This window comes from Armigeres subalbatus, chromosome 1, assembly GCF_024139115.2.
Source record: "Armigeres subalbatus isolate Guangzhou_Male chromosome 1, GZ_Asu_2, whole genome shotgun sequence".
Taxonomy (NCBI): Eukaryota; Metazoa; Arthropoda; class Insecta; order Diptera; family Culicidae; genus Armigeres; species Armigeres subalbatus.
Genome location: NC_085139.1, coordinates 16,540,112 through 16,662,007, shown reverse-complemented (window position 1 = coordinate 16,662,007; position 121,896 = coordinate 16,540,112). Strand labels below are relative to the sequence as shown.

The 121,896-nt window shown below is 41.4% G+C and overlaps 3 protein-coding genes and 2 long non-coding RNA genes across 9 annotated transcripts; 3 read left to right on the top strand and 2 right to left on the bottom strand.

Moving 5' to 3' along the window:
- Positions 1 to 368: 368 nt before the first annotated feature.
- On the top strand, positions 369 to 5,190 carry LOC134205981 (growth/differentiation factor 8-like). Its single transcript, XM_062681676.1, has 2 exons — positions 369 to 689; positions 4,816 to 5,190. Exons 1-2 carry the CDS (start codon positions 369 to 371, stop codon positions 5,188 to 5,190), a joined length of 696 nt encoding a protein of 231 aa, XP_062537660.1.
- Positions 5,191 to 6,147: 957 nt separating this feature from the next.
- On the bottom strand, positions 6,148 to 22,453 carry LOC134222291 (zinc finger FYVE domain-containing protein 26 homolog). The gene is made up of 4 exons (XM_062701435.1): positions 22,103 to 22,453; positions 16,199 to 22,048; positions 6,754 to 6,875; positions 6,148 to 6,692 (listed from the first exon to the last, which is right to left on the bottom strand). Exons 1-4 carry the CDS (start codon positions 22,160 to 22,162, stop codon positions 6,254 to 6,256), a joined length of 6,471 nt encoding a protein of 2,156 aa, XP_062557419.1. The 5' UTR covers positions 22,163 to 22,453; the 3' UTR covers positions 6,148 to 6,253.
- A 17,976-nt stretch (positions 22,454 to 40,429) lies between these two features.
- On the bottom strand, positions 40,430 to 41,008 carry LOC134208132 (uncharacterized). Its single transcript, XR_009978517.1, has 3 exons — positions 40,916 to 41,008; positions 40,801 to 40,854; positions 40,430 to 40,729 (listed from the first exon to the last, which is right to left on the bottom strand). It is a non-coding gene; the product is annotated as an uncharacterized LOC134208132 (long non-coding RNA).
- Positions 41,009 to 51,149: 10,141 nt separating this feature from the next.
- Positions 51,150 to 51,496, top strand: LOC134208131 (uncharacterized). Its single transcript, XR_009978516.1, has 3 exons — positions 51,150 to 51,242; positions 51,304 to 51,357; positions 51,429 to 51,496. It is a non-coding gene; the product is annotated as an uncharacterized LOC134208131 (long non-coding RNA).
- Positions 51,497 to 52,383: 887 nt separating this feature from the next.
- Positions 52,384 to 91,634, top strand: LOC134222176 (la-related protein 1). 5 transcript variants are annotated; one of them, XM_062701323.1, is made up of 10 exons: positions 52,384 to 52,698; positions 54,140 to 54,744; positions 66,999 to 68,020; positions 86,397 to 86,619; positions 86,689 to 86,777; positions 86,836 to 87,701; positions 88,002 to 89,118; positions 89,238 to 90,108; positions 90,168 to 90,531; positions 90,664 to 91,634. In XM_062701323.1, the coding sequence occupies exons 3-10, from the start codon at positions 67,274 to 67,276 to the stop codon at positions 91,073 to 91,075; spliced, it is 4,689 nt and encodes a 1,562-aa protein (XP_062557307.1). In that variant the 5' UTR covers positions 52,384 to 52,698; positions 54,140 to 54,744; positions 66,999 to 67,273; the 3' UTR covers positions 91,076 to 91,634. The 5 variants fall into 5 exon arrangements, with proteins under 5 accessions (XP_062557307.1, XP_062557311.1, XP_062557322.1 ...); XM_062701327.1 differs by having other exon boundaries at positions 54,117 to 54,744; XM_062701338.1 differs by having other exon boundaries at positions 54,110 to 54,744.
- The last annotated feature ends 30,262 nt before the right edge of the window (positions 91,635 to 121,896 follow it).

Sequence of the window (121,896 nt, the reverse complement as noted above, 5' to 3'; positions counted from 1 at the left end):
TGAGGGAACCAGGTTCCGGACGTGTCCAATGTGTCCAATGTGTCAGACCGAAACGGGTTAACGTTGCAGGTTTCGTCCTTGTTTGGGTGGTGGTTGCTTGTGATTTGTTATCCAGTGGTGTCGGTATTTCTGAGCCGGGTCGGGTATATATTGTTGAAAAGATAACAGTCCTTAAGGAAGTTGATTGTTTGTTGCTCTCTAACTTTATCGTTATGCAAGGCTGTGAAAGATTTTTAAAAGTCGTTCGTAGTGCGGAGTTCTTGATACAGCGGGCATGTTTTGAAAATATGGTTCACTGTTAGGCGGGTATTGCAAACTTCGCAGTTTCGATGAAAATCTCCTGAGCCAAGCATGTGTGTGAGGCTGGTATGACCTGTCCGCAGGCGGGAAAGTACCACCTGCTGCCGACGGTTTGTAGGGTCCTCTCCGGGGAGAGTGAAGTTTTTCACCATGCGGAAGACGTTCCACTGCCTTTTCCAATCATTTGTCCATACTGTGTTATTTTGGTTCTTTACACACAATTTGGCGTCATCAGCTGGAATGCTGCGACAGAGGAAGGGGCTTGTTCGGCCGATGTTGGCCAGGATGCCGGTGCTTTCGTTTCCCCAGATGCCTGCATGGCCGAGGACCCATATCAGGGTGACGTCGTCATCAAGAATTTCCTGGGAAGCTTGAATGAATGGGTGGCGGTTGGATGCTGAGGCCAGGGATGCGCGCACAAAGGCAAAGACATAGCCTGGAATACTGCTGCAGCTTCCGCCGAGAAGACGGAGCCAATGTCCGGTAACCGGTAGGAGGCGGATGGGTTGGCGCTGGAGTCAATTCCTCCAATTCCTTACCCTGTCAGTGGCCTTAGAGCCGTCCGTGTATCTGTATCGTGTTCGTGTATCGACCTTGATCGGTATCAGCCCTCGATGCGCTGGTTGAAGAGGCTCTGCGCTTGCTGCTTGTTAGGTGCTTTACGTAATTGTGTCTTTAGCGACATGTCGAGTCTCTCTTTGATCGAAAATAAGACATTCTAAAATGATCTTACGAATGGGGTAAGATGGGTCAGCACACACTGAACGGCATAGTTCGTATTCAAAACATATTTTCCATTGCTAATTTATTCATTTAAATGTTACTTTTGAGCATAATGGTGTTAATTAGTTTATAAAAAAAAGTATAATTTTTGTCTTCAAGATAATGTGACCAGCGAAACGCGGGACGCCTATCTGAATTGCGTCACTGGCACTGGCTTGAAAATGGATCATCCAAAAGTGCATTTCGCATAGATTTTAGCCAAAAAAAACATTGAAAAATATTTGTAAGGCTGTATGAATTGTAATAAATTTGTAGAACGAAGTTGAAAATTGCAGCGTCCCGCGAAACGTGGGATGTCTGGTCACATTACTTTAAGAAAGCAATACACGGACGGCTTGTTTTCATAAGAAATTGCAGGCATTTTAAAATGTAGAGCCATTTCTTCATCCAAAGCTTAAACATCCTTTTTCATTCAATAAACTCATTTGGCATTAAACGTGTCTATATGTGTGTAAATTAATATTGTGAATAAAAACAATATCAACTGCAGAATTTAAAGGTGATCCATTTTGCCCTGCTGTTTGACCCATCTCGTTTGACCCATCGGGTCTCGAGTTCCAGCTCACGGTGGATATTCAACATGCAGTGATAAAATTCTCTTCAAATTCTCGTGCAAAATCGTTCCCGTCGATGTTTTTATTTAATCATGTTGTTACATAAATTCATCACTACATTGGTGTTATCGCCGTCGTTTTTTGCTGCTTCTTCCAAGTAGAGGTTCGTACAGAAATCAAACAGTTTCGCCTCGATCGCCTGAGGTTCGACGACAGTTTCATCTGTGGTCCGCAGCTGCATAATTAAAATTTGCTTCGTTGTCGTCATCCCAAGTTGGAAATTTGGGGCATTGGTACCGCTGCTGCGTGCGTCTCTTTGGTGTACATAGACATGTACGAGGAATAGCGTTGCAGGGCCTTTTGATGCTTTTTTCAGGGTTTCGGGTCTCGGGCGTACGGGGGAAGCCCATATGGCATAATGTCGTTTGGCATAAAATCGTTTGGCATAACGACTTAAATGTCTAAAGGCTATTTGGCATAAGAACCATTAGGCATAATGACCATTTGTCATAATCGTTTAAAAGATGTATCAAATATAATAGGCCGTTTGGCATAACGACCATTTGGCACAAAAAAGGTTAATTGTAAGAATATTTGATTTCCATTTTTAGAAGTATGTATTTACGTGGAATAAGGCAAAAGAGTAGATGACTCCTTCTTAAAAAGTATGCATTTCCCCGAGAAAAGGCAAAAAGAGTAGATGACTCCTTCTTTGAAAGTACATTTGCCCGGAATAGGGCAAAATAATAGATGATTCCTTCTTCAAAAGTACGCATTAGCCCAAAAAAGGTAAAAAGTAGATGACTTTTTTAAAAGTATGCATTTGCCTGGAATAAGGCAAAACAGTTGATAATCCCTTCTTTAAAAGTACGCACTTGCCCGGAAAAGGGCAAAAGAGTAAATGATCCCTTCTTCAAAAGTACGCTTTTTTTACGGAAGAAGGCAGAAGACTAGATGACCCATTTTTCGAAAGAACGCAAAAGTCGAAGCGTATATGAGCGCATACGATCGGAATAAGACAAATAAACTGATGATTCCATCTTTTAAAGCACACGATTTGGTTGGAAGAATTCTAATGAGTCATGAGTCATTCCTCCATTCGAAAAATGCATTGCAATGCAAATTTTTCAGGAGTAAGGCAAATTAGCACATTATTTCTTCATTTAAATTAAAATTTACCCGGAATTAGGTGAAAAAGTAAATCACTCCTTAAAACACGCATATGTCCAGACTAAGGCAATAATACAGATGTAAATCAAGCTTCAGCCTAGAGTTTTTATAATTCTTTTAATTTTTATGCCAAATGGCCCCTGGCTATTCAACTCGTTATGTCAAATGGGTTTATGCCAAACGGCATTATTCTAAATGGCATTATGCCATTTGGGGTAGCCCCCGGGCGTGCGGACTCATAGAAGGACCAATCTTCAAAAAGAAAGTCAAACTCCACTTTTTCGAAATGATCCAATTTGCACACCTTGGTCATGGAATGTTAGTAGAAAACTTGACGATGATGTAAACATAGATTTGAGTCATTTGAATCCATTCGATTTTACGTTTCCAGTCAATTCAAGTTGAGCATGTTGTCGATTTTCAATTCTGTTATCTTGATCAACAATTATCTTTCTGCTCCAACATGGTGGTCGCATTTGCAGGCTTTCGAAACAAGTCGACCAGTTCGACGCTGTATGGTTGTTTTTGCAGCGACGACGTCGATGAACTGCGCGAGTTGATAAATTTGTTGATCCTAATGATGCTAATGGTGAAACGACAGTACGGCCCAAGATCGTATATTTATAACAATTACATTTTGGTTGATTTTGTAAATTGTTTGTCAATCCTCCCCAAAAATTCAATACTTTCCAGCATACCACAGATAAGCAAGATAGTAGGGTACCTAAATTATGTATCTTGGACAAGCGCAGGACATTCATTGGACAATATATCGAGATTGAAGAGAATGAAACAATTGGAAACCACAAAGTTCATCCAAATACATAACCTATAATTGGTCTTGTGTCTCCATTGCTCAATTTTTGAGTAAATTACTTTTACTGTGATATACTGCGAACTGAAATATTTACTTTTTGGACATCAAATATATAATTCGGACATGGAAATTGCATATATTTTGGACAGAGTCATTTTCTCCTGATTTAAAAATGCCCACCTACATGCTAGCATGGGCTTGCTCTGTGCAGTGTTTGCATTAGGAAATCAGCCCCTATCAACGATGTACTTGGCCCGCTGGCCATTGATCGCGACCCATGTGTCGAGGTCGGAAACGTTTTAATGCAAGTCATGCACCTTGACTTCGACACTCCCATCTTCCACGATTATACGAAACTTGTATTTTTCACCGCAATATCCAATATAATTTTCTCACATTATTTTCTTCTGCCCAAGAACTGTGCGGCAAAAGCCAGGCCCCTTCCCGAAAGACGCAGAACACTACAAGCGCGTGGCGAGGTACGAATCGAACCATTGGATTTAATCGCTTGACTTTCGGGGAGTTGGGCCTTTCCTTAGTCTTGTGGATAAATACGCGGCTCAAAGCAAAAGGGGATTCGTTTGCAATTACTTCCCGTCCAACAGGCAAAGTAACCATTTTTCTTGTCCGGATTTTTATTCGTATAAATAAAGTAATGTAAGGCATAGTAAATGTTACATGTGTTTATACCACACTACTAAGAAAAATGAAAAATCATTTATATTAAGCAACACTAAAAAATAAAAATATTGATTGCACTTTAATGATCGTTTTCTCTTTTTCATATAGGACAATTATGCGATTACAGGAAGTTTAGTTATCAACTTATTTCATCCGTCTTTTAAACAATTTTCTGAAAAGTTCACGGTTTCGAATTCTATTCGATTTTGTGTAAGATCAACATAAGCCAACTCCTTGTCAAAATGTGTCTTCGAATTCCCTTGTCTTGGCAGGTCACCAATGCTCCCAAGTACATGAGCTCATCGACCAATTCGAACTCTCGCCTGATTAAAATAAATACTAATATGATACACATTCTTTTGAGTTTCATTTCAGATTCAGCTTTAGTACCCACACTACCCGAAAAGCACACAACCTCTCACCGTATATCAGCGCATCGACTCGACCTAATCTGCCTGTACGCCATGCACCTAAAAACACTAATCGATCTCAATCTCCCACACCCCGTAGACCCCGTACATCGAAATCGAATTCCGTGACGCCCCGAAAAAGCGCATCAAGCGCAACCTGTCGCTGGACTGCGACGAGAACGACAACGAAACGCGCTGCTGCCGGTACCCGCTGACGGTTGACTTCGAGAAGTTCGGCTGGGACTGGATCATCGCTCCGAAGCGCTACGAGGCGTCCTACTGTGCCGGCGAGTGCATGCTCAGCTTCCTGCCCAAGTACGAGCACACCCACGTCATGCAGCTGAGCACCTCGGCCATCCCGTGCTGCTCGCCGAAGAAGATGAGCCCCATCAAGCTGCTGTACTTCGATCTGAGCTATCGCGTCATCTACAGCACCATCCCGAACATGATCGTCGAGAAGTGCAGCTGTTCCTAGATGATGGGGTAGTATGGAGGTGGCTCCCCGCTAGGGGAAGTGAGACTTTTTCTTTGTTTATTTGTTTGAATACGTATAAGGAAGAACATTACAAATTAAGAGGAAACAATTTATGAGTCTGATTTGGGATCTTTTTATTGAAAACGAAATTTAAATTGATCGAACCTAGCTTGTAGACGTTAGATGAAATGTGTAACTTCAAATTATCCGAAAACGAAAAAAAAGAACGGGTGATACGCGAAATTTAGCTTTCAAACGGATGGGAATCATCAAGTGGCATTTAGGCTGACTCGACTTAAAAATCATATCTCGGTTGCATGCTTCTAGGCGTTTTTCATCATTTTAGTTCATTTGTAAGGTTTAAAATATGGTCCCCGTATGTAAAAGTGGCAACACTTGTGATATTCTTTCTCCTCTTCATAATCTTCATAAAAAGTTTGAATTAACCGAATCTTAAAGTTTCAAGTTATAATCTTTGGTAAAAAACAGAAAACAATAGCGAAGTTGTTACATTAGAATTAGAGATACAATCGTATTCCTATTGTAAAGAGACAAACGTAGGGAGCACAGCAAATACAAATCAATCCGTAAATCGGTGAGGATTCGCAGAAGCCCGCCAGCCAATACATGTTAGTTATTAACGCAATTATTGTTAACGCGGCGAAATGATGCAAAAATTTGGAATCTGTGTGTTCAAAATTGTACATAATGAACAGGTTTAATGAAACATCACGCTATTTTTTTTATTAATTATTATAAATTATCAGACAACAGAGCAATAGCAAGTGTAGTTACTAGAAGTAGACAATTTATAGCTAAATAAAGTCTATTCAATTCACAACCCTTAATTCTTAATTATTTTTCCGATGCTATTCATTTTAGAATGATTCAGAACGCAACTCAAAACAAAACCGTACAAAATTCAGGCATACTTGTCAAAACGAAAACACTGTTGAATCCAACTTAAAGAAACAGTAAACATTTATTTATATCAATAATATAATCTTCATAAAATATCAACACAATGAATAATAATGATATTGCTTGAATAACGTACACAATTCTACTTTCGCAGGCCGCCCTCGGTGGCCAGCTTCGATTCGCACAGCCTCTTCACATGCACTTGGTTCAGTACTTCAGCCTGTCGCAGTATCTTCCTAATATCACCGATTCGGCCATGCTTGTTAGCATACAGATACGCCGTCTTCAACTGGCCGGTCACGATGTAGCAATGAACTTTCAGTCCGACCTCGCTGATGCGCTTGATCAGTCCCTCCAGGGCGGTTTTTACGTGCGAACTGCTCCCATGGATCGAGATGGCCGTCTCTACCGCATTCTTTATCAGCTCGTCACAGAAACTGTTCGTGTCCACCGTGGCGGCACTGTTGCTGACGATCGCCTGCAGCAGCTTGTCTACCTCCTCCACCTGGGAATCCCCGATGAAGTGCTTCGCCGTCAGACTGTACACCCGGAGGCTGTTCAGGTTGAAGTCTTGAATTACCCTGCAATGGATGGAGAGATGAATTTCTTCAGATTCAGGATGAGAAGTTTTATCAGGCTTACCTGTAGGATAACCCAAAACCTTCCTCGATGTTCTTCCCGCAAACTAGGATCAAAACCGCCAGTTGAAGTTTCTCATGGACCGTTCCGAATAGGGTTGGCACTTTTTGGTATTCGATAAATAGCTGGACAAAAAGGGGTTTTTTAGTAAGCTTACAAAACTGTTTGACATCGAAAGTGGCCAAAAATGTATCATATAAAATCAGGTACTTAATTGCAGAGCATGAGCATTATGACCGTACAATTCGTAGTTGCTACTCCGTGATTGACTGGAACTTGTGAAATTGCACAGAGAACCATGTGAATGGAGCATGGGATTTGCTATCCATTCTCAATGTACATGTTTCAGAAGCTCACGTATTTTAAGTCATTAACGGCGCCGACCACGTCCTTGCAATCATATAGGAAAGGAATGATTGGTGATTCGACTCTTGCTACGACTAAAGACCGAACAGAACAGAACACCTCTGCATCTCCACGATTGCCTTGGGATGTGGTATTGTGTTAGTTGTATAAGATATTTTATCTGGATTTACTTTGGTGAGTGATGCGATGATAGGAGGGCATTATATGAAATAAATCGCGTAATCAGTACAGAACTAAATCCTCGGATGCTGCGACAGTTATGCGTCTGATTTACAACCCGACCGCACAAAATTAAACTAAACACTCGAATCCACATCCGATACGCAGCACGTTCAATTATGAATTAATTGCTTCACTTTTTGACCGTGTCCCATGCGAATCATGCATGGTATTACCTGCAGAAAGATGCATAAACTTTGCAACTTTCATCAGAATGATAGTCCGAAGTATGTACTTTCTTCCCCGCAAAAATATCCACAAGGCCCCATGGAAATCACCTAACCAAGAAACGAAAAACCTAATCGACCGTAAATACTTCTCCGACATCACGAACGATCGTGCATACCGCAGTGCGAATATTGAATCCTACAACTACCTCCTTGCAGTATGTCTGCCCTTAAAACTCTCGACGGTGTACAACACGCGTGTACACGCACGCGGACATTGAGCGCTACGACACGGTAGACTTGCCCAAGAGTATGCGCAGCAGCTACCCACAGCTCGTCATATTGATGGCCGGAGAGATGTTCAATCCACCATTGCACAGTGGTCCAGGTAGCATACAAAGCGGTAATGAGTTGTTCAAGCCGAAATAGCAGAGATAGAAAAAAACTTTGTTCTACAAAGTTGCTCCTAACGGCAAGGGGCTTATTGAGGTTTTCATAAAAATTAGGGTGGGCCACATTTGAAAAAAATGAGAAATAAAACTTTTTCATTTGCAGAAATACGAGTATACAATGTTCCGCGAAGTTGTAGTTCAGCCAGATTCCAAGAATTTTGCTCAAAAAATTATTTCTGTAGCTCTTAAATTGACTGATTTAGACCAATTTTCCCAAGTTTACTTAGGGTGACCCTTAAAAAAAACAGTTTTTTTGCTCTAACTTTTTTGTTTCAAATTTCTCAGCAATGTGATGTTCAGACCACTTTTTGTGCTTTGCAGGGCGCAGCTTTTCATGGGCTTAACGTTGCCATATCTTCTACGGATCAAAAGTATTGAGGTTTTTCTTCGAAAAAAACGTTTTCTTCTAACGGCTGTATCTATGAATGGCGCAAACATTTTTTCAATCTGTTTTCTCGACCTTATTCTACTACTTCCAGGCTTCATTTCAGGGTATTTAAATCGAGGGGGCAATTGAAAATAACCCCATATTATTGCAATGAAAAATTACCGTTTTTTCCATTTTCAAGCACTAATTTGCTATTTTTATGTGTTTTGCTTCCATGGTTTACTTCGTGATATGGCAAACGCCACACCATTTTGTTATAGAGCCTGAGCAGAAGCTAATATCTTGAAAACAGCAGTTCTTATGAACTTGATATGAATAAGAGGTAACATGACAAAAATAATAACAAAAATTAATATCCAAAATAAATACATATCAGATTCATTATCAGATATTTTAATACAAAACGAAAAATAATTATGTTTTGCCTATGATATTGTAATAACAACATATGTTATGCCTTGAATATTTTGTATATTACTTTTTGTTATTTCATATCTTATACAACGTGAGTAATTCTCGCAGAGACCGGGCCACTATTTGCACGAGGTCTTTGAAAATGCCCAAATTTATGTTAATTCGAATGCTTTCGGCGAGTTTATTAGGGATCCGAGTTAAATTTTTCAGAAAGTTATAGACGAAATCACTTTTATGGACCCCTCGATTTTTGTCAATTCTCGACTCACCAAAACTGTCATAACTCCAACATTTCTCAACCGATTTTAGAGATCAGCATATCGTTGGAAAGAGGAAGAGAGTGTCCTCAATTTGCAATAATAACAATGGAGCAGCTTTTTTAAGGGTCACTCTAAGTAAACTTGGGAAAATTGCTCTAAATCAGTCAATTTAAGAGCTACAGAAATAATTTTTTGAGCAAAATTCTTGGAATCTGGCTGAACTACAACTTCGCGGAACATTGTATACCCGTATCTCTGCAAATGAAAAAGTTTTATTTTTCATTTTTTTTCAAATGTGGCCCACCCTAATTTTTATGAAAACCTCAATAAGCCCCTTACTGTTAGGAACAACTTTGTAGAACAAAGTTTTTTCTATCTCTGCTATTTTCGGCTTGAAAAACTTATTACCACTTTGTCTCCTCCCTGGACCAATGTGCATTGTTAGCACCGCAACCGCTACACTTTGTAGGAACCTAAACGGAAACCTTCTTACGAACGAGCGTGCGATGATCCAAAGATGGGAACTTGATCCAAAGGTCTCGTCGTACCAAACTTTCTATCTACAAACCACTCATGCGACCAGTAGTCCTCAACTGACACGAGACCCAGCCGATACTCGTGGAGGACCAAGTTTTCGAAAGGAAAGTCTGTGTACTATAATTGGGTGCGGTACGGTACTTGACGGAAGCGAAAGAACCACGAGTTGCTCGGTGGAAAAGTTCTTTAAAACGAGTATTGTGGGTAACGCGAGGACGATAGTAAGGATGGATCTTAAATCATTGGTGATCGTGTTGAGGAAACACTATTTTCAGCAAATGGACATTTAGTCGAAATCATATTTTAAAATGAAAATGATTTTTGCACAGAAATAACGATGAAAGATAATTTTTAAAAGAAAATAACTTATGTCAATAACAATTCAAACATACATGATTTATTGCGGTGTTTCTAAACATCACATAGGGCAGCGGTTCTCAACCTTTTTCTTGAGAGGAACCCCTTCAAACTTATGCTTTCATTGTGGTACCTCCTATTTTATTTTCGCTGTAAATGAAAATAAGCGTATTTCATTAGATATATTAAAAACAAATTACAAAACTAACAGGATATATGGCTCTCTAATAAATTGTCTAAAGTTTTCGTTATTCCGTGAAACTTTCTGATTCAAATTAGTTTTATACGTCAAGCTTCCCTCGAGACTTTTGGAAGCTTCCGAGCCTCTTCGAAGGAAGCTTCCAAGCCTGCTGAAACTAGGATTACGACTTACGAGCCTCTTGATGGGGCGTTTCTGAGTCTCCGATGGATCATTGAGACTTCTGAGCGTCTTGAAAGGAGGCTTCCGAGGCTCTTGAAAGGAGGCTTCCGAGCCTCTTGAAAGAAGGCTTCCGAGTCGCTTGAAAGTAGGCTCCCGCGCCTCTTGAAAGGAGATCCTGCGCCTCTTGAAAGGAGGCTTCCGAGCCTCTTGAAAGGAGGCTCCCGCGCCTCTTGAAAGGAGGCTCCCGCGCCTCTTGAAAGGAGGCTCCCGCGCCTCTTGAAAGGAGGCTCCCGCGCCTCTTGAAAGGAGGCTTCCGAGCCTCTTGAAAGGAGGCTTCCGAGCCTCTTGAAAGGAGGCTTCCGAGCCTCTTGAAAGGAGGCTTCCGAGCCTCTTGAAAGGAGGCTTCCGAGCCTCTTGAAAGGAGGCTTCCGAGCCTCTTGAAAGGAGGCTCTGAGCCTCTTGAAAGGAGGCTTCCAGGCCTCTTGAAAGGAGGCCTTGAGCCTCTTGAAAGGAGGCTTCTGAGCCTCTTGAAAGGAGGCTCTGAGCCTCTTGAAAGGAGGCTTCCTGAGCTCTTGAAAGGAGGCTTCCTGAGCCTCTTGAAAGAGGCTTCCTGAGCCTCTTGAAAAGAGGCTTCTGAGCTCTTGAAAGAAGGCTTCCGAGCCTCTTGAAAGAAGGCTTCTGAGCCTCTTGAAAGGAGGCTCTGAGCCTCTTGAAAGGAGGCTTCTGAGCCTCTTGAAAGGAGGCTTCCGAGCCTCTTGAAAGGAGGCTTCCTGAGCCTCTTGAAAGGAGGCTTCCGGGCCTCTTGAAGGAGGCTTCCAGGCCTCTTGAAAGGAGGCTTCTGAGTCTCTTGAAAGGAGGCTCTGAGTCTCTTGAAAGGAGGCTTCCTGAGCCTCTTGAAAGGAGGCTTCCTGAGCCTCTTGAAAGGAGGCTTCTGAGCCTCTTGAAAGGAGGCTTCCAGGCCTCTTGAAGGGAGGCTTCCAGGCCTCTTGAAAGGAGGCTTCCGAGCCTCTTGAAAGGAGGCTCTGAGCCTCTTGAAAGGAGGCTTCCAGGCCTCTTGAAAGGAGGCCTGAGCCTCTTGAAAGGAGGCTTCCAGGCCTCTTGAAAGGAGGCTTCCGAGGCTCATGAAAGGAGGCTTCCAGGCCTCTTGAAAGGAGGCTGAGCCTCTTGAAAGGAGGCTTCCGAGCCTCTTGAAAGGAGGCTCTGAGCCTCTTGAAAGGAGGCTTCCGAGCCTCTTGAAAGGAGGCTTCTGAGCCTCTTGAAAGGAGGCTTCTGAGCCTCTTGAAAGGAGGCTTCCGAGCCTCTTGAAAGGAGGCTTCCGAGCCTCTTGAAGGAGGCTTCCGAGCCTCTTGAAAGGAGGCTTCCGAGCCTCTTGAAAGGAGGCTTCCGAGCCTCTTGAAAGGAGGCTTCCGAGCCTGTATCCGACTATTTTGAAAGGAGGCTTTCAAGCCTCTTGAAAAGAGGATTCCGAGCTTATTGGAGGGAGCCTTCCGAGCTTCTTGAAAGTAGGCTTACGAGTTGCTTCGGTAGAAGCCTTTTGAAAGGAGGCTTCCAAGCTTATTGCAACGAAGCTACTTACTTACTTGATACTTGATGGGCTACGGCTCTTCGATGAACCTACGCCGAATGGAGTATCCTTCTCCACTGGACTCGATCCTGAGCCAATCGATTCCAGTCGCCCTGAACATTGAGCGCCCTCAGGTCCTCTTCAACTGCAAAAAGCCATCGTGTACGCGGCCTTTCACGAAGCCTGCGGCCTCTTCCGGGTTCTCTACTAAATATTATCTTCGCTTGACGTTCTTCCGGCATACGAGCAACGTGACCAGTCCACCGTAGTCTGCCGTGTTAATCATATTTGGCCTTTTATACACCTGGTACAATTCGTGAGTCATGCGACGCCGCCAGATACTGTTCTCCTGTTTACCGCCGAGTATTCCCGACCAGTTAGTCATAACAAAATTTTATCACAATTATATCAATATGTGTTATAAATAACAAAACTTGCAATAATTTTGCTATAAATTCTCTGTCCAAGATGGAGGAAAAAGTGTTTCAAGATCGTCATAACATGATTATAACATATTGTGTTATGTTTATTTTGGCTGAAAAAAAAATTGCCTACATTTTTGGTAGATAGGAATTGGAAAAAAAACGAAGATACCACCATCAGTATAACTTGAACCTACATTCAAAGTTAATTGCCTACATTATGGGTAATCATAATCTTTCCAAGAACATAATTTGTTACAGTATAGGCGATTTTCACCTCTAACACAACGAGTTATATTTTTGTTCAATAAATAACACATTTAGTAATATTTTTGTTAAAACTAGAAGAGTTTTGTTACAATTTTTGTTATTTTAACTACTAATGGTACATGTTTTATAACAACCGCTGTTATTAAAAAATGCTGTAACAGAATAACAAGCTCTGATATAAATCTGTTACCATCTACTGGTCGGGTTGTCCGCAGCACCATACACTCAAACACTCCGAAAGCTCTCCGATAAGCCTCCTTTAACGTCCATGTTTCATGGCCGTATAAAGCCACCGGAAGATTCAGAGTAGTATACAGCGCGAGTTTTGTTTTCGTTTGCAGACTACGGGACTTAAGCTGGTTACGAAGTCCGTAATAAGCCCTATTTGCAGCTGCAATACGCCATTATCGCACGTAACATCATTATCGCACGTCACTAATGTTCCAAAATACACCAATTCTTCTACCACTTCAAATTTTACACCATCCAGCACCATTTCGCTACCACCACCACTAATGAACCCACGTTGATTGCCAGCGACCATGTACTTCGTTTTGCTGGTATTGATCGTGCGTCCAATCCTCGCTGTCTCCCTATTAAAAGGCAAAAAAGCCTCTTCCACGGCACGGCGATCAATTCCGATAATATCGATATCGTCCGCAAAACCCAGGAGCATATGCGATTTTGTGATAATGGTACCGCTTCTTTGCACACCAGCTCTCCTAATCGCTCCCTCGAGCGCTATATTGAACAGTAGGTTCGAGAGTGCATCACCCTGCTTTAATCCATCTAAGGTAACAAATAACGTCGATATTTCATCCGCAACCCTTACACTTGATTTCGATCCGTCCAACGTTATACGAATCAGCCGTATCAGTTTCGCCGGAAAACCATGTTCAAGCATAATTTGCCATAATTCATTTCGTTTCACTGAATCGTACGCCGCCTTGAAATCAATAAACAGATGATGTGTCTGCAAGTTGTACTCCCGGAATTTATCAAGGATTTGTCTCAGGGTAAACATTTGATCCGTTGTTGATCGGCCCTCACAAAAACCTGCTTGGTATTCGCCGACGAAGGACTCTTCAAGCGGTCTCAATCTGTTGAACAGAATACGGGACATAATTTTGTACGCCGAATTAAGAAGGATTATTCCTCGGTAATTGGCGCACTCCAGTCTGTGCCCTTTCTTAAAGAGAGGGCAAATGAGGCCGTCCAACCAGCTAGCAGGCATTTCCTCGTCTACCCATATTTTCGACATAATATGGTGCAGAACTTCATAAAGCTGCTCACTGCCATGTTTGAGAAGTTCAGCCGGGAGCTGGTCCTTTCCCGCAGCCTTATTGTTTTTCAGCTCTTTAATAGAGCTCTTTAATACTCATCCGATACTCCTTCCGCCGACAATCGCTGGATACTGTAACGCATCGTTCGCTGTGATCTTTCGTTCGATACAGTTGACAACCGTGATCAAATTTTACTGACAACGAGGTAGTGATCAGAGTCAATGTTCGGACCTCTAAATGTCCGCACATCGATAACATCCGAGAAATGGCGCCCATCCACCAGAACATGGTCTATCTGGTTGCAAGTTTCATTTGGGTGTCTCCAGGTGTGCTTTCGGATGTTCTTTCGTGCAAAGTAGGTGCTATTGATGACCATCCCTCTGGCAGCAGCAAAATTTACTAGCCGTAGGCCGTTGTCAGTAGCGTCGGTATTGGTAGCGGAGTGAAGGCTCTCCCTACCGATTATGGGACGTAAAAAGTTCTCCCTACCGACCTGAGCGTTAGCGTCTCCGATAGCAATTTTTACTTAGCTACTTAGCTTTTCGGAAAAAAGGCCTTCATGTCTCTCAATTGGAAGCTTCCAAACCTTTAGATTCTTGATTTAAGTTCGGAAGCATATTATTCAATATTTTGTCTCGATCAGGAAGACATTTGGTCATTATGATCTTTTGTTCCACAGCACTTCATACACTGCTCTGCTTGGGATAGATAGAATTCAAAAGTCTTTGATTCTTTGATCCTATTATGTACAATACAAACTTTTGGAATAGAATAAGATTTTTCAATGTTAATGGAATTGTAATACATCCGCCATTACACATTTTTATTCGAGGTACCCCCTGCGGTCAACATAGGTACCCCAGGGGTACATGCTATATAACTTTGCCATTTTCATTTATGATAATAAATATTACGATAAAGAATAACTTGATGCCAAGCCCCATGCATTCAATTTTCTTTCTCCGATTTAAGGTCACTCCTGACGGAATCCAATTTTCAAAGTACTCGCGTTTTCAAGGGCACACCATTCAATACGGAAGCAACGTACAACTGTCATTTTTATGTTTTCACGCATGCTGCGACGGAGCAGAGACAGGTCCTGAGAATCTAAAAATGATCACTCCGAAAACCGTAGTTCCTCGATCAGGATATCAGAATTCTTTAGCACGGGAACTTTAAGATTCACCGCTTCAGAAAACCGAGAATTCCTCGCTCGTAGAATTTAAGATTTTTCTATCTCGGAAAGGTGAGAAAATCCCCATTTTTACGACTAAAAATAGGAAATTCTTCGCATTCTATTGACTATTAGCTCTGAAAATATTTGGGGATATATCGTTAAGAGAATTAACAGATTGTATGCTTCCAAAGGGGTCTCCAGTAGACTTGTGAGCAAAGGCGTAGGATTCCCCATCCGGAGATGTCGAGTTCGATTCTCGGTTCGGTCTAGGATGTTTTTGTGTTAGAAACATTCTCGACTCCATATGTATCGGCAGTAAAATAAAATAATACCTGAGGAAATGCGAGAATACTATGTTGAAAAGCAGGCCATGTTCCAGTTGGAATGTAGCGTCATTGAAGAAGAAGAAGATGCTTCCAAAACAGATGGAAACATTGCTTCGAGGGTCCTTGCTCCGAGAATATAAAATGGCTCCATGAATCTGAACAATCCTTTAGTAATATGTTAATCTGGGGATCTTTTCATGAATCGAGGCGTTCTCAGACTAAGAATCGTTCGGTTCGGAAATCTGCAAGTTCTTTACTTAAGAAACATGGGAATATCTCGCCCATGGTATCTGGTATTTTTTTTACACTGGGAGCCTGAAGGTTTTCTGAGGATATCCCAAGGTTTGAAGTAATTTGCTCGTTTCGACTCGAAACTCGACTTTCGAGTCGAGATGCGTAATGCCACCCAGACTAACTTAAGGTTGGAATGAAGAGAATGAAGTATGAATTTGTGAATCCTATCAGAAACTGGAGATCCCTCCGATAATTTGAACATTATTCCGAAAACCCGAGACAATGAATCAGATGATTCTTTGTTTGCTGAATCTGAAAACAGTCTACTATGGGAATATAAGAAATTGATCTAATTAAAATGAGAATATGATCTACGAATATAAGGATTTTTACTCCGAGAATCGTGAATTCCGTGAATTTCTTAATAAAATTAAATTGAAAATTATTCGTTTTTGGCATTCGAGGATTTTCCGTTTTGCGAAATTGGTGAAAGAAGAATCAAAATTATTCTTTTGTTTCTTCGTTTGCTATTGATTAACTTTCTCATATTACAGAACTTCGTTTTTCCGATATTTCAAATATTATTGAACTATGAAAAAGAGAAATGATAATTTTTGGCCACCACAGCGAAAACAAAACAATTACACCTACCTTCGGCAGCAATCCGATCACATCCTTCCCCTTGGCTTCACAATTCGCCAGAAACTTGGTGACCTCCAGCTGGCGCAGTATCGTGTTGATGTGGTTGTTCAGCTCCTTCGGTTCCATCTTCATGAGCAGACTCTTGTGCGTCTCGTTCCGCTCGCTGATGCTCTCCACGCTGATCTCCTCCCAGTTGCACGACTCCAGCTCGGACTGCAGGTGCGCGGCACTGTTCTTCAGGTGGAACGTGTTCGCCTCCAGATCGGTGAAGTTCTTCGCGTCCATCGAGTAGAACCGCACGCAGGTCATGCTCGCTCGGATCGGATCGCCCAGCAGCAGCTGCAGGTTATACAGACAGTTCAGCATTCGATTCGTCTCCAGGTAGCGGCAGGTGTAGATGATGTAGGCTTTCCAGGCCAGCAGCGTCTCGTCCATGCTGCTCATCACTTGGATCACGTTCTCCAGTCGACCCGTTTTGAGGTACGGTAATATGACTGTTTGCAGTAGAACTTCCGGATCGACCTGCTGCATCAGGGCGTACTTCATGGCCGGGAGAATTTGGCGATGTTTGATCAAGAAGTTCGTCACGTCCTGATGGGCTCCATACGTTAACAAATAGTACATGGACTCTTCGAAAAATCTAGTGCTCATGATGCAGTCCAACGTTTGAAGGTACCCGGAGGAGTTTCCGCTGGTGGATAACGAAGTATCTTTGCTTCGCAAGGTTCGGCGCTCGGGCAGAAAGTCGGTGAAATTGCCCTTGGTGATGTGTTTGAGATTGGAAAGCGTATTTAGGACGTTCAGGGCGGGTTCGTGAAGTGGAATGTTCTCTTTGGTTTTCTTTCGGATGCTGGAAGATAGCGAGGAGTTGGAGCTCTTGATCATGCTGGCTCTAGCGACTACTTCCGGGGGTTGAGCCTGCGCTGTCGATTCCAGAATGCTGATAATTTCCAGCAAAAGCGGTGGGCTCTTAGACAAACGTTTAATAGGGATCGCTGTTTTGTAGTTGGCCAATTTGGACTCCGGAGATTCGATGCAGTTCAAAATTGTGCTATTGTCGGCATCTGTAGAGAGCTTCTGTAAGCAATAGGAGAATTTATCTCGAGCAGTCTCGAAGCAACCTGCCCGTAAGCAAGTGGTGCCCCAAGCAGCCATCACTCCACTAGTTGAGAAACCGCACTTGAGGGACAGTTCCAGAGCCAGTGTCCACTTTTCGGCATGGACAAGAGCATCCCTCAGCTTACGCAGATTAATACTGCTCATCGATTCCTGGAGCAAAAGCGACTCACAGTTGTTATTGACCATCGAAAGGATTATTTCGGCGTGTTCTTTCATTTTGTCCGCTTCGGTGAATTCCAGTCCGCGCACTTTGGCCGCCAATGTTAGGTTCAGCAGCATTCTCGATACTAAAGCGTAATCTAATTCAGGGTTTGGATAACCAGCACGAATAGGACGTAGCAAGGATTCCAGTTTGGCGCAATGGTACAACAGGAAGTTCGATAGTTCTTCGTTTTGGCTATGAAGGTTACAAATAGCAAGGCACTGACTGGTAGACGGCGCATACTCGTAGCTGTATTCATCCCGAATGATGTTATCGTTGCGCACATTACCCGTCAACTGCCACTCGTCGGAATTCTGCAGATTAACCAACACATTGGATTTAACTGCTGGAACATTTTGCTTAATCAAAGATTGCTTCACACAGTCATCGCAAGCTCGCACCGGCACATTTTCGTAGAGTTCCGGAATTTCCAATTTCTCCTTGGAACAGGAGTGGCAAACCACTCTCCCACAGCGACGACAATGATGTCGCCGATTCAGCATCGAGAATACGCTTCTTCTACAGCACATACATTGATTGGCATCTTCATCCCGTACCCAGGCATCCTTAGTTGGTGGCGTTTTCGGCATGATGAACGCTCCATACAGCGAATCCAAGCTGGACAGTTCCAAACTGTTGTTCAGCATAGATCCCTCCGATGTTCCAGACTCGCTCGATACGCGGTAGTCGAGCGCTTTTCCTGCGTAGATTCTGAGCAGACAATCGATGCATTCGTTGGTGATAAACTGATGATCGTGGCTGGAATCCAGATCAATAGAACCATTAAGGCGCCCACGAAGATCACGAATGCACTCACGTTGTTCGAAACAGGTGGCGCAAATATCATCCTTCAGCAATATTCGCACAGATTCCATTACAGTCGAAAGCAGTTCCAGTTTTGAGTTCATCAGGTACTGCTCAATAATTAACAGCGGCCTACTTATGAGATTCCAATAGAATTCTGAACCGTCCTCCGGAAGACGGTCGATGATTGCCAGCGATATTCGATACTTCTGGTACTTCTTCGTATTTTCACCGTTGTCTTCCAGATATTTCACCGCATGTTTCACGATTTCTACGTTTCTCACATGCAGCATCGTATTCTCGTAGAAATCGATGACGTGCTCGCTGGGCATTCCTTCGATAATAGCCAGCAGAGCCGAACAATCTTCCTTGAGGCGTAATGTTTTCATTACAGTAAGTTTAAAGAAGTCGAAAAAATTGGAATCATCGGAAGGATTCAAGGGGTGGATTTTGGTCCAACGAGAACACAAATCGTACATATTCCGTAATATCAAACATTCTAAAATGGTTACTTGCGTGATGCCATTTTCTGACAGGTTCCGTATTGTGTGCCAGTCATGATTCTCGAGCGTGGCGCTGAGTTCAGAGTAGATTTGCTGCTTGACTCTCCACGATTCCAACAGTTGCTTACATTCCAAGCTTAGTGAGGTAACATTTTGAGACAGAAGAATGCTATTGATCAACTCCAGAATGGTTTCACTTTTTAAAATTCGTTCCATGTACTTCAGGAGATACTCAGCTTTCTGATTGATGTCTTTGGTGTTTCTAATTATCACTTCCACGGGCAGCGCTGGATTGTATTCTACTGAATCAAGTAAGTTCGACACAACGGCATGTCTCAGCACTTGAAGTTGATCCGAGTCTTCGACTATGGAACCTCGTTGCAGGATGTAATCCAATATACGAAGACGTTGAATATCTTGGCAGTCTACATTATTCAGAAGTAACTGCACCTGAAATCGATCGATATCCAGCAAAGTTAATTTATCGCAGCACAAGGGCTCAAAGATCTCCATGCAAGAAAGTTTTTTCAAGTTTGTGACTAAGTTGATCCCCGTATCCCAGCCAGCAAGTTCCTTCAAAAGAATACCTAGCAGGTCATTCCGCAGCGAAACGTAGTTAACAACATCGTACATTTCCTCGATGTTGTTTTCTAATCCTCTTCCGACTTTTTTCGAAAAGTACTGGACGATCATATGGACCAGATTCGAATTGGTTCCGGCAACTAGTTGTTCCAACACTAATGGTGATACCTTCTTCTCAAACACCAACCTTCCGACGATATCTTGCAGATCTGTCTTCATGATATCATTTGATGTGAGCAAATCTTCGCTACTACCCAATAGTCGCATCAGCTTCTCGGCCCCATCCACAAATTTCCATATCTTTTTACACACACTCCAACGGCTGCTCCGCAAGTCTACTTTGAAATCCTCCAAGCATTTCGACGAAATCAAGTTGCGTCGCGTGTCCAACAGCTGCCCCAATTGCGCAGGATCCAAAGGACATACTTCTTGGCTTAGCAAATGACGAAAAGTTATCAGCTGCTTTTCAGCGTTCACTTCATCGACCCTAAACAGCTGTATATCGTCGAGCAGTCGTTTCAGAAAACCAACGTAGGCACAACTCTTGCCATCCAACCCCTCCACCGGTTTATCCAAACCCAATGAAACGAGATTATACAGATTGAGACTGAGATCGTAGTTCATCGGCAATCCAAGCATAAGATCCATTGGGTGAACATTGCGAAGATGGTCCCCGCAAAACAGCCTTAGGAACGGGTACTGTGCACTGTGCTTGTCGAGCAGCAGCCGATCCTGATCACTTTGCTGGATTTTCTGCTCGTTAGCAAACGTCTCCACAGTGCTAATAATCTTGGCGGCTTCGAAACCGATCGCCGTCCGGGATCGAATGTCTTCCAGCATGGAACCACTGTTTTGTTGCGATTGCATCGCATCGTAACGAGCGATCAGAGGACCCAGTTTATCTTGAATGTGGTTGAAGTTCTCCACGAAGTGCAGCTCATGGCCTACGGGGGTGGCCGACAGGTTGTTGCTTCTAATAATGGATTTGGCTTCGTCGAACTTTTTGTTGACGAGACAATAGGTTGCCAACTTCTCCGGCGAGCCGAGCATTTTCGGAATCAGACTTCGCGGTCGCGACACCATTTCGGTGATAGTCGCGTCCAAAGATGAGCTCATTGTGTTCATAGGCGGAAGGGAATGGCGCATGGTTCGCGGACCGGTTGATCCACTGGATGATATCTGAGGGGGTTTGGAACCGCGTTTGGAATGTTTGCGCTTGGGTAAGGTGGAATACTTTTTCCTTCGATCCTGGAGGGCCTCTGCACTGTGCATTATGTTGTCTTCGTCATCCTGCACCAGATCCGGCAGCTTGGCTATCACATTGCTGGAGTCGAAGTCCGCCAGCTTGATCTGCGATATTTCGTTGTTTGATGTGTTCGAAAACAACGAAATCCTCCAGAGAGCGTCGTTGATGATATCGATACAATTGGTTAGACGAGCTTTCAGCTCATCATTTGCATTGTCGTAGTTTGCTGTATGTATTTTGTGCGCGGCAACGAATTTCAAGTTGCTCAAAATCGCCTCCAACACAACGTTTGAACACATGAAGCCGACTTGGCCATGAGACCTCCGAGGTAGATGCTCATATCGAGCAAATAACAGAGTTAGTACACCTTCCAGCAGTTCGACGAAAGTTTCGTTATGTTCAATGGATTTTAAAACTGCTTTGATGCTGCTGGTTCTGCTTTCGAGAATGTCGTCAAAAGTTTGCTGATGAGGCGATAGCTTTAGGACGTCTATCACAAAAGACCAAAGCATCAGCATTTGCAGCGATCGCGCGTCTTCTGAACAATGAACATCTTTGATTCTCTCCGACATGAAATCATCGAAGATCGCTTCATTCAACCTATCGTTCTCAGAGATTGCTTCCAAAAGCTGATCATAGTGGTGGGGTAGAATTTTCAACCCCTTCTTCATGTGTAGGGCAATTACGGAGGACTCCTTTGCGAAATCATCTACCACCCATTCGACTTCACGCCCACCGAATAACGCTTGTAGAAGTTGTGTTCGCCTCATCTCCTTCAAATACATACTCAGAAAACTTCCGTCCTGGAATTTGAGCTCACGGGGGACATCAAGGATCTGCGACTTGCCCTCATTTATGTCCACGATCAATCGAAACACACGAACATAATCGCAGAGAGTCACGTCATTGAACAGAGTTTCACTACTGTTCAAGATATCTATCATGAAATGCCGCTTATATTCGACCGCGCACTGGTGATACCACTGCTCCCGAGTCATTTCGAGATTTTTGAGAAAATGCTTCAGCATCTTTTGGGATTTCCTGGACACCAAAGCCAACAACAGTAGTTCTCTGTCAATGAGTTTCTTGTCCAACATTTCCAGCACGATCGGCACAATCTGATTAATTGCCCCACTTGAAAGCAGATTATTTGCAATCAAATTGTAGAACTTTTCGACATCGTCCTGCTCGAAGCTCTCCAGGAAATCCAACATTCCTTCATCGCAAATTTCCCGAATGGTGTTATTCTTCAGGGGTATTTTGCTGGTAGCCAACAGCCGCAACAGCTGACAGGTTGGATATGGATTGACCAACAAGTTCTGCAGCAGAAAGTGGCAGCTCTGCTCCGATAGGGGCGATCCATCCTCGTTCTCGTGTAAAGTTTTGTAGTACGCAATAAGCTCCTACAAAATGAATGCTAATCAATGAGAATTGTTGATAACGAGAAACGCACTAACCTTGCCAATATAAACACTTTTGTCGGAGAGCAGCTCCCAGAATTCGTTGAATTTATCCATTATTCCAATTAATCCACTCACAGACTACAGCCACAGTTGCGGAAACATTTGGCTCGAGAAGTTTACCACACTGGAAATGATATTCGATATCCACTCCGGGTTGGGACGTACAGAAGACTGTACAATGCAAGACGAATGAAACGCACTTCAAGCACTCTACTTTCACTGTTTAGCAGAGTTGATAAGAACGATGACTGCCTACGAGGGCACTGAATCACAGAAGGAAACAGCTACCTCTGTGCAAACGCTATACGTACGACGAGGATACTTTCTTCTGTGTTCTTATTGTCTCTGGTTTGTTTATGTTTTCTCACATATGAGACAAGTCTGTTACGTATAAATGCTGGAGTGAAGGCGTAGCACACATACATTTTTATGAGGGAGGGTAGTACAAATAACATCCCCATTACTATTATACATTGGAAACTTTGCAAATAACTTCCCTATTACGCACATACTTGGGATCAACATTGATTCATTTGAATTTTATATAATTTAAAAACAAATATCCGTTATCGTTTTTTATTATTCAAAATTAGGCATTCGCAGATTTTTTCAAGTTTGGATTATTTAAAACAAAAATAGCGCTAGTGAAAGAGAAATAGTCACTACATTATTACATTTTTGTTCCTTTCCTTTAAATTGATAGTTTATGTTTAACATATAGAATGACATAAGGAATGGTATCTTGTGTGGCAAGTACTATGCATACACTATGCTCAGAGAGTCGAGAATGGTTCCTACCCGAACATACCCTAGACTGAACCGGCAATCCACGCTAACTCTCCAGCTAACTCCCATAATACAATATAATCTAAATTTTAAAAAAATCTGAAGGGTTATGTACAAGACACGACCGCCCAACGTAAACTACGTAGAACAGTTTGGTGCATTGAGGAATGTAGTCAAATTTTAAGATAATTCATTTGATTACTTATGTCACTGGTTTAGAACAAAATTACCATTACTTAAAATATAAAAAAAATGTTGGATACCGTTGTCAGGGGTGACGTCCGAGCCCTCACCGACAGTCTGGAGGTCGGATAACAAAATCATTCAAAAAGGTCACTTATAATTCAGTTTTATTGTTCTCAGATACATTAAATCTATTCTACAAGCATTATATGTAGTTGAAACAGTGACCCATTCTCACCCCCATTTGACCCGTTGTCTCCCCGACGACGGTACGATAACTTAAAATTTTAACTTTAAAACTCCAAATGGTAATAATGCTTTTCGCAATTCCAACTGTTGCATTGGACTTAGAGTAAAATTAGTAGGGATTCAGTTTCATTCCAAATTTTCGACCACTAATCTAGTTTATTTGTAGTAATATATAAGTGGAAATAGTGGAGTATGATTATTAAATAATACTATTCTGAAATAAAAATAACTCACTAGCGTTACATGCTTATGATACCCCAAGCAGCACACGTTGAGCCAATCTTGTTGCAGTAACCATATTGTGAGAGAATTCGGGCATATACCGCGCGGGACCGAAATTCGTACAGCACCGAAATCCGTCCACCTCATGAGATATCAATAAATTAAAGGAGGTTAAAGGTAATTAATGTAGGAATAATAAATCTTATCCTGTTCAGATACTTGACAGTATGCTTTTAGGGCATAGAATTGGAAAGAAGGCTTTGAAATTAAATCAACAAAAATCAAAAACAAATCTCCACCCACCAAACGCGGAGTTCGTGCCGCCATTTTGTTTTCGGGTAGAGCATAATTGCACCAAAAATAACTGTGTTTTAATTGTTAATTGCAAATCATTACATAAGATAAGCGAAATACAAATCGAAGGGATCGCTTCTCAAGGTGCGTATCGAACTATTTACAGTGGTAGTTTAGTCAATAAGACTGTTTCAATTTAAATATTTAGTTAAGAAATGGCTGTACGGATTTTGATCCTTAGAATCGAAATCCGTCCACGGTGGACGGATTTCGAGTCAGGAGTAGTTGATTTAATTCATTATTTTATCATATTTTTCGTAGTTTTTAATGAGTAAATGTGTAACACTTCAAAAGTAGAAGCCTTCATGCGCCTGTGTCAATGACAAACGTTTTATTTACATTCGATTCCTATTTTCTAATGACTTTTTCATATACTAAGGTGCTTAAGTGTACGGATTTCGATGCCCCACGGTATAAGTTACTGTGATCGATGTGCAATATGTTTGTTGCTGGGGGTGAATACTGGTGAGTGCGTGTACCACGATTTAGCGATTTTACGACAGATGCGAGACGATACGCATCGGCCCTGGACCTTGCAAAGAATCTCTGCTCTGGCTACGGACAAACAGGTGCCTCTTTCCAATGGTAGTCAGAGCATCGAGTCATCACTGGTGGAAGAATACGAGCCTTGGACCTTTGGCAGAATCTCCGCCTTCTGTTATTTGGAGTGACGAGGAATAGTTGGCAGAGAAGGGATAGTCGTATTGTTGAGTCCGACAAAGAAGCGCGAGTCTATAAAACCCGGTTGCGCCAACTAGAAATCAACAAATACTAGCCATGTACCGTTTTGACTCAAATTCCGAACATGACTCTTATTCCGAACTTTAGCTTTTAAATGCCCATTTTAACTTTATTCGTGTAATTTTCTCCACAGGAGTTTGAATTCGTTTGTTATCTTGATCCTCAGTGCGGAAAACCAATGACAGTTTTAGTTTTAGGGCGCTAAAACGCCAGTGTTCGGAATATGAGTCATATTCTGGATTGTAGTCAGAACGGTATCAAAAACCAAGCCATTCGGTTGAGATGCGCCAGAGTAGTAAACGCTGCGGACGGGAATAGGGTATTTGTGCTATTTTATTACAATCTAACTCCCACTATCTGGCAGTGGCATTATGGATAACATATTCGTGCAACCATATTATTAATATAATTGCAAGAATCTTAGATCCGGGAGCTAGAAAGTAATAGTTCTATTGTAACCTATAGCCCGTTTGCGTTCCGAAGCTATAGCCGTTTACAATAAGCCCCGCATGATTGTACCCACAGAGTATCTGAACTTCCTGAACACAGAGTAGGGTATCCAATCATGGTTTGAACTAGTGAAAAGCGTATCATGGTTTGAACCATTTTGAAATCAGTAGAAATTACCATCTCATTGGCATGAAATGAACCTAAAACAGTATGAATGGCATATTTAGGTATACAGGAAGTGATAAAGTTTATTTAAACATTCGTACATATTGTTTAAGTAATAAAATAAATTAAAAACGTCCTGAATTTGCGCTAAATTCCCCCCACCAGTGGCATAATTTCAAAAAGCTCGTAAAGGACGCATTTTATGACACAGGAGTGAGATCAATATATCAAAAGAATGCTATTTTTATCTGTAATCGATTGACATCATCATACAATTGAGAAACAGTTTTAAATAGTTGAAATAGTAACATTTATACAAGGTAAAAACTGATCATGGTTTGAACTAAATTCGTACCATGGTTTGAACTTGTAAATGCAGTCATGTTCTGCTGCTGTCCGCTAGGAGCGCTGCATGCGCCTAGCTGGAGCATTTTGTTTACATTTCCAATATGAAAAAATCGCAAATTTCATATCGATAATTTAGACGATTTTCACACGTTTCGAGTTACTAATCTAATGCGAGAAGATGAATAGTAAAACAAATTTGCTTTTCTAAAGATTTCCTCAGCGTTGCATGCATGTGATTAGTATTATATTTAGGAGCTGCTGGCTGCTGCAGTAGTTCAAACCATGGTACGATTTTAGTTCAAACCATGAACAGTGTAGTTCAAACCATGATACGAATCAAAGTTATGTAATTATTAAGTTTTTTCAATGAAACTAAACATAAATATGTGCACCCAGGATGTCCTTAGAAAGATAATGAACTAAGCTTCCATATAAACTAGAAATCGCAGTTCTAACATGTCCCTTTAATGAAATAAATCAAATTTGTTTTGACGGCTCATCTGAAACCCGCCATTTGGTTCAAACCATGATTGGATACCCTATCAAACTTCCTGAATTAAAATTGAATTCTTTTGATTTTGGCGCATATTCAATAATAAAAATATAATTAACAATTTGCAGTTTATCATAAAATGGCTTACCATTTTCCTAAGTTATCTTTCAATCGAACATGTTTGTTTATTTGCATTGCGATTAGGGACACGGCAGGTATTTCCGTCCATCGTCATAGGGGCTAAAACCAACGAAAGCAACGTACATTTGCTAGAACTCCACTATAGCAGAACGTTTCTCCTGAGCTTACGATTTGGTACGTATGAGTTTTACAAAAAAGCGACTTTTTTATTGGTTTTCGAGACTATGACGAACAGACTAAAATACCTGCCGTGTCCCTATCGCATTATGACATTGCATTGCCGTTGCTAACAATCGATCATCCTATCCTTGCACAAACATGCGCTTGTATGTATATCGCCGACTACGGTCACTGCTCTGGCCCTACTTCTTGTGGCAGACTGGTGCGAAGCACCGCACAAAAAGAAGAGCCCAAAAACCAACTACACTGAACGACGGCCGAATGAGACTCACGTTGCGAACGGGAAAAAGAGGTGCTGCCAAAATGGTCCAATACCCTACTTTAACGTTGATAATCAAATGTTTCAATATAACTGGAAAATTGGTGAAGAGTTTCCGAGTCGATTGATATATAAATCTCAAAAATCCATCGAAAGATGAATGCGCTATTAACGTTCAAAATCTTACATGATTTCGTGACGGTCTCGGATTTGGAAATTTTCATTTGTCACCCTGTATCCGAGTCTTCCCCTTAGACGTAGTTTACGTCAAAATAACGTATGGTGCATTATTCAGAACAGCGGTACTAAACCTTTTTCTTAAGAGTTAGCCCTTCGAGCATTGCCCTTCATTAAGGTACTTACCCCCAACCAGCACCAGCAAAGCTAAAATAAAAAGATGACAGTTATTCGTTACTTTTTTGTTGAGATTGGTGCCTCTGAAAATGCGAGGTGAAAATTATTTGGATTCTGCACAGTTTCACCTTAAAGGGAGGATTCCGAGCCTCTTGGAAGGAGGCTTCCGAGCCTCTTGGAAGGAGGCTTCCGAGCCTCTTGGAAGGAGGCTTCCGAGCCTCTTGGAAGGAGGCTTCCGAGCCTCTTGGAAGGAGGCTGTCGAGCCCCTTGGAAGGAGGCTTCCGAGGCGTCTTGGAAGGAGGCTTCCGAGCCTCTTGGAAGGAGGCCTCCCTCTTGGAAGGAGGCTTCCGAGCCTCTTGGAAGGAGGCTTCCGAGCCTCTTGGAAGGAGGCTTCCGAGCCTCTTGGAAGGAGGCTTCCGAGCCTCTTGGAAGGAGGCTTCCGAGCCTCTTGGAAGGAGGCTTCCGAGCCTCTTGGAAGGAGGCTTCCGGGCCTCTTGGAAGGAGGCTTCCGAGCCTCTTGGAAGGAGGCTTCCGAGGCCTCTTGGAAGGAGGCTTCCGAGGCCTCTTGGAAGGAGGCTTCCGAGGCCTCTTGGAAGGAGGCTTCCGAGGCCTCTTGGAAGGAGGCTTCCGAGCCTCTTGGAAGGAGGCTTCCGAGCCTCTTGGAAGGAGGCTTCCGAGCCTCTTGGAAGGAGGCTTCCGAGCCTCTTGGAAGGAGGCTTCCGAGCCTCTTGGAAGGAGGCTTCCGAGCCTCTTGAAAGGAGGCTTCCGAGCCTCTTGAAAGGAGGCTTCTGAGCCTCTTGAAAGGAGGCTTCCAAAGCCAAGAGGCCAAGCTGCTTGGAAGGAAGCTACCGAGCTTTTCGGAACGGCCATCATGCCTCCTAAATGGAGGTTCCGAGCATTCAGATTCTAGAATTTAGTCACTCAACGTTTTGTTCCACACTGTGCTGATTACAATGGCAGGATTTGATTTTATGATCGCCTTGGCTACACAATACAAAGTTTTGAAATAAAACATTACACAATAATTATCAAAAAGTTTTAATTGAAATTGTAATACATCTGTCATTACGTATTTTTGTTCGAGGTACCCCTTGGGGCCAGCGAAGGTACCCCCAGGGGTACATGTACCCCAAGTTGAGAACCGCTGATTTAGAAGATAGCCTGCAAGTACGAAACTTGGGTTACAGGAAACTTTTTAAAGGTATGAAAAAACAAATCTGGGATATGGTGCATTCTGGGCAATGGTTTTCGGGGGAATACAGTAGCCGTTCGATAACTGCAAAATGTTTACTTTTCAGTTAGCGAATGCCGTTCGATAACTGCAATGCATTCTAGACGTCAAACAGTTGTCAATCGACGTCAGATGCAATAAAAGTGCATCTAAATGTGCAGCGCATTGCAAATGTCATTGAGTTTGAAGTTTAGAAGTTTAGATAACTGCAAAACTGTTGCAAAGTTGCAACTATCGAATTGCAGTTTAAAAGCATTGCAGTTGAATGACTTGCAGTTATCGAACGTCTACTGTATTTCATTCTGGGAAACGGTTTTCTGGGGAATAGTGCATTCTGAGGAGTGGTTTTCTGGGAACGGTTTTCTAGGGAATGGTTTTCCGGGGTGTGTTATAGAATCGAACTATGATATCCTTTAATGGTTTCACCCTAGCCTATGAGAAAGCCTCAGAAGGCATCAAAATCGCCAATTTCAAAATACTACAATCTGTGGCAATATGGATATCAAACTTCAACATTTTGTAAGACACGAAGAATTACGACATCCGGTCTTGGTGCCTCCAGAGGTTTTCGGACTGTACTCCGGGTGGCCAATATCCCCAGAATCATATTTGGATGACACAATTTCACTTGTCTTTCAATATTCTGTAGTTTAATACTCACCATAGCTTGTGATACTTTGAAAATGACCGAGTCTGATGCCTCTGGGGGCCTCGGAAATCATCCCAGGGTGGCCGATTTCAGTAGTATCATATCCAGATGTCATAATCCAGCAGCCAGAAACAGAAAACTGACAGCATACACGGAAAAAATGTACTGTTCTGTTAAAAAAAGAAATACACGCTTACTTCAGTTCACCCAAATATGGGTGAAGAGTACCTAAAATCGTCAAAAAGTGCACATACCTAGATATGGGTGAACTGCCATTTACCCATATTTGAGTACAAGTGGTTCACGGCAGAATCGGTAATGTTTACCTATTTATGGGTATCCTATTTTAGGTGAAATTGACTCAAATATGGGTGAACCCGAGGGTGAACCAATTTGTTATGGAAATTTAAAATCGTTTTGGATAAAATAAAATAAACAAATTCTCGAGCAACATATGATTAGGCGAGGGGCGGTTCACTACTATCGAATGATGAATCAAAAATACGCGAATAAAAATAATGCATAAAAATACAAATAATGCACAAAACACAAATAATGCACGGAAATACAAATATTGCACAAAAAATACAAATAATCCACAAAAATACAAATAAATACACATCATTACACGAAAAATTCAAACATCATATTTTAATGCAAATAGTGCAAAAATGTAATCAAATGCATTTAAATACGGGTACAATCGTCATTACGCAAGAAAACGCAGGCCTGAAAAAAAAATAAAAGTTTGGTAGCGTCTGTTCATACTGTGCGAGAGAATCCTCTTCATTAATTTCAAACCAATATTTGCTACACATTTCGAGGATCTGCCAATCCTCTTGCATTTCAGACAAGAAATCATCTCAGACATTCGAAAAACCACGTTTAAGATCAGGAGCAGTGATCCTAAATTTGGTTTGTCGGATATCAACAACCGAGGTCAAAATGTCAACAACATTGCATATGCGACTGTTGAATTTTCACCGAGACGTGATTAATACAAACATCAGTGCATCGAGGGGGGTTCATATTCACCATATTGATTCGGTGAACATATTCAGGACTTGGATTGCATTATCCAATACCACATAAATATGAGAACAGAGAGATGTAAAATATAATGAACATGTTTTAACCAAATCTAAAATTATTGCGTCTATGTCTAAAATAAAAATTTACCTTTGTAGTTTCCATATAGAAGCTTAACTTCAAATAAAATATACTTCTTGAATCAAATAGTGTTATACTAGCATTTGTATCCATTTCCCGACATTTCCACAATTCATAATTGAAAGTTTTTCCATGCCTGATACATGGCATGGATATAAAATTCGATTGACAAGCACAATGGATATACATAGATGGATACACTACGCCCAAAGAGTCGACATTATTTTCCATTCAAAAAAATTCTACACCGGGGCGAGAATAGGATTCGAATCTCCAGATTGGAAGAATTGAATTCTACCCCTTTGCTCGATGAAATGACAAGCGAAATTTATAATAAAATGCTTGTAAAATGCAATGATTTTAAAAATGTTATGCTAAATGTAAAATGCAATGGTTTAAATCAAACGATGTCGAAAAAAACATCGAAGAAAATTTTTGATGCGCATAAAATAATATTTTTTTTACTTGAAATCAATCGTAAACACTGAAATGTCAAAATCCTGGTCAAAATATACGAAAATACGATTTCAATCCGTTTATGTGAAGAAAATACACAAATATTACATTAATGCACAACAATTCACTCTAATTCAGTTTAATACATTATTACAATCAATACGTGGAAATACACGAAAAATACATCGAAATATTATTCAATACGTCGGACTGAATCAAAAATACATAAGTGCATCGCCCCTCGTGATTAGGGCCGAAAAACCAACAAAGCTGAACCGAGAAAAATGAGGTTCAAATTTTCTATGACTAATTTAATTCATTTATTGAAGTAGAAACTCATTTCATTGTCAAAACCATGTCAATATTATACGTAAATGGTTATATTATAACAGCAGGTCAAGATTAAATGAAAAACCATTCGAAATCTACAAAATTTCAGCTAAAACAAAAATCGCGCCGTTTATTCGCATCATCGGCAACACGTCTGGTTTTTAAGCCGTTTGCTCAAAGCTGCTAACACTATCGGATTTGTTTAGATTTGTTAGCCAGAGCAGTTCTGCTATGCGATATATCGAAAACCTAGTAAGAATATACATTTAAAAATAACTTGAAGCTAGTTTTTCTAAATAAACAATATAAAGTGAACGGCCCAAAACCAAAGCAAACATTCCGCATGGTAGTTGAGGGCGCCAACAAAGGACTTAAAAACCACTATGGTGCAAATGGTTCATGAGACGTTCACTCAAAATAGCAATTAATGTGTTTCTAAAGAGATATCAAGTACGGAGTTTTAACTAGCATGAAGAATAATTTACAAAGCAATCGTTCATGCCAGAAAATCAAAAATCATGGTTTTGGTTTATAAGCCGTAATCATATGTTACGCGAGAATTGTTTTATTTATTTCGAGATTAATTTATAGTTCTCGCGAGAGTTCCCGTTTTTACATAAATTATCATTATTGGTTTTGGATCCCTGGCAGTACATAACTGTAAGAATGGTGGCATGTAATTTCGGAGCAGAAACCGGAACAGATGTTAGTTGGCACGAACGAACTAATATATCCATCAGTAGCAGGTTCGGTGCAGTATGGTGAAACGATCAGGATGGTGATGCATCAGGAATTGTATTACCACGTAGCGGACAATAAAGTCACATGTTTAACGACATGCTGTTCCAGATCTTGTGGCACCATGGATGATGGTATAGCAGCGGCCGCTTCAGAATAATGCGAAGCAAACTGTCATTCGCAGCATATCTAAAATCAAAATGAAATCCATAATTAGCCCATTTCAAATTGAATTTATTTGATTTAAATTATTGCTTTTTGCATTGAAACTTTTCGTTTCGTCACTGAAATCATTGACACTTGTCTTCAGCGATTGCCTCCGCGATAGAGCATTTGCACATTTTATTCACTCATACATCTATATTACTGTCAAAATTTGCATTTGACAATTAAATTTTCAGCTAAAAGCTCTATTATTTGACACCGGTGCACTCACACAACCAATCGACATCAGTTGTCAAAAAATCAGGAGTACCAACTTGACGACTATCTCCTTGTCGCCAAGTCTGGCGCTGAGTGCTCGGCGCGGAAACCCAAAGGTGGGAATAAAATTTTGGGGCTTATGCGCAATACTTACCTTTCAAATCCATATCATTGCTCCGAATTATAATTCAGTAACAAAAAAACTTCCTTCCGCGGACGCTCGCTCTTGAAGCTCTTGACCAACTCCGTCGCTTGGACTTTTCGTCCATCTTCATTGAATTGAATCTCTTTTTGTTTCCTCGGTTTATTCCTATCTCTGCTCACTATGTCCCTCTCAATATTTGTATTCCGCACATTCATTTGCTTTTCCTCCTTGGGAATGCCTTATGACCTGATGACTCAACAATTCAGATTCCTTAGAGACAACATCTCCATGCTTCTGAAAATCGTATTTAACGGCTAAGAGCAAGGATTTGGAATTGGAATCCACCCAGGAATCCACCAGTTTGGGATCAATGGCCAGTCACAGTATGCATTAAGATCTGAAAATATTTTAAATCATAATAAAATCCATAATATTCTATGTAAATGAATAACCAACCTTTTGAACCAAACTCTGCTATCCGGATGATACCGGAACTGACATCGAATCAGACGCTCGATCAGACGTGTTTGAAAATCTCTTTGCTTTTTCTAAAATCCAGATTTCTGTGACACCCCACGATTGGCACGTCAATCTTCCTGCAGCGCTCAACTGGGTGGTTCGCTGCGCCAACGAATCTCCCAGTGTGTTGACAAAATCTCATCAATAACTAGCGGCCGTAGAACAAGCGGCACCGAACACTCCACCGGTACCTTAGTGATGACTTTGCTACGGTTTCGTCGGTCATATAGATTTTTTGTTGATGCTATTGTCGAGCCATTGGTTGGAAAGGACCTGCCGTCTCGACTGATTCCGCTTGTGTTTCCGGTCCGCTGGTAGGGATCCGGCGATTACTTATGTTCCGAGAAAACTGCTACAAATGGAAAATGTTTCGTTAAAATAGAGTGCAACAATTTCCGAAGAAATGTACTCACCGAAATTAACGCTGGGATTGTTTTCCTGCACAAATCTTCTATAGGCAAATCAATTTAGGAAAGATTCATAGTTTGTGTTTATTGAAACAGTGTGGTTCGGAGGTTCGAGAAATAAATACTATTGCAAACAAAACAAGATTATTTTTTCACCCATATATGAGTAAAATTCAATTACCTATATTTAGGTAAACTCGCTTTACTGATAATATCAGTAAATTTTACCGATTTTATCCATAAAATTTACCCATAATATAGGTAATGCGAATAATACCTAAATATGGGTGAACCAAGTACCTATAAATAGGTAAACTGAACTAAGCGTGTATGCTCTGTTCAAATATTACGGAACGCGAAAAACATTTATTGTTTTTAAGAACCAACACCCCCCCCCCCTCTAACAATTCGTATAACAATTTTCAGAAATACCCTCACCCCCATGCGTAACGCATAACAAATGCTGTTTTTAAAGAAGATATAAATTTTGGTAGAATTTGAAGAAGGACTGTGCAATACTCAATTGCGCGCAGTGACGTCACTCCCAACTTTTGACAGGTACTGTTCCTGTTGTCTACATATGATTACATTTTAATTTTGAGAAACTTCTATTATTCTTTGGGTTATCTGATCGATAATTACCTCATCTTATCGATAATTACCTGTATGTATTTGTATATATGAATGTCTTCAAGATCGTAAAATATGCAACATTTTTCTGATTTCTGAACTAAAAACAATGCCGCTGCTAATTCCCCCATTGGCTTCAGGAAATTCATATTGTTCAGCATCTGTTTCACTAGTTTCCCGTGCGAAAAAGCGATATTTAGATGAAATTCCGAGGAAATTAATTTGTTCAAGAAGGCGAGCGTTACAATGCGTTACGCTTAAAAGTATACATCACTGAAAATCTCAGAACGTACACAATAAGTTTTCTGTCGAAATTGTGAATTCAAAACGCAGGAATCTTCTGATTGATGCATGTCAGATGCAAGACTTGGCTTCGGCTTATTGTACGTTTACTTGCTAGGTGGACACGGTCGGTTAGAGTAGCCGTTCCACCAAGTGTTCGTTAAAGTAGTCGCTAGAGTATTCGCTGTTGGTTTGAGCGAGACAAAGTAAACGTCAAAAAATTCCAACCAGCAATCTGAGTGAAAGAGCGAATATTTGTTTACCGGCAACCACGTGCTTTTTGGCATTTGCATTTTTGGCGGACAAAAGTATGAGCACGTGGCCCAGTAGGTGAGGAGTAGTTAGATGTATATGATATTTATTACCTGATCGTGAGATATAAAATGTTTAATACTTGCCCCGAAAAACCGCGAAAAAATACGAAAAAATATTTCATAAAGCTCTGCGACTGTAATATTGAAGAATTTATTTCATTTGACTAAATATTTGTAATCCTTAAAATTAAGTTTATTAAGACATTAACATTGCCGTTCCCCTCGATTTTTGCGCTTACTCTGAGTAGCCGTAAAAGTAATTGGGAAAATCTTGATAGCGAGTAAATCCACAATAACACATGGAATATTTTTCGGTGAAATTCAAAATTCAAATTCCAGAAGCATACGGTTAATTCGGTTAATTCAATTAGGAATGTCAAACAGGTTGTGTTCAAAATCCTTGAAAAAATCGGAATATCATCGAGATCGTAGTAGGATTTTTTTTAAATATCAATAAAATCAATGAAATTTGTTCGGTTCCGTTCGGCATCCCAGAAAACTTTCTTGCCGAATGATGCCGTTTTGTATCGTAGAAGAATATCATTCGAAATCGCAAAAGGATTTCGTTCAGAATGGCGAAAAGGTTTCTTTTGGTTTCCGATACACACTTATTCTCGATTCTCTTGTTCGGTAATTTTTTCTACGGTTTCGGTCGGTAAACTATGAAAACTGCTGAGAAAATCAGCTATTCCATTAGAAATTACCGATTTTCTGTAATCTTTTTTATAATTTTGCCACATTTTACTGTATACGGTAATGACTAGTACCGAGTTTTCAGTAATATGTGATGTTTACTGGGAAATGCAGAAGAAGTCAGTAAAAGCGATTACCGAGTTCTGATAGCCTCTCAGTAGTCAATCTTGTTTACTGAGTTTTATTCAATAACAGATGACAGCTGAAACATTTTTCTCAGCGCGTGCTTTTGTTCATCGTAATGGCATCATGCTGCACATTTTTTTTAACGTTGCCACTGCCGAAACTAACAAATTTGGTCGGTCTGGACTTAATGCCTCTTCAACAAAACCTGATAAAAAATGGACTGGTGAACCTTGTGATAATTGTGTGCAAACAAATTGCTTCCGAAAGATGTATATTAGGAGGAGCTGTATTAGGTCTTCTGTTTGGGGCCAAGATTTGTCACCAAAGAATCAACGATTCAGCGATGAAAATTACAAGTGCTGAGGACAATTTTGCAAAATAAAAAAATCAGTCATTCTTAAAATACAAAAGAATAGCAAAGATGTATATTCTAAATGTGTGGATAAATGAAAATGGAAATAAATATCACGTTGTTTGATATCATGTTTTGGAAGAAAAATCGAGAAAAGCAAACATTAGAACATAAGAACATAAGAACCCATATTCTTAACCGTACAAATATCAACTCAATTTAGAACTTTTCACCTTTCAATTGATTCTTAGTCTTCCAATTTTGGATCGAAATTCTGAAAGTATTTTGCATTGAAAAACTCAGTAAACAAAAAGTTTACCGAACAAGTCAGTAATAATAAGTACTGACTTGATCGGTACTTTTTGACAACTCATTAATATTTTGGTTGACCGAGTTTCAGCAGTTGAAATTTTTACCGACTTTAGTCAGCTGTTCAAAAACTCAGTAAAATTTTACCGACTTCGGTAATCGAAAGTAAGTGTGTAACAATCCCAGAAAGGTTTCACTCAAAATGAAAATCCCAGACTCTCAGAAGTTTTCCGTTCAGAATCTCAAAAGAACTTCATTTTCATTCTCAGACAAATTACGCCACAAGGACTTCTTTCAGAATCCAAGAAGCAAGCCGCTCAAAATCCTTGGAGAATTCCGTTCAAAATCCCATCCGGAAAAAATATAAAAATATCATCAAAATTAATGGATTTCGTTCGGAATCGTTCAAAATTAAGAAATCAAAGCATCAATGCATGTCGTTTGTAATTCCAGGAAGATTACTTTTGAAATCCCACAAAGATTCTGTTCGTAGGTCCAGTAGAATTCTATTTGGAATGCCACAAAGATTTCGTTCGAAATCTCACAAATATTTCTTTTCAGAATCAAAATATTCCGTCTTGAACCCTAGAAGGTATCACACACAATTAAAATAAATCGCCGAATTCGGTAAAATTTTACCGAAATCTCAACAGCAGAACTGTTCGGTAAATAATTTATCTGATTTTCGGTGATTTTGACAGTTGAGCAATGGAAAAAATTACAAAAAATCTGTAAAATAAATTACCGAACAGTTCTGCTGTTGAGATTTCGGTAAAATTTACCGAATACGGTGAAATGAGTTAAGTGTGCAGAAGGCTTCTCTTTGCAATCCAATGAGTATACCCTGCAAAACCGCAGAAGAATTTATTCAGAATTCCCAAATAAAAGGTTGAGAATTTAAGGATTCCGTCCAGAATCGCAGAAAAATTCGGTTCGTAATCTTTGAAGGGTTTCGATCAAAATAGTTAAAGGATTTAGTTCAAAATCCTAGATAAAATCAGTATGGTATCTTAGGTAGGTTCACTTCACAATCTCAAAAGAATCCTTGGATGCTTGCATAAATTTGATTACAAGTACACCGGAAAGCATCCTGGTTCTGGAGTGGATTGGACTTTTAGAAATATTATAATATTAAAAATATGTCAAGGAAAAACAGATTCAGATAGGATTAAAAAACCTTCGCACATATAGAAACTTCTATAACCGTCATGCGGGGCTTCTTTTGACAAACCGGGGGCTACTTAGGACATTTTGAAAGAATTTTAACGTAAGTTACTATCAAATTGCCATTGTCACCATTCGGGCTGAGTCTATTATGAGTTGCGCAAAGAGTGAAGCCAAATCTACCTATTGAACTGTCAAACCGTCTACCCATCGAGCAAAGTAAACAAATACTTGTTGGTGAGGCGGAAGTATTGTTATCGCCTAATGATTATTATGGCGAATTAAAACGCATGAATTGAAATGTATTAGTGTTCCCAGACAACCAGAATGCATGCATAATATAATTGTTTTTCGATATTGCGATGCCTATGCACACAATTTTCATCGCATGCCAGTCGCGAAAACGCTTTTTATGTACAAAAGTGGAGGCGATATATGTGTATTTCTTATCCGACGTTGCACGGTAGTGTATGCGATGTGCACGAATTTTATGCGAGTTTGTTTGTTATACATTGCGATGTAGTTTGTGATAACAAACTCTGTTTGACAGATAATCCGATTTCATTCGAGTTTGTTTGCAGGAATATGCGATGACAACAAATGAAACTGGAATTAACTCGTAAAATAGCCTACTATGCGGGAAAATTCATAAATAAACTGATGAGCTTCGCACCACAATGCGATTTTGATGAAATTTGGATCGGTAAACGATGTTATTCGTGCATTCTTATGCGATGTGTGGTTGTCTGGGTTTGCACTCTGTGGGTGACTAGGTTATCGAATTAAAAAGCTTTAGAAATGAACATTCCCGTCAAGTCACTTGAAGGGTTGAACAAAAATGAAAGTTGCCAACAGAATAATAAGAGCAACATTCAGAATAAGTGTAAGAAGATCCTCTTTGCGCAACTCTATATAGACTCTGCATTCGGGTGTCTTGTCAGTTGGATAGCATCTTTCTGTTTCAAATTTGGTATTTTTTCCGTTTATCTTTTTCAGAAAATAAAACCCAAAGTAGCCCATAGAATCAAAAGAATCGGTACCCTTGTTTCTCATGCGAAAGCTTCTTGTACAGTCGGAATTCGCTGGTTGGGATTTTAATACTTGGGTCACTTTTTAGTTGGGCCTCCGCTGGTTGGGCGATGGCCCAACTAAAAAGCAACCGTACGTCAAAATTTAATGTAAACACGGAAAATCGGATTAGGCGTCACGGACATCATTTGTGATGTTCAAGTCGAAATACACGTGTTCAAATGGCTGTCAATTGGCCCAACTAAAAAACCGAATTCGTTAGTTGGGCCGAGGTCGTGGCCCAACCAGCGAATCGGGACTGTAGTTGACCAAGAATCGAACAATTCATCTCCAGATTGTAGGTAGAATTGGGAATTTGAGACCGGAATATTTTTCATTTCATAACTGGATGTTAAAAGAACAATAAGTGGATAAGCAGGCCAAGTTTCAGTTGGAATATAGAGTAATTGAAGAATAAGAAGACTAAGCACAAATAACTTCTCCAAACGAAGCGAGCTCAATCAACTGGACTTGAACATTGAGTATGAATTTCTATATTCGCTTACCGACACGAGAGGAAAAAATGGAGATTGAGCAGCTTCACTCTAGTCAGGGATTAAATCAAAATTGAAAGAGCTTGAGAACGAACAAGTGAGCGAAGTACGACCTCAAATAAAAAAAAGTTTCGTTCTTGTTCTTATAATTTCGTTGTTTAATATTTGTAATGTTTTTCTTTTAAAGGTCAATGCATCGGAAATAACAGGTATGTTCCGCAATTCCTCGTCACCCGATTTGCTACCAATCCGTAGGCACCAGGATCGTAAAATTTTGTTACGGTGCTGAGACGAGACCTGCAAAGACGCTGCTTCTTTTCTCTTGTTTTGACACTTGTTCTTCTTTTCATCACAGTTGACCATCGAGTTTCAACTGTTTACTTGACTGTTTCACCTAAGCCCCAGGTGGACCCTTCTGAGCACAATAAAAGTGTATCCAATTCACGAAATAGTTAATTTATTTTCATAAGGATTTTTATACCGGGAACAAAACACAGCTTTATTACTGATTATTAACAAGCTAAACGGAAGGTTTGGAATACTCGTTAAAGTAAAAGAGTCTTGGTAAAACAAAAATGATGTGGAATATTTTATTTGGGATACCAATACTTTCACTCAAAAAGCTGCTGGTTGCACCTGACAGTTCGTGACAGCAGTTGACTGGCAGCAGCTGAAGTTACATTTTTTCCTCTTTGCAGGTCTCGTCTCAGTTACGGTGGAATCAAACGGAAACGGATAAGGCAACAGCGCCCGTAGCTTTTCGGATCAACGGTAGCACCAAGTAGAGCTATCAGAACGTACGCAACGACGCACTAAGGGAACAAGCGGGAATGGCAATGAGGACGGTAGCAAAGTGGACATTGCACGATTGTTCTTCGCTGGTGAGCAAACTATTCGAAATAGCCAGGCACCGATCACAGGATATTGCTCAGTCGGCTACGGGAAATTGGTTGGATAAGGGATTACACGGGCCGATGATGGTGCGGAATATTACTGTTCCCTACCGAATAAGAACAACCGGGAACTCTCGTTTTTAATTTTCTCGATTACTTTTTGTGCATTTCATATGGTGCAAAAATATTGTAATTCCTTAGGGATTTAGGGAATGATGAAAGTGAATTGTTAAGTTATGTCACCATAAAAAACCGTCTATTTTCGCGTGCAAAATTTGCGCTCAACAGTATGATAAAATGTTGACATATAATGCAGGAAATAGAGAACATTTTAGAGACAGCATGTTATATGTTGACATTTAGTGATGATGTCGAGCAGTTATGGTTGAATCGATCGAAAAGTATTCGATAACCGCAACGTAAACTGTGAAGCTATATCTTACATCGTAATAATGATTCTGACCATATAACATGTTGTTTTTTATTATGCGGGATCTTAGCGCTGCTAAGGTCCCGCATAATTGTGAACCATAAATCACCCATCTATCAGATCATTCATGACGATAAATAACGTTATTTCTACTATAATGGTGGCTATGTATAAGTATGATAAACTAACCTCACCATAAATGGTTCTCACAGTATGTTATATTGTGTTTGACAAATCAACAATTTGGGTAATGGGCGGTTAAGTATAATTACCATACAAAAGAGGTCATTTTTCAGTACATTTTTTTCGATACACAACATGTGATATAGTGTAGATATAATCCTTGTTTTTATATAAAACAGTATGAGATGAAATGTGGATACAGTAGAATGATACATCAAAAAATCGTGGGACCTTATCCCTTATCTTTAGTTGCTAGGAACATACATAGGCAGTTTTCTCGCCCTTTTGAATTAAAATACGACAAATATATCACATTATAGTGTTTTTAATTAAGTATAAATCATGGTATTCTACATGCTTTTCTTTTTAAATAAATTCGACGTTCTGCTTCACACAATAGTCTATGGGGACCGAAAATCGAAGAGCTGTTTGACATGGCGGAAGCCGTGGCCGTTTTCTCGGTGCACTTGTCCATCTCCTTCAACAGCGCTGCTCGTCGTCCAGTGCCACTGCGACCCAGGATCTTCTTGCCAGCATCGTCCCTCCACAGCTGCACAATCTGCTTCACCCTTGTGGCATGGCTTCGCTCAGTGTTCTACTGCTCCTCCTAAGACAAATGTGCCTTATGCTGGAATTCCTGCAAATGTGTGGCCGGCCTTAAAAATCGTCTCTTTCGGCGCGATGGGTAATCTGTAATAAGGAAACGTACGAGGAAAATAAATATTCTTATTATAGATATGAATATATGTAAAAATATTTACCTATAAACATTGTTGACGCCTCTGAAATTCTCCCTTCCTTCGAATTGCTGTAAACTGAGGAATAACATAAGGATTAATAATTTATTCATTTGCCAATTTAATTATTTGTACTTACCTTTTTAATGATGCAACAAATAAAGAATATATTGAAAATAAAAAGTGCTAGATGGAGAGAAACAACACATTGCATCTAAATAAAATATGACAGTCGCACGGAAAAAAAATCCTTTTATCATGAGATACGCACACTTATTGCAGAAGTAGAACACTTACCATATTTTTATCATTGAACCATATGGTGCACATGTTTGTGTAGAATTCAAACGAAAAAATGTTTAATTTAGAGTATACATGATTATATCGTACCAATATTCAGTATTGTTATTATATTTGTTGACGGTCTATAACAATTGATTATCATTTTCTTCCTAAAGAAAATCAAATTTAGATTGAAAGATATTGTAAAGAAACAGTATATGGTAAAATTATTGCATATACACCCTATAGGGTGTCGTCGATTAAAACTGTTGTATAATATTTGTTCTTGATAAATATACAATCTTATTTTATGTCGATTATTACGTAAAAAGTAACCATATTGCTTAATTCATATGAATAATAACAACAGTAGAGTAGATGGTTTTTATTTATGCGGGGTATTTGCCATATTGTGGTACCTTGATTACGGAAATGCAAAATATTTCATCACATATTACACACGATTACCTAATGGGAATTATTACTACAGTATACTGATCAAGGGGTGGGACGCTGAGCACAATTAAATTTGTGATCGTTTTATTTTTTGTGACTATTTGTGCCACAGTGTGCCATAAACTGTGCCTCACCTTAAGTGTGACAATTTGTCTACTTGACAATCAGAAAATTTTGGCAACACTTCTAAACGTCAACAACAAGCGAACTTTTGGCGGGATGAAAAACACAATCATAAACACGCAAATGCTTGATCGACATTCATGATTCATGCAACTTATCATCGGATCGAAAATCATACAAAGGTAGGTTTAATGAAATGAATTCCAAGTGCCTTAGAGTTGGATGATGCCTGCGAGGATGCCTGATCAGAATCCAGGCAGAGGCATGTCCAAAGGTTCGATACTGATACACCGGGAAAAGCTAAATCGTCAACCACAAAGGTCTGGATTGTACCGGCGATAACGGATTAGTTCCGGATATCAAAAACAACAACAACAAAATATATTTACTATAGATTTTTTGAAGTTCATCAAATCCGAGACGTTTAAAAATGCGGTTCACAAATGGCCTTCCACATCCGGAAGTTTTGGTGTGGTCAGATGAGTGGTAATCAAGAATAGGGTGAATGGCTTAAAAGTAGACATTCCAATAAAGCAAGGCTACCAATGTTTCATCAATAAACTGAATTTTTGTTTCTTATTGTTTGTAAAGAAAAAGCCAGATTGCTTTTGATATACACATATTTTGTTATAACAGGAGCATATGAATATTGTTTTTCATGAATTTGCGATTCTCGAACATGAAGATTACGTGAATCTCCGGATTAATTCATATTATATTTAGTGATAATATGAATAGGAGCGTTTGATAAAAAAATAATGGTTTTACTAATAGATTGGAAACATTTACTTATCACTAGTGCTGTTATAACATTATAATAACATTGCATTTTACTGCCATCAAAAGGAGATACAGCGTCAACTGCCTTGAATATATGAGCAGGATTTCTATCTGCCGTATATGTACATGATTCGTCATGATTATTTGTAGTATTATATTTTACAAAGAAACGCAAAAAGCTTTTATTTACCGAACTTTGATGTCAAATATTGGGTGCATTACTCTATGCATTTGAGAATAAGTCAAAACAAGTTTTGGCAAAGTTGCCAGTGTTTTTTGTTCATGATCATTCAAATGTCAAAAGTGTGCCACACCGAGTGCCAAAATTGTGAATCAAAACCTGTAAATGTGTGCTTGGAACATTGTGCTCAGTGTCCCTCCCCTTGATACTGATCCAAATGCAGTAGCAACAAATGTAAAAAATAAAAAGATCCCGTTTATTTCACCAAAGACTAACTATCCATCGAGGGACAATAATATGTTGCATACCTTAAAAGCGAATGTGAAAAACCGCGCCAAAAGATCACATCTGTTTGACATTGCTTTATTTACTTTTTGCATGGCGCACGGGAGCCGGCGCGTAACTGGCGCGCCAGGTTGCGGATTTAAGAAAAGAATCGCAATATCATCTCAAAGTGCACACGGGTAGATCAAACAACCCAAATTTTTAGTTGTTTTCGATCTGGCATCTCTGTCATTCCATCCTTTGATGTTAAAAACAGAGAAAGAAAACCACCCAACGATAGCAGTTCGATGGGGGAAGCCAACGCTGGGTTAAAGGGGTTGAACTCAAATTTAGATTGTTAAAACCTATTTGAACTTAACATTAGGTGGAAACAACTTAATATTTAGGTACTTTTTCACACGGGATCAAACGGAAACTACTCAAATCCGAGTTGGGCCATCCAACTCAAAATTGGTCTCCCCCACCAACGGTCCAAATTAAGTGAAATGAACTTAATTTTGAGTTGTTCGAACTTCATTTTGGGTTGTCTGATCTAACCGTGCAAGTTTTATTGTTTTTTTTATCGCTTTAAAGAGGCGAAAGTGCAAACCAAATTTTTTGTCACTTTTCCCAGAGTAGCAAACTGTTAGAAGTTAGGGACTGTTAGGCATTGGTTAGATATGCTAACCATCGAAAACATAACCATTTTCATGTTTTATGCTAGTTTTAATGCTGATGTTGATTTTTTTTCTATTTTGACAGCTCTTCTCGTTTCACATCGGTGTTGATCGTGGTGATGCCGGTCGACATCGATTGCTATTATTTACATATTGTTTCCCCGTCAGTGGTCAGTGGCACACATCCCGATAAAGGTTCGCTCGAGGTTTCCGGTAGGTCATCCGCCAGTTAATTGACTCTACGCAACGCCAAATAACTCCGCTACGGTTGTACAATCCGTTCCGGCTGTTGGGAGCTCGACAAAGAATCTGATGGACATGGCAAACACCCTTCCTCAAGGGGTCGATTTGGAAGTGATAGAAAAGCAATCGAGTCCATTGTCTGTTGAACTTCCGCCGAGTGGAGTTCAACGTTAATTTGATGAAATATCAAAGGATATAACGTGTTCTCGTCTTGGAAACAGTACAGTGACGATAACAAAAAGTAAGTGCATTATCTTCGGTTAGTTGATTTACACTCAGTTGCTTAATTTATATTTTTAGAGAAGCGCTCGAGAGCTGAACCGCCCCCTAACCCAGCAGCAGAATTTCCAGACGTAGCGTGATCACACCATCTACTCGTAGTACATCGTGACGAGTATACACGATGTTGGAGGAGAACTGATTGAACGTAATCGATGACCAGGTGGACACCCAACCGGTACGAAAGTTCGATTCCAGCCAGCGTCGAACGGATATGGAGGACGATTTCCGAATACAGTAGCCGTTCGATAACTGCAAAATGTTTAATTTTCAGTTAACGAATGCCGTTCGATAACTGCAACGCATTCTAGACGTCAAACGGTTGTCAATCGACGTCAGATGCAATAAAAGTGCATCTAAATGTGAAGCGCAATGCAGCTGTCATTGAGTTTGACATCAGTTTGAAGTTTAGCGGTCCGATAACTACAAAACTGTTGCAACTATCGAATTGCAGTTAAAAAGCATTGCAGTTAAATGACTTGCAGTTATCGAACGTTTACTGTATGTGAGCAGAATTTGGCCGACATGAGCATCATTAATTGGGAGGAAAGCGTGACTGGAGTGCGGCCCCTGGTTCCCGCATCGGCCAAGGTTCAGCTGGGTAGTATTTTTGGTAAACTGGATGAAATGGACGCACGAGTGACAGAGGAGTGTCAAAAGCGGGTGGCGAGGATAAACCAATTAAATCAGCTCGGTGGCATCCCTATCTCACACAATAGATTTGTTTTGCAGCCAACATAACGCGACCGTATCCCACTGACAGTTCTGTATCCTAATGAGAATCAAATGTGATGCTCGTAAACAAAACACATACTATCATGAATTTTACACTGAGATGTTGGCTGCAAAAACATGGCGTCGTGCCACCCACCTGAAATAAATACATTTATGTAAATAAAACTTCCCGTTGATCTTGTTTGATATTTCATCTACATCCCACTGTCATTCGAGGCAGTTTGGTTATGTATTTTCACGATTTCTACAAATACATAATCATTTTGCCATGAATGGCAAATAGATGTAAATAAATCAGCATAAGACGATCCCCACCGATGTGTATCCAAATGAGTGTCTAGTATAGGAACGAAATGCGTTCATATTTTATTTATGCACTTGTTCTCGCACCGGTTGTTTCTATCAAGGTTGTTGAAGTGCAATCATGCTTCGCACCGGTGGTGAATATCCGGTTGCTATTAAGACAAACACGGAAATAAATAAAATCAGGAAAAAATGATTATTTATTTTCAAATCTTTTAGACGATCCCCACCAATGTGTATCCAAATGAGTGTCTAGTATAGGAAAGAAATGCGTTCATATTTCATTTATGCACTTGTTCTCGCACCGGTTGTTTCTATCAAGGTTGTTGAAGTGCAATCATGCTTCGCACCGGTGGTGAATATCCGATTGCTATTGAGGCAAACACGGAAATAAATAAAATCAGGAAAAAAAAAATTTTTATTTTCAGATATTTCAGAACGCGCTCCAACTTTTGTAATATAAATATGTGGGTAATACATTTTGTGATTATCAGATTAACTAGACACACATCTGCTAGGTGGCGCTAGCTTATATGCAATAATTTAGTGAGGTGGATATCTCGAGATCTATAAGACTTAGAAAGATTTTGTCTTCTACAACGTTGTTCGTGTAACCATAACATTTATGATGGAGACTAGTTTAGTTTGGAATTCATACGCATAGCGGCGCTAGTATATGAGAAATAACATGTTAGGTTAAATATTTCTAAATCCGTTAGAGTTAGAAAGTGGCCATCTTCTACAAAGTTATCCGAATTATCTGTTAGTTTGGTTATTACACACAAAAAAAAATCGTTGGTAAAATTAAGAAAACGTTGGTAAAAGTGAGAAAATTAGTTAGTGATTTTCAGTAGAAAGTATAAGATTGTTGAATCTACAATTGTAAAAATGTCACTTCAGTGAAAACGTCGACAAGAGTGGAATTTTCAAAATAACATTTTCCTTATAAAATTAAATGTGTATTTTTCATTTGAATTAACTAGTGATATTTTCAAAATCACAAATGGTATGCGCTTTCAATTTCACAATGAAGTTTACCTATTTAAAATGTAAATAAAATTTCATGCATTTGAATTTTTCACATTTTATTTTTCATTCATACCATTTTATATTTACATTATAAAAACAAACAGTAATTTTATGCTGCTCCTGCTGATTTATCAGCTGATGAAATGATATTGAATTGTTGAATTGTCATATGGATTTAGACATGGTTTATGATGCCGACTTCACTTTTGTCCGGGTACATGCCATCGATGTCCTCATTGTAGCGCAGGAAAGAGTCCTTCTCGATGACACTCATTTCTACTTTCGGAACCATCGCAGAGGGATGCCTTTGGAAAGGTCAATATTTCACCAGCAGACCTGCATGACGTATCAAGATGTAATGAACTTTTCCTTTCCCATTTGATAAAACAATACCAACCTTTATCCTATAGCAGAATATCGCGATGCAGCCCGGATCAAGAAGCTCAGGTTGTGATCCTCGAGAATGTACGCAATGCGGTGCTTGGTGCGATCGTTTTCGGCAAGGCTTCTTATGCTGCTGGAAGAGTTACTGCAGAAGTTACTGGAGCACCAACGGGAAGAGTGAAACTTGCTGCTCGTCGTCGGTGTACTTTAATATTCTGGGCAGTTTTCAGTTCCGACACCGACCGCGACAGTGAATAACCAATGTCTAAAAGACTGTCTTTATTTCGCGCCTTTTTCTGTGACAGATAATCTTTGGCTGCCAGTTTAGTTATTCTTCCTATCAGTGTTGCCAAAAACTTGAAATGTTAAAGTTTAATTGAGAATTTTACAATCTTTTTATTGAGTGTTTTAACTGTTAAGGCTGGTTTACAGTTCGGAAAACGTGTCCGCGGGATTTGTTACGGGATTTTGCTCCGGGTTTTGTCAGGGAAAATTTTCCGCCGATAAGTCTCCACTGTCAAAACATTTTCCGTGATTGGATTTACACTTCAGGATTTTGCTTCGGGATTTGAGAATCTGCGTATCCTCGCCCGTGCTTGAGTTTACACTTCGGGGTTTTGGTTCGGATTTCTTTATACAAGAGTTGGAAAGATAATTAGAAGAGGGAGATATAGCGAGAGAAAGGGAGAGAATGAGTGAGAGAGAGCAATTGAGTGGGAGAGAAAGAGGAAATGAGTGAGCGAGTGAGTGAAAATGAGTAAGTGAGAGTGGCTGAGTAAGTCAAAGTGAGTGAGTGAGTGAACAAATGATTGAGTGAAAGTGAGTGAGTGAGAATTCGTGAATAAGTGAGAATGAGTGTGTGAGGTTGAGTGAGTGAGTGAGAATGAGTGTGTGAAAGTACGTGAATGAGAGAGAGTGAGTGAGTAAGAAAGAGTTAGTGAGTGAGAGTGAATAAGTGAGAGTTAGTGAATGTGAGTGAGTGAGTGAGATTGAGCGAGTGAGTGAGAATGTGTGTGTATGAGTGAGATTGAGTGAGTGCATGAGTGAGAGAAAGTGACTGAGAATGAGTTAGAGCGAGTGAGTGAGAATGAGTTAGAGCGAGTGAGTGAGAATGAGTTAGAGCGAGTGAGTGAGAATCAGTTAGAGCGAGTGAGTGAGAATGAGTTAGAGCGAGTGAATGAGAAGGAGTTAGAGCACTTTTCACTTCCCACTTCTTAGTACTCATTTCTCACTTTACTCTTCTTACTTCTCATTCTCAATTCCAACTTCTCACTATTCATTTCACTTCTCACAACTAATTTTTCACTTATCATTCTTCCCTTCTCACTTCTCATTAATCACTTTTCACTTTTCTTTTCTCACTCTTCATAACTCACTTCCTACTCTTCACTTCTCGCGCCTCATTCTCACTGCTCATTACACTACTCATTTCTCACTACTCAACTCTTACTTCTAATATTGTACACTTCTTAGGGCGAAGCCAGAGTAAACGCGACGTGCGATGCGACGCGACGCGACAGTGCAATTTGAAAGCCTGTTGATAATGATTGTTATTCTTTTACGTGAGTCGCGTCGCGTCGCATCGCACGTCGCGTCTACTCTGGCGGGCACCTTACTTCTTATTCTCACTGCTCATTGCTCATTGCTTACATATTCATGTTTTCATTTCTCGCTTATCATTCCTTAGTTTTATCTTCACACTTTTCACATTTCTCAGTTTTTACTATCCACTTCACAAAATTCTTCCCATAATCCAGTGTTCCGCGAGTGGTAATGGCCGCCAGTTTGCCTGCGGGTTAGTCTCTGATTTGACGTTATTGGAGGTCAACTGCACCCACCGTTCGAGCATTTTGATCAATGTGGTATATAAGAAGGCTTGAATTCACTGAATCAGCACCTTCTTATATGCCACATTGGTCAGAATTCTCGGAGCGGTGGGTGCAGTTGACCTCCACAAACGTCAAACCAGAGACTGACCCGCAGGCAAGCTGGCGGCCATTACCGCTAGCGGAAAACTGGATAAATTTCCGTCATAGATTACACATTTCCCGTGCGGAAACAATTCAAACGGAATTGTTTCCCCGCGGGATTTGCATCTCTACACATGGGATTTTTAACCGTACACTATTCCCGCGATTGGGTTTACGCTTCAGGAAAATATTTTTTCGTGTAGACTTCTGCTCCTGTCACGGGAAACGCAAATCCCGCTCCCATATAAATTACATGGGAGATCAAATCCCGGGACACGTTTTCCGAACTGTAAACCAGCCTTTAAAATCAGAATATTAAATTGAAAAAAACATTCGAATCAATTAATTTAGCACTTGATATAACAGTTTTAGCTCTTGAAAATACCAAATTTTCCATATTTTTAAAATAAAACTAAAAAATGTTGGAATCCCAACTTTTTTTGGCTCTGTGTATGTAAGATTTAAAAGGGGAGTCAAAACCAGAAGTTTAGTTTGAAACCGCAATACTCGTTGGCGCTCGAGTTGAGTCGAATCGAGTCAAGTACGAGACACTGAAGATGGTCTTACTGTAGTATCTGTCAAAGGTACAACCAAGTGGTGGAATTAAATGGAATTGTACGAACTCGTCTTATGGCAAGTTACTTTGTAGAATACGGCAATATTCTGAAAATTCCAGATTTTGAGATATTTAACCTATCAGTTTATTTTTTATACACTAGCGCCGCTAAGGGATTGTGTTTAAAACTAAACTTGCTAGCATCATGACGGTTTTCACCATCTGAACAACTTTGTGGAATACGGCAATATTCAAAAAAAATCAGTTTTCGAAATATCTAACCTAGCAGGTTATTTCTTATACACCAAGCAGTTATATCTTAATCTAAACCTGCGTTGGTCATAATGGTTTTGACCACCCGAACAACTTTGTAGAAGGCGGCAATATTCTAAAAATTACATATTTTGAGATACCTGACCTATCAGGTTATTTCCAATACACTAGCGCCGCCAAGCGGTTGTATTATTAACTAAACTTGCTTTCGTCATGATGGTTTTAATCATCCGAACAATTTTGTAGAAGACGGCAATATTCTTAAGATTTCAACTATCGAAAACCTTTTAGGTTATTTCCAATTCACTAGCGCCGCCAAGCGGTTGTATTTCAAATTAAACTTGTTTTCGTCATGATGGTTTTGACCACCCGAACAACTTTGTAGAAGACGCCAATATTCTAAAAATTCCAGATTTCGAGATATCTAACCTATCAGGTTATTTCATATGCGCTAGCGCCGCCAATCAGTTGAAATCCAAACTAAACTGACCTCCATCACAATGGTTTTGATGATTAATACCCGAACAATTTTTCAGCAGACGACAGATTTTTTATTTATGGGTTACTTTATATTTCCGTGTGATGGTTTGGTAACGGTTGGAGCGGGTCGCCAAATTTGCCAACTCGCTATTCACCGAAGGTTGCGTTTACATTTCCCAAACCCGTTTACCAACGACCGGTGCGCGTTCGCGTCATGATAGAGGTTGCTAGTTTGGCTTTATTTACGCACTGGTGGGCATCGTCTAAAAGCCCTTTTGAAACAACCCTAACACTGCGAAACATAACTAACTTCACTCTAAAGTTAGACTAACATGTTAGATCAAATCATGCAATAAACATAAACATACCTAACAAAAGTGTTGCAGATCTGTCTAATTTTAGTCTCATTTCACTTTAAAGATAGTGAGAATAAATATTAGAGTAACTTTCTAACAGGTTACACTCATATTAGGGTCAAGTTAGAGTAACCTTCCTTGCTGGTTTATATAATTATTTCAAAGAGGAAAAATATCTCCCCGCATAAATAAAAACCATCTACTCTACTGTTGTTATTATTCATATGAATTAAGCAATATGGTTACTTTTTACGTAATAATCGACATAAAATAAGATTGTATATTTATCAAGAACAAATATTATACAACAGTTTTAATCGACGACACCCTATAGGGATCGTTCAAAAATTACGTCCATCGTTTTTCGGCATTTTCAACCCCCCTCCCCCCCTCCTGTCACAAACTGTCACAAATAATTGACCCCCCCCTCCCCCTGTACGTACATGTCTCATTTATATTTTAGCGATTACTGTGGTTTATCTTTTTCGTACACTATTTTCACAATAACATAATGAGTTATGTCCCTTACTAACAGTTTGAATGTTTTTAAAATGCAAGTTGTTTCTAAAATGCTTTCAGTATTTTTTTCTTGTGGACGGACGTCACATAAGACGAACCCCCCTCCCTCCCCCTGTCACAAACTGTCACAAAACTCTGACCCCCCTCCCCCCCTCAAACCTTGGACGTAATTTTTGAACGGCCCCATAGGGTGTATATGCAATAATTTTACCATATACTGTTTCTTTACAATATCTTTCAATCTAAATTTGATTTTCTTTAGGAAGAAAATGATAATCAATTGTTATAGACCGTCAACAAATATAATAACAATACTGAATATTGGTACGATATAATCATGTATACTCTAAATTAAACATTTTTTCGTTTGAATTCTACACAAACATGTGCACCATATGGTTCAATGATAAAAATATGGTAAGTGTTCTACTTCTGCAATAAGTGTGCGTATCTCACGATAAAAGGATTTTTTTTTCCGTGCGACTGTCATATTTTATTTAGATGCAATGTGTTGTTTCTCTCCATCTAGCACTTTTTATTTTCAATATATTCTTTATTTGTTGCATCATTAAAAAGGTAAGTACAAATAATTAAATTGGCAAATGAATAAATTATTAATCCTTATGTTATTCCTCAGTTTACAGCAATTCGAAGGAAGGGAGAATTTCAGAGGCGTCAACAATGTTTATAGGTAAATATTTTTACATATATTCATATCTATAATAAGAATATTTATTTTCCTCGTACGTTTCCTTATTACAGATTACCCATCGCGCCGAAAGAGACGATTTTCAAGGCCGGCCACACATTTGCAGGAATTCCAGCATAAGGCACATTTGTCTTAGGAGGAGCAGTAGAACACTGAGCGAAGCCATGCCACAAGGGTGAAGCAGATTGTGCAGCTGTGGAGGGACGATGCTGGCAAGAAGATCCTGGGTCGCAGTGGCACTGGACGACGAGCAGCGCTGTTGAAGGAGATGGACAAGTGCACTGAGAAAACGGCCACGGCTTCCGCCATGTCAAACAGCTCTTCGATTTTCGGTCCCCATAGACTATTGTGTGAAGCAGAACGTCGAATTTATTTAAAAAGAAAAGCATGTAGAATACCATGATTTATACTTAATTAAAAACACTATAATGTGATATATTTGTCGTATTTTAATTCAAAAGGGCGAGAAAACTGCCTATGTATGTTCCTAGCAACTAAAGATAAGGGATAAGGTCCCACGATTTTTTGATGTATCATTCTACTGTATCCACATTTCATCTCATACTGTTTTATATAAAAACAAGGATTATATCTACACTATATCACATGTTGTGTATCGAAAAAAATGTACTGAAAAATGACCTCTTTTGTATGGTAATTATACTTAACCGCCCATTACCCAAATTGTTGATTTGTCAAACACAATATAACATACTGTGAGAACCATTTATGGTGAGGTTAGTTTATCATACTTATACATAGCCACCATTATAGTAGAAATAACGTTATTTATCGTCATGAATGATCTGATAGATGGGTGATTTATGGTTCACAATTATGCGGGTCTTTCTTAAAACGTTCGCCCTTATTCCAGATAGTGCTTGAATTTTATTCGTTTCATTTGATCAGGGTCGGCTCCGGGACGAACGCCAGGATGCTGTCAGTTCGACTGTCAAAGTTGCTTGACTTTTGCCATTTGGATCCGTTACCGTGCGCATTTCACTTGTGCTCCACCTTTAACATTTCGGCTCTCGGGCAACAAAACGTGGTTTTGAAACAACAAAGTATTTATTTTGCAAAATCGGCTAAAATTCGTTACCGTTCGACGGTTTAGTGCAGTGCGTCGGAATCGGCATCGTCGCGGGGTTTCCGGTGTGCTAAAGTGCTTCGAAATCGGTCACGTACGGCCACGCCAGGATCGATTGAAATATTTGCACCTCATTCTTCGATTTTTGACTTGAGTCTGGTGCTCCGAAGAAAGTGTGTTTCGAACAGTGCAGCCTGCTGGGCAGTGTATGTGTGTGAGCGGAAGAGACAGAAGAGGTCGGTTTTCTTTTTATCCTTTCGCACGTTTTTCGCTATCGCTGTGCTGTTCTGGCAGCCGCCAGGATAAATAAGGAGGAAGACTTACCGGGCGGGGATGCCAAATGGGACAGTTTTTATAACTTGAATAACAATTTTTGCTCAATTTCCTCTGAGAATGACTAGACTATAATCAATAATGTTAATTTCCATTTTAACTTCCTTGGCCTAAGTAAAGGTCTTGTATCTGACAGGCTGTCGTAACAAATGTAAACTTGGCCTGATGTAAAGTAACTAACAGGTCCACGTATTGTTACTAAATTACAATTACCTACTTATAGTGATTGTAATCATAATTGATTAAATTAACAATACATTTTGCACACGGAAACAAAGAAAACGGCGCACAAAATTACAAATCGTGAAATAATCTGTTAGCAGATTTGTGTAGGCTAAAGGCTTGATTTTAGTAATTCTACGTTATCCTGTTGATTTGCACTTGTATGAACATTTGATTGGTGTAAATCTTTTTTTTTAATATATAATAGGCTATAAGTTTCCTTTTGTTGTAATCTAACTAAACTATGCTTTGACGTTATTCATATAATGGCACATGTTGTGTGTCTATCTTAACTCAGAAGTCGTTCAACAATACACAGGATTTTGTTTTTACACGATTTTTTTTCGCTCGTGTTTTTTATCGTGTGACTTCAATTTACCACCAAAATCTTCGCAACATGTTTCAAAAAATCCAAAATAAATCAAAGAAAAATCACATGATACTTAATATGCGTTAAACATTTAGGATGAGTGGAAAATTGAGAAAATGTAAATCGTGTAAAAACAAAATCCAGTGTATTCATAATTCTCCCCTACCTGATATAAAGTTGTGAACTAACAGGCTATCGAAAAAATAAGCATAGTACATGAAGATAATTCGTCATATTGTTGGTCAATTTCTAAGTTAGGCTGAACACAACTCAAAAATCGAGCTCGCATAGCAACCAATCACATGATATAAGGATACCAATCATACCAAACCGATATAAGATAACTTATCGGTGAGCTTATCCTGGAATTAAATTTGTCAATCGTGAAGATCTTTTTAGTGCCGTGCGAAATCATTTAGAAGCAATCATTTGGCATCCCTTGCTCTGGCAGTCGGGGAGAAGATTGCAACAAAGAAGAACAAACCATCAGCACCAGCAAGAGTTCCCTTTGGAAGAGCAGCTTACAGGGGGGAGAAAAATCGAAAGGCTCTTCCTGTTCGAAAGTGCGGTGTGGTGCTTTTTCGTGTCGATTTATGATTAAATTTGATAGTTCTACACGGTTTCAGAGGATCCAAAAATTGTAGTGAAGCGTGAATCAATGTTCTGAAGGAATGCTTGAAATCGTTTAGCGAGAGTGATTGGGTTTTTGCTAATTTAAGTAGGTTATAGTGGCCTGTTTCGATCCCTTGCAGTGTGTGGTGTGTTAAGCTGCCTCTCCGAGGAAAGAAGGAATAACAGCGTACTACATCTGGTCTCCTGAGTAGCCCAGAGTTATGTCATCGTGATTCTATTCATAGTGAGCAAGAAGAGTAAACTATTGTGAGTGTTGCAAACAAGCGGAACCTCGTGTTTATCAGCCAACATCCAAATCCTGTAGACTGATACAGCCCTCGTAAACATTACTGCAGAAAACCGGGCCAGTTCCATAACAAAGAGCAACGCAATGGCCAATTCCGGAACGGCAGCACGGTGCCTCCTCCTCGTCTAAACTGTGCAAGCAGTGAGGAGTGAGCAGGATAGCGAGCGCCCCGTACAGGCCAACATGGAGCGAAAAGATCGATAAAGTAGTCACAAAAACATCAGCGCCGCGAAGAGCACGCACGAGTCGTTCGTCCGACCCGACGTCGTAGTCGTCTGCATTACCGACCGACCCACAATCTCTCTTCCTGCATATCATCCAACTTCTGACAGTTGCGGTGCTTTGTGAAAGAGTAAAAGAGGAAGGGACAGCGCTTTTCTTTTTCTTTTCTGTTTTGTTTTCATTCCACCTTCGATCCACCGCAGACGCTGCTGCCAGGTGAGTGTTCCGTAAAATAAACAGTTTCTAACTTGTTATATTTTTCGTCCTTTCGGTGTGTGGGCGGTACACTACTAAAAATCCACACATATTTATTGGCAAAAATCCATAGATTTAACTTATGATGTATATCAGCGCACACATAACCATTCTCCACGCGAGCTACTAATAAAAATTTTAATATATTATATTAATATATTTTATTAATTTATTATTAATTTTTATATTTTATTATATTAATATATTTTCAAATAAACTTTATGTGTGGTCTCGAATTAGCAATTATTAAATTTATGTGTGGTTCTATATCGATTATATTAGGGTGGAGTTATTGCACAAATTTATAACGGCGACACATATATCTTATATAGATATTTTTGGCAGTGTAGGATAAATATTGCAATAAATTAAAAAATCAGAAGGATTATGTACAAGACACGACCGCCTAATGTAAACTACGAAAACTTGTCTCTGCTTTCGAATAAAACTGGCGTAACTCAAAATATGAAAATTGCTGGATACGACATTTAAAATACTCATTTAAACACCTAAATTTATTTTCCGGTGATGATGATGCCCTTCTCGATTCTATCTGTTGGATTCGACTTGGTGCGATTAATGCTTCCCAAAGTTATTTGCCTGTTATTTGGTTCCGGTTCCCAATATCTAAATTTCCGTTTTACACCCTGTATCCGAGACAATCTTCCCCTTAGATGTAGTTTACGCCAAAAAGAATACATTCAAACATGCATTCAAGACTTCCTTCGGAATACTTATAATAAATCTTCTGGAGTTCCTTTAATAATGCTTTCAGGAATTCCTTCGAAAATTATCTCAGTAGAAATTTTCGAAGGAAATTCCGAGGTATTAAAGGAATTTTGGATTAAATTTGCAAAGAAATTCATGAACGAATTTTAGAAGGCTTTTGTAAAGGAATATCTAAGGGAAATTCCTGAAGTAATTTTTCACTGAATTCATGGAGAAATTCTAAAGAATATTTAGAGGAAAAACTTCCAGACAAAATTTACATTGGATTATGGAATCGTTGGAGGATTTTTTTAAATTTATTTCTAGACGAATTTCCGGAAGGAATCCCGAAGAAATCCCTGGAGGTATTTGAATAAGAATTCCTGGATTGGTGAAGGGATTTTCGAAAGAATTCTTAAAGGATTCCCGAACTGATTCCTTAGCGCGAATGGCGAAAAATCAGTTTTTCATATAAACTTTGGCGTATATAGTCAGTATTTAAGCCCACCAGAAACAAATTCTATGCTTCTTCTTAGCTTGAAGTATCATAAACGACAGAAAACCATGAAGGCGACCAAGATGGGAGTACAACTTTACTGCACGAGAGAAACAGGCCACCGTAGCGCCATAGAAGCACTCCAGCAGTCGGACATCCAATTCCACACCTACACCCCTGCCGCCGAGAAGCCAGTGAAAGTTATTTTATCGGGTCTGCCGGTATACGAAGTTCACGATCTGGAGACAAAGCTTACTGCACTGGGGGTAATACCGACAGAAGTGAAACTGTTTTCGCGCAAGGTTGATGGTCTGGAGGAAAGTGCGCTATATCTCCTCCACTTCGTGAAAGGAGCTGTAAAATTATCGGAGCTGTGGAACGTTAGAGCTGTCTTCAACGTCATCGTGAACTGGCGCTACTATGAACGTCGACAAACTGACTCTGTGCAATGCCGCCGTTGTCAGCGATTCGGTCATGGTATGCGAAATTGTAATCTTCGCCCACTATGCGTCAAGTGTGGCGAAAAACATCTCTCGTCAGAGTGCAAACTTCCTAAGAAAGCAGATTTGGAGCGTGTTGACAAAAACGAAACACGCAAATCGATCAAATGTGCCAATTGCAGTGGCCAACATACGGCAAATTTTCACGGCTGCCCCACGCGAAAGAGTTACGTTGAGAGAATGGCAAAAAAGCGTGCCGATCGCAGAAACGCTGCACCCCCTCCTGATCCACCGCGTACCCCCCAAGGGCGTCCTAGCGATTCAACGACTGCTCCCCCGATGGGAAGCTCATATGCCCATGTGCTTCAAGGCCAAACAAACAACAGCAATCTATTCACAATGTCAGAATTTCTCGCTCTGGCGAGAGAAATGTTTGACCGCCTGGCAAACTGCCAAACAAAGCAGCAACAACTTCTAGCTCTCTTCGAGCTTACGACCAAGTATGTCTACAATGTCTAGTGTAGGCAACTTGCGGCTAGTTAATTGGAACGGACGCTCCGTTCATGGAAAGAAACATGGTTGCAACAAAAACATTCATTTTTTCACCCAAGTTTCGCGTGCGTTCGGTTCGATCGAACCTCTAATGATGCTGACAGAAGAGGAGGTGTTCTAATTGCGGTCCGAAGGGGGATCAAATTTTCCGAGCTCAACGTTTCAACCAAGATCATCGAAAGTGTGGGTATCTCGATCAACTCTGTGGATGGGAATATACACATAATAGCCGCCTATTTTCCGGGAGCGAAACGATGGATGGTCTGGACACAGTATCGTCGTGACATTTCCACTCTCACCAGAAGAGCCGACCCATTTTTCATAGTGGGTGATCTGAATGCGCGTCACCGCCATTGGAACTGTTCAAAGGCTAACAAAGCAGGTATACTACTATACCAGGAAGCAGCTAGTCGTAACTTCTTCATCCATTTCCCGGACTTCTTCACTTTCTACCCCGCTAGTCGTGGTCGGACATCTACATTGGATCTGGCACTTTCCAATAACCTACTGGACATGAGTAAGCCGGTCACTTTGAACGAACTGTCATCGGACCACTTTCCGGTACTGTTCAACATTAGGTTCTCAGCTCCAACCGAACTGAATATACCGAAATTTTGCAATTACGCCCATGCGGGTTGGCCTCGTTTCCAACGCGAGATCAACTCAAAGTTGAACTTGTTAGACCCAGCCACCACCAATTTGACCAACAAAGAACAGATCGACGAGTATGCTCACCCTTGGCTAATTCGTCCGAAGGAAGTTGCTCGTATCATACGAAGGCTTAAATCCAAAAAGTCTCCAGGCCAAGATAACATCCGTAACTGTGTGCTCAAAAAACTGTCCCGAAAAGAACACATCTTTCTCGCCAAAATCTTCTCCGCTTGCATTAGACTTGGATACTTTTCGAACAGCCATTCCTAAGCCCAGCCAGTTGCCATTCCCAAGCCCAATAAGGACTCTACGCACGCGTCCAATTACAGGCCAATAAGTCTGCTGCCCACATTAAGCAAACTGCTCGAACGAGTGATTCTAATACGCATCGAGCAACACCTGGAAAACACCCACATTATTCCTGACGAACAGTTTGGTTTTAAAAAAGGACACTCCATCAACTATCAACTTGTGCGCCTTGTAAAGGAGATACGTATCAACTTCTCGCGAGGCAGGTCTTCAGGCATGGTACTTTTGGACGTCGAAAAAGCGTACGATTCTGTGTGGCAGGAAGGAATTCTACACAAAATGAAACGTGGGAACTTTCCACTTTACGTCCTAAAAATGATCCGTTCTTTCCTGCTAAACCGCAGTTATCTCGTGTCTGTGAATGGGCATTCATCAAGCCGGCACAATGTACCCTTTGGTGTACCACAAGGGGCTGTCCTGAGTCCCACGCTGTACAACATCTTCACTGCAGACCTGGTGATGCTCGACGATGTGAAGTACTTCCTCTTTGCTGACGACACGGGATACATTGCATCATTCCGATCCAATCGCTGTAGCCACCAAACTCCAATCAGCTCAAAACGCGATCTAAAACTACCAAAATAGGTGGAAGATTAAAACCAATGCGGATAAATCACAGGCAATCTTTTTCACTCGCAAACGCAGTCCGCAGTGTGAAATTGCCGTATGCGGACGCCAAATCCCTTGGTCGGACGACGCGAGATTTCTAGTGCTTACTTTCGATCGCAAACTCACGTTCGCCACTCACATCAAGAAGACCCTGAGTAAATGCGACAAACTTACCAGACTACTGTACCCGCTGGTTAACAGGCGCTCACATCTAGACGTTAACTCGAAACTGCTCATCTACAAGATGGTATTCAAGCCAGCAATAACTTATGGATTTCCAGCCTGGTATGAATGCGCTGAGAGTCACAAGAGGAAAATCCAGGTGAAGCAGAATCGAACTCTAAAGATGATGTTCAACTTGGACCCTTTTCACCCTACTGAAGACGTCCACAGGATCGCGAAAATCGAAGAAATCAACGAATGGTTCCACCGAGTACTTCCAAAGTTTTGGTTGGGATGTACCTCCTCAGCAAGCCCTTTGCTGGAGGCTCTGAGCCTGTAGTCTGTGATATTAAAATAATTTTTTTTCTGGTCACTATTATTCGGCTTACTGGTTATCTAAAAGGAATATACAAGTTCGATTCTTATGCGAAAGATGTTAGTAATGAAGTGGAAAATGCTGAGCACATGCTTTTCACCTGCGCCAGCTACACACAAACTAGAAGCAAATTTCAATTAATATCTACAAAATTTTAGACACTAATAACATAGAATATACAATTTGATCTGCGGTCTAAAATCAGCGAAGTACGCCGTCAACGGCGTCAAGATATGACTACTGGCGAAGCTCGAGTCGGATCAAGCTGATACCATCAACCGTAAAGGTTACGACATGGACATCTTTAACAGTATAAGCAGTTCGATGCACAGAGCAACCGCCACAAGATGAAGTCATCGGAAGATTATTGATCAGTGATCAGATCAGTGAAGGATTGCCAACTTTCGAAGCACACATGCGTCGTTGTCAAGAAACAGAAAAGTGGCGGCACTCGAAACTAATAACTTTCGTCTCTCAATACCCGATGAAATTTTCAGCAAAGTATTTCGGTAGTGAAATCCTCAGCAAGTGGATGTCGACGACGAGTCCAAAAAGTTGTTAACAATCGACACTCACCGAGGCTTTTTTCTTGTTTAACCGATTAGCTCCAGAGGTCAAGACACTTTCCAGCAGTTAATGGATATAAGAATAAGGATTGTTTCGGGTCTAAACTGGTTTTCGACGATAGAAGGATTATCAATCGGATCCAGCAAAAATCGCAGCAATTTTCAATATGTCCGTTTCCATTGGCGTCAGAACATTTCCCTGTGCAATCAATTCCACATCGATAATTTTGTACGCGAGATACACTAATAATGACATCCAACCTGCCTAAAAAACACACCAAATTTGAGTCAGCCAGCACTTTTTTCTCAACATAAAGCGTGTACTGCAGTCGAATCTTGCTCACTCATTACAACTCAGAGCAAGAAATCATCGTGACGGGAGACGCTTCCAGAATTAGAATTTTTTAGGTAGTACTGCATCCCTTTCGGGTCAGCACCACCAAGGCGGTATCGAAGGGTCAAGATGCGATAAGCTCTGAGTATGCGTCAACTCAAGATTAAGATTAGCTACACTGACGTACTTTGTAAATTGATCAGCAATCACTAAGCCATTTTTGCAACGGCACACATAGCAGAAGATATCAAAACCTACATAATGTATATCGAATGAAAGAGTTTTCAATTGAGATCTATGTGGGTTAAGCTCAAACTCGGTTCAAAATGGCAGCAGATGATGAATGCCAGAAGATCCGGTGATAGTAGCAGCTGGTGCATGAATTGGCATAGTTATTTTCCATGGATATTTAAATATCACTTTGAAAGCGATTCAACATTCGTACCAGTTGACAGCACATACTCCACGACCATGCTAAACCTCTGCTGCACGGTTATCCCACCCCATGTGAACTTTGGCTGGTCCAGTTGCAGTTATGACCTGTCTCCAATGCAGTTTTACCGCTGCTTATCTTTCGAGCACACGAAAACAAAAACCGCTGGGTTGGGAATGTGGAATAGGCTGCAAAAAACTCAAAGGGGACCGCATTCATGTTTCCGAAAAAGGAACACCAAAACAGATCGTCACTGTTCCCGTTAACGGCAACAAGACTAGGTTTCCGGGAATTTAATCAAACGCGCCCAAATATGTGTTGTATTGTTTGTATTTGCGTAACAGTCCTCCCCCAGTACACAAAGTCCAAGTTTCTGTGTACTCTTGTTGCGCCGACGTCTAGAACCGCAAGTTTTACTGCTGGACGCACATAGACGTTTGTGGGTGTCCTCACGGTTGCGCTACGTACCTGTCCATCTTTACAATTCACGTTCGCCACGCGGCCTTTTGGCCACGAATTCCTAAGAAGGTCGGGATCAGCGATGACCACTACGTCACCGATTTCGATCGGTTTAGTTGGGTAGTGCCACTTTGTTCGACGATTGATAGAAGGCAAGTATTCCCGCAACCAACGTCTCCAAAAGATGTTTGCATAGATTTGCGAGGATCTTCAATTGTTTACCAGCGTAACGGGGCTACCAACAAAAGAAGAGCCCAACAAAAAATATGATTGGGTGTTAGTGCTTCGTGCTCGGCATCGTCAATAGGTGAGGGGGCGCGAGTTTATAATATTCTCCACCTCTAGGACTTCGTCGTCGTCGTCGTCAGTTGACTTCGTCGGTTGGTGTTCTCGAGAGCTGCATATTTTTCAGGATTTTTATACGGATTGCACCAATCTCTCCCAACTACAGTCGCCTCTCCACATCTCGATATTGAAGGGACCATCGAGATAGGGAGAGATCGAGGAATGGAATGAAAATTGGAATGGGTACTAGATCCAAAAAAGCTGGTTGCTATGAAAATCGATAACAAAACAAATGTCGTTTTCTGTTGTTGATGTGTTTGTTATTGTCCAAAGATGGTCTAGTAGCCTGGAAATTTGAACACATCGACATAAGGAGAGTGAATTCTGAACAAAATATGATCAGAACACATCGAGATAGAGAGATATCGTGATAGGAAGGTTATCAAATTACAGAAAGCCCAAATGTATGTAGATTGAAGGGACTGAGGAAACCATCGTCATAGGGAGAGATATCGAGATATAGAACATCGAGACGTAGAGAGTCGACTGTACCACCCATGTGCGGACTACTCGGCGGTAGGAAGGTCCACTTCGTATGCGTGTAACGCTTCAGTCAGCTCGCGATTCGCACCGATGAAGTTCGTTCCCCTGTCACTAAACAGTTCTATGGGAGTTCCTCGCCTGCACATGAAGTTCCGCAGAGCCATGTTACACGAACTTGTGGTGAGAGAGAAAGCACAATTTCAATGTGGATGGCACGTGCCACCAGGCATGTTATTAATACGCCCCACCTTTTTTTCGATTTGCCTACCCACTACGAGTTGCATTAGACCGAAGTAATCGATTCCAGCGTAAGAGAACGGATGAGAGTTAGTTTGTTGCATACGCTTCGTAGCCTTGGGATTCGATACACCTGACGTAGTTCGTTGACGATCGTTTCATGACATACGCATCCTGCTGAACTTGTCGGTAGATGTTTTGCTCGGCTTCGATCAGCTCCGTCTGCTGTTGGATTCCGGTAAATAGTGATCTCTGCTGCAATCTTGCTCGCAAGTATTTCGTGAATCGGAGTACATAAGCAGTGATCCGGAGAAGCTTGGGCCAATTAGAATATTCAGTGAAATTAGGAATGGGTTTACGCGAGGTGTGGACGTTGATTATAATAACCATTTCAATGACAGTTTCACCATGATCCGCCTGTTGAACAGGCCAGGCACTTCTCTGCTGCCACATGAGTTCTGGCCCTCTGAACCATCTGCTGGATGGAGAAAGATCAGGGAGTTTCTGCCATTTCGTACCTTCGTCAGCCACGTTAGATTTTGTTGGAACCCACAGCCACTATGATAGTTTGGTATCTTCTAGAATTTCGCCAACCCTGGCAGCAACAAACTTGCTTTATGTGGTCCGCACGTAACCAGCAGAGGACTTCTCTTGAGTCAGTCCAGAAGAACCTTTTTAGCACAGTTACCCGATGGATTTCTCCTATAGACTTCGCCAGACGGGATCCAATTACTGCTCCCTGGAGTACCAGTCGTGGAATTGAGACGTGTCTTAGCGGTGCGACTCGGGTTTTAGCCGTAACGATCGCACACTCTACAGAGCGGTCTGCTACGAATCGAATCGAAACGTTTTTCGCTTACATCGACGAAGACATGCAGCTGAACTTCGTTAGTCACAGTAGACGACGAGGTCATCTTGCGGTAGGAATGCAAATTTTTCAACTTCATGCAGTACGTTAAGCCAAATTCTCCATTTCTCCAGTAGCTGATAGCCTATCTGTTCGTCCCAACCGATTTTTGAACGCCAAATTTCTTGGAGCAGAACTTTTAAGTACATCAGTACATGTGCCAGGAAGCCGAGTGGGTCATAGACTGACATAAAGAGCCGTAGAACCTCGCGCTTTGTGGGGACTTGCTCTCCGCATAACAGCTCCTGTTGACACCGTTTTGGGATCTCAACGTGAACGAGTCACTGATAGTATCCCACCACATGCCAAGGACTTTTTCGGTCGTCAAGTCTCCAACGCAAGATACAGCTAGTAGGGAACCTTGAAAAAGCGAAACCAATTGACAATCAAGTTGATTAACGCTCCATAAATTTCTCTAAAATATCAAGTTTGCGTAACAGTCACAGACCGTCCGCTCTGCAGCCATATTTAGCACGAACTGCAAGGTATGAAGCCCTGTTAGTAGGGAACCGAAAGTATAACGTACTCGACCGTTGTTGGCGCTAGCATAGATGCCGGAACTGAAAAACTGAAGGCAAGTAGACAGTAGCTCAACTTCAACCTAGACTCCAGGAAGTAGGATGAAGAAAGTATCCAGGAGAAAGAGAGAGCGTTTTTAACTTGCAGTCCGAACGAACGTTTTATGACTTGTAGAGAAGGGGCAATCGCTTAAAGCGGACTCAGCAAAAACAATAAAACCGGGTTATTGAAAAACTTTTGTCAAGTAACAAAACGCCCTCCAGTCCACTTAAAGACATAGCTCAAGAACTGCCTGTGGACGACAACCCTCGACACCCAAATGTCCACCCCGTCGTTCAAGGATTCAAGCATATTTTCCTCGGACAATGACGAGGAAGTAAAACACACAGTACCTGCAAGCATGACTCCTGCAAATCCACCTTGGGTTAGTTTCAGGCTTCCCCAGTGTTTTTTTTTCAGTAGGGTGGAAATCTGCATCCAGACACCGGTGGGCTACCGGCGAACGGGTTTTAGCTACTGCCGACCCGCTAAAACTACCCTGTTCACAGACCCTGAGTCTCCCCGGAACAGTCTTGCGGCATTACTTCTGGGAGGGGTCCGTGCGACTACGTACGCCAACATACTAGCTACCCACTAGCTTCAAATCTCAACTAGCTACCCACTAGTTCCTCTACTACTTAACTAACTACCCGCTGGTACCTCACCCTCGAGACTAGCTACCCAGTAGTCGGCGCTATCCGACTGCTGCTCGGCGCTGCAAGATGCTGGCAATCTGAGTGGTAGCGGCCGAGACCGCGTTCCACTTTTCCACCTCTTGACACATCCTCTGGATAAGATTATCCGGGGTAGTGTCCCTCCCGCACACCTCAAGCATTCCGCTCCTCTCATCGACGAAACGAGGACATACGAATAGTACGTGCTCGGCAGTTTCGTCGACCCCTGGGCAGTCCGGGCAGACGGGAGAGTCCGTATGCCCAAACCTATGTAGGTACCACCTAAAGCAGCCATGGCCTGACAGGAACTGTGTCAGATGGAAGTGAACTTCCCCATGCCTCCTATCAACCCATCTTGATACGCTAGGTATTAGCCGATGGGTCCACCTACCCTTAGAAGAGTTATCCCAGTCCCGTTGCCACTTGATTGTCGAGGTGACTCTAATGGCTTTACGGGCTCGTCTGGTTCCGCGCATGTCGAAACTCTTCTCGTCTTCCCGTATGACTAGTCCAATGGGTAAAGTACACGCAATCACACAAGCTGCATCCCGTGATACCGTGCGGTAGGCACTTATCACTCTGAGGCACGCTAGCCTGTGTACACTCTTCAGCTTCTGCAGGTTACGTTCGACGCTAAGCGCCGAGGCCCAAGCTGGGCCGCCGTATCTAAGGATAGATATTGCAACCCCAGCTAATAACCTGCGTCTACTGGAGCGCAACCGCAGGCCGCCATCAGTTCCACCTCCACAATCGACTCTCCGTAAACCTCCAGCGTTATGTTGTCGGCGAAGCCAACGATCTTAACACCTGGGGGGAACTTCAGTCTTAAAACACTATCGTACATAGTGTTCCATAGCACCGGGCCCAGGATAGATACCTGAGGGACTCCTGCGGTGATAGAAGCACTACCCTCCCCTTCATCGGTCTCGTATAGGAGTACGCGATTCTGGAAATAGCTTTCCAAAATGTTGTACAGACCCTTCCGCAGTTTTCACAACCGAGTTGATAGCATCCACCGTGGAGCTACCCCTACGAAACCCAAACTGATTGCCGTTCGTACCTTCGGTGTACAGGGTTAGCCTGTTGAGGATAATCCTCTCAAGCAACTTCCCTGTGGTGTCCAGTAGGCAGATTGGTCTGTACGCCGATGGGTCACCTGGTGGTTCCCCGGGCTTCGGCAACAGCACCAGCTTCTGTCTCTTCCACCTATCGGGGAAACTGCGCTCGTCCAGGCATCTCTGCATGGCTGTCCTGAATATGTCAGGGTTAGCCATGATCGCTGCCTTTAGAGCGAGGTTTGGCACTCCGTCGGGCCCCGGAGCTTTGTTAGTATCAAGGGTTCAGGCCACCGCAAGCAACTCTTCGTTCGTCACCGCTGCCACCTCAGCACTCGCGTTCTGCTGTGCTGGAGGTGGTCAAGGGCTTGTGGCATGGGACGGGAAGAGAACCTCAATAATGCGATTCAACCTTTCCGGCAACCGTTCGGGAGGCGCCAGCCCCCCCTGGTCTTCGCCATTACTATCCTGTAGGCATCGCCCCAAAGATTATAATTGGCGTTCAGGCATAGGTTGTCAAAACACTTCCTCTTACTGCTACTGATGGCCTTGTTAAGGACCAACTTCGCAGCTTTGAACGCTAAGCGACGTTCATCCCTCAACTGCTCAGAGCGAGCTCTCTGCATCCTTCGCCTAGCCTAAGGCAGGTTCTGTCACTCGTGTCACGGTTTTACTCGTGTCACCAAGTTTACTGATTCCAGAATTTCAGCGCAGTCAATTCTGCCTTGGAACATATCAGAGACGACCATGGCCCGTTCAATGTGGCTCCAAAATGGGTCTCGCCATGGGAGTAACCGACGAGCAAAACGAATGAAGCGGCATTGAACAGATTCAATTCTTGCTGATCTTTAGGATGGGATGGATGGATAGGATGTCAGATACTAAAATAATATTCCGGCGTGGATCGAATCACCGAACAGACAGTGACAGCGACGCGAAAGATGAATTCCAATGTTCTAGAGGTCTTCTCAATCACGAACGAGACATGATGCTTGAATGCTAGCTGCGTATCAGATGTTGCTTACGGTAAGATATGAGTGGTTCTGTTACCATTAGCTTGAATAATTTGGATACAGTGCACACTGATGCGATTAGAATGCCTCCTCCAGTTGATTTGCAACATTGGAACTGTTCATGGGTCGCAGCGAAAAACTTCCTATTCAGACCCAAGGACCTGACTAGAGAGGGTACGGGAATTGAGACAGGTTTCAGCCAACCTAATCACATTGTAGCAATCATCGAACGTGGCTAGAAGATATAGTACGAGACACTGAAGACGACCACACAGTTGTGGTCGAAATACGTATCGGCAAAGATATCGAAAATTAATTGGTGGAATTAAATGGAGAGTACTTAATTCGTCTTAGACGGTTGAATACTTTCCACTAAAAGAGCTTTATATATTTTTCTAGAAGATATGGTTCGAACCCACAGTTCATCATCATCACATCATGTGATCTCTTTCCGAGCGGAAAAACAACTGGACGTAGGGTTCATCATTGCCAACCTTGCCAGCTGGCGAAACCTAACCATCCCAAATGAACCCACATTCTTTCGCGGTCAAGCAAAATCTGCGATCGATGTCTTCCTCGTGTTAGCCCTAACCACTAGCCGTTTTCTATAGTCCATGGACGCCAATTTCAAAGGCAGCTACCATGACCCTATCCGCACCGCACTGGATGATACTTTTATGTCCAGAAGTCGAGAAAATTTCCAATCCGGACTGACATTCACTGAAAAGCTCTAAATAATTTTCTAATGTATTTATCCTACCACACACATATCGATTTTTCTTGTTATGAGTAGTAGTCACATTGATCGCAAATAAATTACTGAACTATTTTTCTTTTATCTGTTTCAGACTTCCATCTGCAGTTGCTTTTGCTGTTGTTATTATTTTGCGTGAGTTAAGTTCCCATCACCGAGAAGGGGCTAGCTCTCGTGCACGGCGATTATCGTCTCTCGTCCCGTCCGCTTCCCCTCATCCTAGTGCAGGCCACGTAGTTTGGTCTGGGCTAGAGCCGAGGAACAGCGTGGTGCACCGAGTCGAGATCATCTCGCCCTCGACCGAAAAGGAAGAGACGTAAAGACCGACAAACAATACGATCGAAAAGGCAGGCAAAACAAAGCGTAAAAATGGCATCACACGTTTCGACAGAAACTGGCGCTAGCAACACCAACAACAATAACAACAACAGCTCAAGTTCATCCTATGCGAACGTGTTGCAGAACATCAAAGACCAGAACCAGAAGCTGCAGCAAAAGCAGCAGAATGATAACAACAAGGAGAACATTCGCAGCGAGAAGCCGGCTGGGCAGGGACCAGCTCCCGGTAGTGCACCCAAGGCTACGGACGCCCCTGTCGGCAAAGACAGTGCGGGTGCTGCCGCCTCCGGGTCCACGGTCGCTGCTGGCGGCGAAGATGCCGAGGACGATGCCAGCTTTGTCCCAGTAGTGTCGCACAGCAAGAGGGATCGTCGTTCGAGGCAAAAAGCTGCTGCGGCGGCCGCTGCCAAGGGCGGCGAAGAAGCTGGTAAAGTACCAGCAAAATCGTCCCGCCGCTCCGGTAGGGGTGGTGGAAGTGCCAACCTCGGACCCGGTCAGACGAAAGAACCAGCGGATGCGGGCGCCACTAGTAGTGGCGGCGGCGGAGGCGGTGGTATTCCTCCGAAAAAGGACGGCGACAAGAGGAAGTCTGGCGAGAGAAGACGGGGTGGTCGTGGAGCGCGCGCCGGTGAGCCCGAGAAGGAAGACAAAAATCCTGACAAGGAATCGCTGAGCGAACTGAACGCCTCCAACAAGGTTAGCAGCGAGGACGGATCTGACAAGGAAGCACCGAAAAAGTTTGTCGAAGCACCGCTACCCAAAGTGAACGCCTGGAAGGTAGGTTTTGTTTTTCTTCTTTCCGTTTCACATTTAAGTACGTGAGGGTGAGTGTGTATTGAGGTGGCGGTCAACCTCGATTTTACCTTTCTTAAACGCTAAAGTATACAAAAAAGCTATGTTATCATACGACGGCCCTTGTTTTCTGAGTTAGTATGAGATGACCACGTGGCAGAAGTAATTCTTGTGATAAATCAATCAATAAATTTCATAAAAGATTATGTACGATCGTTTGAATAACAACAAATTTTATTCGTTGAAAAATGTCATCAACAATGACCACATTGAACCATCAATGTGTTATAGGATTACAAACAAAATACGATCTTGGGTCAGGTAGAACTTTAGTTTTAACAGTAGGTGTAAATAATATTTTTCAAAATTATGTTTTTCAATTTCTTTCCTAATTCACTAAAAGACTGCATCGCCACTAGGTAGATTATTCTACTCGTTTTGCTGATACTCGTATTCGTATGCCTTTTTGTTTTTTTTTTGTTTTTCAAGCATAAAAAACCCCACATCTGTCCCGGTCAGTCCGTTTGGGTCGTGCGATGCATGTGTGACAGCGATGGAAAATGCTATACTTCTTGTTATAATACTAAGCGTGACATGGAAGAAGAAAAAAACACTGATGATATGGAAGCACTGAAAACCTTTCGAGATTCGAAACCACGTGGTTCCCAAAAGTCGTCACTGCCAGACGTTGGAGACGACACTTGCTTGCATTTGCTCAGCCGTTTCAAGGTGATGCAGTTCAGATGTGGTGGACTTCCAAATGCCAATATCTAATTTCTTAGATGTGGCACGATCAGTTTCATATTTTGCTCGGATGTTATTGTACAGGCATTTTTCATTTGCATGGTCTAAATAAGCGTTTTATTAACAATCGGTTTTGTGGCAGAGTGTGGTGTTGTTTTTGAAATGGTAAATAGCGATGACGTCTTTCCATTATTGTGAGCTGCGATAACGCCACCGTGTGGAAACGTTAAGATGGTTCAATTTAATCATCGATAGCAGCGTGGGGATGCAAGATTCCTGCTTCTTATTTAGAGTTCTTATGATAATGAGCGGTCGGTGCATTTTTCGATAACGTGTTCAACTTAACAGATTTTAGGATTATGATTAAGAAAATTATTAAGCTCTTTTAGTGGAATGTTTTCACCTGTCATTGGATGAGTTTAGTACTATTCCAGTTAATTCCACCACGTTGTAATCAACCTCAACCATATTCTATCATAATTTGGCATTCACCGATGAAGAACTCTTCAAGCGGTCTCAATCTGTTGAACCAAGTATGAGACATAATTTTGCACGTAGAATTAAGAAGGGTTATTCCTCGGTAAATGGCGAACTCTAGTCTTTGCCTTTTCTTAAAGAGGGGGCAAATAAGGCCGTCCAACCAGCTAGCAGGCCACTCTTCGTCTTCTCATACTTTCGACATAATATGGTACAGGACTTCATAAACCTGCTTACTGCCATGTTTAAGGAGTTCAGCCGGGAGCTGGTTCCTCTCCGCAGCCTTATTTTTCAGCTAACCTTGTCTAGTGTAGACACTGGGGATCCCGGTTCACAAACGCCAGTGGTAATATCCTGCTAAAGTCGCTAGCGAAACTGAACGTGATTCTGTTGAACGATGAACTGGTAACAACGTTCTGAGGCCCGAGAGGTGAGTATCGATGTGACCTTCTGCAGCGCGGGATGGATGGCAGACCCTGAATAGAGAGTTCATGACGAGCACTTTGAGCGACCATCAGGAAGTACGGTTTATGGTCAATTATACCCCCAATAAAACCAGAAGGCGGGACAATACAGTTGCCCTAGGATGGCAGACCTCGCAGTTCAACCCAGAACTGGTAAAGAAATCATTACGATGTGAAAATCTGGCTTTTGGCGTAAGCGGCGACGTGTTATCCGATGTTCTGACATGAGTTTGTGACGTTACAAGCAAAACTAAGCCAACCGGCAACCGTCAACCTCATGCAGTCCCACCCGTCTTGTGAACGGCAAGCGAGATTTTTTCGAAGGTGCGTGTTGTACTTTTTACAACGATTCGAGTTCCGGTAGGTTAATAATGAAATGATGGACCGCACCGTTATAAGAAGTATAAGCAATAAGCTATTAAATTATTAAAATAACAAGTGGCGTTTCCCTAACTTCAATCTACCTGTGCACTGGGCTTAAATTTAAGGAATCAGTGTGCAAAAAGACATAGAATAACTAGATTTTGATAAGTTTGAATGACTCTGATAGTTTTATTTTCCTTTTGAGCAGCAAAAATATAAAAAAATATATTTTTTGTGTCAGTGCACAGGTAAAAAGTGAGGTTACGCGACACCACTGAAAATAACTCGCTTGTCGTTCACAACGTCTTGTGGCTGCATGGTTATGGCTTGTTGGCTCTAAAGTCGATCCTAACATCTTCGTACCTGCAAGTGCCTGTGCAAGTAGCTTTTCAGCTGTGGATTGTTGGAGAGGTTCTATGGCACTATTTGTGAGTTTTTCTATTGTAAAGTGAAAAGAAGGGATAGAGACGAGCTCGGTGGTCTAGTGGCTACCGCTTCTGCCTTATAAGCAGGAGGTCGTGGGTTCAATTCCAGGCTCGACCCTTTCCTACTTTGTATTTCTATCTTAGTTCTTTCTGTGTTTCACGTTATATCAAAACGATTCCTACTGTTTTATAACCTTCTACACAATCCCAAAACCCTCCCGTGGCACCTATGGAGAGGTCGTAGAGTTCTCTGCATCTTTCTTAAGTAGGTGTCCAGGCTTCCAAAAATCTCACGCATACACGAATGTGACCGTGAGCGATGCGACAACTCGGCTCATTTTTGTTTTGTTTTGGAGAGGCGCAACAACAGAGCATACACAATTTTACTTATACGAATGTGCCTTGTCGCATGCACTTCGTTTTACGATGTGCCACATGGAAGCAAATCTCATCGCATCTATTGCTCACCGTGCTTGTGTTTGAGATAGCTGTGAGACAAGCTCATGTGCAACAGCGCATTGAGATATCTCATGTGCTTCTCTACTTTGCTTTGCCATCTTCGTTATGAACTACCTACTAGGATACTACATCGATGAATGGGAGAATGTTGGAGTAGCTTCATTCATACACACAATTCGTTCCGTCGCACTTTCGTTCGGATTAAGTCCTGATTTGCAAAATTGGCAATTGGTATTTTGAAAAACAATTCCACAGAACATTGTACCTACCTACTATGACAAAATGAACATTTTTTAGTTTTCGGCTGATTTATTTGAAGCTGGATTATGTACTTTGAAATTCATTGATTTATCGGGGAACGGGGTTCCGCAAAACCGCATCAAGCGCCTTTTTGACCATATCAATTCAACCGCACATTATTGATGTAAAGGGTGGTCACTAAAAAACGGGAATTTCAATACATCAATACTTATTTATGAGAACATTAATGCTTTCTGATAAAAATGTTCATATGTGAACTAAACCTTAGAATATGCAGAAAGTTGTTTACAACATGCCGTCGAAAGAGGCATGAGGCAAGTACTGAAGCGCAGATTGTACATTTTTTACAAGCGAACAGGATTGTGGAAAAAGTAAACGGTGGATAATTTTAAGCGTGGAAATGTTTCGAAAACTATTAAGGGATTTTTGGTCTACTGAGCTTCATTGTATAGGCCAGATTGCATCCGTCCAGCGATCATTTAATACATGTAAGATTAAAACAATGCCGCACGCGGACCACGGACCACATGATATTATTCATTAATCTAAGTTTAAAGACTAAGCCCAACTCTTTATATAACGTATATCAGATTAAACTGTACTGCTTTGTAGTTTTCTTCGCGAGCCATTCTTTCCATTCCCACTTTTTAGTGGCCACCCGTTAGGATATTATCAGTTATGGGATTGAGGGATATCCGATACGATTTGTGATCATTTGGATTAGCTATGTACTTGGGAGAAAGAAATTGGAAATTTGTCATAGGTGTGATTTAGCAGAACCCCGGCCAGATCACATATTGCAACTACCTTTGCTATCATGCGCATGTTTTTCATGGCAATCAACGAATTCCAAAGGTTCACAACCCAACTTCTAATAAATCATACGAAAATTACAAAAAAAAAGTCATTTAATTAACGTACAATGTTCTGAGGAATTGTTCTTCAATATGCAAGCTTTTTTTTGTAACTCTAGGTTCAATTAGACTTCCCGAGCCAGTTTCCAGAACGCAAGAGTGAGAGAGGTGTGTTTTCTTATATTTTTCGGTTAAAAACCCCATGTAAAAATCAAATCAAATGCGCTACCTTATGCAACAATCGATTACGCTAAAATTTTCTGAGATTGATTTTCTCAACCAACGACAAAATTCTGGGGGGTGCCGTAGAATTCTAAAACTTTTTGTATCCTTGCCTGATCATGTTTCAGGTTTGGATTCCAAGTGATAACATTGGGCTTAAATTTCGAGTAGAGTCGATGACAAAACACCGAAGAAGTTTTCAAGTAGAAAACGAAATACGTATCTGTTGCTACAAACAAAGTGATAATATTGGAAGCAAATTGAAGAAATGTAAAGTCTTTTTTGCAAATCCGGATCATAATACCTGGTTTACAGTTTGTGTTTAAGTGACGGCCTACTTTTCCATACAAACTACATTTCCATACAAATGAAAAGATTGCTTTATTGAACATTATGCAACCCAAATGAGTTGCATAATATCCATTACAGCACTCATTTGGGTGCTATAATGGAAAACCAACATCCAATAGTTTTTTTTCCATTCAACAGTAGTTACATGATTACATTTTGCTCAATTAGCTTGGGTGAGTGTTCAAATAATGTATTCTATGCGTGACGTCACAAGTTAAATAATTTGATGGACATAACATCAAAATTCTCCAAAGGCAGGGTAATCTTACTCTCTATGGTTTGTCGGGCTATGCAATATGGCACGATAGCGTTTTTTTTAGAATATGAATGTTTTCTGCAAGCATGATTTTTCAGCAAGAATGACCATGTCAAGTAAATCAGATTGGACCGTTTTGGTACAAATTTATCATATTCACTCGGCAAGCCTCGTTGGATAAATGTACAACTCGTGCTGAAAAAATAATCTTTTTGCAACTAGTTGCACAAACTACTATTAATTGGGAAACAGACGCTCAAAAATAAACAATCATTTAAATTTCAGTTTTATATCTCCTGAAGTAAAATGCGAGCATTGTGTGTGTAGATTTACTTATAGTTATTTCCTCCTGAAATGATCAAGAGCGATCAAAATGCATACAAATTACTTCCCAAGGAACACAACTTGTCGTTGTTCAGTAGCTGCAATTTATTCATAACTTTACAAAGAGGCACAATATTGTTGTCAACACCATATATCCGACTACAATATTTAGAACGAAAAAAGCGTTAGAGGTGGAGTCATTATGTAACATCTTCTATGTTTCATTCGATATGTTACTGAAGCAAAAAAAATGAACGTCTTCATAACACCTGATTTAGCTAATAGAAATCTAGCTGTCAATATTAATTTCAACCTGTCATAAGACGAGTTTGAACAATCCCATTGAATTCCACCACTTAATTGTATCCTGACAGATACGTATTTCGACCTCAACAGTTGATGCGTCTTCAATGTCTTGTATAAACTTGAAGGTATAAACCTAAGCCATTAAGCGCATCAAGCGAGTAGAAATAAGCACCGTAGTAAGATAAGTACCTAGATAAATTATTATACCTACGCATAGTATAAATAGTGTAAGCTGCGATCATTTTCTTCAAGTCGAGTCAAGTACAAGACACTGAAGACGGCCTTACTGTTGAGGTCGAAATACGTATCTGTCAGGATACAATTAAGTGGTGGAATTCAATGGGATTGTTCAAACTCGTCTTATGACAGGTGAAAACATTCCACTAAAAAGCTCAAAATAATTTTCTTATTAATTTCAATTTATTTATCTTTTTTCTCCATAAAATATGTTCATGAAAACACCATGAAGATTCTATGATGGAAGTAATTAAAGAATTTTTCTCATTGAAGGTGACCAATCACTAGCTTCATAATGTTCCGCGACATGCCATTCTGGATTTATGGTGAAACTTATATTGCTACTTCTTGAAATTCCATGCGCCATGAAAATACGGTAAAATTGAAAACAAGTTCATCAAAAATTGAAAGTTGAAATCATAAATTTTGTAGCTCGAGATTACAATTTTACCTATATAGTTTATTACCTCTGTTGGAAAAGCCACATGTCCAAAAACATGTGAACATTAAACCACATCCTAGATTTTTTTATGTTTTCCTCGGGATTTGTGGTATATACGACGTCGACGTAAAATATCCCGATTACTCACATTTTGCGACAAATGGAAATGTTGGTCACGAAAACAATCAGTATATGGGTCTATCAAAACGATCAAAACGTGTTCTGAGGACATCGATGATGTTAAATTAAATAAAAATCGACAATTGTAGACCTATGTTAAGCAATAATGTTGATTCATCAATAATAATCAGTGATCATACATTGTAAAATACTGCGGTAATGAACAAGCTTGTAAAATAGAAAATCATTTAGTCGGGGTTCAGCCAAGCGGCTTTTCAACTGACTTGTGATATTTTGTTCGTAGGACAACGAAAATAGTTTCATATCGATTTAAACGTAGGTACATTTGCAGAAGGATATCCTCAGAATATGGGGTTGAGGGATATCCGATACGAATTACGATCAATTAAATCTGCTAAAGGAATGTTTGAGCAGAAAAATCGGTAATTTTTCGTTGGCGCTTGGTGCGTTTTGGCTGAGCCCCGACCATTTAAGAATGCAAAAAAGCCAAAATGTAGTTATAACTGAACTATTTGTTTTTTTAACCGTTTGTAGACTCCATGGAGTAGCAACGGTGTTTTGTGTCATATTTCAGATTGCCCTACACATCAAATAATTTATGTCATAAACATCATAAAGAAAACTGATTCCTTTTGTTAAATGCTTGTCTTTATGTTTGCAATACGATAAAACACATAAACATAATAATATGCTAATAAACGTAATATAAATTGAACTTGATGGTACATATTTTAAATCGAAATGAGTTCAAACTGTGCTAGTCTGTAAAATCCAAGCTCATCCAATTGACAATAACTTCCAATATTTTTTGCTGTGTATCATAGTTTGATCCATTTTGAAGTCAGTCAAAATTAGTAAGTATCTTTTTGGTAGAGAATAAACCAAAAACAGTATGAATAGCAAATTCAGAAACACAGGAAGCGATAAGGTTCATTTAAACATTTCATTTTAATCATAGATGTGAATCTGTTTTCCTGATATGACTTTGAAAAAGTATTACGCGTACCAAAAGTGCCATTTACAGAGTTACATAAAAAAAACAGAAAACCAAAATTCTCAGTTCCAGAATTACGAGGTGAAAAGATAGAATAAGACGAAAGATAGGAAAAATAACACGGTATGTAGTGCCTCTCCGAGTCACCTTAACTTTATTGCTTAAATAGTAAAGTTAAGTGAACCAATCACGTACTGAATTTGCACCAGTCCCCAGTCCCCCTCCGCCAATGGCACAATTTCAAAAGGCACAAATTACGTAGCGCTCAGAGGGTGGAGGCGGATTGTAGTGTGACGAATCATACAAAATTTACAGGTGCTTCATACAAAAAGTGTGACATAAGGTGGATGGGGGCTCGAAAATGCTCATTTTTTGCGTTACGTAATTAATGGATTTTCCCTAATGGTCGAAATCATAACACAGGAGCAAATTCAGAATATCAGAAGAAAGCAATTTTTATCTCGAATCGATTGACCTAATCGTAGAATCGAAAAATAATTTATAAAAGAATAAAATTGTAACTTTGATGCAAGGAGAAAACTGATCACGAGTTGAACTAAAATATACCGTGGTTTGAACTTGTTATTGCCGCCAAATACTATTATTGTCCGTATTGCAAGCGCCCGGCGGAAATAATTTGTTAACATTTTGAATATAAAAAAAACAATTTTCATATCGATAATTAGGGCGATTTTCACACATTTCGAGTTACTAATCCAATGCAAGATGATGCACAGGTAAACAAATTTGCTTTCTTATTGATTTTTTTACAGTTTTTCATACATGAACTTAGTTGTATAATTATTAGGTTTTTTCAAAGAGATTAATCATAATAGAGTAATTCTAAGATGTTTTCAGGTTTGCTGCAATAAAATGTTTCTGTGCATAATTATAATAATTATAACTAGGGGTAGTGGAAATTTGCGGAAGCCGCGAAATTCACGAAATTTGATGTTAGCCGCGACATTTTCGCGAAAAACCGCAAAATTAACCTTTCCCGTCAATAATTTTATTCCATTCTATTGCCTCAGTCGATTTATTGGCCTATTCAATACTAACGACGCATTTTTTGACGTCTCGATTTTTTTTTCAAGTGGAAATTCCGAAGTTGGTCGAATGTTGAGCCAAAAATAAATTGAAGAACAATTTTGTTTTTCTTTCTAATTTAAAAAAAAGTTGGAGACGTAAAAAATATGGATTCTTTAGGAAAGTTTATCCTAAATACGAGAATTAATCGATTGCCCCAATAAAAATGTTTGATGGGTAAAGTCAAAAGAATTTACAATTATTCGGAATATGCGCGCCAAACTGCCAACCGAACGCTGTTTGGGCTGTTAATTCGAAGCACACAAAACTAACAACACGAATCAATAGAAGCTACACACGATACTCTGCTTTGCGTGTACTTGCGGTTCAACTGAGTGCTTTTGACCAGTAATGCAAATAAACAATAAAAAACGCAACAATTTAAATAAATATGGAATCTACATTGCCTGTTTTAATTTTTTGTACCGAAATTAATTTACCGCGAATTAACAGATTTTTTGAATTGGCTGTCCGCAAAATTTTGAAAATTTTGCCGTGAATTTCCACCACCCCTAATTATAACCAACGACACGCCAAGCGCCTTCATTTTGGTTCAAAACATGGTTGGATAGCCTACACTCACCATATTCCACCACCACACCGCTCGCTTTCAGTTCTCTTCCGTTCACTTTAACGCGAATTGAGTAGGTAGGAATAAACAAAGCTGGTCGACAGTTGTACGGCTCAAGGCAGCACATGTGACTGCCTCATGAGCTGTGTCTCATGATATGTCGCATGTGAAACGGTAGCATGATGCACACTCTTCATAGAATGCGATGCGTAAATCAATCGCATAGCACTCAGAATGCCATGTACGTGAGATGCGACGGAGAGAATTACAGAGAGACCGCAAAAATCTCATCTCACCTACACGAACTAACTGTGATCGTGCAACAAATTTTGATGTGGCTCACGATGCGCAATGTGCGCTCTGGAAGCCTGTAGGTGTCCAACAAATCATCCTTCCCTTTCCTCAGCATTCGCAAGGACGTGGCCCCAGGACAGATCTCGACTATTGGAGAGTACATTGAAGCGGGCTTGGTAGTCATATGGCTACTGCTTCTGCCTCATACGCAGGAGGTCGTGGGTTCAATCCCAGGTCCGTTCCATTCTCCTACTTTGTATCTTTCTCTTTATTTCTAATGTTCTAGCAATCGCTAGAACTGGAAATGGACTTCCATACCGTTTCCATTACTATTCCTATAGTAATCAGTAATCTGCTAGAATTGGAAATGAACTATAGAGCTCGTTTCCTACATCCAATTAGAAATTCCATCAGTTACCTTCTCCTATCTATCACATTGGCAGCTCGTTAACCAAGACGGATCATCTCTGCCTCTCCAACCTAACCCAGAAATTCCAAAATATTACGCATGAACTCGTGGCAAGTGCAGAGGTATATTCGGCTTGCAGTGGGCGAGTGATTGCATCATCATTTCCTCCCCCTTCCCTACATTGACTTGCATTCTGACGTGGCAGGCGCCAGTATGACCTAACAAATGAGATCACCAGTACTTGTACATTGAAGATGTGAAGATGTGTGTACATTGAAGATGGTTCCCTGTGCAAGAACAGCTGATCTGGTCATAATGGAGTAGCAACTACGAGCAGTCAATCAAGCTCAAGCTGTAAAGTGAAAAGAAGGGGATATCAAGAATCAAAAATACATTCGCAAGTTCACAAGGTTAACAGATCTTTCTAATTTCATTGCGTAAAATGAAACACACTCTCCGCGTGACATAGGCTCCGATTAGTATTTGACTTTTTTAGGAAGATTTTCACATATTTTACAATTGCTTAGACTTTTGAGGTCGGTCGAAAAGAATTTGAAGGTTTCGTTAATTTTAAATTTGAGTTACCGTTTGGTATTACGAAAAAGCTTTGAAAACCTGAACTATTAAGGTTTAAATGATTCTTGGGTCTCCGGCAAGAATCTGTGCTATGGCTAATTCTGAATTAATATAATTCTGAAGCAAACAGCGCAGTTTTTTTGACTTTCCTATGGAGTTGTTTTTTTTACGCAGGAGGTTGATGTAGCGGTAGTCCATATAAAATGTTTGTGTAACTGAAGTGGAATATAACCTACGTAAACATCGAATATGGCAAGATTCGTAGGAAACGTGCGAAAAACGTTCGCGTAAAAATGGATTCCAGGGTTCTTTTTGACAAAATTTAATCTTAATATTTTTTTTATAAATCGGTTCTGCTTATTAAAACAAAAAAAAACAATTTAATTCACCTAGTGGTGGTACTGCCATGGCTCCTGGCTCCTGCCGCTCGTATTTAGCCAAGACACCAACCTTTCTGGTTTGGTACACCAATTTCTTCAACCAATTTTTTTTTCCAATTTCTTTTTTTTTGCTTGCGAGATTGATCTGCACTCAGTGATGGGAAATGTACAGTAAAACACTGTGATTATGTGAATATTTACATTTTATCCGATCAAATTTCATGCACCAAACAAACTGAAACAGTTTTCCAAAAAAATGTACGCGACATTGTGACTATTTTTTTGCCGATGAGACAAACTGTTTGTTTGCTTCTGTGTGATAGTCTCGTCCGTCGCATTCGCATGGCAATGCATGAGTTTTTTGTTTCGGCTCGTGCGCAGCGCAAATAGAACAGAATCGAGTTCAATTACCTGTGGCGCACAGCCTGGAAAGAGTGCTAGCCACAGGTACTGATTTATTAGTTCTAATCTCCAAAATAAGCAAGGAGTAATGAAATGAAAAATCGACACCAAAAAACGGTTATACGTTGTGAAATTATTGTACAAAAACAATAATTGTGGGGAGAGAAAACAGTAAAAGCAAGTGCTGACTGTTGTCTGCTTGGCAGGGCTGCTGCTGCGGCTGCCGTGGTTTTGTTTTTCTGTGACTGCATGGCAGAATGAATAATAAAAAAAATGTCAACCGTTCCCGTCCCTTCTGCACGATCCGATTGACGTTGTACTGGTAACTAAGTCGCTCTTCCGACGATCAAATGGATTTTATCGGTCTGGATATCTATACCTAGATCGTGGCCACTACTGTTAACGCGGGAGCGTCATGGCGGTTATCTTCAAACTCTTATTAGTTACAGAGCATGAGTAGTCAACGTTCGGGATGAGGGACTTCGGCTAGTTTGATTGTAGTTGTCATGGTCAAGCGGTGGCGAGTGGTATGATAAGATGGTGTATTGGGGATGCCGCGCCAAATTCGAACAATCTGTGAAGCAGCTTGCGCCCAGCGGGGCATGATGTGAGGCATGCAGCGCGATTGATCAACTATTTACAACGATCAACCCGATGGCTTGTTGTTCTGTTGTGCATGTTGGAATTTAGTGTAGTGGTTCACATAGGTACTGCATTTGACTGAAACTTCTCTGTCGGTTGGCGTGTGAGTGCACAATGATGCTCAGTACGTGGAGACAATGATTGCATGCCTCAGTCGCCAAGCAAAGAGAACAGGTTACAAGCTCTCCGATAGGCCTCCTTTAACGTCCATGTTTCATGGCCATATAAAGCCACCGGAAGAAGCAAAGTAGTATACAGCGCGAATTTTGTTTTCGTTTGTAGGATACGGGACGTAGGCTGGTTACGAAGTCCGTAATAAGCCCTATTTGCAGCTACAATACACCTTTTCACCTCGCGGGTAACATCACTATTCGAGTTTTTTACCATCCAGCACCATTTCGCTACCACCATCACTAATGAACCCACGTTGATTGCCAGCGACCATATACTTCGTTTTGCTGGTATTGATTGTCCAATCCTCGCTGTCTCCCTCTTAAAAGGCACAAAAGCCTCTTCCACGGCACGGCGATCAATCCATTTCCGATAATATCGATATCGTCCGCAAATCCCAGGAGCATATGCGATTTTGTGATAATGGAACCGCTTCTTTGCACACCAGCTCTCCTAATCGCTCACTCGTGCGCTATATTGAACAGTAGATTCGAGAGTGCATCACCCTGCTTTAATCCTGAGAGAGAGAAGACAGCTCGCTTTATTTACGTTCATCCTAATGTCACCGCGATCCAGTCACTGCGAACCGAAAAAGTAAACACAGCGATGCAACTTCAAATGGTCGTAACCAAAATTATTTATTTGGCGATTTATGTTCGCAACTTTTTTTGTATCTGCTACAGTGAATTGGACCCGTAATTATCCATGTGAATGATCCCGTATTATGAGAAATCGGTTTTGTTCCACGTTAGGAAGCTCATAACCATTAAAAACAGCTGATTCGAACAAGTTTTTACTGGAGTGGAAAATGTTGCTTCCGACGTTATGAAATGTTACTTTGATATGTTGAGTTTCCACAGTTTACACACAAATAAAGAAGAAGAAGACATAGTAAATAAACGATCTGTCAGTGAGCTGGCTTCTCTCTCTCAGCTTTAATCCATCTAAGGTAACAAATGACGTCGATATTTCATCCGCAATCCTTACACTTGATTTCGATCCGTCCAACGGTATAGAGATGAGTGACGTTTAACGCTCGCACACTGATGTGCAATTCGGCATGTGTAAATACATGTTTGTTTTCCTTCTGCTCATAACCTCAAAATTGATCGAGTCATCACAATTGTTGCGAAGGAGTCAAAAAATATATGGAAATATACTCATTTTTACCCAAACTTTGCTGAGTAGCACCATCTAGGAGTGTTTGTTTTCCTTTTATCGCCACTCACACATTCGAACGTGAGAATCTCAATACGAGCCAGCCGTATCAGTTTCACCGGAAAACCATGTTCTAGCATAATTTGCCATAATTCATTCCGTTTCACTGAATCGTACGCCGCCTTGAAATCAATAAACAAGTGATGTGTCTGCAAGTTGTACTGCCGGAATTTATCAAGGATTTGTCTCAGGGTAAACATTTGATCCGTTGTTGATCGGCCCTCACGAAAACCTGCCTGGCATTCGCCGACGAACGACTCTTCAAGCGGTCTCAATCTGTTGAACAGAATACGGGACATAATTTTGTACGCCGAATTGAGGAGGGTTATTCCTCGATAATTGGCGTACTCCAGTCTGTGCCCTTTCTTAAAGAGAGGGCAAATGAGGCCTCCAACCAGCTAGCAGGCAATTCCTCGTCTTCCCATATTTTCGACATATTATGGTGCAGAACTTCATAAAGCTGCTCACTGCCATGTTTGAGAAGTTCAGTCGGGAGATGGTCCTTCCACGCAGCCTTATTGTTTTACAGCGCTTTAATAGCTTTTCTAACCTCATCTAGTGTAGGCGACTCCACAGCTTGTCCATCGTCGCAAATATTTATTCTGTTCCCCGATGCACCGTCACTTCCTCCATTCAATAAAGTCTCGAAGTGTTGCTTCCACCTGGCAGCCACTTCAGTTTTATCTGTCAGCAAATTCCCTTGTTGGTCGTTGCACATGACGGGAGATGGCGCTGTCTTTCTCCGCACGCCATTGACAGACTCATAAAACCTCCGCATATTGTTCTGCTCCATTTTTTCCTGCGCCTCACTAATAACTTGTTCTTCGTACTGTTTTTTCTCTATGCGGTGGGTTCGTTTTTCGGCTGCTCTTGCTTCCTTGTACCGATCTCTATTCGATCGGGTACCTGACACCAACATCCGGCTTCTGGCAACGTTCTTCTCGTCTGTCACTCTCTGACACTCCACATCGAACCAACCCGTCATGGGTCGCCTCTGTGCAGTGCCTACCACTTCTCGTGCTGTTGTGCTCACCGCTCCCATAGATCGTTGATGTTGTCGCTAACGTTGATTGCACTTATTCGTTCGTCGAGCTTCTGGCGGTACTCAGCCGATACTCCTTCTGCCGACAATCGCTGGATATTGTAACGCATCGTTTGCTGTGATCTTTCGTTCGATACAGTTGACAACCGTGATCGAATTTTACTGACAACGAGGTAGTGATCAGAGTCAATGTTTGGACCTCTGAATGTCCGCACATCGATAATATCCGAGAAATGGCACCCATCCACCAGAACATGGTCTATCTGGTTGCAATTTTCACCATTTGGGTGTCTCCAGGTGTGCTTTCGGATGTACTTTCGTGCAAAGTAGGTGCTACTGATGGCCATCCCTCTGGCAACCGCAACATTTACTAGCCGTAGGCCGTTGTCATTGGTAGCGGAGTGAAGGCTCTCCCTACCGATTATGGGACGGAAAAAGTCCTCTCTACCGACCTGAGCGTTAGCGTCTCCGATAACAATTTTCACGTCATGCTTTGGGCACTCTCCATAGGCTTTATCAAGACATTCATAAAACGTGTCCTTCACGTCGTCGGATTTATCGTTTGTCGGTGCGTAAACGTTGATTAGGCTGTAATTGAAGAATTTGCCCCGTATCCTCAACACACATATTCGTTCGATAATGGGTTTCCACTGCATCACTCGCTTCATCTGCTTGCCCATCACTACGAAACCAACTCCATGCTCTGCTTTTTCACCGCCGCTGTGATAGATGTTATACTTGAATGCAGTATTGGTCGTGGGGTCCACGGCTCGGAATTCACGTTCTCCGGATCTAGGCCATCGGACTTCTTGAATAGCAGCCACGTTCACTCCAACCTTCTGCAGTTCACGAGCCAGAAGGCTCACTCGTTCAGGTTCATTTAAGGTCCTGACATTCCAGGTACCGAGTTTCCAATCATAGTCCTTATTTCGTTGCCGGGTCGGTTGCCAAAAATAACGTTCTCTTTTTCTTCTATCTCCATTTTTCGTGGTATTTGAGAGGCTTCAGTAAGCTACCTTACCGGGGTGGCGTTACCTATATCGCGATGATGGGGCTGCCACCTTAGGTATAGCTGAAGCGATACAGCATTTCGTTAATCAGCCGCTGGGTACCAGGTAGACGCTGTTTGAGCCGCACCTTCTGGTGAACAGACGCTCGAGGCGTACCTTCTCACTCTAGCTGATGTCAGAAGGACAACAGTGCCCAGGCTGCACTACCAGCTAAGTACACAACCCTTAGCTGGCGGTCTTTTGTCATCGGACGACCCGTGGAAGCGTGAGATAGGGACTCGTGGGGACCAGAGCTCTGTTGGGCGCTCCTTCCTTGATGTCAACCCACCATTTTGCAGCCCACAAACAAGCGATACAGTCATTAATTTTCAAAACATTGTGATGGAGCCTTGAGCCTTAACTTCTACCGCTGCCTTCATCAAAGTTTTCTTTGAAAAATTAGCATACATGCGACTTCCTGCAGGTTTCTTGTAGTTTCGCGGCATGATAAAGGAATCAATGTTAGTTTGAAAATAAAAATGTTTAAAAACTGAATCAGCAGTTTTTGGAAAATAAACTATCGTGTATCAGCTGTTGCAAGTCACCCCGCAGGGGGGCAAATTTCAAAAAAGTTGATATTTCAAAAACAAACAATTTTATTATTTTATAGTTTTTACGGAATTACATACCTAATTAGGTACTGTAACTGGAGAGGTGATCGATTTTGGTGAAATTATTTTCAATTTGCTACACGAACTTACGATTTTCGACGTTCGACTTTCCATTAACGAAACAGATTCACAAAATAACACAAAAAAACAACAGTGAGTTATATTTCCACCTAAATACCAACTAGGCACAACAAATACAATGTAAACTAGGGATGCGTGACAACATAGGTCGATGTTTGGGTATATTTTTGATGTAAAAAAACAAAAACTTGTGGAAAACCCAAGAGTTGCAAGTCACCCCGCAGTTGCAAGTCACCCCATTTGACGGTACCTATTTAGTTTTAAGTGAACGGTCATTGGGGTGCTCATTTCACCTGTTGACAATAAATAACAATACAATGTAATACAATATAGCGTTTCAATAATGTATTTAAAAATGGAAACTAAATGGAGGGTACTAAACTCGTCTTAGACGGTTGAATACATTCCATTAAAAAGAGCTTAAAATATTTTTTCTTATCGAAATTAATGTTATCGGTCGAAAATAACATATTCAACATAACTAAAGTGGGAGTCGTTTACTCTTTCACCTTATTTCGGACAAATGCGTGCTTTAAAAGAAGGAGGCATTTATTCTTTCGCATTATTCCGCTCTGGGTAGTGACATTCGGGGTAGTGCGGTGAACACTGCAGCTCGACAGATTATGTCTAAGGAGGTAATTGCGGTCCATGTGTGATTGTTGTTGCCGGGGTGCCCGTCTCCTGCGTGAGTTACTGATAGGGACCGTTACGTTACTGTTACGGCTTACGAGTGATAGTGGTGAGGTTACCACCTATGAAGTTGATGTGTTTTAAGCTATGTACGTTAGTATAAGTGTGAGCGTTCTTAATAGTCAGGGTGGCCACCGAACCGGGAAAAACGGGAAAAGCGGGAAAAAGACGGGAAATTGAAGTCACCGGGTAAAAAAGCGGGAAAAACCGGGAATTCAGAACATGAACCGGGAAAAAATAAATTTTGGACAACTTACATTCAAAATTCTTCAAAGTTCATATAAAGGGAAAGATTTACTCTTTAATTTTCATTATTCAATTTAGTGATGAACTTATTGTCATATAAAAAATCACTTTAATAAAGACCAAAAAAAAAAAAAAAAATCATTATTCAATCGCATTCCAACTGAGTTATGATTTTTGATTTTTTATATTGATTTTTGATATTTGATTTTAGTACATAATGTGTGAGGTATAAACAACAAGTAGTATTTTTTCAGATTCATTTATTGCTTCTAGATCATTTTGATTCCAATTTCGAGTAATCGGCTTTTTGACTGACTTGCGATATTTTGTACATTTGTTGTAGGATATCCTCAGCTATGGGGTTGAAGGATATCGTCTAGTATAGGACCTAAACGATTTTATGATTAATTATATGTGTTAAACAAAAACTTGGGCAACAATATGAGTAATTTATCCCGGCGCTATATAAAAAATATTATAAGATATAAAAGCATAGAATCGAATATTGAAATATTCATATTTTCAAATGAATGTTTTTATCTTTACCCATCATCATCTTCCCCATCATTTTCATCCGTTACCACTGATATTGATTTGGGACTAATCACCATCTCTTAGATGGAAGCAATGCACTCTCCAATAGACGAGATCTATCATAGCCACGTCCTTGTGAATACTGAGGAGGGGGAAGGATGGCTAGTTGGACACCTACTTAAGAAAGATGCAGAGAACTCTACGACCTCTTATAGGTACCACCGGAGGTTTTGGAATTGTTAGTGTGGAAGGATTTAACAGTAGGAATCGTTTTGGTAGAACGTAAGGCACAGAAATAACTATGATAGAAATACAAAGTAGGAAAGGGACGAGTCTGGAATTAAACCTACGACCACCTGCTTATAAGGCGAAGCGGGAACGTTTAAAGTTTCCAATAAAAAAAATCCAAGATTTAGTTTCTAGGCATTACTTCTAGAAATTAAAAAAAAGGAATAATAGAATGAATTACGAATCGAATGTTTTGATTGCCTAAAATGTGTTTAAATCTTTTTTAGAAAACCGAATAATTATTTTGGTCGGAAATGAAGATTGTCTTCGGGTTAAATCTTTGTTCAATTCAAATTATTTAATTAATAATTTAAGTATAAAGGTAAAAAAAACTTTTACCCTGATTTGTTTCAAGTTAAATTAAAACCGGGAAAATTTGACAAAAATTACCGGGAAAAGCGGGAAAAAACCGGGAATTTGAAAATCGACTTTCAGTGGCCACCCTAGTCTCCCCCTGAAGTATTTCTTAATTGCGGGCCGGAGGTACGGACTGGGGAAAGGGTTTTGGTTTTAGTGTGTCGAATGAATTATTTCTAACAAAGTTCACCTGGATTTTCCGTGCAGGTACTTGGTGACCCACATAAGCATAAGTACGTTAGGTATAATGTACGTTAGACCAATTAGTCAAATCTTAGCTGCACGTTCGTCGCCAACCGGAGAGTCCGCAAATCTTCATTACACACTTATTTGATTCATTTTGCAACCATATGTCGTCAATACATTAATAATTTGACTATATTTCTTATTCCAGGTAACTCCAACTGTTGAACCAGCGCCAATTCCGATCGGTGATCCAAAACTGGTCAAATCCTCCGAACCAAGCTCGATGGCGGGAGCAGTAGCTTCGTCTTCTGCTCCTGCTACCACAACCACTACTGCTGCATCATTATCCCGCAAGACACCTCAGCCCCAGTCCCAGCCCCAGGATAAGCGAGTTCTTCAACCCAAACAACAATCGAAGGCTCCTCCACAACGTAATATTAAGCGACTTCTCATATTTCAGACACAATTTACTTAATTACATTTGGATTTTCCAATTACAGCCAAAGCAACTGCTCAACCAAAACCAGTCCCAGAACAACCGAAACCAGTCCCCCCTCCAGCAAAGGAGAAGAAGCGCCCTAGTCAAAAGGTAACAGACAAATCTTAAAAAGTTCTCTCATATTCTATTAAACATATCCCCTTTTCAGTCGAATTCCTTGTCCAGTAACACCGATTGGCCAACGCTAGATTCAAAATCTAATGAACCGAAAAAACATACGACTGCTCAAGTTACCGAATCAACGCCTCCTGGTGCAGTCGCTCCCAGCCCATCCGTAGAGCAAGAAAAGCAAACAACCTCCAGTGAATCAACCGCTTCTGTCGCTGTCACCAAACCAGCTCCAGGTAGCACAGTTCCTGCAGTTGCGAAATCTCAGCCGACGCAAACATCGGCACCGGAAGCAGCCCACGTAGAAGCAGTCACTTCCCACACTCAGCACCAAGTTCCTGCCAAACAGCACGCCACTGAGGAAGATCACAATCGACCGAAGAGTGCGGACTCTGGCGATCAAACGACAAACAATCGCAAGGGACCGCGTCCTAAGTGGGTTCCGCTGCCGATCGATCTGCCGAAACAGCGAGGCCGACGCGAACGAACTCCTCGTCGCCGGCGGTATGACGAGTACGATGAAGGTAACTGGCATCAGGAACGACAGCAGCTTCCACGAGCCGGCAGAATTCGTACCAGTCGGGGTGGTGGCGGACCACCACCCTCGTACCGAGGTGGTCGTGGCGGGCGGTTATCTCGTGGAGGTCCACTCCGGAGGGGACCACTTTCGACACGTGGCGGCCATATTCCTACTGGGCCCCGACATGGCGATCGTGGACCACTGCCAGCCGGCCAACCGCTGACCAACGGCGGAGACTTCGTGCAGGAATTCAGCGGCGTGGGACAAGCGATCGGAAAGGAGCAGACTGCGTTCATGATGCCTTACCTCAGTACATTCTATTACAATGGCGCACCGCTGATTGGAATGGATCAGCTGAGCATCAAGGAGTGTATCAAGAAGCAAATGTAGGTATTCATCCATTCTGGTGGTTTATAAAGAAGAATGTTCTTCGACTAGGATCCATGTCTATTTTGAGGTGAAGAAACTGACGGCTTGGTCTTAAGTTTCTTCAAAAATGCAATGCAAATCATAGAAATGTCAAAGCCAAATATGTCATTTAACTTTCTTATGGCGACGCTCAAATTGATGTTCATTTCTTCGACCTGTTGGACTGGCGGCCCGAGAAAATGTTAATCTTTCGAATTACCCTAATGAAATAACAAAATCAAATATTTTAACCCAACCGTTTTTAAAATTAATTTCAGTGAGTACTACTTCAGCGAGGACAATTTGAAACGCGACTTTTACCTCCGACGCAAGATGGATCCAGAAGGTTTCCTCCCAGTAACACTGATCGCCTCCTTCCATCGAGTACAAGCGTTGACCGCTGATCTAAACATTATTATCACCGCAATTCAAGAGTCTGACAAATTGGACTTGGTTGACGATTACAAAGTTCGCACGAAAGTTGATCCAACCAAATGGCCAATCGATCCCGCGGACACTGGTACCCACCATTTCCAATCCAGCGTGTCATCTACCCCTGCTGCTGCCGTGGAAGATCCGGTTGAGGCAAAACCTGTAGTTCCGGTAGTTTCCAAAATCTTATCTAGTATTCCGCCTCCGCCAATGCCTAGGAATTTTCGCACTCAACGAACTCAACCGCTACCGCTACAACCCGCCATCGTCAAGGTTCCTTCGATAGTTCCAGCAATTCCCGTGGTACCGTTAGACACCAAAACTCCAACGACATCGGAGTCGGAAAACTTAAACCCTAACGTGCCAGAATTCATCCCATCGTTGGCCCTCAGGAAACAGTCCTCCGGTAACATCGCCGTGCTACCTTCTCCCGCAGCTAACCCGTCTGTACCACAACCGACAGCCACTCAAAGCACGGACGAAAAAGAAAACATTGCTCAGGACTCTGCACAGATTCCAAAAAACGCCGACAGGAAATCTAACTCTACAACAGGTGACCAAGACACATCCACCGTCACCGAAGAAGCCGAACTGTGGAAAGAAGTGAAGCGACGCTCGCGCTCTGCCCAGCCCCATCACAACGTCCAGGACGGACAAACTCCAACCCAGGACAAGAAGCGGGACACCAGGAGCAAGAGCAAGGAGCAAACAGAAGTGAGCTCACTTCCAGCACCTTCGGCGGCAGCAGCAGGAACAGCCACCGGGAAGTCCCCGGCTGCTGCAACACGGCCATCCAAACAGAACGAAGAACGGGAGGAGCTAGATTTCCAATTTGACGAAGAACTTGACATCCCGCGAGGCGGTGGCCGTGTTAACCATTTCACCGACAACTGGTCCGACGACGAAGACAGCGACTACGAACTCTCGGATCACGAAATCAACAAGCTGCTCATTGTGACTCAGGTAAGTGCGGAATTCTTAAAATTGGATCCAGTTGATTATTGGTTGGATTTTTTTATTTCTCTATTCTGTTTTTTCCTTCTCACGATCATATTTCTGATAGAACAATTTCCGTTTTACAGTTACGCAACAAAGCACCAAAGCACGAAGGGTACGATCGGACGGGCGATTTCACGACGCGTGCCAAGATTACCCAGGACCTAGAGCAGATCATCAACGACGGTCTGCACAACTACGAGGAAGATCTTCTGATGATCAACCAGCCTCGTGGCGGCTACAAAACCGTCAACCTGATAACGCAGGAAGAGTTCGACAAGATTGTGCCGAAGCCGGTCAAAGTGGTTCAGGAACCACTGCCTCCTCCGCCGCCATCAACCTTTGTCGATTCATCGGACTTGTTAAATGAAAGCACGGCAAGCGCAGCCCACCGGCACAAGGCGCGCTTCTTCGCCGTCAATAAAGATGAGTTCGTTGATCCGATCACACCCCGCAAGCGCAAAACGAGGCATTTGAACAATCCCCCGGTCGAAAGCCACGTTGGCTGGGTGATGGACGCCGTGGAGCACCGGCCACGTACTATCAGTATGGGCAGCTCGACCGGTACATCGCCCACCGCTTCCAGCTACGGATCATTGCCTCAGAGCTTGCCAACGTTCCAGCATCCTTCGCACTCTCTGCTGAAAGAGAACGGTTTTACTCAGCAGGTCTACCACAAGTATCACAGTCGCTGCCTGAAGGAACGGAAACGCATGGGCCCGGGCCAATCACAAGAGATGAACACATTGTTCCGGTTTTGGTCGTTCTTCTTGCGTGAAAACTTCAACAAAACTATGTACAGCGAGTTCCGCCAGATCGCCAACGAGGACGCTACCGAAGGGTTCCGTTACGGATTGGAATGTCTGTTCCGGTTCTACTCGTATGGTTTGGAGAAGAAATATCGCCCGCAGCTGTACGAGGACTTTCAACAGGAAACGATCAAGGATCACGAAAACGGTAAGAGTTTTGTTTTTGTAATTTTTCAGAACAATAAAAGCATTCTTTCGCTATGCCAGGCCAACTCTATGGATTGGAGAAATTCTGGGCCTTCCTCAAGTACTACAAGAACGCTTCTAAGCTCTCGGTGGACCCCAAGCTGAAGGAATATCTGGACAAGTTCAAGTCGATCGAAGACTTCCGCGTGCTGGAACCGCAGATCAACGAAATGTTGGAGGGGGTCGGAAAGCTAAAATCTTCACCCTCCAAACGTCGACCCCGTAGTGTGTCGGAAAGTGAAGGTTTTACAGTGGTGGCTGGTCCGAGCCATGCCAAACGGGCCCACCATGGCGGTGCGGGTAGTGGAGCAGGACCTTCTGGGGGATACTCCGGGGCTGGTAGTGGCGGTAGCAGTTACAATCAGTACCAGTACAGTCGTAAAAGGTACGTAAAATGGATAGCTGCAGGAGAACTTGGGTTCTTACTTTCAATGCGTTCTACCTGAGCATTCTGTGCTTATTCAATTTAACATTAGTTACTTAATCCATACTTCTTTGTATTTTGTTTTTCCCCTAGATGTGATTCAGCTGGTAACAGAATGATCGATGGTACCAACCGACCGGGGCCGTCACGCGTTCGAACCGGATCTTTCGGAGATGGTGCCGCAAAGGTTGCCGGTAGTCGTCCCCGGAGCGGTTCAACTGGCAACAAAGTAGTTCGCATGGCACCGAATGAACGGTTCTCGCTTAATCGGCCCTCAACGGGACAGGGCAACAAACACAATTCACACCACCAGCAACAAGTGCCTCCTACCAGTGCAAAGACGACAGATTCGGCGGCTCCTGGCACATCTTCCTCCGGTGGTACCAATGTTGCATCATCGACGATCACGCAATCATCATCATCATCAACAACAACGGCTACAGCGGCAAAGAATGCATCATCGACTTCGGCGGCAACGACTTCATCGAGTAAGAAGGCCTCGTAAAGCAATTGTGACTGCTTTCATGTGAGGTCGATAAGAAACTTCCGTTGAATGGAAGCGCGGGGGTCACGCGAATTCGGACCTGGTCCAGTCAAATGAGAAAAACACACTGAGAAACTCTAATGAATGGTTTTGTGTTGCTTTTTTACACGTCCCACTGCGGAATCGTCGTCATATCGCGTATATTTTGCTCTTATATATATTTTAAAATGATTGGAAATTGATCACTAGGTAGAAATTATTGATATCTCTTTCTTCCTTATTTCGTTTTTTTTTTATTTTTCGTTTGTAACGAATCTGAATCTGGATGCAACGGAAATATGGGATTTGCAACTCATTTGGGAATGAACGAAAAATCTAATCGGTAGTTAAATTTTTCTAAAAGGGTGTAGACAGAAAATAGTATTTATTTCGATTTGGCAACATTATTTACTTTTATCCAACTTGGATGACCAATACCTTTCGATACCCCACAAAAAAATAAAATCAATTATAAATTCAAGAGTATATTTACTGCCAAACTTATTCTTGTGCTAGAGTAAAGTAAAATCATAACATTTAACGTGATTTAACTGTCGCATTGTTTTATGCGGTCTGTGTTTGAATGTAAAAAATTACGTTTGACCCGATTTTATTTGAATTCATTTAAACTTTCTATCGTGAAGCAAACAAACATGTTACAAACTAGTAATCGCATAAATAAACAGTTCTTAAATAAACTCACACAACCACATTAAAGCAAAACGAAAATCAAATACACTTTACTTACTATTAAACACTAGATGTGACGACGCGATCACATATTTCAAGGTTTTTGATCGACGACGTCATTCTTCATCGCCACTGTCCATGTCCGATGCCTTAGCAAGTCATCATACAAAAAAAAGGCAAATAACATACATGTGACAAAACTGTTTATTTCACGCTACAGCTTAAAAATACTTTTTTTTCTTCCTGAACGGATAATTGCCTTAAGTTTCAAAGAGTTGCTTGTTACATAGAGAACTATGATAACCATCGGTGCCGTGGGTTTACTAACCGGTCCCCGGCAGGTGGAAGAAAAAATATCTTTAGGGACAGAAAAAGAATTAGTTATGCGATGTAAGCCTAATCAACTATACTTTTTCTACATACACGAGTAGTTTGATGATATCTAGGAGTGCTGGGGGGAAAGAACATTTATTTCTTTCCCTCGTTTTTTTTTTCTTTTTTTCTAAGTTATCTAATTTTAAATGCAATTGTTTTTCTTTCTTGGGATAACCGTTATGGATGCAAAACAGAACTAAAAACATGAAAAAAATCAGCTACTGAGTATCACAGTACTATTTGTAAAAGATAAACGCTAGGGAAACTTTGAACAGAATAAAAACAGAACTTATAATTGGATTAGAAGCCGACAAAAAAAGTTAAAAACTATTTAAAAAAGCTACATAAAAATTATAGTCATATACTGTAATTAATTGTGAAATCAAGAAAAAAATCTATAACTTGTAAATATATAAATTACTTATATATTCGATAAAAATTAAAAATAATTTAATAAATTAAGGAGACACAAATTAGTGCGTTTTATGATTCGTTTAATTGTATGCCGATTGTCTATCCTTGTTATTGCGTCTGAACAAAAATTTTGCCAATGAAATGTAGCTGAAACAAAAAATTAGAAGGGTTGTGTTCAAGGTACGGCCGTATGTGAATCGTCACACAAAGTTAGCCAATTATACCTTTGTTTGAAAATTTCCAATCCAAATGATGTTACGTTTTACGCCAATGTTGATGATCCTACTCACGCAATAGTTGCCTACCTTCGAATAACAGATTTTTACTGGTCTTGACAATAATTCGATTTTTTCAATGATGGTATGCAACACTTTCCTTTCGAAAACTCCCAGTGCGTGTTGGTCCTCCACGAGCATCGTCCAGGTCTCGTGTCCGTAGAGAACTACCGGTCTTAGAAGCGTTTTGTAGATAGTCAGTTTGGTACGGTGGCGAACTCTATTCGATCGGAGCTTTTACGGATTCCAAAGTACGTACGATTTCCTGCCATGATGCGTCTCCGAATTTTTCTGCAGGTATCGTTATCGGAGGTCACCAGTGAGCCCAAGTACACGAATTCTTAAACCACCTCGATTTCGTCACCACCAAAACAAGCTCATGGTTGGTGGCTTGCGTTGTCCTCTTCATATCATGTACCTACATCGTCTTCGATGAGTTGATGACTAGTCCAATCCGTTTAGCTTCGCTTTTCAGTCTGCTGTAGGCTTCCTCCATCCTCTCAAAGTTACGTGTCATAATATCAATGTCGTAGGCGAAACCAAATAACTGGACGAAAATCGTGAATATCGTACCATTCGGGTCAATCCCTGCCCTTCGTATTACTCCCTCCCAAGGAATGTAAAATAACAACATTGCCAATGACAACGACATTATCCTCTCTTGTAAATGTTGGGACAAACTCAACTCGCAATAAGCGTTTGTCCCAAACTGCAACAGAATAGGACAATTATCGCCTGCCACGCATTTTGAGAAATAGTCGGTTTCCGATGATGTTTTTGGTTAAATTAGTATCAGTTATCATAGATTAGACATAAACTTAACCATCTATTGACATGATTTGCGTTTTACTTCTGAAATAAACAAGTTATCGCAGTTTGAAAAGTTCACAACAATTACCTCTCCATGTTTGTTGCAAATAAAATGGAACGCAACAATGTCTTTATCCTCTGCAGATGGGGACAAAGAGTTATCGCTATTCTCTTTTGTCGCTTGTTTTTTGCATTTTTAAGCGACAATTACATTCCTTGCTCCCTCCAAAACAATGTTGAATAGCAGACACGAAAGACCATCACCTTGCCGTAACCCTCTGCGCATTTCAAAGGGACTCGAGAATGCCCCTGAAACTCGAACTACGCTCATCACCCGATCCATCGTCGCCTTGATCAACCGTATCAGTTTATCCGGAAATCCGTTTTCGTGCATCAGCTGCCATAGCTGGTCCCGATCGATTGTATCATATGCGGCTTTGAAGTCGATAAATAGATGATGTGTGGGCACGTTGCATTCGCGACATTTCTGCAATACCTGACGTACGGTGAACACCTGGTCCGTGGTGGACCGTTCACCCATAAAACCCGCCTGTTACTGCTCCACGAACTCTCTTGCAATTGGTGCTAGTCGACGGGATAAAATTTGGGAGAGTACCTTGTAGGCGTTCAGCTGCAATCCAGCTTATCACCATTTTCGTAGATGGGACACACGACACCTTCCATCCACTCCTGCTGCAAAACTTCCTCTTCCCAAATCTTGGTAATGACCCAGTGCAGCGCTCTACCCAGTGCCTCACCACCGTGTTTAAATAGCTCTCCTGGTAGTTGGTCAACCCCAGGAGCTTTGTTGTTCTTCAGCCGGCCAATCTCCTCCTGGATTTCCTGGAGATCCGGAGCCGGTAGAATTATGTCCTGCGCGCGTTCCCCCAGGTCCATCACCATACCGCCATCTTCGTCTGCCACATCGCCATTCAGGAGCTCTTCGTAGTGCTGCCGCCACCTTTGGATCACCTCACGCTCGTTCGTAAGAAGGTTCCCGTTTATGTCCTTACACATATCAGGCTGTGGCACGTGACCCTTACGTGAACGGTTCAACTTCTCATAGAACTTTTGTGTGTTATTAGCGCGGTACAGTTCCTCCGTCTCTTCACGGTCTCGATCTTCCTGCAGACGCTTTTTCCTCCGGAAAATCGAGTTTTGTCTGTTCCGCGCCTGTTTATATCGTGCCTCGTTCGCCCTCGTGCGGTGTTGCAGCAATCTCGCCCATGCTGCATTCTTCTCTTCTACTAACTGCTCACATTCGCCGTCATACCAGTCGTTTCTCTGATCCGGGGGCACCGTGCCAAGTGCAGCGGTTGCGGTGCTACCAATGGCGGATCGAATATCTCTCCAGCCATCTTCAAGAGACGCTGCGTCCAGCTGCTCTTCCGATGGGAGTGCCACTTCCAGCTGCTGCGCGTATTCTTGGGCTAGTCTACCGTCTTGTAGCCGCCCAATATTAAGCCGCGGCGTCCGACTTCGACGCGTGTTGTACACCGTCGAGAGTTTTGAGCGCAGGAATACCGCAACGAGGTAGTGGTCGGATTCAATATTCGCATTGCGGTAAGTGCGGACGTTCGTGATGTCGGAGAAGAATTTACCGTCGATTAAAACGTGGTCGATTTGGTTTTCCGTTTCTTGGTTAGGTGATCTCCATGCGGCCTTGTGGATATTTTTGCGGGGAAAGAAGGTGCTTCGGACTACCATTCCGCGGGAGGCTGCGAAGTTTATGCATCGTTGGCCGTTGTCATTCGATACGGTGTGCAGACTATCCGGTCCGATGACCGGATTATACATTTCCTCCCTTCCTACCTGCGCGTTCATGTCACCGATGACGATTTTGACGTCCCGCAGTGGGCATCCATCGTATGTCTGCTCCAGCTGTGCGTAGAACCTGAGAGAGAGAAGCCACCTCACTGACAGATCGTTTATTTACTATGTCTTCTTCTTCTTTATTTGTGTGGAAACGGTGGAAACTCAACAAATCGAAGTAACATTTCATAACGTCGGAAGCAACATTTTTCACTCCAATAAAAACTTGTTCCAATTAGCTGATTTCAATGCTTATGAACTTCCTAACGTGGAATAAAACTTATTTCTCATAATACGGGATCATTCACTTGAATAATTATGGGTTCAATTCACTGCAGCAGATATAAAAAAAGTTGCGAACATAAATTGCTAAATAAATAATTTTGGTTACGACCATTTGAAGTTGCATCGCAGTGTTTATTTTTTCGGTTCGCAGTGACTGGATCGCGGTGACATTAGGATGAACGTAAATAAAGCGAGCTGTCTTCTCTCTCTCAGGTAGAAGATAGCCGCCCGATGCCCGCTTTTCCACACTTTCTGTCCTGTCCAGCAAATCTCCTGCAGCGCCACGACGTCGAAGTTGCGGGGATGTAATTCATCGTAGATCATCCTGTCACAACCTGCGAAACCTAGCGACTTGCAGTTCCATGTTCCAAGCTTCCAATCGTGATCCTTTATTCGTCGCCTAGGTCTTTGCCGATTATATCGAGTCGCATTATCTCTTATATTGTTTGTAATTATTGGTTTTCCAGGCGGCTTATTGGGCCTGCGCAAACCTCCTGTCTCGCCGGATGGCCATCGTGTCAGGGCTGTTTAGCGTCCCACCTAACACCATGACTTGGGCAGTTCCATACATTTGTTATAAACATGGAAGCAGGAATTTAATTATTTTAACTAATTTGTAAATGTAAATATGCTAAAAGGTCCATTACTAGCACACAAGGGGAGTCCATAATAGGTACAAGGAACATGTGGGAATGGCACATGTCAAATGAGGGGACCATAATACGTATATAAACAAACTCGACGTTGCGTATAATGGACCCGGAGGTGGCCATTATAGGCATGCTAGGTACATCATTATAAAATGCTTGCTTTAGTAGTAAAAATGAATGTTTTGGCTAGTTTTATGTACGAAACGCGATGCTGATAGCCGTTGCTTACCATCTGGTGCAACAGAACTACAATTTGTCAAAAAGCTCGCACTAGCAGAGCACCTGAAGTAAATTTCGGTCGTTAACAAATGTATAATAAATGTATGGAACTGCTGCCCTGTAACATGGAGCAACTCCACCCGACGGAAGTTTGCAGAAAATAGTCGATTTCAGCGTTTAATTTAATTTGGTTCAGGGGGTCCATTATACGCACGGGGTCCATTATTAGCACTCACTCCCTATGAATATGAAAACATGGAACGTTTCGCTGCGAAATTACAAGGTTGTTGTTTTGTTTGAATAAAACCAAACGCCGAAATCGATTTACAGTGTGGCGCTGCTAGGAACCTAATGATTTACAATTAGTGAGAAAAACTAACCTGAGCAAGGTCGAGAACGATTGCCTAGTCTATATAATAAAAATGAAATGGTCTGTGTTCGTATCCGCATAACTCAAAAACGGCTGAATAGATTTTCTACATTCCTTCAACAAATTTGTCCGTTATCGTTTCCGCCGGATTTATATGATATTTTCTCATGCGAAAATCACGACTATTGTTAAGTAAATCGTGAAAAACTAAAATAAAGATTCGTATGCAGATTTTGAATGGGCACTGGGCAGCTCACAACGCGCATTTTCGCCTACTATGCAGGGCAACGTCTGCCGGGTCGACTAGTATTTATATAATTCTCGCGTGATTTTTGAAAACGTCGTAAGTCCAAATGAGAGACTCTCTTTCATTACGCTCTCTTTTGCTAATAGGCTAGTTTAAAATTTGTTGCAATATTTTCACCTCAGCACACTAGACAAAGCTATTTTCTTCAGATCGGTGCAGGAAAATCCAATGTAAACGTTAGTATGGCTTTGTAATAATCGAAAGAGAAAGTAAACAAAGAGAGCCTCTCTTTTGGACTTTGGACGTTTTCAAAAATCACGCGAGAATTATTTAATTGTTAACAACTGAAAAAAAGTATTCAATATAGAAGGACGATGAACTGTTTTGTCGTATTTGATCGCCGGTTCGCTATTTTGAATTGAATTCGGTTAACATTTTTGTTATGATGACTGGTAATTACCAGTTATAATGAACAATTTATTTATTATGATTTATTATGATAATATTTATTTATTATTATTAAATTATAAATTATGAATTATAATTCAACCAAAATGATAACAATTCTAGTTATCTATATAACTGTATAATAAAGTTTGTTATTAATAAGTTATTCTGCTTCGCACACTGTCCAGCCGACATTTATTTACATAAATAGTCATGGCATCCTTATTTGATTATAAATAGTCTTCAGTAAATGCAAAATTGTAGAAATCGTAGTGCTCTTCTCTTCTACTCCTCAAGAAAGCGTAATTGGATGAGTGCCAAGAGACGACGCCGTACAATCACTCGATTCGAGTTCGAATCCTAATGAATACCAAGATTTTTTCAAATACGTAATGAAGTCGACAAAGAAGATTTAACTATTTTGGTCGATAAAACAGTGATGGCTGATAACTAAATGATAACTAAATAAGTTATTTTGAGTAAATAGCATGTATAACAAAATGTGTTATCAACTTGGTATCAGTGATAACTTTATTTGGTTTCATTTAGTTATTTCACGCACAAAATTCTGGTATCATTTTTGTTATGTTGGCTGTTAATTCAGCCAAAATGATAACAAGTTCAGTTATCAAAATGTCCGATAACCGGATAACAGAATTTGTTATCAATTAGTTATTAATTTTTGCTCGGGAATATATAATATACTAAGTAAAGTTGGTGAGAGGTTGCTAGTTGTTGAAGAATAAATACTCCACTTTTGGGCGAACAATGCTGGAACAAATGTTCTCATGTATGATAGTATAATTTTTAATCAACGATGGCTGAATAAATCTGACCATACTGATGTTCATTCAACGATTCAACTGGCAATTGTTACTTGGGTTAGATGTTCCAATGAGAATGCTTCTCGAATGCTGATGGGATTTCATTTCATTTATTTAGTTAACATCTAAACAGATAACACTGAATCAACAATTTGACGCCACAATGCACGGTTCGAGGCCGCATCTCTCCATCCTCGGATACGCCCCACTCTCGCCAAGTCGTTCTGGTCTGCCCATCTCGCTCGCTGCGCTCCACGCCGTCTCGTACCTGCCGGATCGGAAGCGAACACCATCTTTGCAGGGTTGCTGTCCGGCATTCTTGCAACATGTCCTGCCCATCGTACCCTTCCGGCTTTAGCTACCTTCTGGATACTGGGTTCGCCGTAGAGTTGGGCGAGCTCATGGTTCATTCTTCGCCGCCACACACCGTCTTCTTGCACACCGCCAAAGATGGTCCTTGCAAGTCCTCCTCGAGCATTGTTCATGTTTCATGTCCGTAGAGGACAACCTGTCTTATAAGCGTCTTGTACATGACACATTTGGTGCGGTGGCGAATCTTTTTCGACCGCAGTTTCTTCTGGAGCCCGTAGTAGGCCCGACTTCCACAGATGATGCGCCTTCGTATTTCACGACTAACGTTGTTGTCAGCCGTTAGCAAGGATCCGAGGTAGACGAATTCCTCGACCACCTCGAAGGTATCCCCGTCTATCGTAACACTGCTTCCCAGGCGGGCCCTGTCGCGCTCGGTTCCGCCCACAAGCATGTACTTTGTCTTTGACGCATTCACCACCAGTCCAACTTGTGCACTGAAAGAAAGGACATAGTAATGCGTACCATATCAAGGGTAAAATTAAAAACATTTTACTACTTGATTTCGGTAGAACGCAACACATAATTGACACTACTGTGCTTGTAGTAAAATTTACCATGTTATTCTCGCCCAAGGAATGAAGCTGATTTGACTATTGTTGTTGTCGGTTTTACTATACAGGCGTTGACAACAACATGGTAAATTTAACCACAACGTTTTCTTAATAACTTTTGGCAGCGGTATAATAGTACTCGTCAAATGTCAACAACAAGTTTATTGAGAATGATAATTTTATTAAACAATAATTTGTACGGCGTGAATCACGGCATTATAAATGTTGAAAATTGAAAATGCTTTCAAGTGTGTTTTAGATGTGCTTGATTATTCCATGTCAGTATGCATCGGTTTGTTCCAGTTCCATTGCTCCCCGCCTGAGTTCGAATGGTGATTCTTTCCGATTGCTGCGTGCTCGTTTTTTTAATGTTGCTTGCAAAAAATATCATTGGCTCGGTTGAATGGGTTATGTTATCAATGTTGTGATGGTCAGATGAGGTCCTGGATCTAATGAAATGGGAACTCGAAATGCATGATCATAATATCATAACAGATCTCCTCCTTCTCAACAAGTATTATTGTTATTGTCATTACGACTTGGCTTTCTGTACATTTCTGCAGAATTGCTTCGGTTTTCCAGAGTCCGGTAGCTTTATCAGTAATAAACATCGGGACCAGCAGCACCGCCGAATCCTGTAGGGCAATATATAAAATATCGAGTAGTACTTTTTCGAACGGTTCTTGTAACGGAAAAAGCTCCAACTCAAAATAATAATCTTCAAATAAGACGATTTTCCTTCAAATGTAGTCACTTACCGGATGATTTACAGTTGAAACAAGAGTCGAGGCGTAAATTATTATTTCAACGAAGTGGTTGAAGTGAAACGTTGAAGTTTTTTATGTTGATTTTCTTCAGAGGTTGCTCTAACTACTTGGCATAGTTGAAATTGAGATAAAATAGTAATCTCACCTATAAAATTTGTGGTTAATACTACTATGGCTGTCCGATGGTCTTCCATAGTATGGTCGACTGAAACATAGTAATCTTAAAAATATCTTGGTATCCACATTACTATTTGATGGCATGGTAAAGCTAAACAGATATCTGTTGGTGAATTTACCACAAGATTATTATCAGTGTGTGGTATGCACATCCCTAATATCATGAGGAGCACGAACAGGTCTAACGAACAGCACCGATCCATCATCATATTTGACTCTGCTCTCGGACACCCGCATCAAGGCAGTCAGTACGTTGGGGACTTCCATTCGAGCCAGTCGTGTGAGTACATGTTGGGAATCGCGTCGGGCAATCTCTCAGTGATAGTGCGAAATGGCGAATCTTACATTGGCGATCCTGCCAGGAGCAGTGTATCGATATTAACAGAAAAATTACAAAGAAACATTACAAAGTGATGCAAAATTGAAAGCTTACAGCTATTTGCGATTCGTTGTGGCCTCTTAAGAAAATTAATTTTCTTTCAGTGATCCGAAATCTTGTTTTTCTGTGCAACTAGCGGGAATTAGTGAATTTTAACTGTTGGTGAGATTTCGCAGGAAGGTAAGGTTTGACGAACAAATAATTTTCAGTTCAGCATCAACAACCATTTTGTTCTTATGGATGAGCTGCCGAGCGGTAAGTCAAAAGCCTTCAATTAATCTTTTTATGCCCGAAACATGAGATATGGTGTGCTCTTTTACTCATACATGCAAGCATGAAATGAAGAAAAAAATCTTTACCCCGCTGGTACCTATATGGTAGCGAGTATGCGCTTGCTTCTCTCATGATCCTGATATTGCTAAATCTTCTTCGCTTCTCAGTTGTATGAGTGAAACAAATTGTTTTTTTTTCTTCTTCAATATATCCTGCATACACATGAGTGAGTAGGATTATATACAAACATATATCATACCAAAAGCAGGGTAGTTTTTTTAGAACTTGTTGAGGGAAAAGGCAAGCGGAAGAGTATATACAGATCCGTTGTGCTAATTTTCAATTTAATTTTCACGGCGGCAACAACACACTGGGCCAAGTCGTAATAATAATGGTAACATAATTTGGCGTCATCTAATCATTTTGATAAAAATTACATGTAAACTATTCAGTGTTTTATTATATTATGTGAGATAATAATCGTTGACAAAACATCGAGGGCACAGACTATCATTAAATTACAAACGATAACAAATGGTTTATATTATGCGAGACATTATTGTATTATCTGTTATTTGCTATTTATTAATCGTACGTAAGCCTGTCAGCGAACTGAATGGCGGATAATGCGAGCATTTTTTTTTTTAATTTATTTGTCGTGTGCGCCGCTGAGATCAGCTGTTATATCTACTGCAGTGAAAATGGATGTTGATAAAACAAATTTCGTGAAGGTCGACAGAAGATTTAAAATAGTATGTAATGATCGTTTATTTTATTGACAAGTAATTTTGTTTACTAGTTTGTGCGAGTTTGGAATGACTGCACTAATCAAAAGTTAAGCGTGTTCGGGACGACCGCTGGCATTAACATTTATCAACAACATGAGTTTGAGCGTGCTCGGGACGACCGCTAGCATTAAAATTTAGAAACAACATAAATTTAAGCGTGTTCGGGACGACCGCTGGCTTCAACAAGACAATTTAAGCGTGTTCGGGACGACCGCTAGCATTGGTATTTGTAAAACACGGCGAGCACGGGACGACCGCTAATTTCACTAAAAGGTTACTTTGTTTACTAATTGAGTGCGAGTTTGAGGTACCCACGCTAAGTGTTGAGCGTGTTCGGGACGACCGCTGGCATTAATATTTACCCATAAGATAAGTTGAGCGTGTTCGGGACTGCCGCTAGCTCTATCATTTATCAACACAACTATTTGAGCATGTTAGACGACCAACACTAGCATTTATATCGAAGAAAGTGAGATGAAGGAGACAACCGACAAGTTTACTTCTGTATAATTTTGTGTTTTTCGGGATGACAAAAAAATAGAGTTTAGCGTGTTTGGGACGACCGTTACCATCGGCATTTTATTAGAAATTTCGTTATGTAAACATATTTTTATTGAGAAATGTAATTTGGATTTTCACAGGAAATTGAATAGCTAAGTTGGGAGAAGTTAATTCACTATTCTGTTTTAAAGAATACGTAAGTATATGTCGCTAATGAGTCATAGGGAAAGCCTTGAAATCTACTGACAAGCAATATCGTGTTAAAACTTTCACACAGAATGAGGAATATATTGTGAGTTGCAGCAAAAATCAAAAACGAAAAAAAAGAAAGGATCACGAGGCCACAACGATATCACTTAGTTGATAGTTTCAAGGAAATATCAAACCAAATGTAAGTTATCGTGAAGTCCTTATGTATTTTTATTTCACAATATGCTGTTCATCTATAGTAACAGGTGATAACAAGTTTGCGAAGAAACAGAAAATCGTTCGTTAGTGTTCAAAAATGCAAAGTGCGGGAAAGTTTGTGCGTGCCCCTTCGGTACATGACAGTGATTCGGATTCCGAAAGCGCTATTGAGCAGTACAGTGAGTCATCGAGTGCTGGGCGATACGTCAGGATCAGCAATCTTATTTCAACAGAGTTCGACCCAATCGAAGGTGTTGATGAATATGGTAATCTCGATATTAACGATAGTCCCATTGAACACACCAGACATGAGAAAGAACTGATGCAGCAAATCAAGGAGTTGAAGCAGACCGTTGCAGAGCTATCCAACAGATCAAGATATGAACCGAACGTCGTGGCTCGGGCGCATAAGGATCAGTCCAGTGGCGTGGAGCAAGTTGCATCAAAAATTCAAAACTACTGTGAACCAACCATCAGATGGGACAACATTAAACCCTTCCCGGCAGGAATTCCGGCTACCAAAATGTGGGAGACATGGACCAAGTACATAGAAAACTTTGAGATAGCCGCCTCGTTGTCCAATGCGCGTGATCCTGCCCGACGTGTACAATTGCTATTCTTGTCAATGGGAGAGGAACTCCAAGGAATTGTGCGAGCTGCTAAGCTACGTCCAAGCTTAGATAGCGCTGATTGCTATAAGCAATTTGTGCAAAATATCGATCAATACTTCAGATCCATGACCGATACATCCGCTGAACATGAAGCTTTTGCCAGTATGCATCAGGCGAAAGGTGAATCCGCTGTAAGTTTCCATGCGCGTTTGAGAGAGAAGGTTTGGTTGTGTGGGTATAGTGACACTGACCAAGAACGTTTTGTCCGTGCTCAACTGTTGAAAGGACTACAGAATCGAGAAATCGCCAAGGCGGCAAGAACGTATGGGCATGAGACCAATTTTATCGTACAAGCGGCGACGCGAGACGAAGCTTATGCCAGGGAAACGTCAGCTGATAATCACAATACTTTATCAATCGATAGAGTACAGAGCCGTGTAGCAGGGATGCATCGAAGCCGATGGAATACTTCTACTCAACAGGTTGGTTCTGGATCATCCTTCGGGCGTAAGAGAACCAGAAATGAAGGCTCATCTTATGGATCAGGATCGTCGTTTGAGCCTAAGAGGTTCAGGAATGAAAATGCTTTTTATGCATCACGGCGTGAACGTTGTTCAAGATGCAATCGCCCGATTCACAAGAATGGCCCATGTCCGGCAATGAATAAGTCGTGTAACTCCTGCGGTCGACAAGGACATTTTGCTGTCACATGTCGCAGAAAGGCGGTGAGCAATATCAGAGATGAACAAGTGGAACCGAACATTGTTGAGAGAAAAGTCAGTGATCAGGTAATGGATAACTGAAATGTAAATGTTAACTTTTAATGAGGAAATAAATTACTTCCAATGCGTGTTTCAATAGCAATATTTTTTATTGTTTAGGTGTATGCTCTTTCATTGGGAGATGTGCTTGTTGATTGCTCACTTGGTTCATCGAATTCGATCAAATTTTTGATCGACTCTGGAGCGGACGTGAATGTCGTCGGGGGCGCTGATTGGAAAACTCTCAAGGAACAGTATCTTGCAGGAACTGCTTGCTATGAATTAGTTCACTATCCGTTTGACAAAAACGTACACGGATATGCTTCGAAAACCCCTATGCCGATAGAGTGCGCTTTCAGGGCAAAGATTCAAGTTGTAGGTTACGACAAGCCTTCAGTAACAGCTGATTTCTTGGTTGTCAAGGACGGCAGACGATCCCTATTAGGCCGCTCAACCGCCAATGACATGGAGTTGTTGAAGGTTGGACCATCAATAAGCAACTGCGAGGAGGTGACAACATGCGAAATTTTTCCGAAAGTACCTGGGGTCAAAATTAGATTTAGCGTTGATAAATCAGTGCCACCGGTCAAGAATGCATACTATATCATGTCCTGGCAGCTTTCCGCGATGCAGCGCGTTCAAGGCTGGAATTGATGGAGAAACAGGGAATAATAGAAAAGGTGACATCGGCACCTACATGGATCAGCGGTATGTCGGCAGTACCCAAAGGAAAGGATGATTTTCGTTTGGTAATAAACATGAGGGCACCAAATAAGGCCATCCAACGGGAATATTTCCGTCTTCCTCTCATCGATGAGATGAAAGTTAAGTTACATGGAGCTAAGTACTTTTCCAAACTCGACCTTTCAAACGCATACTATCACCTCGAATTATGTAAGGAGTCTCGCGATTTAACTACCTTCTTAGCGGAATGTGGTATGTATCGTTTTACACGATTAATGTTTAGTAAACTGCGCTCCAGAGATATTCCAGAGAGAAATGTCTCGTATTCTGGAGCCAGTTGAAAACAAGATTGTCTATATCGATGACGTTCTCCTGTTCGCCGAAACATTGGAAAAACTTCGGAAAACAGTCTCTCTGGTACTGGAAATCCTAAGACGGCATAATTTAACTTTGAACACAAGCAAGTGTCAGTTTGATCAAACTCGCGTTACGTTCCTGGGACATGAGTTGGACGCAGAAGGGTTCCATATCGAGGAGGCAAAAGTGAAGGATGTGCGAAATTTTCGCCCGCCAACGACCGTTTCAGAGCTGCGAAGTTTCTTAGGATTAGCCTCGTTCATTAGTCCCTATATTGAAAACTTTGCTGAGATTTCCGCACCGTTGTGGACCATAACGACAGCGAGAGCCTGGAGCTGGGGTGTGGAGCAAAGTGAAGCATTTGAGATGATTAAAAATCGTATTATTGGTTGCACTACTTCGCTGGGTTATTTTTGTGATCAAGACAAGACCATTCTATATACGGACGCTTCTCCGACGGCACTTGGCGCCGTTTTGGTTCAAGAGAATGAACATAGTGTATCGCGAATAATCAGCTTTGCTTCGAAATCGCTTTCGACCACAGAAAAAAAGTATGCCCAAAACCAGCGTGAGGCCCTAGGAGCTGTATGGGCGGTGGAACACTTCGCATACTTTTGTTGGGAAGGCATTTTATTCTTCGAACAGATGCCGAAGGGATTACCTTTATTCTAAATAGAACTCGTGAGAACTCAAAACGGGCCCTAACTAGAGCGGATGGATGGGCGTTAAGGTTAAGTCCTTATAGCTACGAAGTTGAATACGTTAAAGGCCGGGACAACATAGCGGATCCCTCATCGAGGTTGTACCAAGGAAATGATCACCCGTTCGATGAGGAAAACAGCCCTTGGGAGATTGCTCGCCTCGAAGCAAACCCAATTTTATTTATGACAGAAGATGAAATATCAAAGTATACCGCGGAAGACGAAACGCTCCAGCAGGTTATAACTGCTATGGAATCCGAGAACTGGTCGAACCATCTGAATCGCTACAAAGCAGTGGCCAGTGATTTATACGTTCGAGATGGGATTTTGGTTAAAAAGGTTGTGCTGTTATTCCAGAAAAACTTCGACAGAAAACGCTTGAAGTTGCACATACAGGTCATCCGATGTCTGCTAAATTTAAAAGTATACTTCGCGAGCGTGTTTGGTGGCCAGGAATGGCAACTGATGCCGAGAATTGGGTCCAATCGTGTTCAACTTGCGCAATAAATGGGAAACCCGAAAGACGAACCCCTATGGAACGCAGTTTTGCACCCAAAACCGTATGGGATACAATAGCTGTTGACTTTAATGGTCCATACGCCAAAGTTGGCGGCATTTCTATCTTGGTTATTATAGATCTAAGATCCAGATACGCAATCGCTCGTCCCGTCAAATCTACAAGTTTTGAATATACCAAACGAGTTTTGGAGGATGTGTTTAATTGGGAAGGATTCCCTAGAGCAATTAAGTCTGACAACGGTCCCCCATTTAACGGAGAGGAATATAAGTCGTTCTGTGCGCAGCGGGGTATCCAAGTGATCTTTTCAACACCATTCTTCCCACAGCAGAATGGGCTTGTTGAGAGCTTCATGAAAGTTGTCAATAAAGCAATGTCAACTTCATTTTCGGAAGGAACCAACTACGTTGAGGAGTTGCAATCTGCAGTTCAGGCCTATAATGCGGGTGCGCATTCAGTCACTAAGATTCCGCCAGAAGAGGCTATGCTTGGCAGGAAAATACGGAGAGGACTACCATTACTTGAGCGCGGAAAGTCTCGTCATGATGGTAAGCTTTTGGAGAAGAGGGACTGTGAAGTAAAATTGAAGGCGAAGATACGGGAAGACGAGCGAAGGGGCGCAAGAAAAAGTAAGGTTAAACCAGGCGACTCCGTGATCCTTGAGCGTCAAGCACGGGTCAAAGGAGATGCTAGGTTTGGTGACAAGAGATACACTGTAACGGAGGAAAAAAAATGGAAGTTTGGTACTATGTGATGAAAATGGCCAAACTCTCAAACGTCATGTATCGCAGTCAAGAAAGGTTTAAAAGTGGCGAGATAATGAGAAGACCAACTCTACAGTTACAGCAAATACATCAGCCGGGAAGCCCTCGGATGCATCGTCGAGCCGTCCTTGTCGGGATAAGAAAGTTTCGTCCTATCTGTCAGATTACGTCAAAGTTATTGAAGAATCAGAGAGAAAACCAATGTAATTCGAATAAGTTGTTCTTAATAAAAAAAAAACGTTTTTTTCTGTGTTGCCATATGAAAAATCTAACAAATATTGTTTGGTCTTATTTTCAACATGTTATTTGTTTTTTAACTTTTACCAGAGAGGGGGGAAGATGTGTGGTATGCACATCCCTAATATCATGAGGAGCACGAACAGGTCTAACGAACAGCACCGATCCATCATCATATTTGACTCTGCTCTCGGACACCCGCATCAAGGCAGTCAGTACGTTGGGGACTTCCATTCGAGCCAGTCGTGTGAGTACATGTTGGGAATCGCGTCGGGCAATCTCTCAGTGATAGTGCGAAATGGCGAATCTTACACAACTTTTATTGCTTCACGTTTTAGGCGGGTGTACAGTTCTGCCACCTTTGCAAATGTTCGGCCGACAATGTCCATGTCATCCGCGAAGCAAATAAATTGACTGGATCTGTTGAAAATCGTACCCCGGCTGTTACACCCGGCTCTCCGCATGATACCTTCTAGCGCAATGTTGAACAACAGGCACGAAAGTCCATCACATTGTCTTAGTCCCCGGCGCGATTCGAACGAACTGGAGTGTTCGCCCGAAATCTTCACACAGTTTTGCACACCATCCACCGTTGCTTTGATCAGTCTGGTAAGCTTCCCAGGGAAGCTGTTCTCGTCCATAATTTTCCATAGCTCTACGCGGTCTATACTGTCGTATGCCGCCTTGAAATCAACGAACAGATGGTGCGTTGGGACCAGGTATTCACGGCATTTTTGAAGGATTTGCCGTACAGTAAAGATCTGGTCCGCTGTCGAGCGGCCGTCAACGAAGCCGGCTTGATAACTTCCCACGAACTCGTTCACTAATGGTGACAGACGACGGAAGATGATCTGGGATATCACTTTGTAGGCGGCATTAAGGATGGTGATCGCTCGAAAGTTCTCACACTCCAGTTGCTGATGGGAATTGTGAAGATTATCATGCTGCTAAGCAAGCGGAAGTCTGCTGAATGGTTGACTACATGTCTTTGACTGCTGGCGAAGTAGGGGAAGAGGCCCCATAACGCCCCTCCGGGCTAAAACGCCTTTTGGGTATTCCTACATATATCCTATTTGGTATGGCCGTAACGAAACTAGACCTAAAATTATGTAATTATATAATAAATGGGAAGGTTGGAAAAATCGAAATTTTCCACATTTTTTTTACCAATCAGTTTATTTATGAGGCTCAGATTTTTAATAATAAACTCTACGGAGCCGAAAACATTAAAAATAATAGAATTAATTATTCCGAAGTAGTTTCAGAAACATTTATGCGAGAGGTCTTTTTTGGTGGGGATCGGTCCATTGATCCTTCAGTAACCAACGATCCCGACTCGTAGACTGCGCTAGTTGCTTTTTATCCTCTTCCTCTCTCATTTTTCTGTAGGAGTCCGTGTAGTCCATGATTCCCTTCTTCACGAACCAGATCCGATTTGTATTTTTCTTGAAGCTCATAGTTTCTGCTAGTTTCTTGTGTTCCACCATTAAATCAGGAATTTCAAATGGTTCCATCCGTTCAGTCGAATCGGTATCCAATCCAACCACATCTTCCTCAGCCCCATCAATTACGTCGTTCTGCGCTGCTTCCGATGATGTGAATTTTTCCCGGACCACAGAATCCACTTCCCCGTACTCCACAAGAAACTGCTTGAGATTTATCCGGCAATTCTGGTGGCAAATCAAACACCCGGATGTACTAGACCAGGCCTGCCCAACCTTTTCAAGCAACGGGCCAATTTTCAAAATGGCCACTTGCGTGCGGGCCAGACAATATTCGGTACATTTTTTATACATTTTCAAAATAACCAAAATAAAATATATTTTTTCCCGAATGGTTTTTAGTTTTACAGAATGGTTAAAATTGTTTAAAAGAAAAACTAAGCATGAATTAAATCTTGTTTGAACAATTTTTTATGTGTGCTTATTTTCTTTCTCTTTTTATATGGAATTGTTGGCTTCTTTCCTATACTCGACGCATACTGATTTCGCAATCGGTGATCGATTTTCGCAAGCGAGATAATGATGATCAACAATTACTTTTTACTGCTTTCATTCTTGATTAGAGTTGTTCACACAGATATGATTTCTGGAGAGAGAAAATATCTTACGAAAGATATGTCTTTCTGAAATTTAGATTTGAGCTCGTTGCTGCATTGGAGGTCAATTATTTCCATTTGAAACATTCTAAGTACGTTATTCAAACCAGTGAACGGTGTTGAGGAACCGTGTTCTCAAAAATAAGCGAATAGGTTTGAAAATTTCTGTTCGTAGGTTTCGACTGTTTTCTACCGGAATTTGAGAAATGTATCCGTTTTCGACAATCAATTGTACCAAATTGTTTCAATTTTATTTCAATAGTTTGCATGTTGCATAATGTTGGTTCGATGTGTTGATCCTTGATTTGCAGCTTTATGTTCATGTTATTGAGATGATTGGTGACATCTACTATAAATCTCAGTAATTCATTCATTCAGGATCATGCAGTTTGGGCATTGGATTTGCTTTATCTTGTAAAAATGGTGTAATTTTCTTTCGAAGAGATCAAAATCTCTTAAGCAAGGTACCACGGGATAGTCAACGAACTTCACAATAACACAGCAAATCACTTCCATTTCCCTCAACATAATTTGGAATTAGTGGTGGTTAAGTTTCCTCGCATAGGTAAAGTTGATTTTTCTAATAACTAGCGTCGCTGCATCACGAATATTGATAGTTTTTGCACATATAAAGTTTTTGGTAAAAAAATGCAATGTGCAAAGATTTATCACAGAATAACTTTTGTTTCTTATTAACAATCGTATAACAAAAAAATTGCTTTAATTTTCAAGTGTCACAACGCTTGTGTTCTTTCCCCTCATATGTGTTTAGGCCTTAAGTTTTCCAAGAAGAGTTGAAGCTCCTTCATACGGGTTTTAACAGCTTTCCTCAGGTATATACCTGAAGTAGTTGTTACCTTTATTAAGATCAAAACTGCTAATTCCTTTGTAATCTAAAGATGATTCTCTGTCTTGGAAAGCTCTCATCAGTTTTGTTAAAATCTCATTAACAGCAAAACTGGCCCAGATTTAATTCTTATAATTAGTAATGACCTACAGAAGGAGCTTTTCGAGTCAGATAGAAAGGCTTTCGGGCCGCATATGAAGTATTTTTTTCTTACACGCCGCGGGCCACAAAAAATGGAGCCAAGGGCCGCATCTGGCCCGCGGGCCGTACGTTGGGCAGCCCTGTACTAGACATTTCTACCGGCAATCGTCATTTTTACTAACCCCCCCCTCCCCCACGAGCCCCGAGGCAAAACGCCTTTTGTGATTTCCCTCATATTTATCGCCATTAAGATGTCCGTAACAAAACTAGATCTAAAATTGTGTAGGTTAGGCGAAAAAAGTTTCAAAATAGTGTATGGGAAGGTCGGAAAACCGAAAATTTCCACAGCAACATCTAACATTTTGGCGAGGCAAAACGCCCTAGTGTCACTAACATACAAAGTACTTGCGTCTCCACGGACTATCCATACCAGAATGCTGATTTGCCGACGCGTGGTACTTTGTTCCCTAGGAGCTGCCTGCTAGAAGGCGTTTTGCCTCATGAGTTTTCCGGCAACAGAATAGTGCTGTCCAATGAGAGCTTGAAGTAGCTCGAAGTTTCTTCCTGTCCTGCTCTTGCCCATTTGTTGACAAAGAAGAACGAGCAGGACGGGAACAACTTCGAGCTACTTCGAGCTGCTCATTGGACAGCACTAATATGATTGAGATTTTTGACAATTTTTGAATGGCATCAACTAGTTATCTTGTTTAACTGATGCATAATGTAAAAATACCCATGAATAGCGTTACAAATAAGACAATAAAGCAGCGTTTGCTTAGCTAGGGCATATTACCCCCCCTTCCGCTAAACGTCCGCGCGCGACGAGTGCAAAACAACAACTGAAATTTTTCACAATTTGATCAAACATCTAACATTTTGGCAAATATTATATATTAACAATATAGTCCACTCTAGCTAAAAACGGGCGAACACACGACGTCAGCGCTCCAGCGTGTGGCGGTCGAACTGTTCAATCACAGCAACGCGTGAAAGTGCATCGTTGCCTCGATAACAATTTAAACAAATCAAATGTCATACTTCATACTTCTTCAGTTTATTGATTCCACAGTTTCCTTTGGAATGTTAAAGGTGCGGAATAGCTTTCTGATGAATTTGAGAGTGTAACGAGTCCATAGCCACAACCGTTTGACGACAGCAATGTTCAGATATGGTCACTATTGGCTTCATATTATCGACCATCTCATTATAATGTAACTCATTCCAACAGGTACATATCCCGAAGCAGTATTCTACACTCAGTTCGGTTTCCACAATCTTTTCTATACCTACCCGTCCATCCTGAGTCGTCATCGATATGTCTATCGATAGCAAAAGCGGCAAGAATCCCTAGATCATTAAAGACCCAAGGGATAATCAACCCTTGGTTGAGAGTCAACGTACTTCTGCATGTTAACAATAAATTGATTTATAGAGTGTATTAAACCAATAGCATATGTTTAAACTAACTGGTGTTGTGAAACCTGAACGCAGTTGTTGCTTTATTAATTTGCTGGTTCCAGAATTGCATCGAAAAATCCTGGGCAACTCTACTTCCGAAAACGTGTGAAAGACAGAAATAAGACTTATAACATATTCAAAGAAGGTATAAGGAACTTCCCCTCAGTACTATTTTCAACTTTGAAAGAACTCTGTGTTCTGTTGGACACTGAATACTAAATTTGTTGTAGTAGGAAAAAATGGAATTTATCCACCTTAGACAAGCAAAAACCATACAGAAAACTGCTCGGCTACTTGAACAATGCAGAGTAAAATATCAAGATCCTTAGCTAGATGAAATACCTTTCGGTATTTGTATACACTAGCGCCAAAAAAACATCAATGCATCAGTGATTTTTTTTTCATTAGAGTATAGAATAAAATAAATCTAATTTTAAATTTTTTGTAGATTTTATTTTTTACATATTTTTTTGTGTTCGATGATCAGAAGCGTTGTTGTTCACTGCAAAGCTTGACCCTTTCACCGTGGACCAGATTCCTCAATCAAATTACATATATAGGACGTTGGTGTTGTTGGGTAACCATTTACGAAGAAATAAAGTATTTTAATCTGCTTCCGCCTGTCTCGTGAATTCATTATTATTATTTAATCAGACTAAGGCCGAAGTGGCCTGTGCGGTATATAAGAGTCTTCTCCATTCGGCTCGGTCCATGGCTACACGTCGCCAACCACGCAGTCTACGGAGGGTCCGCAAGTCATCTTCCACCTGATCGATCCACCTTGCCCGCTGCGCACCTCGCCTTCTTGTGCCCGTCGGATCGTTGTCGAGAACCATTTTCACCGGGTTACTATCCGACATTCTGGCTACGTGCCCGGCCCATCGCAGTCGTCCGATTTTCGCGGTGTGAACGATGGATGGTTCTCCCAACAGCTGATGCAATTCGTGGTTCATTCGCCTCCTCCACGTACCGTCCGCCATCTGCACCCCACCATAGATGGTACGCAGCACTTTCCTTTCGAAAACTCCAAGTGCGCGTTGGTCCTCCACGAGCATCGTCCAGGTCTCGTGTCCGTAGAGGACTACCGGTCTTATTAGCGTTCTGTAGATTGTCAGTTTGTTACGGCGGCGAACTCTATTCGATCGGAGCGTCTTGCGGAGTCCAAAGTACGTACGATTTCCAGCCACTATGCGTCTCCGAATTTCTCTGCTGGTGTCATTTTCGGCAGTCACCAGTGAGCCCAAGTACACAAATTTTTCTACCACCTCGATTTCGTCACCACCGATGCAAACTCGCGGTGGGTGGCTCACATTGTCTTCTCTTGAACCTCTTCCTATCATGTACTTCGTCTTCGACGTGTTGATGACTAGTCCGATTCGCTTAGCTTCCTCTTCAGTCTGATGTAGGCTTCCTCCATCTTCTCAAAGTTACGTGCCATAATATCTATGTCGTCGGCGAAACCAAATAGCTGGACGGACTTATTGAAAATTGTACCACTCGTGTTAATCCCTGCTCTTCGTATTACCCCTTCCAAAGCGATGTTGAATAGCAAACACGAAAGACCATCACCTTGCCGTAACCCTCTGCGAGTTTCAAAGGGACTCGAGAATGCCCCTGAAACTCGAACTACGCACATCACCCGATCCATCGTCGCTTTGATCAACCGTGTCAGTTTATCCGGAAATCCGTTTTCGTGCATTAGCTGCCATAGCTGGTCCCGATCGATTGTATCATATGCGGCTTTGAAGTCGATGAATAGATGATGTGTGGGCACGTTTTATTCGCGGCATTTCTGCAGTACTTGGCGAATGGCGAACACCTGGTCCGTGGTGGAACGTTCGCCCATAAAACCCGCCTGGTACTGCCCCACGAACTCCCGTGCAGTTGGTGCTAGTCGACGGCATAAAATTTGGGAGAGTACCTTGTAGGCGGCGTTCAGCAATGTGATTGCGCGGTAGTTGCTACAATCCAGCTTATCGCCCTTTTTGTAGATGGGACACACGACACCTTCCATCCACTCCTGCGGCAGAACTTCCTCCTCCCAAATCTTGGTAATGACCCAGTACAGCGCTCTAGCCAGTGCCTCACCACCGTGTTTAAAAAGCTCTCCTGGTAGTTGGTCAACCCCAGGGGCTTTGTTGTTCTTCAGCCGGCCAATCTCCTCCTGGATTTCCTGGAGATCCGGAGCCGGTAGAATTATGTCCTGCGCGCGTTCTCCCAGGTCCATCACCATACCGCCATCTTCGTCTGCCACATCGCCATTCAGGTGTTCTTCGTAGTGCTGCCGCCACCTTTGGATCACCTCACGCTCGTTCGTAAGAAGGTTCCCGTTTATGTCCTTACACATATCAGGCTGTGGCACGTGGCCCTTACGTGAACGGTTTAACTTCTCATAGAACTTTCGTGTGTTATTAGCGCGGTACAGTTGCTCCGTTTCTTCACGGCTCGATCTTCCTGCTGGCGCTTTTTCCTCCGGAAAATCGAGTTTTGTCTGTTCCGCGCCTGTTTATATCGTGCCTCGTTCGCCCTCGTGCGGTGTTGCAGCAATCTCGCCCATGCTGCATTCTTCTCTTCCACTAACTGCTCACATTCGCCGTCATACCAGTCGTTTCTCTGATCCGGGGGCACCGTGCCAAGTGCAGCGGTTGCGGTGCTACCAATGGCGGATCGAATATCTCTCCAGCCATCTTCAAGAGACGTTTCGCCTAGCTACTCTTCCGTTGGAAGTGCCACTTCCAGCTGCTGCGCGTATTCTTGGGCTAGTCTACCATCTTGTAGCCGCCCAATGTTAAGCCGCGGCGTCCGACTCCGACGCGTGTTGATCACCGTCGAGAGTTTTGAGCGCAGACATACTACAACGAGGTAGTGGTCGGATTCAATATTCGCACTGCGATAAGTGCGTACGTTCGTGATGTCGGAGAAGAATTTGCCGTCGATTAGAGCGTGGTCGATTTGGTTTTCTGTTACTTGATTAGGTGATTTCCATGTGGCCTTGTGGATATTCTTGCGGGGGAAGTTTATGCAACGTTGGCCGTTGTCATTCGATACGGTGTGCAGACTATCCGGTCCGATGACCGGTCTATACAATTCCTCCCTTCCTACCTGCGCGTTCATGTCACGGATGACGATTTTGACGTCCCGCAGTGGGCATCCATCGTATGTCTGCTCCAGCTGTGCGTAGAACGCTTCTTTCTCGTCGTCGGGTCTCCCTTCGTGTGGGGAGTGCAAGTTGATGATGCTATAGTTGAAGAAACGGCCTTTAATCCTCAGCTTGCACATCCTTGCGTTGATTGGCTGCCACCCAATCACGCGCTGGCGCATCTTACCCAGCACTATGAAGCCGGTTCCCAGCTCGTTGGTGGTGCCACAGCTTTGGTAGAAGGTAGCCGCTCGATGTCCGCTTTTCCACACTTTCTGTCCTGTCCAGCAAATCTCCTGCAGCGCCACAACGTCGAAGTTGCGGGGATGAAATTCATCGTAGATCATCCTGTCGCAACCTGCGAAACCTAGCGACTTGCAATTCCATGTTTCAAGCTTCCAATCGTGATCCTTTATTCGTCGCCTAGGTCTTTGCCGATTATATCGAGTCGCATTATCTCTTATATTGTTCGTAATTATTGGTTTTCCAGGCGGCTTATTGGGCCTGCGCAAACCTCCTGTCTCGCCGGATGGCCATCGTGTCAGGGCTGTTTAGCGTTCCACCTAACACCATGACTTGGGCAGTTCCATACATTTTTTATAAACATGGAAGCAGGAATTTAATTATTTTAACTAATTTGTAAATGTAAATATGCTGAAAGGTCCATTACTAGCACACAAGGGGAGTCCATAATAGGTACAAGGAACATGTGGGAATGGCACATGTCAAATGAGGGGATACGTATATAAACAAACTCGACGTTGCGTATAATGGACCCGGGGGTGGCCATTATAGGCATGCTAGCTACATCATTATAAAATGCTTGCTTTAGTAGTAAAAATGAATGTTTTGGCTAGTTTTATGTACGAAACGCGATGCTGATAGCCGTTGCTTATCATCTGGTGCAACAGAACTACAATTTGTCAAAAAGCTCGCACTAGCAGAGCACCTGAAGTAAATTTCGGTCGTTAACAAATGTATAATAAATGTATGGAACTGCTGCCCTGTAACATGGAGCAACTCCACCCGACGGAAGTTTGCAGAAAATAGTTGATTTCAGCGTTTAATTTGGGGTTTGGTTCAAGGGGTCCATTATACGCACGGGGTCCATTATTAGCGCTCACTCCCTATGAATATGAAAACATGGAACGTTTCGCTGCGAAATTACAAGGTTGTTGTTTTGTTTGAATAAAACCAAGCGCCGAAATCGATTTACTGTGTGGCGCTGCTAGCAACCTAATGATTTACAATTAGTGAGAAAAACTAAAGTGTGCAAGGTCGAGAACGATTGTATAGTCTATATAATAAAAATGAAATGGTCTGTGTTCGTATCCGCATAACTCAAAAACGGCTAGATAGATTTTCTACATTTCTTCAAAAAAATTTGTCCGTTATCGTTTCCGACGGGTTTATATGATATTTTCTCATGCGAAAAACACGACTATTGTTGAGTAAATCGTGAAAAACTAAAATAAAGATTCGTATGGAGATTTTGCACGGGTAGTTCATAACGCGCATTTTCGCCTACTATGCAGGACAACGTCTGCCGGGTCGACTAGTATTTATTCAGGTATTTATATAATTCTAGCGTGATTTTTGAAAACGTCGTAAGTCCAAATGAGAGACTCTCTTTCATTACGCTCTCTTTTGCTAATAGGCTAGTTTAAAATTTGTTGCAATATTTTCACCTCAGCACACTAGACAAAGCTATTTTCTTCAGATCGGTGCAGGAAAATCCAATGTAAACGTTAGTATGGCTTTGTAATAATCGAAAGAGAAAGTAAACAAAGAGAGCCTCTCTTTTGGACTTTGGACGTTTTCAAAAATCACGCGAGAATTATTTAATTGTTAACAACTGAAAAAAAGTATTCAATATAGAAGGACGATGAACTGTTTTTGTCGTATTTGATCGCCGGTTCGCTATTTTGAATTGAATTCGGTTAACATTTTTGTTATGATGACTGGTAATTACCAGTTATAATGAACAATTTATTTATTATGATTTATTATGATAATATTTATTTATTATTATTAAATTATAAATTATGAATTATAATTCAACCAAAATGATAACAATTCTAGTTATCTATATAACTGTATAATAAAGTTTGTTATTAATAAGTTATTCTGCTTCGCACACTGTCCAGCCGACATTTATTTACATATAATAGTCATGGCATCCTGATTTGATTATAAATAGTCTTCAGTAAATGCAAGATTGTAGAAAGCGTAGTGCTCTTCTCTTCTACTCCTCAAGAAAGCGTAATTGGATGAGTGCCAGCCAAGAGACGACGCCGTACAATCACTCGATTCGAGTTCGAATCCTAATGAATGCCTTTTTTTCCCAATACGTAATGAAGTGGGCAAAGAAGATTTAACTATTTTGGTCGATAAAACAGTGATGGCTGATAACTAAATGATAACTAAATAAGTTATTTTGAGTAAATAGCATGTATAACAAAATGTGTTATCAACTTGGTATCAGTGATAACTTAATTTGTTTTCATTTAGTTATTTCACGCACAAAATTCTGGTATCATTTTTTGTTATGTTGGCTGTTAATTCAGCCAAAATGATAACAAGTTCAGTAATCAAAATGTCCGATAACCGGATAACAGAATTTGTTATCAATTAGTTATTCATCTTTGCTCGGGAATCTATAATATACTAAGTAAAGTTGAAGAGAGGTGGCTAGTTGTTGAAAAATAAATACTCCACTTTTGGGCGAACAATGCTGGAACAAATGTTATCATGTATGATAGTATAATTTTTAATCAACGATGGCTGAATAAATCTGACCATACTGATGTTCATTCAACTGGCAATTGTTACTTGGGTTAGATGTTCCAATGAGAATGCTTCTCGAATGCTGATGGGATTTCATTTCATTTATTTAGTTAACATCTAAACAGATAACACTGAATCAACAATTTGACGCCACAATGCACGGTTCGAGGCCGCATCTCTCCATCCTCGGATACGCCCCACTCTCGCCAAGTCGTTCTGCACCTGGTCTGCCCATCTCGCTCGCTGCGCTCCACGCCGTCTCGTACCTGCCGGATCGGAAGCGAACACTATCTTTGCAGGGTTGCTGTCCGGCATTCTTGCAACATGTCCTGCCCATCGTACCCTTCCGGCTTTAGCTACCTTCTGGATACTCGGTTCGCCGTAGAGTTGGGCGAGCTCATGGTTCATTCTTCGCCGCCACACACCGTCTTCTTGCACACCGCCAAAGATAGTCCTAAGCACCCGTCTCTCGAATACTCCGAGTGCTTGCAAGTCCTCCTCGAGCATTGTCCATGTTTCATGTCCGTAGAGGACAACCGGTCTTATAAGCGTCTTGTACATGACACATTTGGTGCGGTGGCGAATATTTTTCGACCGCAGTTTCTTCTGGAGCCCGTAGTAGGCCCGACTTCCACAGATGATGCGCCTTCGTATTTCACGACTAACGTTGTTGTCAGCCGTTAGCAAGGATCCGAGGTAGACGAATTCCTCGACCACCTCGAAGGTATCCCCGTCTATCGTAACACTGCTTCCCAGGCGGGCCCTGTCGCGCTCGGTTCCGCCCACAAGCATGTACTTTGTCTTTGACGCATTCACCACCAGTCCAACTTTTGTTGCTTCACGTTTTAGGCGGGTGTACAGTTCTGCCACCTTTGCAAATGTTCGGCCGACAATGTCCATGTCATCCGCGAAGCAAATAAATTGACTGGATCTGTTGAAAATCGTACCCCGGCTGTTACACCCGGCTCTCCGCATGACACCTTCTAGCGCAATGTTGAACAACAGGCACGAAAGTCCATCACATTGTCTTAGTCCCCGGCGCGATTCGAACGAACTGGAGTGTTCGCCCGAAATCTTCACACAGTTTTGCACACCATCCACCGTTGCTTTGATCAGTCTGGTAAGCTTCCCAGCTGTTCTCGACCATAATTTTCCATAGCTGTACGCGGTCTATACTGTCGTATGCCGCCTTGAAATCAACGAACAGATGGTGCGTTGGGACCAGGTATTCACGGCATTTTTGAAGGATTTGCCGTACAGTAAAGATCTGGTCCGCTGTCGAGCGGCCGTCAACGAAGCCGGCTTGATAACTTCCCACGAACTCGTTCTACCAATGGTGACAGACGACGGAAGATGATCTGGGATATCACTTTGTAGGCGGCATTAAGGATGGTGATCGCTCGAAAGTTCTCACACTCCAGTTGCTGATGGGAATTGTGAAGATTATCATGCTGCTAAGCAAGCGGAAGTCTGCTGAATGGTTGACTACATGTCTTTGACTGCTGGCGAAGTAGGGGAAGAGGCCCCATAACGCCCCTCCGGGCTAAAACGCCTTTTGGGTATTCCTACATATATCCTATTTGGTATGGCCGTAACGAAACTAGACCTAAAATTATGTAATTACTAGCAGACCCGACGAACTTCGTTTCGCCTAAAATTGATTTATTTTCTGATTAGATCTCGAGTTATGAAGAAATTAGTGTTTCATTTGTATGGGACCCCCCCTTTCCAAAGCGGGGAGGGGTCTCGAACCATCTTAAGAACCTTCCCGGCCCCAAAAACCTCTACATACAAATTTTCACGTCGATCGGTTCAGTAGTTTCCGAGTCTATAAGGCACAGACAGACAGAAATTCATTTTTATGTATATAGAAGAAGAAGAAGAAGATATAATAAATGGGAAGGTTGGAAAAATCGAAATTTTCCACATTTTTTTTTACCAATCAGTTTATTTATGAGGCTCAGATTTTTAATAATAAACTCTACGGAGCCGAAAACATTAAAAATAATAGAATTAATTATTCCGAAGTAGTTTCAGAAACATTTATGCGAGAGGTCTTCTTTGGTGGGGATCGGTCCATTGATCCTTCAGTAACCAAACGATCCCGACTCGTAGACTGCGCTAGTTGCTTTTTATCCTCTTCCTCTCTCATTTTTCTGTAGGAGTCCGTGTAGTCCATGATTCCCTTCTTCACGAACCAGATCCAATTTGTATTTTTCTTGAAGCTCATAGTTTCTGCTAGTTTCTTGTGTTCCACCATTAAATCAGGAATTTCAAATGGTTCCATCCGTTCAGTCGAATCGGTATCCAATCCAACCACATCTTCCTCAGCCCCATCAATTACGTCGTTCTGAGCTGCTTCCGATGATGTGAATTTTTCCCGGACCACAGAATCCACTTCCCCGTACTTCACAAGAAACTGCTTGAGATTTATCCGGCAATTCTGGTGGCAAATCAAACACCCGGATGTACTAGACCAGGCCTGCCCAACCTTTTCAAGCAACGGGCCAATTTTCAAAATGGCCACTTGCGTGCGGGCCAGACAATATTCGGTACATTTTTTATACATTTTCAAAATAACCAAAATAAAATATATTTTTTCCCGAATGGCATTTAGTTTTACAGAATGGTTAAAATTGTTTAAAAGAAAAACTAAGCATGAATTAAATCTTGTTTGAACAATTTTTTATGTGTGCTTATTTTCTTTCTCTTTTTATATGGAATTGTTGGCTTCTTTCCAATACTCGACGCATATTGATTTCGCAATCGGTGATCGATTTTCGCAAGCGAGATAATGAAGATCAACAATTACTTTTTACTGCTTTCATTCTTGATTAGAGTTGTTCACACAGATATGATTTCTGGAGAGAGAAAATATCTTACGAAAGATATGTCTTTCTGAAATTTAGATTTGAGCACGTTGCTGCATTGGAGGTCAATTATTTCCATTCGAAACATTCTAAGTACGTTATTCAAACCAGTGAACGGTGTTGAGGAACTGTGTTCTCAAAAATAAGCGAATAGGTTTGAAAATTTCTGTTCGTAGGTTTCGACTGTTTTCTACCGGAATTTGAGAAATGTATCCGTTTTCGACAACCAATTGTACCAAATTGTTTCAATTTTATTTCAATAGTTTGCATGTTGGATAATGTTGGTTCGATGTGTTGATCCTTGATTTGCAGCTTTATGTTCATGTCATTGAGATGATTGGTGACATCTACTATAAATCTCAGTAATTCATTCATTCAGGATCATGCAGTTTGGGCATTGGATTTGCTTTATCTTGTAAAAATGGTGTAATTCCCTTTCGAAGAGAATAAAATCTCTCAAGCAAGGTACCACGGGATAGTCAACGAACTTCACAATAACACAGCAAATCACTTCCATTTCCCTCAACATAATTTGGAATTAGTGGTGGTTAAGTTTCCTCGCATAGGTAAAGTTGATTTTTCTAATAACTAGCGTCGCTGCATCACGAATATTGATAGTTTTTGCACATATAAAGTTTTTGGTAAAAAAATGCAATGTGCAAAGATTAATCACAGAATAACTTTTGTTTCTTATTAACAATCGTATAACAAAAAAATTGCTTTAATTTTCAAGTGTCACAACGCTTGTGTTCTTTCTCCTCATATGTGTTTAGGCCTTAAGTTTTCCAAGAAGAGTTGAAGCTCCTTCCACAGAGAACAGACATTGAGGCTCGAACAAAATTTCTTGCAAAACATGTGTAAACAAACACACCGAACCTCAACGCCATCGACGTCGACATTGCAACTCACAATCTCATTTTGACAACACGATGGCGCTGGCATGCTCTTGCATGCATAACGACACTAGCGCACAGTGGCATTTTTTGATGACGCTAGCGCTGATTATACACGTGATAACGGCGACATTCCAAAGTAATTTCAAAATGAACAGTAAAAAGTTATCACAACATGGCGAGTGGAGCTTCAACGTCTGTTCTCTGTGCTCCTTCATACGGGTTTTAACAGCTTTCCTCAGGTATATACCTGAAGTAGTTGTTACCTTTCTTAAGATCAAAACTGCTAATTCCTTTGTAATCT

Coding starts and splice junctions, on each gene's coding strand:
- LOC134205981 (XM_062681676.1), top strand. CDS start 369: ATGACCTGTCCGCAGGCGGGAAAGTACCACCTGCTGCCGACGGTTTGT. Junction 690..4,815: donor GCTTGAATGAATGGGTGGCG/GTTGGATGCTGA, acceptor CACACCCCGTAG/ACCCCGTACATCGAAATCGA.
- LOC134222291 (XM_062701435.1), bottom strand. CDS start 22,162: ATGGATAAATTCAACGAATTCTGGGAGCTGCTCTCCGACAAAAGTGTT. Junction 22,049..22,102: donor AAAGTGTTTATATTGGCAAG/GTTAGTGCGTTT, acceptor TTCATTTTGTAG/GAGCTTATTGCGTACTACAA. Junction 6,693..6,753: donor GGTTTTGGGTTATCCTACAG/GTAAGCCTGATA, acceptor CATCCATTGCAG/GGTAATTCAAGACTTCAACC.
- LOC134222176 (XM_062701323.1), top strand. CDS start 67,274: ATGGCATCACACGTTTCGACAGAAACTGGCGCTAGCAACACCAACAAC. Junction 68,021..86,396: donor CCAAAGTGAACGCCTGGAAG/GTAGGTTTTGTT, acceptor TTCTTATTCCAG/GTAACTCCAACTGTTGAACC. Junction 90,109..90,167: donor GATCAAGGATCACGAAAACG/GTAAGAGTTTTG, acceptor TCGCTATGCCAG/GCCAACTCTATGGATTGGAG.